The 121,896-nt window shown below is 40.8% G+C and overlaps 1 protein-coding gene and 1 pseudogene across 1 annotated transcript; both read right to left on the bottom strand.

Annotated features, from left to right (window-relative positions):
- Nucleotides 1-1,241: 1,241 nt before the first annotated feature.
- TRPM1 (transient receptor potential cation channel subfamily M member 1) lies at nt 1,242-102,502 on the bottom strand. Its single transcript, XM_025986409.1, has 31 exons — nt 102,195-102,502; nt 101,813-101,942; nt 99,826-99,916; nt 91,158-91,312; nt 82,181-82,291; nt 74,879-74,958; nt 70,468-70,663; nt 68,950-69,163; nt 68,172-68,296; nt 67,114-67,285; nt 65,104-65,278; nt 64,550-64,673; nt 63,644-63,716; nt 62,615-62,715; nt 54,498-54,671; nt 52,693-52,827; nt 51,848-51,898; nt 49,480-49,620; nt 48,555-48,584; nt 44,664-44,956; nt 41,747-41,975; nt 33,999-34,121; nt 33,669-33,800; nt 31,101-31,229; nt 28,753-29,004; nt 27,191-27,365; nt 25,576-25,596; nt 24,642-24,786; nt 22,743-22,945; nt 21,719-21,851; nt 1,242-2,514 (listed from the first exon to the last, which is right to left on the bottom strand). Exons 1-31 carry the CDS (start codon nt 102,500-102,502, stop codon nt 1,242-1,244), a joined length of 5,694 nt encoding a protein of 1,897 aa, XP_025842194.1.
- Nucleotides 23,129-23,303, bottom strand: LOC112910164 (U4 spliceosomal RNA; annotated as a pseudogene).
- Nucleotides 102,503-121,896: the final 19,394 nt, after the last annotated feature.

Below are 121,896 nucleotides of genomic sequence, written 5' to 3'. Positions count from 1 at the left end.
ATGGTGAATCTCTCTCTTTCTCTTTTCCCTTGCTGGTTTTTGATGATGTGACAGTCCGAGAGTTTCACATGAGAATGAGAATGGGTGCAGTGGCTGTTTGGTGATTATCATCATTTCTATCTGACCTGCCTCCCCCCATGAGGGACTTCACTAAAGTAACAGTAGGCATATAACTCCAAGCATGAAGGTGGCCTTCTATGTGTGCTCCAGGGACTCCCTGAGTCTCCCTGAGACTTCCCCAGAGAGACTTTTGGGAGAGAGTAAGGGCCGAGGATCCAACTCTAACTTCCATGAATGTTTAGTGGCCTATGTCCTAGCCAGAGGAGAGCCCTTTCTGTCCCTCTCTGCCCGTTTGTATTGTCAAGAGTGGTGGTGGTAGGCATGGCTTTAAGGGTTCCTAGACAACGGCTCCTGACATGAGCATGGGGGGCCTCAGCAGTCTGGTAGGTTTTTGAACTTACAAGCTGAAGCACAGCACCTTGTATTCTCAGCCATTAATGGTCTCTGAGATTTTCAACAATTCCCACCTTGATGATGTATGTATCTCTCAGGTTTTACCCATGGCTTTGGACAAACCACTGGATAGGCAGAAGTACAATTTTGTTGTGTTTGCTCTCAGGGACTCTATGACAACAGGAAAATGCACATTGGATACTTTATTTTTAAACATCAACAAAACCCCTGGTCACCCTAAACTATTACAGTATGATCTTTGACATAATCGTGTACTTTCTGTTTTCACTGTGTAATTGTAAAACATAAAATATTGAAACAGAAATTAGAAACCCATAAAAATATGATGCTGACGGCTCCTTTACACTTCTTACTTCTTGTACCTCACAATTTTTTCTTCTCCTTCCTCTTCTTTATTCCATGTTTGCTTTTTCACATGTCTCTCTTTTTATTTATCCCTTTACTCCATTAGTAACCTACTGGTGGCACACAAAGACATTTCTTAGGCTACTTGGTGGCCTTCAGAAATAAAGAGATTATAGAATCTTTTACTGATTGAGGAATTTATTTTCACTGTCATTTGATCATACCCCAACTAAAAACAACCTAAGTTTACTAATACATGCTAGCAAAAAAGTACTTTACGTTTAGTGCATTACATTTTAAACCTGAAGTCCAAATTGCCAAACATTTTTAGTGAAAATGTTTTCAGAAATTGATGATTAGTTAGATGGCCAAGATGGCATTCATCAGTGATTTTGTTTTAAAAATCAAAGAAACAGAATATGTCAACATTCAGTTTCTGTGGAAGTTTTCTCTTGCTTGGCCTTCTGTTCTTCTGTCGTAATTCCAGACACAACTGCTAAGTTACTTACACTGCAGGCATGTCCTGATCTGTCTAGTTTGTCCTGAGTGGCTCTAGCTTTCCTAGGATGGCCATGTAAACTTTTTGACCTTAGAGATGGGAAACCCATGGTTTGGTCTGGTTTCACAGACAGTAAATTTTCCTTCTCAGTTCTGTCAGTTACAGCTACAGATAAATGAGAGATTTGAGGGACCATTTCAGACACACAGTTATCATCTTCGATATCGGTAAATTGCTCTTTATGCTCGGCTTGCATCACAGCTTCTGAGACAATGTAAGGGATGTCGGTACTTCGAGAACGTGTAATCTTTTGAACTTGATATTTCCATTCTGTCGTCCACTGCTGAACTGTGGAGGGGTGTGCTCGGTCCCTGATTGAACTGTACTCTGTATTCCAGTTGTTAACCCCACTGACCAGCTTTTGTCCACGGGAATATACAAAGCTTCTGGACTTCATGGTTTTATAAGCACTGAACGTTTCATCAGGATGATAGCGTGTCAACTTTGCTTCTTCCATGGGATAGGAAATTGTGCCTTCTATCTGTGTTGTTTCCACTGTTAGCTGAGGGTTCTGAAAATCTGATTTGTTCTGTCCGTACATAACATCTGTTTCATTTACAATTGGGGGAATAGTTTCTTCCCTTTTGGAGTCTACCTGCCTTCCATCATCTTTGGCTGAAATCCCAATATCTGGACCTAATTTCATTTCTGAAGCATTTTTGACGTTGTCTAATGCAAGTTGACTGCAGTCTGGTGTTGCTGGTGGACTTGTGCTGGATAAAAGGTGAAGGCTGCCCTGACGCTCTGGTACCAGATGCATTTTTGACTCCTTATCTTCCTTCATTCGGAAGGAACAGGCTTTTTTCCTGAATCCTGTCCCTGGTGGCATGGAGAGAGAAGCATCCTCATACAGCAACTCCTCTCCATTAAAATGGTATCTATACATGCTGTAGCCATCGGCACTATTGATACTGCTTTGTCTTAGGAGATAAGTTGCATCACATTCAGAAGAAGCTCGGGACCGTGTCTGTATCAGGTCCGTCCTATCAATTCCTGCGAGATTTTCAAGAGCATTCACCATTCTGTTAGACAGTTCTTCCAGCTGAGAAAGTCGAAGGTCAACAGTCTGTAGGGACGTCTTCATAAAATTTTCTCTTTCGTTGATTTCTTCCAATCTCATTGACATGTTTTCAACTCTGGTGAACACAAAGGGATAGATTTATTACCCTGAGATGAACTAAATATTAAAAACAAAAGTATAATGTCATTATTGTCATATGATTTTTTGTCTTTTGAGAATCATGATTGCTCATTGGGCATATTTTCAAACTTCAAACTACTTCATACTTCAAACTACTAAAAATGACTGTGAGGAGCATTAGAAAGTAACAGAAATACAGTTAACACACAGTGCATACTATTTACCATTCATGGCTCTAAACGTCTTATATATTTGCTAATAAGTACTTACTATGGCACTATTCTAGGCTAGTTTAATCTTCACAACAGCCCTGTGAAGTAAGCATTATTATCATCATCCCCATTTTAATGAGGTAATCAAGTCATAGTGTAAATAATTTGTCCAAGGTCACATGGCTGGTAAGCAATGGAGCTGCGCACAGTGTACTTTTGAATGCACACAATGTACCTCTAACATTTGCTCCAGCTTTTGTCTCTTAGCTGGTACATCATGTTGCATTTGAGAATAAGGGAAGATACTAGCACTTAGGTTTTTGAGGTTTGAATATAGCTGTCAGCAATTAATGGTTATGAGGGTACAATTAATTAAAATCCTATTTGAAGTTCAGGAGATTCAGAAGATGAATTGTTAGTAATTTAGTACAGCTTATCAGATGGTTTACTTAAGGGACAAGAGGTCATTTAATTATCAGAAGAATTACTGCTAACTTTAAATTGCTCATTATATTTAATAATTAGTAATTCCTTAATGGGTTCTTTTAAAAAAGATCATGGCTGGGGATCCCTGGGTGGCTCAGCGGTTTAGCACCTGCCTTTGGCCCAGGACACGATCCTGGAGTCCCAGGATCGAGTCCCACGTCAGGCTCCCGGCTTGGAGCCTGCTTCTCCCTCCTCCTGTGTCTCTGCCTCTCTCTCTCTCTCTGTCTATGATAAATAAATAAATAAATCTTTAAAAAAAAAAAAAGGATCATGGCTGATTATAAATATCTGCTGTCAGATTTTTAACTCATAGAAGATCAGGCAACAACTTATGAAACCACAGTGTTGTTGGAACTAAAGCCTGCTGGTATAGACTATGTTTTATGTTTCAAAAAAACATACAATATGAATTTTTTCAACCAGTTCATGAAAGTTAACTCTTAAGAGGCAGAAGTACGCCCCACACCTAGCGCTGCCTTCTAAAGGTTGAATTTGGGGCACCTGGGTGGCTCAGTTGGTTGAGCGTCCGACGCTTGATTTTGACTCAGGTCACGACCTCAGGGTCATGAGATGGAGCCTCTCCCTCCTCGGCTCACACTCAGCGGGGAGTCTGCTTGGGATTCTCTCTCCCACTCCCTCTGTGCTTCCCTCCCCCAACCCCACTCACACATGCACCTACTCTCTCTCTCTCTCTCTCTCTCTCAAATAAGTAAGTAAGTCAATAAATAAATAAATAAATTTTAAAATAAAAATAAAATTTGAATTTGCTCCTCAGGACATGGTAGGGGTGGGCAATGTGAATCATGGCTCCCAGGCAGAAGCCTCTGGACTCTGAGCCAGCAGTGTGGTGCTCTGTTTCAGCAGGTTCATCCCTGGGTGAAGACCAATGCTTCAGTCTGATTCTGTCATACTTCGTTTTTTTCCCACCTTCTGATCTTTTCTTAGAAGCATACAGGCAGTCTCTAGGGCCACCCAGTTTGCACTGAGTCTGTGTCTAGCAGGTCCTTGCTACCTTCTTTACATATCCTTATAAATCCTTTCACCTGTTCTCCTTGCTTCCCGCTTACCCATGTCCTGAATGCTTGCTGCTCTTTTCTGCACTAAGTTTCTTCTGACTATGTCTCCTGTGTTTTCCTTACTCCCTGCTACCTCTGTGGTTACCCTTCCCTACATTCTTCTAGAGCTGCTTTTGCCAATGCTGTGCTTCTGTTGGCCACATTGACAGCTGCACTCTGATGTGTGGGAGGGTCCTTGGCTTCTATTCTTAACTATTTTTTTATGGAGGAAAAGACTATTTATATGTCCCCTAGGAAACCACATCATTTGAGCAGGAAGGGTCTGGCTTCCTGGAAATTCGCCACCAGGAGGACCAAATTCACTGTGTATGAGAAGTCCTGACTTCTGTACCATAGATACTACAGGTTCTAAGGGTTCTTTCTTCTCTTGCATTTCAGGGAAAAAAAGAACTTTTGCTATAAACTTACATTACTTCAAGTAAGACTTGATTTTCTCGGTTAAATGTAATGTCATCTTGCTTACTTCAAATCTGTTACCCTCAATGATTCCTTTTGTGTTAAGATCCATAATCTCCTTTGTAAAGTCAAACTTGAGATCCTTTAACAAATACTACATTAAGAGATAATGCAGCTGTACAAACTTTGAAAAATAAATACACTGGTAGAATATAGATAAGTATCTCTCCTTTCATCATTTATAATTCTCTGCCTTTGTTTTTCCTGTATTACCTAATTCAGATAACAGCATTGCCAGCCACTCATACATGAAAAGGAAACTTGCTATTTGTCACAACATGAATGGACTGAGAGGGTATTATGCTCAATGAAGTAAGTCAGAGAAAGACAAATACCATATGACTTCACTTGTAGGAGAATCTAAAAAAGAAAACATATGAACAAACAATAAAATGAAAACAGATCCCTAAATGCAGAGAACAAACTGGTATTACCAGAGAGGAGGGGGAGGGAGGATGGGCAAAATGGATGAAGGGGAGGGGGGAGTACAGGCCTCTGGTTATAGAATAAGCCAAGGAGAGGGAAGGTACATACTCAGTAGTATTATACTAGTGTTGTGTAATGACAGATGGTAGCTACACTGGTGGTGAGCAGAGCATAACATATAGAATTGTCAGATCACCTTTGTACACCTAACACTCGTGTAACATTGTGTGTCAACCACACTTAAATAAAAAAACAAAAAGGAAATCTCAAAGTCATCTGATTCTTTAGTCTCCCTTACTGTTACTCTGCCTCCCTACTTCAACCCTTGCATTGAATAAGCTACCAATCTCCATAGTGGGGTAGGACTACTCTGCAGGTGTCTCTCAATTTCCACCTGTTCCTTCTGCCACTCCCTTAGTTGAAACTGTGGAAGAAATAATGTTTCATGATGTGGTTTCGATTAAGAAAAATTCTCAGATGCTTATTTCAACTTTGTAGACAGTTGCTGCAATGGAGACAACAAAGTTTAAATGGTTGTACCTAATCAAGGGACACTGTATTGAGTTTTTATAGTATGTATGAGAGGAGAAAGAAATAAATGAGTTTAAGTTCACTTATATCTGAAATGATAAACAAAAAGGATGGATAAGGAACCATCTCCTGTGCTAGCCATATTTTGTGACTTCCCACAATAACTTAAGACATTTCACAAATCTTGACATCCATGTGAAGAGTGATTTCCATTTCAGATGTGGAAAGACAGGCTAGCTAGGAAACACTTTGACAAGAGTCCCAGGTCTGTTGACACACTGAGTGACAGGAAAACATATAAGAGAAGTCTGTCATTTCTCATAGAGCAAGATATGAACTTTCTTACTAAGTCTTAATTCTGCTTTTCTTTCAGCATAGAGTGAAATATTTTTCAGCATAGCACAGAATAAAAAGCTATTCTCAGGCTAAGTGATTCGGTCTTAAAAATATTTTCCTTACATGCCATATTTCTAATTTTACATTTTCTTTTTTGAATTTTCTCTTAGAAATTTTCATACAGTAAATGGACTATTTCTTCTTTTAGTATTCAGTTGTATGAATCATCCACTGGGTAACTTTAAGATGTCAAATGTGTTGATACATTTATATATGTCAATGGGATTAACACTGTAGTGTTAGCTAACACCTTTATAATGTCACATAATTATCCTCTATTTTTTGTGGTAGGAGCAATTAAGATCTAGTATTTTAGCAATGCTTAAGTTAATAATACAGTATTTTCTTTACTATAACCACTATGTTGTACAGTAGACCTCCAGGACTTATTTATTTACTGGTTGCAAGTTTGTACCCTTAAAAAACATATCCTCAATTCCCATGGTAACCCCTGTTCTACTCTCTATTCTACTATTTTTATGACTTTAGCTTTTGCTGATACCACATGTAGATGAGATCATACAGCATTTCTCTTTCTCTGTTTGACTTATTTCACTTAAACCTCATGACCCCAAGGGCCATCCATGTTGGCACAAGTGGCAGGGTTTCTTTTTTTGTCGTGGCTAAATACTATTTCACTGTATATATAAAACCATGTCTTCTTCATCCATTCATCTGTTGTGGACAGACCTAGGCTATTACAATAATGTTGCAATAAACATCAGAGTGCATTTATCTCCTGATACTCTGTTTTCATTTCCTATGGATATGAGGAAAGAGACGCAAGATGGAGGAAGAGTAGGGGTTGGAGATGTACCCAGCAGTGGAATTACTGGATCATCTGATAGTTCTATTTTTAAATTTTTGAGGAAACTCCGTATCATTGTTCATAGTGGCTGAACCAATAAGTTTTCATTTCATATCTAGAGAATACAGTGAGTGTATGTTTAGCTTTATAAGAAACTGTCAAACTGTCTTTCAGAGTGGCTGTACCATTTTATAGTATATATCTTCAAGTTTACAGATTCCTTCCTCTCTCATCTCTAATGAGATGATGCTATGGAGGCTAGCCAGTGAGATTTTAATTTCACTTACTATATTTTTTAGTTCTAAACTTTTCATTGGTTCTTTTTTATATCATCTTTTTTTTTTTTTTTTTAATTTACAATAGGCACACAGTGAGAGAGAGAGAGGCAGAGACGCAGGCTCCATGCACCGGGAGCCGGACGTGGGATTTGATCCCGGATCTCCAGGATCTCACCCTGGGCCAAAGGCAGGCGCCAAACCGCTGCGCCCCCCAGGGATCCCAATATATCATCTATTTTTTTCCAAGACTTTCTATCTTTCCATTAGTTTCAACATTCTTTGCCATTATGTTCAAGCACTTTTATAATAGTTACTTTAAAGTCTATCAAATAAAAAAAAATAAAGTCTATCAAATAATTCAAACATCTGCACTACCTTGGCCTTGACATTTATTGACTTTTTTTCACCAGGTAAATTGAGATTTTTCTGAATTTTTCATATTCTAAATTATTTTAGATTATATTGTAGACATTTTTAATACTACGTTGTATGACACAGAGTCCTGTTTAAATCTCATGAAGAATGTTGATATTTTTCTTTTAGCAGTTGACTGACCTGGTTAGGCTCAAGATGCCAGTTCCACCATAATTTTTGTGGGCTATGATTCCAATTTCAGTTCAATTTTCAAAATCTTAGCAGTGCTTTTGGAATCTGTCCTGTGTGTGTGCAGCCAGCCCAGTGATCAGTTTGGGATCTTGGTAGTGGTCTATTTATTAGTTCAGTACTCAATGCTTTTGACATCTTTCTTCTTCTTCTTTTTCTAAAGATTTTATTTATTCATGAGAGACACAGAGAGAGAGGCAGAGACATAGACAGAGGGAGAAGCAAGCTCTGTGCAGGGAGCCCAATGCAGGACTCGATCCCAGGACTCCAGGATCACAGCCTGAGCCAAAGGCAGATACTCAACCACTGAGCAACCCAGGCATCCATCTTTTTAAATACAGGCATTTTCAATTAATGCCTGTATTAAATTTAGTTTAATTTAAAACGTTTTAATTTAACAGGCATTTAAGTAATTAATACAGAATAATTATTCTCTTAGAATAATTCTCTTAGAATTATTCTCAGAGAATAATTATTCTCTGTTTTTGTAATTATTCTCAGTACTGCTTTTGCTGTGTACTATAAGTTTGAGTTAGGTTGTGTTTTCAGTTTTATTCATCTTGAAGTATACTTTTTCTTTCTCTTTAAAAAAATTTTTACATTGTTGTAAAATACATGTAACATAAAATTTACCATCTTAACCATTTTTAAATGTACAAATGTATAGTTCCATGGCATTTAGTACATTCACACTGTTGTCCAGCTTCAAAGTACTCTCTAATTTCCCTTATGATTTCTTCTTTGACTCATTGGTCATTAAAGTGTTGTTTAATTTTCATATATTTGTGAATTTTCCAAATCTCCTTTTGTTATTAATTTATTATCTTATTCATTGTGGTCAGAGTAAACACTTTGATTAATTTCAGTCTTTTAGAAATTTGGTGAGATTTGCTATATGGCCTAACATACGGTGTATCTTGGATAATGTTCCACATGCTCTTGAGAAGAATGCATATCCTAAAAAAAAAAAATGCATATCCTGCTGTTGTCGAGTAAATATTCTGTTATGCTGAGTTGGCCTATAGTATTATTCAAGTCTTTTATTTTTTTATATCTTTTGTCTAGTTATTCTATTATTAATGTGAGATATTAGAGTCTCCAACTATTACTGTAGACCTGTCTGCGTCTCCCTTTAATTCTGTCAGTTTCTGCTTCATATATTATGAAGCTCTACTATTAGATGCATATATTTATAATTATTCTCTTTGATAGGTTGACCATTTTATCATAATTTAATGTCCTTTTTAAAAATTTAATGTCCTTCTTTGTCTCTATTAACAATTCTTGTCTGAAAACCTGTTTTGTCTGATATTAGTATACTTATCATAGCTATACTAATTTTTTAAAGATTGATTTATTTATTTGAGAGACAGAGAATGTGAAGGGGGAGGGGCAAAGGGACGAGGAAAAGAACCTCAACCAGACTCCCCACTAAGGGTGGAGCCTGATGTGGGGCTTGATCCCAGGATCCTAACTGAACTCAAGAATCAGCCACTTAACCAACTGAGCTACCCAGGTGCACCACAGCTATACTAAATCTGATGACTGTTTATGTGGAGTATCTTCCATACTTTTACTTTCAAACTACAGTCTGACAGTCTTTGTGCTTTGAGAGTTTAATCCATTTATATTTAATATGATTACTGATAAGGTAGAATTTACCCCTATCACTTTACTATTTGTTTTCTACATGTCTTATGTCTTTTTTTGCTCAGTTCCTCAAGTACTACCTTCTTCTGTGTTAAATAGACATTTTCTTTCTTTTTTTAAAAAGAAAATTTACTTATTTTTGAGAGAGAGAGGGTGAGTGAGAGAAAATAAGGGAGAACATAAGCCTGGCCGGGACAGGGGGGGCAGACTCCCCACTGAGCAGGGAGCCTGATATAGGGCTTGATTCCAGGACCTTAGGATCATCACCTGAGCCAAAGGCAGACACCCAACTGACTGAGCTATGCAGGTGCCCTGCATAGACATTTTCTAGTGTACCATTTTAATTCCCTTTTCATGTCTTTTGTCATGTATTTTTTAGCCATTTTCTTAGTGGTTGCCCTAGAGACTATAATGAACATCTTAATTTATGACAATCTAGTTCAAATTAATGCCAATTTAATTTCAATAGTATTAAAAATATGCTCTTTTAAAGTTCATTCCTTCCTCCTTTACTTTATGCTGTTGTCACAGATTATGTCTTTACATGTTGTGTGTCCATCAATGTAGATTTGTAATTATAACTTTATACAGTTATCTTTTAAATCACATAGAAAATAAAAAATTAGTTACAAGCAAAAAATACATTTATAATGTCTTTTATACTTTTCTATGTAGTTACCTTATAATGTCTTTTATACTTATGTATGTAGTTATGGTGCTCTTTATTTCTTCATGTAGATTTTAGTAGTCTGGCGAACTTTCATTTCTACCCAAAGGACTTCTTAGTATCTCTACTAGGGCAGGTCTAGTAGTTACAAATTCTTTCAGTGTTTGCTATCTGTGAATATCTTAATTTCTCCTTCATTTTTTGAAACACTGTTTTGCTAGATACACTATTCTTGGTTAATAGTCTTTTTCTTTCAGCACTTTGAATATTTCATCCCTCTGCCTTCTGGGCTCCCGGATTTCCAGCGAGAGGTCAGCCTTTTATTTTATTGAGGATGCTTTGTGTGTGATGAGTTGCTTTTCTCTTGATTCTCTCAAGATTTTTTCCTTTGGCTTATGACAGTTTGATGACTATTTAAATAAGTGTGGATGTCTTTGAGTTTATTTTACTTGGATCACTTCTTGGCCTTTTGAATAAGATCAAGTGAAGTTTATTTTACTGGGAGTTCATTGAACTTCTATGTGTAAATTCATATTTTTCATCAAATTTGGGAAATCTTTGGCCTTTATTTATTGAGATATTTTCTGCCACTTTCTTTTTTGTTTCCTTCTGGCACTCCCATTATGTGTATGCTATCATGCTGATGGTATTCCACCGGTCTCTGAGAATCTGTTCATTCTTTTATATTTCTCTTCCTTAGACTGGATAATCTCAACTGATTTATCTTCAAGTTTACTAATTCTTTCTTCTGCCTGCTCAGCTATGATTTTGAGACTCTATAGTAAAATTTTCCTTTCAGTTACTTTCAGTTACTTTACAATTCCAGAATTTCTGGTTCTTCACCTTCTCCTTCTCTTTCCTCTTCTTAAATATAATTTCTGTCTCTTTATTTGTATTCTCTATATGGTGAGACATCATTCTCAACTTCCCTGTAAATCTTTAGAGATGGTATTCTTTAGCTCTTTGAATGTGTTTACAATAACTGATTTAAAGTCTTTGTCAGGGGCAGCCCAGGTGGCTCAGCAGTTTAGTGCCACCTTCAGCCCGAGGCATGATCCTGGAGACCCAGGATCCAGTCCCATGTCAGGATCCCTGTGGGGAGCCTGCTTCTCCCTCTGCCTGTGTCTCTGCCTCTCTCTCTCTCTCTCTCTCTCCTCTCTGTATATTCTAGTGAATAAATAAATAAAATCCTTAAAAAAAAAAATGTCAGAAAGTCCAACATCTGGGATTTCTTAGGGCCAGTTTCTTTTATTGCCTTTTCCCTAGGTGTGGACCATACTGTCTTGTTTCTTTGCATATCTTTTTATTTAAAACTGGGCATTTTGAGTAATATTGCATGGCAACTCTGGAAGTCTGATTCTCTTTCTTCCCCAGGGTTTGTTAATTATTGATTCATACTATAGTAGTTGTTGCTTATTTAGTGACTTTTCTGAAATGATTCTATAAAGCCTGTATTCTTTATAGTGTGTGGCCACTGAAATTCTGTTCTGTTAGCTCAGTGGTCAGCTAATGATTGAACAGAGAATTCCTTAAATCTCTGGAATTAAAAAAAAAATCTCCCAGTCTTTGTTGAGGGGTTCTGTGCATGCACATCATCAACACTCAGCCAGAGTTTGCATCTTTGTCTTAGCCTTCACTTCCTGTTTTCACAGAGCCTTTAGGTCAGCTAGAACGGGCAGCTTTCTGTCTTCTCAGTTTTTTCTGAGCATGTGCACAGACATATGCATGCATATGGCCTTCTAGATTCCCAGGAATATGTTAGAACTTTTCAAAGCCTTATGGACATCTCATCTCATTTCCCAGCCTTTTTTCTGAAGCTTTTGGTTAGTCTCATTTACCCCAACTCTGTTATTTATCACCTTGGGGAGTAGGGACCAAAACATTCGCATGTAAATGTTTATGACAAATGCCCTCTCCCTATCCCCACCTCGGCTAGCAGTTTTATTTAGCCTTGGTCTAGTTCCAAGTCAAGGGAAATTAAGGTAAGTCTTTTGAACCAATCTTTCAGGGAGCCACCAGACAGGTCAAAATAGATAATTGCAACTTTTTGTGGATGTGGTTCTTTCTGCTTCCACTAGTACCAGGAATTCAGCCTGTTATTTTCATGGCTGCCAGTGAACTGAGGAGTGGGGGATGGGACTAGGTAAACTGAAATGCACAAAGCTCACTTAAAAAAATATTAAGCCATGTTTCTTGAGTTAGCACTTCACAAATTGTTACAAGCCATTGGTTCATTTCCATCTTTCTAAAAAGTTGATTCCAAAAGTTTTGACAGTTTTACTGTTACTTTTATGGAGTTATCCAAGAGTTCCTTACTCTACCATTTTGTGTTCACTTTGTCTTTCTCAATCCTTTAGGGATGCTAATAAAGAGCAGAACCACACACACACACAAAGACACGTGCACGCACACACACTTGCACACACACAAATACACACAGTTTGGGGGTGAGCTCTTAAGTTCATAAGCAACTTTGTAGGGTTACTTTTGCAAGTTCATTCCTCCCTACAATCTCCTAGGTGTTTCCAGTATCTTGGAGCTCCCCTTTTCCAACCTCCATTAAAAAATCTGGGGCTTTAATTAATTTACTCTGCGTTTCACTTCCACAACTATGCCTACTTCCAGGGCCAAGTGGCAGGAGGAGAAAGAGCAAGAAAGCAAAAAGAAAGAATTGGTCCCACTTTCTTGATTCTTGATGCAATAGGTAGAAACTTTACTGGACCACTGGATCTCTTACAACTGACTCAGCAGAACAATAGGAAGGGAAAGAAGGCACTCTCTGAATAAGCAAGATGAGGTCTCACTATAATTTACTTTAATATTAAAAGATATACGACCTCATTTTATACCCCAGGCTGATAAAGCAAAAAGTGTTAGTTATTAGGAATAGCCTCCTTGCCTCCAATGGCTTCTTGCTCCAATCCAAAACAGTAACACAGGTACTCAATCATGTCACCCCTTGCTTAAAAACAGTAGCAGTAAAAAAAAAAAACCAAAACAACAACAAAAAAACACTAGCAGTTTCTCATAACACTTACAATTAAAAATCAAATGTTATTACAATGTTGGATACCAAGGAGTGTGTTAAAAGGAAACCTTATCATCTCCACTTGTATATTTCTATGATAGAAACAGTTGGTACTGTCTCAGCATCATGTAAAGTGTCATGTAAATGCAGCTTCAGGTTTTCCCTTCCAATTTCTTAGCAGCCCTTAACCTCATCCTATAAAGATTTTTGTTTCTTGGGGTGCCTGGGCAGCTCAGTCAATTAAGCATCTGCCTTCGGCTCAGGTCATGATCCCAGAGTGGTGGGATCAAGCTCTGGTGTCTGGCTCCGTGCTCAGTGGGGAGCTTGCTGCTCCCCCTCCTCCTCCCTAGCTCATGTTCTCTCTTGGTATCTCTATCACTATCTCTGTCTCTCTCTCAGATAAATAAATACTATCTTCAAAAAAAGATTTCTTGGGCAGCCCCGGTGGCTTAGCAGTTTAGCGCTGCCTTCAGCCCAGGGCGTGATCCTGGAGACCCAGGATCAGTCCCATGTCAGGCTCCCTGCATGGAGCCTGCTTCTCCCTCTGCCTGTGTCTCTGCCTCTCTCTCTATATCTCTCAATCTCTCTCTCTCTCTCTCTCTTTCTCTCTCTGTGACTCTAATAAATAAATAAAATTAAAAAAAAAAGATTTCTTTTTCTTATATACATTCAAGACTTTTCAGAATCTGGCCCCCAGCCTCCCTTTCTGTCTCATCTTGTTGTTCATCCTCAAATTTGCTTCACAAACATTCCATCATCATCAAGATGGAAAACTAAAATTCTTCTAGAACTTGAGAACCCCAAACGCCAGGGCACATGATGACCTCAGTTTGAGAAAACTTGTTCTAGAACTTGCTACCTCTGATATTTATAGAACCAGATGAATGAAAGCTGCCATGGTGATGCCAGGGATCCCAGCCATTGTAGATAAAATTATGTTGCTATCCTGTCTTCTAATATTTAATTAGATTAACATGACTGTATTGTTTATTATTTTTCAAAATAATACTTATTTTATAAAATAGGTCAGTATTTGCTTTTGAGATTTTCAAATCCTTTGGTCAAATTACTTATAACTATTATTCTTGTATGACTAGTATTTGGTTCAAAGAGACTATTTCTTTGGATAGCATTTTTGTGCTACAAATGCACTGTCTTAGACTGAAATACTGATTTCTTACAGATCTACTTCTATACATTTTCACCAATTTGAATTCATGGCTTCTCTAATTATTTCTGTTTGGATTTACATATAGATCACTAAGTAGATTCACTAGGTTTAATTTCACACACCATGGTGGCATTCCCTTCGCAGCAAAAATTCTTCCATTTAGAATACTTTGGAAAAGTCACTAAGGCCATTTTTCTAACTACCAAACATCTGAATTTCAGCTGGCAGGCCAGAAGAACAATTCATGAGGGTTAACCTTTTATATCAGAGGAAACTAGAACCAAGTGAAATCTATAAACTGGCTGGACCCAAAGTAATCATTCTCCTGTCTTTGAATAAAATTTAAGCCGCACTTGATTTATGACAATATTTGCCCTGTCTTTTACTACTTTATGTCTCCTACTAAAATCACTGAGAGTCCAGAACCTAACTGGTTTTATCAGTCCTAGTTAATAATAGCTAAATTTGTTACCTTCACATTTCTGTTTGATTCAGAGATTAGCTCAGATTAGTCTACAGGATTTTCTGTTCAAAGCCCACATTCCCTCACCAGTCTCAAAATCTGGCACATATATTATTCTACTTGTTTTGTAAATTAAGAAAATGAGAGATAACTATACCAGATTAGAAACTGACGTTGCACATCAGGACTCTTTTTGTTTTAGCTTGTTTTCAAGAAAAAAAGAAGGGCTGTTTATGATCAATATTTTGTTAACTTCAGGATTCTTTTTGAGATGTGCCCATATTCATGTTAGGGATGAAGTGCTCCATCAGCTCCTCTTTATTATACATCTGTCACCAGTGACAATAAGCAGCAATTAACAACCATAGTAGCATGATGGTGTTGTGAGAATTAAGTGAAATTGTGTCAGTGAAAGCACCTTGTGAGTTGTAAATGCTATGCAAGTGTAAAATAATGTGACCATGTGAAGTAGGTGTGATTGCAAATCTCCAGATGCTTTCATCTATATCTTCATACATCTATTATCTAGGATATTTCGTTTTGGACATTATGCAACTAAACCTGAATGTAGCTTAATTAGAACACATTTTTTTAAGGCATTGTAAATAATGTTTTCCATTTCATTCAAATAAGAGGCACAACAGTATATAAATTTGTGGCACTTTTGTGGTAACTTCCAAGAGAATACTTATATATGGCATAACTTTATTGGAATTTCATAGACTCTTATCTATTAAATATAAGGCCCAAATTCATGGTCTCATGATAAGAGTCCATGTGTGTGTTTCTTAAAACCAAGAACTTAGATATTTGGAGTTCTGTAGTAAGCTAGTTACTAAAACCTGTTTTATGTGCAGTCATCTTTTCAAGTGCAATCATTACCCTTCACCTGCAAGGCATCTTATAAATTATATGGGAATATTTCCTTAATGATAGAGTTCAATGTTAACCTAAAAACATAATGTTACTGGAAATCCAGTTTATACTTGAAGAAACCCATGTTTCAAGGTTGCATGGTATTCTATATTGAGTTTTTAGAGTATTCTTACCCTGTAATTTTATTCCAGGTCTACAGATCATAAACTTGTCTGATCTAGTCCAAATTTTATATCCAGCTATTTTAATTTCTATCTACTTCTTCATATGAGGCTGCCTTTTAAGCTTAGTAATTATAGTGAGAACACTCAGGATGGAACTTGGTTGTGCTTACTTACAGAGTATTTATACGTGAAAGACTAAACAAAGATCAAGACTTAAGTCTGAAATCTTCCAGCTTTCTCATTGTTTTTAATAAACAAAATACTGAAGACTTACCAAAAGAATGTTAAACTCTACAGGATTTTAGCTCTAGGCTAAAATCATCATTTATATATACCAACATGGCCATACTTCAGATATCCTTGGTTTCTAAAATTCAAGTCATCTAAGTCATTAGCCTTTTCTGGCTATATTCCACTTGTCTTGTTCAGGCAAGACTCTGATCAACCACTCACTGAAGCCCTTAGTGATATCCTAGGTTCTCTCTCCCTTCCAGCATAGTCGTGTCATTTTGCCACTAGAGCTCAACAGCTGGGCAGGGAAAAATGGTACCTTGAGGTAGTGTAATATGTTTATGCTACCATTTGCAAACACTAACATCATTGTGGTATCCCCACTGATTGGTTCTTGGGAACATAGGTCCCTTTCAGCCTCCTTTTTGCTATGCCCCATGCTCCATTCACTAACTGTATCCTTGCCCTTGGGTTCTAGAGAGTCACTGTTAAAGGTCATGGGAATCACCTTGACTTGGCCCAATACAAAATCATATTAGCTAATTTTACTTAGGTCCTCAGTATTCCTTCTGAGCAATCTCTTGGCTAGTTCCTTCCTATCATATTTTCCCAAAAGGTGAACTCAAATCCTCTCTAGTGGCTTCAAGTCTATAATGTTACCAGAGGGTACTCTTTCCCCATTCCTATCATTCTTCCTATGTGTCTGGACTTTATATTAGTGTGAAATTCTTGGCCTTTCTACAGTCCTTTATTTATTCTTGAGGAGGACTGATTTTCTGATTGGAGTTTGAAGACCACAACACCAGCTTGCTTTTCTCTCTCTCTTTGGGGGCCAGCTGCCTGCATAGAGCATGGGTTCTTACTTTGTTTTGTTCATATGGTAAGCTTAGTGGGGAAAGCTGATGCTGCCTGTGAGAAGAGAGGCCAGCAGTTGCTTGTGACTGAGTGGCTATCGCTAATTCTGGCTAATTCTGTGTATTTGGCGAGAACTGAACCATATCCTCTGGCACAACATTTATTACTGTAAAGCCAATACTATTTTTATCTCTATCTGCCTGATGTCTGCATCTCTCACTGAATTGGCTCTCAAAGTCAGGTAAGGAAGAAGATGGTCATTTACCAGACACAAATTCTAACATTTAATCTCACCCTTTCCCCATAATCCAAGCAACTTTGACTCCTGTTAATTTCTGAGATTAAGACATTCAGATGGAATCTTCCCCAAACTTCTCTCCCATCACTACGTGTTTGTCTTTCTATGATCTTGTCTATATCAGAGGAATCACCCACCTCTTTTCTGAGACTCATCTCTCTTTCAGGTCTTCTTCTACTGACTATCTAATTTCTCTCCTTATTGTCTTTCTTGTTATGGTCTCTGTTACCAGCATCTCTTCTTGATCACTCAGGAAGAGGATGCCAAATAAGATCTCAAGACCAGAAATTGCTGCTTTCCTAATCAAGCCTAGAGGAAACCCAACACCTTAGCCCAGATCCACAAATACAACATGTGAGCATATGACCCAGAAGTTTTGGTGGAATCCAAACCTTCTATTATAGGTTTAGCTAGTCTAAGACCCATAGATGCTTAAATACAAGACCACAGCATTGAAAATGTATATTTTATGAATTATATAGCCTGCATACTTGAAAATATCATATATGCAAAATAAAATTTATGCAAATAGAAGATATGAATGAGTAAAGAAGAGATAGTAAGGAGGCAATGTTCACCATGTATTCCAAAAACCTATAACAATGTACTTGTTATAATTAAATATTAAGTTTGGTCCTAAGCTTCCTTGATGCCATGGAAAAAAGGAAAACATACTGGCTTACATAATTCTCATTGTTCAAGAAAAGGAAGTTGAATCTCTGATGAAATTATTTTAGAAAAGATTCTTTTCAACTCAGTTGTTCTTGAACCTGTGAACCAGGGGATGCCAAACCACAAAAGGAATGATGTGTTCAGCAGTGGATTTTTCAAGAGATACAGAGATGGCTTTCAAATTCTGATTGATAAAGATACATGTTACTAGGTATTAGTCTGATATGATGAGATAGAATATCTAGGTTGACAAACTTTACCTTGGTTGTGCTGGCAGAAGTTATAAAATGTTCTTTCACCAGCCCTCTTGGTTATCTGATATTAACCTTTCAGGCAAAGAAGCAACACCTGTCAACATCACAAGTTGTTTTGGCATTGCTGATATTAAAGATTCTTCCTGACAATTATGGGTAGCAGAATCATTTGTTTATTGAGACCGTTCCTAGTTGCCAACAGCAAAATCGGTTTGAAACCTGGGGGGAGCATAGTTGACATCCTATTTGATATTCATTGAGGATAGGATGGAAATTGCATTCAGATCAGGACATGAATTTTTTAGTTATCCATTCATTCAGAAACTCAAGCTCTTGCTATATGTTGAGATGTGCAGACTTCTTAACCTAGTCTAAGGTATGAGGTGATCAAGGAAGTTTTCCATAAGGAATTGACATTTGAGCAAAGATCCAAAGGATGAGCAGGCAGAGGGAACAACATGTACAAAACTCCTATGGCAGGAAGGGAGTGGTGGCTTAGAGGAAGTGACAGAAGGCTAGCAAAACTGAATGCCAAGCATGAAAGGAGGACAGTCCAGAGTGAGGCTGGACCTGGGAGCAATGGGAGCCACTCAAAGGCTTTTAAAGAGACCTAGGGGGGAGCGATGCAACCAGAGTGAAGTCTAGTTAGTGAGCGCAAAATGAATTGAAAGAGCAGAAATGATTATGGAGAGCTCAGATCCTGTGAGAGCAACTGCAGGAATCCTAGTGAAAAATGCTAGTAGCTTGTACTAGAGTGCTGGTGATAGAGAAGGAAAGAGGTGGAGTCAGGGGATCATGATTCATTCATGGGGGAAGAAAGCAGAATTTGATGATTTGACAGTGTCTGTCTTGCTAAATGAGATGGCTAGTGGAGCTACTCTCAGAGCCCAGAGCATGTCCAACTTTGGGAAGAAATCCGTGAGTGCAGTGCCCTAAGTCAGCTAAGTGGGCATGCTGGGTGGGGCTTTGAGCTAAGTACCTTGCTGCAGTGTTGTTGCTAACTAAAAACTGAATCATACTGTAAATCTCTGATTGAGGGACTAAATGTTGGATCTCACAAGATGGAGAAATTGTTAGAACTTTATATATTACTTTCCAAACATTAAGGGAAAGCCATGAATGTGCTTCCTCCACAGAAGGCCTCAAAACACCCTGCATGAAGGAGCACAAGTATGTAAACTTCTTGTGTGAACATGTTTGTAAGACTGAGTCATGCAAATTGCTGGCCCAGGTTTTGAAAGGTACCTGACAAGAAAGAGGCCAGGCAGAGACTGATGCCAACAGCACCTTTCATAGAGGCTCCCTCCTCACCAGACCCCGCAAAGTGAAAGGAGCTGGGATGACAGCTGAGAGAACAGGAGAATCATCAAATGGCAAATGGTGACCCGGAAAATAAAAACAACCCAATATGTAAAGAAGATTTTTAAAAATGACAAAAATATCTGAGTACTCAAAAATTTGATTTTAAAAAGTAATCACTGGTGGGACGCCTGGGTGACTCAGTGGTTGAGCATCTGCCCTTGGCTCAGGACGTGATCCTGGAGTCCTGGGATCCAGTACCATATCAGACTGCTTCTCCCTCTGGCTGTGTCTCTGCCTCTCTCTCTTTCTGTGTCTCTCATGAATAAATAAATACAATCTTTAAAAAAAAAAAAAAAAGTAATCACTGGTGTCAAATTTAGGTAAAAAGAACTAGTTTTATTTCTATTCTTCCACCTTCTTTCTTGTTCCTCAACTCTCCCGGTGAAGGGTGAAGGAAAGGCACCTTCTCCCCAGACTTTCTCCTCCTTTTGTCTTTGATATGCATCTGTGATTCAGCCTAGAAATGGTCAACAAGTGAACGGGAGGGGCAGGAATGCTCTCCCATCACTCTTGGAGATCTCAATGAAGGGAAACGGGAAGTAGATGTTTTTATGGCCCAGCACATTTTCATTCCTATTACGTGTGCACAGAGCCCCAAGAGGAAAATGCAGTTTGGTAGTGACCTGATAACCACATTCTTGGAGGCTTGCTCTAAGAATGGTAAAAATCCAAACAATGCTGGGAGAGGGGAGGAGGGGAAAAGGCAGAGTGAAACAAAACACAATTTCCATTGTAAATTACTGGCTGTGATCAAATCCAAGTTAATGTCTAACTAAAAAAGTTGAAATTTTAGAATATTAAGATGGGGGTAGCTTATCTTTCTCAGGAAGAAATAATTTTTATATCTTAAAAGCTTAGTAATTACTATTAAAACAGCAAAGAAGCACTGAAAAGTTTTATTGAAAATGTATCTTATTAAGGCCAAAAGTTAGTACAGATAACCCTTAAATTTGGCAGGTTGGATTACAAGGTGTCCAGTGCTGGATGGGTAAGGGCCCAGAGAGCTACAGCTGCCAGGGGTGTTTCTCCCATGGACTGTGGCAGCCACCGGCCTAAACAGGCACACCAGGGAGACCTGAAGGTGTATTGTGAATCGTGTTGTAATTGTTGAGACCCTCGACTAGATGGTTTCCTGAAATATTCTTTCGAATGTCTTTATGTCTATCAATAAATACATGTAACTGTGCTAGACACTTTGATTCTGAGGACTGAAGGACGGAATGGTAAGCTAGTATCCCCTTAGGCATCGTCCTTCTACCTGCATTGTTGCTTAAACTCTTTGGAAGGATATTTTATCAATTACCACATTCTTTGAGTAATAATAACAATAGCTTACACTGATTGTATTAAGTGATGAAGGTTCTTAAAATCATATGATTCGAAAGATATAGATAGTGTAATTTTATTGTTTCTGTCTGCCCTGTGCTGGTTACTCTTTCCCAGCTGCAAGAAGAGCAACACTGGAAAGTCCAGAAAATGTCACCCTTTCTGGCTCTTCCTGGCCTGCCTTCATTTGCTCATTCATAGATTCATGCACACATGCATTCATTTGTTCTGCATTTATTAAGCACTAGCATATGGATGATAGTGATTTTGCCAGGACCCAGGATGTTAAATTGTCTGAAAAACACACCATGCCCTAGTTTAGAACCTTCCCATCTCATGGAAGACAGACACTTCTGCTCCTCCCAAAGTTCCTGGTGGCATAGAAGCAGAGAGGAGGGAGCCCTTACCTCTGCTCTGCCAGGTTGGGAAAGGAGCAACAGGAACATTAAGGCACGAAGAGCAGGTCAGTCCCTAGGGGAATACTATTCCTTGACAAGGCAACCCCAAGTCAAAAGATGGCTTCCCTGGCATTTACACAGCCCTGCAGCTGGATTTTCTCTCATTGATGCAGGGTAATTGCAATAAAACCTCTTACTTTAGGAGTGGGCAAGAACGGTCAGGGTTTTTTTTTCAGTTTGGTTTGGCTTAGTTTGGGCCTGGAATATTTGCAATGCAGCATTCCCTTCTCTATACAATTTACAATCACCATTTCACGGTGGATATTTTCACATTGTTTTGGGGTGAAAACACGCAAAGAATCCAAAGTTTGAACAAAGAAGAGAATTTGGGAGTGAACATTTATATGGACGTTGGCATCCCCTGTAGAATGGGGCGGAGGAGCCCGCAAACCCTTGGCCTATAGGCCATCGAGGGCCACCACGGGCCACCACTGGCCCCGGGCTGGGCGCACCTCTCACAAGTGACGCGGATGCGCTCATCGCTGGACGACTGCTGCTCATCCTCCTTCTCCTGGAAGTGCTCCTGAACACACTGCTCCTCGAACTCGTGCAGCCTCTTCAGCTCCTCATCGCTGAGAAACAGCTCTGCGTAAAGGGAGAAGCATTTGCCAAGAAATGAGCCCCAACCATAAATAATCAATTTAGTTGCATTATTGTGAATTCCACGAATCAACCTGAATTGAACTCACTTGTCACTTGTAGGCAATTCTCTGACTACACCAATGGTTTATTACTTAAACAGGTTGTAATATGCAGAAACCATCTTTCTGCTGGAGCAAAATGGCTTACTTTTTTTAACACAAAACACCACTATGACAGCTATTTGCAAAGTGAAACCAAGCACTATTTTCTGGAGAACCCTTTGCATGTATTTTACGGATAGAGTCAGGTGGACATCATTACTGTCCTACCCTCTTCAGATACAACACATTGAAGCAGTATTAAAGGGAGTATATATATAGAGAGAGAGAGGAGTCATTTTTTTAAATTTAAATATTTAATAATATATTTTTAAAGATATTTAAATTCAATTTGCCAATATATAGTATAACATCCAGTGCTCATCTCATCATGTGTCCCCCTTAATGACCATTCAATCAGTTACTCCCTCCCCCAGCCCACCTCCCCATCTGCAACCCTTTGTTTATTTCCCAGTGTTAGGAGTCTATCTTGGCTTGTCTTCCTCTCTAATTTTTCCCTACTCAGTTTCCCGGTTTTGGAGGAGTCATTTTCAAGAACTCTCTCGGTTTCTGATCTCATCATGAGCAGGCTTTCGGTAACACTAATTACTCAGAAACTAACAGTACTGGAATAAAATCAACATAAAATGAGAAGCATCCTGCAAAGAACAACAGTTGGACTAGAGTGTTATGTTTTCACACAATTTAAGTAATTTAGTGAGATTTCCATGAGGGTGTCCAGTTAGAACACTCTTGAAATTTGCCCAAGAGAGAAACGAAAGAATCCTACACGTACTTAGACCACGATCCTGCTCATCTTGATCCCCTTCTCTTTTCTTCCTACAGCGACCACTAAGACGCATAATGATTATATAGATGTGGCTTAAAATGATCATTGGTGGAGGTAGGACTGGCCGGTCATGAAATGTCATTATCAGCTGATAACGCTGGAATTTCCACACCTGGTTGGATATTGACTTAACTTCAAAGAAGGTATTGCTTTAAAAAGAATAAATGTTTAATTAGTTATTTTACTTTTCATTTAAATTTCCCAGGGCAATCATTTACTCACATGGAAATGAAAATAAACAATGAAATGGCCTTTTAGCACCTCTGAATACTAGATTACCCTGTCTTTTGGTTTATCTGTCAGTGTGGATTATCTACACACAGGGACATTTTCCTCATATAAATAAGAATTAAGTGTATTGAAGTTGCTACATATTGTTCTCTTGAAACACCATACTGTGGTCTACTGACTCATTGCTCAGGAAAATTTTATTTCATATTTTTCAATTAGCAATAATCGCACCTCGGATAAACCTCATTGGCTACGATACTGCCACTGTGCAAAGCTTTATTTCATATTTTTAAAGGTAGGAGCTATCCAACTAAGTATTTTGAAATATTTAAATCTGTAATACAGTTGAACAAGAGTTTGAACCAGATTCTTTCCAAAGCCTTGGTCAGCTCTAAGATTCTATATTTCTTTGTTTCTTTCTTTTTATGGACAGAATTTCTCTATAGTCTTCTTTTTTTTTTTTTTTTTTAAATTCATGAGAATCAGAGAAAGAGAAAGAAAGAGAGAGAGAGAGAGAGAGAGAGAGAGGCAGAGACATAGGCAGAAGGAGAAGCAGGCTCCCCACAGAGAGCCCAATGCAGGACTCAATCCCAGGACCCCAGGATCTCGATCTGAGCCTAAGGAAGACACTTAATCACTGAGCCATTCAGGTGCCCCAAGATTCTATATTTCTATGAAGGGTTTTTCCCTCATATTTTTCTTCTTAGAAGATACAATTTTTTGGAACATTTATTAGGCATGGTCATAGGCTCAACACATCATGCGAAAATGGGCAAGTTTTACAAGAGACTTGATTTTATAATTTAAGCCATATCGTTCCTAGGCCATTTTATCTTCTATTCTGTAAATGATAAGGAAAGTATTTTATATAATATTACAGTAATTGTCACAGCTTATGAGATTCACATTGCTTTCTGTGCCTCTGATAATGAATTATAGTCACATCTTGATCAAATCTTCCCTACCTCAGGAGACTTTTATCTAAGGATATATTTTCAGTAGATTAAAATACCTGTTACAATGTTAAAACACAAACTGAGATTAAATGTATTTAACAGAAAGACAAATACCATATGGTTTCATTCATATGTGGAATTTAAGAAACAAAACAAACAAAAAAGAGAGAAAAGAAAAAAGAAAACCAACCCAGACTCTTTTTTTCTCCCCACAGCCTTGAAGAAAAAACCCCCCAAAGTCAGAGAACAAACTGGTGGCTGCCAGAGGGGAACTATGTGGGGGAATGGGTAAAATAGATAAAGGGGATTAAAAGTACAGTAATTGCATCCTGATGAGCACTGAGTAATGTACAGAATTAATGAACCATTGTTTTGTACACCTGAAACTGATACAACACTATGTTAATTGTACTTCAATAAAAAAATAAAATATTGAACCATCAAAAAATTTCTAAATGTATTTAAGTGTCAACTTTTGATTCATGAATACATGAAACCCGATTTAAGTTTTAATTAAAGAGATTGCAAAAATTCTGCATATTTTAAAGTTCTACTGAAATTCTGTGTAAATCCACGGCCACACGAGTGTTCCAAGATTAAACTGGAAATTTGTAATGTAATAAATAATAGGCACCCAGTCATCAGACTTGACACATACTTGAAAACTGCAATAAGCAAGTTCACAAGCAGGATGTTGGCCACCAGTAGGTAGCACGCCATGATGGCAGGTGTGAGCCAGGCACCCGGGATACAGGGCGGGAGCCGCTTGCCTTCTTCATCATACTGGTTGTCACCACAAGGAGCTGAAACAAAAGTTTATCTTTATGTAATTTTTACATAAAATGAATAGAGTAACTTAATATGCCACTACATGATCTTTTTCTTTTTTAATATGATTTTTCCCTGATTTCATAAGCAATGATTTTCCATGTGAAAACTATAAACTTGTACAAAGAAAATAAGAAACTCACTTCTTTTTTTTTTTTTTTTTTTTTTTTTAAGAAACTCACTTCTACACTCAGAGATAGTCATTCTTGACTTGTCATATTGATAAACATTTTCCTATTTCTGCATTTATGTTTTTCATATACAGAAGTTTTTCCTTCATTTCTAAGCAGATAAATCTGTATGTTTTTTCTGTACTGTTATCCGTTAGAAAGTAATTATGTCTTCTGATTATTTATTTAACATCATCTCATGTTGTCTCCTTGGTATCACTTGTACATAAACTTTGGAAATAATTTTGTTATGAGGGAGGAGGTAAGGATGCCCTCTACCCTCAAATCCATTAATCAACAGATTTGGTGTCATGTTTGGAAAATCATCTTTTCTCTCTCTGCTCATTCAAAATGCCACTTCGATCCTATAGGACCTATTTCCTGAACTAAAAAATAGAATGACCCCAACAGTGATAAGTGAAATAACTTCCATGAATTTATAATCTACCTGCTTTTTTACTTACTCATAGTTTAAAAGAGCATTGACACCAGAAAACAAGAGAAGTATTGAAAACCAACTCCTTCTAGCTAAGGGAGAAACTGATTAATACACACATTTCATGGACTAGAGTCATTGATTCTGTGTAAACTTACGATTAATTTCCATGGCGTAGACTATATAGCGATTGGAAAGCAGGATTTTATTTTATTTTTTTAGTTGTGACAGGAAGGGAGGAAAGAAAACAAGACAACAGTTGAGAAGAAAGTAAAACAAATGATTAACAACACAAGAATGGTTTTGGTGTCAAGATATGCAAAGTATTCAAGTTTGGGAATTACAGATTCATGCCAGGAAAAAGTGGTCTATTTAGAAGAAACTGTAAACATTATTAATTCTAGGGAATACATATATATTTCATGAATATTGATTTTACCATGTGTCATAAGCAATAAAAAGCTCACACATTAAAAATACTGTGAAAAAGATATGAAGCTACTGGCAGATGATCATTTTAACCAACTGGTTAACCAATCAGGCAGTCTTTATATCCCAGTTCAAATACCTCATAGCACATATAAATGCAAAATTATTATGCAATAACCAGATCAAGAATGAAAAACCTGCATTTAATGATGTTACTGAGAACAGCCTCAAGTTTGCCTCTTTATCTTCACATTACCCAATTAAATAATAAAAAAAATCATAATTTATGTCTGGATCATATGTTTACCTAAGTAAATACTCTTTTGAAACCAAATGAGATTTTTATGTTCCAGTTTACCAAGCTACAAACACATTCAATAATTGACTTTGAAATACTGGTGATAATAATGTGTTCAGAATTACGTTATAAAAGCTAGATAGAAGGCATTGTGTGAACTAGTTATCAGTCTAACCCAGTGGCAGAAGATGTACTGACAACCCTGCATTTCATACAAGGGGAGGATGTTCAAAACCATCTCCCAAGAAGCAGAACACCAGAAATAGCAGATGTGCTCTTGTATCTGTATCTTTGTGACAGAGCACAACATGCAAATGAAGGTAGGGTCTGGATACAAAAACAGGTCTGAAGAGCCTCAATCTATTGGTGATACATTAACTGGCCAGGTGAAATAGGCATAAGAACATTTAAGCTTCACTTCCTACAACACAGGAGACACCATGACCTGCTGGCTCAGCCTGGGGAGGAGCTGGGGCCTACGCCCCCCAGAAATCCATGCAGGATTATGGCTCATTTCCTCTGCTAACATCTGGATGATATTGTTGATATATTGTTGATAATAACAATAATAATAATAAGTTGAACTCCATAAGTGAAGAGGAGATTGATAGCCATGTGGAAAATAAGCTTTGGAGAAGAAGCTTGAAGAAGAGGATGACACAAAGCACCAGTCGCCCTGTCATGCCTTCTGTCTCATTACACTCATAACACTACCAGCTCTGTCTGAGGGTAGAAAGAGGTTGAAGAAATATTGGGATATTGGCACTGGGACTACATTCATGTGATAAGGTATTCACCAGGTCCAACTAAAGGGATATGAGACTCTCAAAATTCTGGTTAATGGTTTTTAGAATAGAAGGAATGACTGATGTCTCAAAAACCTACATTTCATATTCTGTATTTATTCCTTCTTAAAATAATTTTGTGCTCAGAGCAGAATAAAAAATAATTTATCTCCAAATTAACACATGCTCTTCTGTTAATTTGGAACTGATCATCTGCCTCAGAAGCAGGGAAGAGAATCTTACTATCAATTCTATTCTTACGGTCTATCTGGTCTGCAAACACCTCTCCATAGATCATCCAGTAGGGCATGTAGAAGATGTTTCGGGCCAGTTTCCAAGACGGCTCCTCATCTGGGTGCAAAATGGCTTGACGGGCTACTCCAAAACTCATCAGCACAACCAGCATAATGACCACAAAATACAGCATGTCAATCATCTGAGTAAAGAGAAAATGTGTCTCTTACCGTCTTGAGTCATGGGCCAGGTTTGCCTGGTTCATTATATTGCTCTTCATGAGTGTTTAATTAGGATGAAAAGAGCCTCTTTCCCTTCTCTCCATCCCATCCACAGGCTTCTAGTGTTTATATGCCATGCAATGCATACATCTTATTCTAGAACATTGACTCCCCCATTTGCTCTTACTCTTTCTTCTCCTCTATTATTGCCCATAAACAAATATTCCTCTCATAACTACAACTGCAAATGGAGAAAGGGAAGAATTATGGGGGAAACATGGGAATTTGTAAGAGAAACTGAAGAGAAAGAGAAGGAGATATGTAAGAAAGGAACAAGATGAATTGAGAGTACAGAATGATATTTATTCATTCATTACACAACTGTTGAGTGGTTACAGTGAGCAATGCTCTGGTTACTGTGGTTACAGAATTGGTATAATTCCTAATTTTGGATATCCCTGAAGATGAGAGCCCTTGCCAAGATAAGCTAAATCATATATCCCTTCACTCAAAGCTGCTTGTGCTATAAAGAGTAATTCGTAACTTAAGATAACTTCCTTTCTTCCAGGACCAGTCCTAACACTGAAGCTATTTTAGGTGATGTAAAGATTACCTGCTAGCTCATTTTTTTGTTTCATATTGTATGATTTACTCTGGAAGAAATGTTGCCATGGATTTGTCTTGGCCTAATCACATGAATTGCCTGTGTCTATTCCAGGCCAGAGTACATGGGCAGAAGACTCTCTGGAATAGGAGGGGGGGAGTGACCCTGGGCCCCATTTGTTTCTGGCTTTTGCTACATGTTAACTACAGATTATATATATGTTGTGTGTGTGTATATATATGTATATACACACACATATAAATGTATAGACACAGTATTAATGTACATATATACAGTGCATCTCTCTTTGTATATAAAGTAGTATATACTGTGTGTATATGTATATATATATGTATAGGATAGAATAGAAGTAGTATATAGTAGTATTATATACTGTATTAACATGTAGGAGAACTATGTATCTTTTTTAAAATTTTTATTTATTTATTTGACAGAGAGAGCACAAGCAAGGGGAGCAGCAGGCAGAGGGAGGGGGAGAAGCAGGCTCCCCATAGAGCAGGGAGTCTGCAGTGGGGCTTGATCCCAGGACCCTGAGATCATCCCTGAACCAAAGGCAGGCACTTAACCGACTGTAGCCACGCAGGCCCAAGAACTATGTATCTTAAAGCAAAAACATTTCCTGAAAGAAACCAACTACAAAGGAGGGACCAAATGAAGTCTAATAAAGCCACACCCAAGGCCTGGTCTCAGGTCCTAACCACAACCACAATGTCTCTAGCTCCTAAAGGGGTGTAAGTACTAACCATCTTTCCAATCATCATCACATAGGGCCCCAGATATTTGTTGACACCAAAAATGTCCAGGACTCGGATATACCAGAAGATGATATCCACACAGTAGATCACTCGGCCATAGCCCATGTATGGCTGCTTCTGTAGGCGGAGGATTGCTCCAATCATGAACATGGAAATGGCTACAAGATCCGTGATGTTCCAGTACTCCTGAAGCCAAACTTTTATTTTCTGGCTGAGTTTGCCTGGTTCTGACATGAGGATCTGAAAACAAATGCCAAAGAACAATAACAGGGAGTGCTGTATTGGAAGCCTCTTAGAATCTTGGAAAGATAGGACTGGTGGAACATTCCAGGGCATCTGGTCCCATTTCCTGCTTAAGACCTTTAAACACTAATCTTCTCAGGCAGAGAAAGATATCTTGAAAGGGAAATTCCATGGAATCTTCTATATTCCTAGATGCAGTGTTTCACAAATTCTCAGGAAATGCCTTCTAAATCATGTCTTTCTGGGTGAAATAAAAGCAGCTGCCTCTTGATTTCTTTTTAATTCTCTGGATATGTGCCGGTCAGCCCACGTTCCAGAGTTAGTCCAGGAAGAAAAGCCTAGAGCAGAGACACACCCGTTTGGTCTACAAAGGGTAATCCACCTGATGGAGAAGGCAGATTGGGCTAGGAGATGTTTGTTTGCCACAATTCCTTTGCAACTTAGATGTGAGAAGTCAGGGGAAAGTAAAATATTTTCTCCTACTTGAGATATTACCCTTTAAAAATCGCCATTGATTGGGAGTTCCTGGACGGCTCAGTCAGTTAAGCATCTGACTCTTGGCTTTGGCTCAGGTCATGATCTCTGGGTCGTGAGATCGAGAGACCCTGCCATCAGTGGAGTGTCTGCTTGACATTCTCTCTGCCCCTCATTCTGCCTTTCCCCCTGACCTCTTGTGCATGCTCTCTCTCTCAAATAAATCTCTAAAAAAAAAGTCACCACTGATAAAAATCACTACTTCCTCAGGGCAAAATTGAAACTATTTAACAAACAGCATGTAAAGGTACATAGAGAGAGTGAGCTCCATGGATGCGGCTATGGTGTGCAGTAGGGTGGGGGGCTGCTGTACCATGGTGTACCCCTTTAGTTATGGAGACTGGGGCCCTGGGGACCCTATGACTGGGATGGGGTGGTGGCTATTTTTTGGCCAGCACAGAAGGGATTCACTAGTTTAACAACCCGTGTACACTATAGCCTGGAAGGTGAGCTCCTAGAATAAAGAATAGTATCTTAGCAAATGGCTGATGCTCAGCAGGATCATGGTGGCAGTAGGGATGGCATGGCAGGCTACTTGGGGGTAATCCCAGTTGTAACATTTGCAGAGTTTGATGAAGCCCAACTAGAAAAGAAAGACTAGTAGCAAAGGAGATGGGATTTTAAATGTTGGATTTTGGGGTGCCTGGGTGGCTCAGTGGTTGAGTGTCTGCCTTTGGCTCAGGGCATGATCCCATTGAGATCCTTGCAAGGAGCCTACTTATCCCTCTGCATGTGTCTCTGCCTCTCTCTGTGTGTCTCTTATGAATAAATAAATAAGAACTTAAAATGAAATGTTGAATTTGGTACTTTTCTTTTTTGGTTTCTCAGATTCTCATTAGACTGACAGCATCGAACTCACTCTATTGGGAAGAAGTTGCCAGTAATATTTTTTCCAGTTCAGTGAAAGGACTAATAATGATGGCAAAATAGTAGTACTGATTCTATACCAGTTGGAAGAAGCATGTGGAAACCCTTTTGTATGCTTTTTTAGTTCAGATTCATTTTTTCTTAGATATAGCTTGCCCTTCACAAACTAATAAAGTGAATGAAAATTCATTCATTCATAGAAAAGTACATGTCCCTATTTCCTCTGCCATCCTCTCAGAGCCTCCTGAGAGCCCTTCCTTAATAAGAAGGAAGACTCCACATTGCAGGGGGCAGGGAGCATGTGGAATCTGAGTCCTAAGTTGTAGGTAAATAGTCATCTTGTATGTCTTTCAGTTCCAGGGAAACAGAGCAAAAATCTGTACCCGGTTGTAGTAATTGGTTTACCTCTGGCAGCATTTACTATTGCTTTTACAGTCACTGAGACTGTTTTTATTGCTAAATATCATTGACTTTTGCCTTGTGTTTTGATTTGCAAATTCAAATTCAGTTGGAAGCAGAAGACATATAAATCTTAAGCAAGAGAATGGGATACACTTGGTATTGTCATACCCCAAAAGAAAAAAAGTTACCAGAGCACTCATGATTTGCATGAAGTGTTTTGCAAATAAGAAGCTATATCTGAATCAATGTTAGCATTCAGTGGCACCGGGAAGGACCTTTGGGGTAATCACCTCTCGTATTTTCTCTAATGCCAGGCTCAGGATGTAGGAGATGACAATCCACTCCTGGAGACAGGGCCAGCGGTCCATCCGCACCAGGATAACATAGTTGAAGAGCAGTAGGTAGCCCAAGTACGATATCTGAAGGGCAGAACAACTATTAGCTGTGTTTGGGGAGATAACACGTGCTGGGAAAAAAAACTTTTGAAATCCTATTTTCAGGTTGACAGGTCTTCTAAAACAAGTTTGCATTCCCAACTAGACTGACTCATTTAGAGGAAACCTGTTTCCATCGCCAGTGTGGATAAATTCTGAAGCAGATCAGGACGCATTTTATACTTTAGGATGATATGGGCACTGGCATTCTTTTTCTAAAGGAAGACGTTATTTGTGGCTACTATCACCTTCATGGGGGAATTATGGAGCTGCACAAAATGATGATACATAAGGAAATTTTTAATATTTCACTGATGTGTCTTCTACATTCCTGAAATCGGAAAATATTACTTACTCTCCCTGCCTTTCAAATTTCCCTCTTGAATCTTTTCACTGCTGATAAATGTGGGAGGTTAGAAGGGGTGGGGGGTGAGAGCTGTCTGTCGAAGTGCACAGAGGACTGTCCCGAGTCCCCACAATTAGGAATGACATATCTATGGTTTGCTGAGGCCACAGCATGCTCCCTATATTTCTGGCAGGAAAAGATGCAGAGTTTGGAGATATATGGGAGTGATGTATGGGGTGGAGGGAGGTGGTCTGAAGTTCATTGCTTAAAGTTGATTTATGGCGTAGCTGATGAATCTTAACCTCCAGAGCCCCTCGCTGGTCCAGGCTCTTCTGGAGTAATGGGGGTGGGGGTGGGGGTGGGGTATTCTAACAAGTGTGTATTTGTGATTCAACGGTTGTTGTCCTTTTTAAGATTCAGGGGATCCCTGGGTGGCTTAATGGTTTAGAGCCTGCCTTTGGCCCAGGATGTGATCATGGAGTCCCGGGATCAAGTTCCACATTGGGGTCCCTGCATGGAGCCTGCTTCTCCCTCAACCTGTGTCTCTGCCTCTGTGTGTGTGTGTGTGTCTCTTGTGAATAAATAAAAATAAAATCTTTTTTTTTTTTTAAACTGTAATTTGTTTTTATTTTATTTTTTTATTTATGATAGTCACAGAGAGAGAGAGAGGCAGAGACACAGGCAGAGGGAGAAGCAGGCTCCATGCACCGGGAGCCCGATGTGGGATTCGATCCCGGGTCTCCAGGATCGCGCCCTGGGCCAAAGGCAGGCGCCAAACCGCTGCGCCACCCAGGGATCCCTAAAAATAAAATCTTAAAAAAAAAAAGATTCACCCCCACCTCTCCAAATTGTATAAGTTTTACCAGTAAAATAGGTAAAGTCCCTTGTATCCATGATGTATTCCTTGCAGTAGGATTAGAGCCAGAGTTCTCAAAATTGGGCTGCATCAGAATCCCCTGGGAAGCTATAAAATGTGTAACATCTTGCCACAGGCCAGAGATAGCATTCAGAGTATTCAGAGGTGTGGGGTGACTCTGGGGCTCCTCTGCTTCCTAACTCTGCCCTGTGTTGAGCTCTCCTGCAGGCCAGGTGCCTCACTGGTGCTCAGCTGGTTCTGACCAGAGCAGGTGGGTAACAGTGGCTTCTCTGCATCACCAGTTGTAGCTACCAAAATGTTGGGTGTCCAGGCCCATGGTTGATCTGTGTCCCCATGCAGCCTTCCTCTGCCTACTGCCTGCCCCACTGCCTAATGCCCCATCCAGAGCCTTGGACCCGTCTCCTCACCTTCCATTGCTTCTCCTGCCTAGTCATTCACAAATGGAACAACATGACAGGGCTTGCTTGGCATAGGCTATAACATGGTGCTTGGGACTTCATGGGTAGTCTTGCCCCACCCTCCCCAGATTGCAATGGTTGTGAGAGCCTCTACGTGCATGCTGGGCCCTCCTGCAACTGGAGCTTATCTACAAAAGTCATAGCATGCGTGTGTAAGGCTGAGGCCACTCTTGTAGCTGGCACCACACTCTTGGGGATGTTAAAACAGTGGGCCCCAAAGGCATTTGGAGGAAAATGTACAACCAAGCCGTTGTCAGTTTGGTGTGCATTTCAGAGTGGAGAGGCCTTAATTTGCTTCTCTGTTCTAGGAGCTTATGATCTGGGTTCAACCACACTCCTTTGGTAAACCCACTGGTTTTATGAAGAAAATGGCATTTGTGAGTTCGCTCTTTTAAACCACGAGTCCACTTTGTTCACTTAAAAATAAAACTGTATTTCCCTAAGTTTCTATTACTGAAGGCATTAAAAAATCCTTCATCTTAAGCAAACAGGACCGTTTTGCTTTACAAAGTGATGCTTTTGGGGCTAGGATGGCCACATTCCTGCATGCGTGTAAATATAGGACAAGATATGCAGATACAATTTTAGCTGAAGATCTGAATGAGTCCTGGTTTTGTTTTCACAATTCATTTTAATTCTGTGAATTTTAAACATTTTAAAAAGCCTTTGACATGTTTTTCAAGTCTGACAATCCTGTGTGCTCAAAACATGCTATGTAGCAAATGCTAAGGAGGAAGCCTTACCGTGTAAAACCAGAACTTGACAATGGGAGCATTATAGAATTCACAGATTTTCATTCCAATGGGAATGCTTCTTTGCTTTTTGTGCTCATTCTCCTCATCACCCTTTCTTGAACCAGCGTCTGCATTCGCATCCTGGAAAACAGAATGGCACATGTCAAGCAGGTTGCTGAATGGGAAATGCATAACATTTAACAGATAGGCCTCTTTAAAAATAAAGAATTATACAGAGTTCCCCAATTATGGTGGTTTCTAAACTCGTGGTAAGAGAAATCTCAACAATTTTGAGAATGAGAGTGAATTGATACTTTTATGATCAAGTGTAACACTGACCATATTCTCCTCTTCTTTCTCTTTACCATCTTCATTCTCCTTGGATGTCTGATAAGAGAAGTCATCATATGTGCGAAACTCCAAAAACAAGATGGTAGGGGGAAGAAGAATCCCCATTATAACCTATGTAGAATGAGAAAAAAATTGTTAAGATTTTTGATTTTTAAGCTATGGCAAACCTAGAAAATTTTCCTAGTATATGTAAAATTTTAAAATTATGATCTTCAGCATTACTCAATAAATTAAGCAGTCCTATGACAGGTTTATCACTGTCCTGATGTCCTGTGGCTTATTTGGTTTGATACATTGGTGGAGTTGCAGACTGTGAAAAAGAACTTGTGCCAAATTATTTCAGATAGACAGCAAGCAGTATTGTGTGGAATCCTTAAAAAGCAGAGGGCTTACATTAAGTTTCAAAGCAGGTAAATTTTCAAAATATAATAATAAAAGTGAGAATAAATAAATAAAATAAAATAATACCTTCAGGGAAGTAAATAGAAAATATTTTATATGGAAATAATTTAGATGTAAATGTGAAGGTATGGATCAAGATAAAAGATAAATGTAATTTGAGCTTGACCTAGACAAAAGGATGCCCTGGCCCGTGGGTGGAAAACTTTGTTGTCATTTTTATCAGTGCTGTGATGTGTATCTCCAATATGGAAATTTGTTCCCAATGTTCAGTGCTGAGAAAAATCTCTCACGGTGATCCATTATTAAGAACACCACAAAGGGGCTATTTCTACCATATTTAAAAAGTTATATGATGAAAAAAATCAATATTAGTATGGTACAGGTGCATGAATAGACCAAACAAAGGAATAGAATAGAAGGTCCAGAAATAGATTCAAATACACATAGAAAAATAGTATTAGGTAAAGGTACCACTTCAAATTGGAAGAATAAAGATGGACTATTTAATAAGTGGTATTGAGAAATCATGGGTGATCATTTAAAACAATTAAGTTGGACTCTATCTCACAGCAGCATAAATTAAAGATTAAAGATTTCATGAAAAAATAAATAAAGATTTCATGAAAGAAGGCAGCCCCGGTGGTGCAGTGGTTTGGGCGCTGCCTGCAGCTCAGGGCATGATCCTGGAGACCCAGGATCGAGTCCCATGTCGGGCTCCCGGTGCATGGAGCCTGCTTCTCCCTCTGCCTGTGTCTCTGCCTCTGTGTGTGTGTGTGTGTGTCTCTATGAATAAATAAATAAAATCTTAAAAAATATAAAGATTTCATGAAAGAGAAAAAAGGTAGTGGTAGTGTGGGAAGAATGTAAAATAACTAAAAAGAATCACATAAGAATTTTTCAGAAGAGGATGGTTGGGGAAAGGCCTTTCTAATTATGCTCCCAAATCAAGAAGTAATTATACCTTAATTTTAAAAATTAGCAAAATGAAATAAGCAATCAAAGAAAAATCACTATATTTGGAAATTGAAAAAAGCACAAAGTTTCTGTACAGAAAAAAAAAAAAAGCCTTAACCGAAGTAAAAAACAACTCATAGGAAAACATATTTGCAGCTCATGTGAAAGGCAAAGGGCTAATCTTTCTAATTAGAAAAGAGTTCCTAGAAATTGAGAAGAAAAAAAATCTAACAATCCAGCAGAAAAATAAGCAAAGGCTGTGAGCTGAGACATTGGTACTGAGAGGAGAATGTTCTCATCCTCACTCATAATAAGATAAATGCAGTTACTACACAGAGATATTGTTGTTTACCATTAGATGGAAAAATTCAAAAGTTAACTCCTCCCCTGTGTTGGTGTGACTGTGGGAAAACAGACATTCTCCTACATTGTCAGTGGAGGTGCAAATTGAACAATCCCCACAGGGAGGCTGGTCGAACCCAGCAAAATTGCAAGCACATATCCCCATGGAGCCACCAATTCCACTTCTGGACATGTATCTAACAGATACGTGAGACACCATATGTGTCCAAGAACATTCATTCTGCCACTGGGTATAACACCACGAGACGGGAGTGACCTCCATGGCCTCAAAGGGGACTGGCTAAATATTAATCTGAAATAATGGAATATGACCCAGCTGGGAAAGAATGAGAACTTCCTATATAATAATATGGAAAGAGCTCCCGGGTTAGGTGAAAAAGCAAGATACTAAATAGTGAGTATGCCAGCTCTTGTGAAAAAGAGAATACAAAGACGATGATCACTCATAGTAGCTTTAGAAATGGAAGGACATACAAGGAATGACTATCAGTGGTTGCTGCTGGGTGGGAACAGGGCAGATGTGGAACAGGTGTGGGAGGGACACATTGTCATTTACACTTTTAAATAGTCTTGTTTTAATTTTTGAACTATGTGCATATTACCTACTTTAAAAAGTTAGGTTAAAAAGAACAAACAAAAAAGAATGATCCAAATAATTATTGCTTTAAAATAAGTATATTTTTATGCTGTAAGCGTAGAAATGCTTTGAAGGAAATTTGGTGCTTAAAAATATTTCTACCTCTTGGCATACATAATATTTAAGAGAAGCATTAGGTGAAAAAAGGAAAGTGTTTGCAACTTAATCAACTTTCTTGGTTCTCTTTTCTGAATTTTATTTACTCATATTTTATTTTATGATTTATGATTTATTCATAGTTTAAAAATCAAAGTGGGAGCACCTGGGTGGCTCAGTGGTTGAGCGTCTCCCTTTGGCTCAGGTTGTGATCTTGGGGTCCTAGGATCAAGTCCTGCATTAGGCTCTTCGTGGGGAGCCTACTTCTCCATCTGCCTATGTCTCTGCCTCTTTCTGTGTCTCTCATGAATAAACAAAATCTTTAAAAAATCAGAGTAATATGGATATGTGGTTGAACATCTGAATGGGCTGAATGGACTTCTAGTAAAAAGAGGAGGACCGCTGCTCATTTCTCTGCTTCTCCAATCCTGTTTCCCAAGGCAAACTCTTGTAAATATTTTTTATCATAAAATAAAATGCAGATACAAAACACACCACACACACAAAGGCAAAGATTAATGAGTCATTATAAAGTGAGCATCCTCGTATTCCTTGCAAATTATAAAATTGGTTCGTATCAGCCACTGTAGAAGCCCTTTCACGTACCCTGTCCCTATCACAAATCCATCTCCAAAAGGATCCTCCATCCTCACTTTAAAGGAACAAAGTTCTTTCTGTTCTTTTATAGCTTTATCTCCTGACTGTGCATCCGTAGATGTGGGTTATCCAGTTTGGGGGCTACAAGCCACATGTTGCTATGGAGCACTTGAAATGTGGCTGGTCTAAATTGGGATGTGCACTTGTAAGTGCAAAGTACCCAACAGATTTCAAAGACTTAGTACAAAAACAGAATATTAACTATCTCATTAATGATTTTTTCAATTGATATGTCAAAACGATAATACTTTGTATTTGTATGTACTGATTTAAATAAATATTAAAAATATTTCAACTGTTTCTTTTTACAATATACTTTTATTTTTAAATTTATTATATTTTTAATTTTTAAAAAAGATTTATTTATTTATTCATGAGAGACACAGAAAGAGAGAGGCAGAGACACAGGCAGAGGGAGAAGCAGGCTCCTCCACAGAGCCCGATGGGGGATTCGATCCCGGATCCTGGGATCGTACCCTGAGCCGAAGGCAGACACTGAACCACTGAGCCACCCAAGTGTCCCTATTATATTTTTAATTTTAATTATGGTATAGTTAACATATACTCTTACTATTTTCAGGTGTACGACATAGTTACTCAACACTTCCCTACATTCCTCAGTGCTCATCATGATAAGTATACTCTCTAATTACAATGTATTTTAACAAAGCTTTTTATAACCATTAAAAGTTTTAATTTTTGTAACTAGAAAGTTTGAAATGACAGGTGGCTTGCATTTTATTTCTATTGGAAAGTGCTGTGGCAGGCACTATGATTTAATCTTGCCCTTTAAAATTCTGGTATTTTTAAAAAAGATTTTATTTATTTATTCATGAGAGACACACACAGAGAGGCAGAGACACCAGCAGAGGGAGAAGCAGGCTCCATGTGGGGAGCCCCATGTGGAACTTGATCCCAGGACCCTGGGATCATCATCTGAGCCAAAGGCAGAGCTCAACCACTAAGCCACCCAAGTGCCCCCAAATTCTGGTATGTTTTTATTTTTATTTTTTTTCTGGTATGTTTTTAAATTGTTTTTTGGTATGCATGTTTTCTGGATGGTTATCTGAAGAGCTTGAGGATTTGGACCCGTAGAGTTGATTATGGAGTGGATTTGGAGGATTACATGACTTTTATACTATTCAAGGTGTTCCTTTGTCCACTTGGTGGCTGGATGCAGAGTCCTGACCAGACCCAGGTTCAAGCTCCTTGCTGAGACTGTAGACAGTATGTTCCTTCATCAGGAAGGGCTTGGTGATGTTTGCAGCCACTGATGCTCATTAGATTTGTTAACTCACTGGGTGTTGAGAGTTGGTGATGTTCTAACTCATTTATTTTTCATCTCTTAGTTGGAATAAATCTATGAACACTCTCACATTTCCCTTCATCTTCTCAGTGGTTACTCATGGTTGAGTTCCTGTAGAAAATGCAGGATGAATGCTTGATTCTTATTTAACTATCTTCCAGATAATGAATTGGTTTCTTATTATCCACTGAAGATATTAAAATATCATTATAATCTCATGGATTTAAACATGTATAATATATTTCCATCTATTGCTGTTAGTAATATTACTAAAAGTCAAATTGTCCCATCTTTGGCCAGTGGAAACTTCTGGTCTTCTGGTTCTTACCCTACTGGTCTTTGATAGCTTCTTTGCCTTCTGGTGTGTCAAGATGTTCTAGGCTTATCTTGTACATTTCTTGCTGGATCTGGAAAGGACCACATCACTAAGAAATTCTGGCTCCAGTTAGTGGGAAATGATATTGGAGATGCTTATGGCTTTTAGGTAGGTCATTGTATCTAGGCTTTTCATGGCTCAGTGAAGGAATGAGTTCATATTGATGCTTCCAATAAGTGCTACAGGCTTTCTACTCTGACCTTTCTAGACTATAGCTGTGTTTCCTTTTGTTTCACACCGAGTCCTCTTTCTCAAGGACTGATCTGATTATAGAATTAAAATATCCCTTGTTGCTCAGTTGCTTTAACTTTATAGTTTTAGAATAACACTGTTAATACTACTACTATCAATCATGATTGCTGAAAACATTTCCTTTTTTTTTTTGCATAGGTGCTCTGATTCTCTCTTCCCTTTTAAAATGCTTATATTATATCTACATTATTAGAACACATAGCCATTACATACTATGGTCTCTCCGTCTTAACCCTTCCCTAGTTTCAGCACTGTAAGTAAATATCTGAGGCTTTTCATTAGTCCTTATACTGATGTCTCTCTGGTTATTTTGGTTCTTGGAAGGTCATTCTCTAATAGTCTTCAGAAAGGGCTCCTAGGAACAATATTTCCTGGGGTCTTGCCTGTTGGTAAGAACTTTTGTGTACCCTTTATATTTAACAATCACTTTTGTTGGATATAAAATCCTGACTTGTCATTTTCCTTCTGGGAGTATCTTTATATGACACACCCTATTTTTTTTTTTCCTGACACAAATGATTGCTGTTGAAAGTCTGATGGTAATTTTCTTTGCCTTATAAGTCACTTTTGTTGTTGTTGCATCTTGCCTGGATGTCCAGAGAGCTTTTTGTTTTTAACTAAAATCCAGTAATTTAAAAATATGTGTTAAAAAAATATGTGTTGATGTTGGTTGTTCCAGTTTGATATACTCAGATTTGGAATGTGTTTTTTAAATATATAATTTCAAATCATTTATCTTCAAGAGAAATCTTTGACTTATATTTTGACATAGTAACTTTGAACTATTTCTGATTTTATTTTTTTAAATATTTTGTTTATTTTTTCATGAGAGACACACAGAGAGAGGCAGAGACATAGGCAGAGGGAGAAGCAGGCACCCTGCAAGAGGCCTGATGTGGGACTTAATCCCAGGAGGCCGGGATCATACCCTGAGCTGAAGGCAGATGCTCAACCACTGAGCCACCCAGGCATCCTACTATTTCTGATTTTAGTTCTTAATGATAACTTCACATTTTGAACAACCTGAGTGATATCTTATACTGCTATTTCTTTGTTAATGTAAGTATGACCTATTGACATCCTATGATTTTAGACAAGATTTGACCTTTTCATCCTATTCCTCTGTTCCACCTTTAATAGCAACATGAATATTTTCAGTTCCCAAAAAGTTGCCTTTGTAACTTTACATCATAAGCTGAAATCTTTATCTTTTGTGTCAACAACATTTGATAGTCTCAATTTCCCACTTTATAATATGGGATATTATCCTTCTTACTGCCCTCCCTTCTGCCTTCCACCACCCAATTTTTCCCTGCTGTGCCTTTGCTTTTGAGTTTTCATACTTGGTGGCATTTGAATTGTTTAGGAATCCTATTTGAGTCTTCAGTGCTTTGTCTATGGGCCTACTCTAAAAGCTGAAAACCAAGAACAAGCATTTCCACTTTTATTAATATATAAATATTGTGTATTGCATGGCCATATAGCAATTTTAATATAGAATTCTGGCAGCACTAAAGGATCATGTTCTTGGAATCAGAGGTCAAATGGTATTTTTTACACTCTATCAGCCATTCAGAATCATTCCAAATTTTAATTTTAATCATAACTGAAACTTAACTATTGTGTATATTTTTGTTTTTCCTGAGATTGGATTCCCCTTCTACATTCTCTTGAAGGATTTTCTTATTAGGAAATTGTTCTTGTTTTCTTCCTTAACCTATATCTCTGATACTTGTAGCTTCTTAGTACCTCCATCTATTGGAGTCATTTCTGTTCTTCTTGAGCACTTTCTTCTTGGATCTCAATGACTCCTTATACCCATTTAATCTGACTGACTTAATCCTGCTGCTCATTTTCATACAGGAATAAAGCATAACCTTCATACTTTTTAAGACATGGACTGCCTTCTATTTGACAGAACCACACTACACAGTATAACATACAATGTCTTTTCTTTATACTCATGGCTATCTCATGAGATTGGCATAATATTGCCATTAGGGACTGGGTTATCTAAAGATAACCTAATAGTTGGGGCACTTGTGTGGCTCAGTTGGTTAGATGTCCAACTCCTGATCTCAGCTCAGATCTTGCTCTCAGCGTTATGAGTTCAAGCCCTGCACTGGGATCCGTGCTGGGTGTGGAGCCAACTTAAAAGAAAAAAAAAAAAAGGTAACCTAATCATTAATAGTAAACAGCAGAGCTAGGATTTGATCACAATATACTTTTCTACCCACTACATCCTTTGCAAACCCTTTCATAACTTTATATTCTCTTAGAAATCCTATGTAGTGAAAACATTGCCAATTAAAATAACATCACATAACTTTAGAGTTGTAAGGGGATCTGTAGAAACAGAGTTCAGATGCCTGCTTCAATGGCAGGTAGATGGCCTGTCCAGGGGTTTGAGGTTAGTTAAGGTGGACTCCAAGCTCTGTAAGCCAGGGATTGTGGTTAGGTTGGGCATTAGACCACTTGGGTTCAGATCCTGGACCCATGCTTTACCACGCTTTACTAGGTAAGTTACTTAATATTGAAATGTCAGGTTTTCATCTCAAAGAAAACATCTGCCTGGTGGGGTTGTTCTGAGGAATAAATGAAATAATCCCCAGGAAGTGCCCAGCTAAGCAGGGTGCAGCGTTAAGAGCTCACAGGTGTCACTTGTTACTGATATAACCACAAGTCATACGTACTTTTAGGCCGGGGTTTTTCCTCATTCTCAGCCTTCCCATCCACATGTCAGTCAGCAGCATCTGGCTGCAGGTGTGAGCGATGAAGTCCCGGTGCTTGGCAGCCACCGCCAGCTTGAGGCATGTGGAGTTGCTCCAATTCTTCAGCTCATAAGTCAGCAGTTTCATGGCAATCTGCTCATCATGCTTATAGGACTGATCTAACAACTCCACGGCAAGCTGGCCAAAGTCTCTGGAGGGAAAGATATGAGATCAGAACTGAAGCTGCAATGTCACATGCTCTTTGTTAGAGAGACATGTTGACAGGGACATCATGGAGCCACAGGACACAGAATGCTTGATTTCCAATCCTCTGCAGTCAGGAAGCTCATGGGGTATGTTGCCAGAGTGGAATGGCTTGGGACCAGGACTCTGTGCTTGGTCATATTGGGCTACTGACTGTTCTTGCTGCAAATGGAGCTTTTTTTTTTTTTAATTTTAAAAATTAAAAAAAGATTTTATTTATTTATTCATGAGAGACACACACACACACACAGAGGCAGAGGCATAGGCAGAGGGAGAAGCAGGCTCCGCACAGGGAGCCTGTTGCGGGACTTGATTCCTGGACCCTGGGATCATGACCTGAGCCAAAGACAGACACTCAACCACTGACCCACCCAAGTGCCCCTCCAATGGAGTTCATATTGGACCCCACATCTGCCCCTCAGGCCCCAGGGACACAAAGATGAGAAGACAATTTCTTTCCCTTGAGTATTCATGGAACAGGGATACAGACAGAAAGGACAGCAAAGCCTCTGTGGCAATGGAAGTCAGAATAGTGACTACCCTTTGTGGAGGGTACAGATGGACATTGAAAGGGGACACCAGGAAGGCTGGCAGGTCTGAGTAAGTTCCTGTTTCTTGATCTAGGTGCTAGTCATATACTGGCATGTGAACACATACATTTGTATGTATGCCTTCTCAGCATGTGTGCAATATTTCAATGACATGCTGGTTACAAGAGAATTCAACACTGTCAATGCTATGAAAGAGACAGGTTCTAGCTGTCATGGGGCATAGAGCAGTGAAGTTCTAGTCATTGGAGGTGGAGGATGGGAAAGTAATGTGAGCCACGTTGGGGGAGGAGAGGATGACATAAGTTGAATTGTAGACATAATATTTTTTTAAAATATTTTTTAAAATATTTACTTGAGAGAGATTAAGTCAGAGAGAGAGAGAGAACACAGAGGAAGAAACCGACTTCCTGCTGAGCAGAGAGCCCAGTGCAGGGCTTGATCCCAGGACCCTGAGATGGTGACCTGAACTGAAGGCAGACATTTAATCAACTGAGGCACCCAGTTGCCCCTGTAAACATAAAATTTATTCCATTTTCTACATGACCCTCATTCAAATATTCAATAACAGTCATAAACATGCTCTGTACCTTCAACATTTTCATGGAATGTGGTTAAGATAAAGTCCCATGGTGATCACCCTTCATGTTTTTGTTTCATTTTTTGTAAAGTTTTAGTCCAATGATGAACTGAAGGATATAGAAGGGAGGAATGGCATTCTCTGTTCTCTCAAGAGGAATGCTTTCAGGCCTCAGGTCCTATAGGCTGTGTGGTGACGTAGCACCATGATAATCTTCCAAGAAGCAGAAGGATATTGCTGAGCAACCCACTGAATTGGGAGAATACTTCCTTATTTTTTAGATAGCCTCGAATTCCTGATGTTTAGAAATCAGCTAGTGACTTTGGAAATTATTGAGTCCAAAATAAAAGCAGTGTGTCTCAGAAAACGAAGATGTTAGATGTTGGCAGAGTTGATTGTACAGGCCTCAAGTTTATGGGCATATAAAGTTGTATTGGGACTTCTGGGTTTGAGTTCTGCATGTAAGGGGCTTGGAAGTGACCACTTGTCCTAACAGTAAGTGAAAGGTTGGACAAACTGAAAAATTGATAACTCTTCTAAATTCATCAGAGAATTGAGGTAACAGGGCCAACTTCTCCCAAAATTGCAGAGACAGACAGGTGGATACAGAGACTCATGACTTACTAGAGCACAAACCTCTAGAACCAGAGCAGAGGGGGTAGGAAAACCCAAACTATAATTGATAAATTGTTGGAGGCTCTGTGAGCACACATCTGAGACTTAATAACTCCATGGGGGCCCAGTCTTAGGGAAGTGTGCTCACACTTTTGTGAGTTTTACCACCAAGAGCTCCACAAGTTCCCATAGAGAAGATGAGAGAAAAATCTCATGTGTCAACACAGGAGGAGAAAAGGAAGCATCCTGAAATATGTCAGAGTACTCTGATCTTCTTAACAAGACTTGCCCAAAGGTGAAACTAGTTAGCCACAGCTTAACTTACTGGGGAGTTATCAGAGCCTAACTGGCCCCTCTAGCTGTCCTGTCCCAGCTAAACGGGAGGAAAATGGAGGAGCACTTGGGAAATTCATGTTCAGGGACACATTTATGAGAGTTGTTCTCTTTTGTGTATTTCTGTATGGAAATCCGTTTTACTGTCTTTGCATTAGAATTACGTTTCAATAGCTCAACGAGAGGGCAATAAAAACAATGACAGTATAGAAATGCCTCAGAGAGACAGGAGAAAAAATATTGACATAAAGGACAAAGTGATTTATGAACAAGCTTTAAACATAATTGTACTGGGAAGCCTGGGTGGCTCAGGTCATGATCCTTGGGTCCTGGGATAGAGTCCTGCATTGGGCTCTCTGTGAGGAACCTGCTTCCCCCTCTGCCTATGTCTCTGCCTCTCTCTCTCATAAATAAATAAATAACTCTTTAAAAAAAAGATTATTTAAAAAATAAACATAATTGTACTTAAGTGAGAAATACATTTGCCACCCTCCCCCAAAAGGGCAAGTACTCAGGACAGTAATTTCTCCTGGTTCTTAAGTTCCCTTGAGACACTAACTTTGAGTTGTTGTCCAAATCCTGGGAGATATCATCCACCAGCTCACTCTCGGAGGATTCATGGGCCATGGACTTGTAGAGCTTACAGGCCACCAGTGCTTTGGCCATGCTCTCCTCTCCTCGCTGCCAGAGGAAGACTGCCATTTTCTGGCGCTTCATCAACACAGCCCACACCATCAGCTCATGGAAGGGATACTGGAACCGACTCACAGCAGGGTCATCTACATCAATGTCAATCTCTTCCTCCTTTTTCTTCTTTTTCTTCTTCTTCCCTTTTGCTGGAGGCTCATCATCCTGAGGGGAGGCAAACACATTTTTCACGGTTCTGCCATAAGTGCACAACAAAGGATTTCATGACTACCAAAAAAAAAAAAAAAAAAGGAAAACCCTTCATCAGCAGTAATTAAAGAGATTTTGTAAATATATCTGCAGTTCCCACTCAGTATATTGATTCTTGTGAATAGAAGCACATGTTTATTATAATAAGTAAACCATCTAAACCCAAATGGACGGAAATAGCATACTACTGTTTGATGAGTTTATACTCCTGGGTTGGCAGGTTTTTTTTCACAAGCCTTTAAAAACTGAGGGAATACAAATAACAAGTATACATGGGGATGTGGAGGAAAAGGCACCCTCATACACTGTTGGTGGAAATGCAAGCTGGTGCAGCCACTGTGGAAAACCGTATGGAGGTTCCTCAAAATATTAAAAATAGAACTACCCTATGATCCAGTAATTCCACTGCTGACCATTTACTCAAAGAAAACAAAAACAGTAATTTGAAAAGATACATATACCCCTATGTTTATTGCAGTATTATTTACAATAGCTAAGATGTGAAAGCAACACGTGTCCATCGACAGATGAATGAATGAAGATGTGGTATTTATACACAATGGAATATTACTCAGCTGTAAGAAAGAATAAGATCTTGTCATTTGCAACAACATGGATGGATGTAGAGGATATTTTGATAAGTAAAATAAGTTAGAAAGAGAAAGATACTACATGATTTTCACTTATGTGTGGAATCTAGAAAACAAAACAAATAAATAAGCTGACAAGCAAAAATCCCAGACTTATGTACAGAGAAAAAACTGGTGGCTGCCAGAGGGGAGGGTATGTAGGGATGGGTGAAATAAGTGAAGGGGATTCAGAGTACAGACTTCTAGTTATAAAATAAACAAGTCTTAGAGATGAAAACTACAGCATAGGGAATATAGGCAATAATGTTGTAATAATGCTGTATGGTGACAGATGGTGATGACACTTGTCAGGGTGAGCATTGAGTAATGTATAGAATTGTTGAATCAGCCGTACACCCGAAACTAATATAACATTGTATGTCAACTATACTTCAGTAATAAATATTTTAAAACCCTTGGAAGCCTGGGTGGCTCAGTGGTTGAGTGTCTGCCTTTGGCTCAGGGAATGATCCTGGGGTCCTGGGATTGAGTCCTGCATTGGGCTCCTCGCAAGGAGCCTGCTTCTTCATCTGCCTATGTCTCTGCCTCTCCCTATGTCTCCCATGAATAAATAAATAAAATAAAACCCTGAGGACATGCTGCAAAACTGAAACAAAGAATACACTAAAATACAAACAGCACCATGGGAGAGGCAGGTAAAGTTTATTTCCCCAGGGAAGTCTCCCAATATCAACACTCATTTGCCAGATATATGTGAACCAGAGATTAATAGGAAAATGTAGAAGGGAAGAGAGAAAAATCTTGTAGGTTTCCTTATCAGTGTTTAAATGGAGCAAACATTCCTTTTTAAATGAGCTTTGTCCTTTCATGAGTGTGGTACAGAGGAAAAGCCAAAATTTCCATTTCTTAAAGGGATGATGAGCGATGGTTCTGAAAATAAAACAGCATCTGAAAGAAAGGTGGGTCATGACTGCAAGGACTGGGAGTGCAACATGGAAGCAAAATGAAAAATATGTGGGGCTCAGATTATTGCAGGCTAAGACTTCAATACTCAGTGGAATAATAGACATGGATATTTATTCTTTTGCAAACAGCTTTCCCATCAATATCTATACTCCTTCAATGACTCAGAGATTGTGAATTTCTTCCATTCCCTCAGATGAGGAAGTTGTGGCCCAAAGTCTGGATAACATGCGTACATTCACACAGCTGGAGTGGCTGGGTGGGGGGGGGGGGCTCTCTAATTCCTATCATGCATTATTCATGACTGACTTAATTGGTATAATCTCTTAGTGAGTCGTTGTAATATTTTTATTGAAACTGCCATACCTTGCCCTGGATTTAAGTGTTTTTGTTCTATTTTTATAATTTGTCACAATAAAACTACAGTTATAGTAATTTAGGGAAGATTGTTCTATTTAGGTTAAAAATTGCCATATAGAAATTTTAAAATAAACATAGCTTTATTTTCAAGAACATACCAAATTAGCCCTGTGTCAGGCTCCATGTTGAATGTGGAATCTGCTTAAGACTCTCTCCTTCCCTTGCCCTTCCCCCACCTTTAAATATATATGTATATATTTAAAAATATATATACCAAAGTAAATATAAATCTACAAATGGCTATGAAATGTTATGAAACAGAAGCCCTTTAAGCCTACCTTTCTATAATATATAATATTATCAAAATATTAATTGCATGTAAATTATCTTAAAGTAGTTTTAAGATTGCTGGAGAGAGGATATAATAAGGAGGAGTTAATTTTCCGAAACCACTATCAACAAGAAAAAGAGAAACAACCCAATAAAATAACAAAAGATACGAACTGGATGTATAAAGAGAAATGGACACATCCACAATCACAGTAAGAGTCCCTGAATGCACCTCACTTAGAAATGAACTTGAAAAAACTCCTAAATATAGAAACAAATTAAATTACATAATTACCAAGTTTGATCTGACAGCTAAATGTAAGAAATATTCCCAACAAACCAAGAATACATGTTTATTTCTAGCATACATGGATCTTACCAAAACTCTACCAGGCATTATACTCCAAGTCCTTTGAGATTTTGTATCTCAAAAGATTCCAGATATCATGTAGTCTACATATCAAGGAATAAAACAACAACAAAGTCTGCATCTGGAAATACTTAAATGTACTTATAGATTTTAAATACTCTTGGGTTAGGGGCACCTGGGTGGCTCAGTCAGTTAAGTGTCTGCCTTCAGCTCAGGTCATGACCTCAGGGTCCTGGGATTGAGCCCTGCAGGAGCCAGCTGACTCCCTGTTCAGTGGGGAGTCTGCTTCTCCCTCTCCCTCTCCCTCTGCCTCTCCTCCCCTGGTTGTGTTCTTCCTCACACATTAAAAAAAACAAACAAACAAACAAACAAACTTTAAATGCTCTTGGATTAGAGAGAAAATTATAAACACTTTAGAAATGAATGGCAATGAAGGTTCTACTTACCTAAATTCGTGAAATATCATGAAAACAATACTCAGAGAAAAATTTATACCTTTCATGCATTTATTGCAATAAAGGGAAGATTGAAAATGAGTCAGCCTCACAAAAGGAGTCAATAAAAACAATACAGTAACTATAGAAAGTATATGAAATGAATGAATAAAAATGAAGCAAGTATTATTAAGAACAAAAACAGGAAAAGGAAAGTTGCTTGATAAAGCAAAAATACCAATCAAATATGTAGGCCAGTTTGGTTAAGAAAAAAAGAAGATATAAAATTTTTTAAAAATCAGAAGGGCGCACAATTAAGATATTGAGGAATTTGAAACAGAATACAATATTAAGGTTTATAACAATGAATTTGAAAGTCTAGATAAAATAAATTGTTTTCTAGGAAAGTCTATATAACAAAAGTTGACTCTAAAACAGAAAGCCTGGCTGGACTCATAAAGTGATTATTGGTGAATATAAAATCAATGAAAACATATCTTACTTACTTCCATTCCTAGAAGTTTAAGAGCTTTAGGCTGCATAATAAAAGAGGATAAAAACATCCATTTAATCATATAACTAATGTTAGTGACAGTAACATCAGTAGTACATTAGTAGTGTTGTTAGTAGGGGACATAATCCTAGGTTAAAACGTACTTTATATCATTAACAATTAAGGGCAATACTCAAGGAAAGGAAATGCTTTAATATGGAAACTGCTTCTAGACAGCCAAAGTCAGTTAAGGAGAAAGATGTGAATCAGATGGAATCCAATTTCAGATGGAATCAGAGAGGTTCTCTAACAGAAATGCAGACACAGAACTTATGGAGCTCTATGTGGGGGTCGAGAGGAGGGCTTCATGAAAGATTTGATATTTGAGTTGGGCTTGCAATATGCGTGGAATTTTGATCAGGGGAAAAATATGGCTAGTACAGTAGTACAGTTTGATTCTGGCAGAGGTTTCTGGTGTCCCATGACAGTGTGGAGCAGTTCTCAGGCTGACAGAGGGCCTTGAATGCTGTGATATAATGAGTTTGGCAGTGATTCCTCAGGTGGTGGGGAGCACTGGAAGTATTTGAGCAGGGAATGCACAGCCATGTTCCTTGGTTTGGAAGATGAAGGCAGCTACAGCAATAGGATGGATTGGAGAGGGCAGAGACAAGGGAGCCTAGGAGGAAGCCTATTTTGGACAAAGGACAGAGGGCAGATGTAATTGATGGGCTGAGAGTGTAAAGGCCCTGGGTGAAACATGGGCATCTCTAGGGGCTGTACAGCCTCACACCTGGATTGCTACTGGAGGAAGGACAGGTGTGCTTGAGGATGGGGTGATGAACTTGGCTTTGAATAGGCTGAGTTATATTGGGAAGGACAGCAAGGGGCCACATGTGACTCTAGGAACAATAAAACATCACAAGTTCACTTTGTTCTACCCTCTTAGGTCCAAACAAGTTGTTATAAAGGGTCCGAAAGCTCTTCCGAGTATAATTGCAGCGATACGCCCCGCCCATGAGGTACTCCAGCACAAGCCCTATGTCGATTAGGCTGATGTGGTAATCAGGTGGCAAGTTGCCCTGGAAGAAAAGAAGCCATGTCTCAGGCCCTGCAAGAATGCATCCCAAGTGTGGTCTTCATCACACACCTTGGGCACAAGTAGCCATTCCAGGCCACAACTTGGATGTTGATGTAAGGAACGGATGAAACAATATTCAGTCTATTACCATATGACTGAGATAGATGAGGATTAAGCCATACTTCAGAGAATGGAGTTAAGCTTTCCCAGTGAGAAAAGTTAGAAAGCCATGAGATTGCAGGGTAGAGCCCTGGACTTGTCCGTGGGCTAGTTCAAAATGGCCTGCTGTGTGCACGTGTAGATGTAGAGGAGATAGGGTGCACCTGCTGTGGATCCTCCTTTGTGAGAGATGAGTTCTATTGAGAAGGTGCTTTGATAGCTTCCTGTAGGGGAGAAGCCAGCTTCAGGAGCCTGGAGTCCAGATTTTGTGCTGAAGGAGGAAGTAACCACATTGATGGGAAGGAGGACTCCACAGGAGGCAGTGGGAAGACAGTGCATCCCAGGGCTGGGAATTTCTTAGGGAAAGCTCCACAAGGTGCCCTGTGACTTTCTGAAGGAGAAGTAGAGTGTTGCAACAAAATACAACAGGATATGTTGAGACAAGGTTGGCCAGTCACTCATGTACCTGGACTGTTGACTTAACCAGGAGGCAGAGATGACCAGTTGATTGTAAGGATTTTTTTTTCTTTTTTCTTTTCTATATATTATGTCTTATTGCTTGTTTAGCTTCACATGGCTGAAATGATGGTGGGAACTTGGGGCCCATTGCACAGAGATTACACATTCCAAATGTCCTCTGTTTTATATTAGAATTGGCCACATTTTGCCAAAATACTTCACGCAGGCATTAAGGAGTTTGTTTAGCCCCTATAGATGATCCTTCACCCTGTTGGGGATTCCATATGCAGAGACAAGGAGAGGTGGCCCTGCCCTCAGGGAAGCTCACTCTTTTGGAGAAGGGGGCAAAGCTACAAACAGTGAGTTTGGCCCTGAACTCCTGAGGCACAGCTTACCTGAAGTAGCCAGGAGCAGACAAAGCAGGAACTGTGGGTGACAGAGAGGAAGAACACTGCAGACATGAGCAAGGCATGGCCCACTCTGTGGGCCTCAGAGAGTATGGCATGTGTACCTGGGGTGGGGATGGGATGGGAAAGAGTAGGGGATGTTGCTGGACCCGAGTCCAATGGGGTACAAGTGTCTTGGAAGGACTTTGAACTTCATGAGATTTTGGAGGATTTTAAAGTCAGGGAGTCCTGTGACTGGGATGGTCAGGGGGCATGGGGCTGGAGATGGGAAGAGGATTCTTGAAGCCATTTAGGTGAGAAATGTTTGGGTCTGAATTTGGGTAGGTGTGGCTTTTGAATGTTTGCTCTTCCTAATCTATGGGATCTGGGGAATCAGATTCCTAATGGAGGGAAGCAAGGGCACTGGTCCTTCTTGGCTCTCAGATCCACTGATTCTGTGCTGATCCAGTGCGTATTTGTAGAAGCTGAATTCCTGAATTCTTAGAAGTAGACATTTGTGTAAAGGATGACCAGGCTACCTAGGACTCTGAAAACTCCATTTTCTCATTTGAGTCTTTTTCTCTTGCTCAGAATATGAATAGACGTTCCACACTTTGCAAGCCAGAGACTGCATCCTAGAGGAATGAGTCACTTCTACATTAATCCAACCTAATCCTTCAGCCTGTAGTGACACGACAGAACAGTGAGTGAACGAGATCCTACAGGAACACGGATGGTAAGTAGTTAGTAGCAGTAGAAGGCACGGGGTGGTGGGGAACATCTATCACTAATGAGGGAGCAGAGAGGACAACTGCTTCAGTTCACAGAACACACACAGTGACATGAGGCATGTTCCTTCTGGGAACTGGCTCAAGTGAAGGAGTGAGCAGTGGATCTTAAAGTAGATGCAGATCATGAGGCTCTACTGACATGGAGGCTCAGGTCAGCGGTAGGATGACACCTCCCTGGCTGTTGCCCCAGGCGTTGGTAATGGTGCCATAATCAGTCATTCAACATGAGCCTACCATGTGTGGGGATGAATGTGAAACTTAAAAAAGATAATATATATACATTTTTTTTAGTTTGAAGTAAACCCTTTTATGGAGAGAGGAATTCATTATTTCTGATGCCTCCAATAATATATTTTAGAAATTTAAAAATTGCTTTATAAAATGTCATATTGAAAGACACCAGTGGGTAAGAAATATAAAATGGCAGACTGACCTTTTTTACATCTCTCACCAGCAAATGAAGTGTGTTTGGTGGACCCAGCCTCTGAAAGAGAAGCATTCAGCCATATTAAATATGTTTTTCTCTTGAACTCTTGGAACTAAATCCTACCCTACTCTATAGAATTAATGACCTGTGAGAGCTGGAATGTAATCCACTATCAGACTGTTTCTTTTGCAAGATAGGACTGGTTGTGGTTAAGGAGTACATGTTCAAAAATGCACTAAGTGCTTCCCATTGAATTATTTTAAAGAGCACCTTATGGTATGCAATATTGTGTGAAAAATTCAGCAAGGACCAAACAACTGCTGATGACTATTTTCATTATGTGAAATTTTATAATGGGAACAGGGAATGTACATTCTCAAAATCCACATTATAATAATACACGCCAAGAGGATTTTGCACGTATATTTGCATTCTCAGATAGTGGAGTTCTTTGGTGTGAAAGCTTAGTTCATTTTTCTCTGAAGCTACTTTAAGTGCTGCTTTTTAAGTGGATGTCCCAAGAAACTGCTCACCCTGGTAACTTTTCACTCTGTTAATGACTTAGGAAGCTAGATTCTCTCTTTGTATAAACTAGTGTTCATATACCACACCCGAGTTCTTTCTGCACCTGTCTGGTGAGGCATGGCAGTAGTTTGGTAAGAACGTGAACATAAGCAGTGGCCAGCATGGGTGAGAACAGCCACCTGCCATTAAATGATAGGCCTCCCAACTGAAACCAGTGTTCCAGGGATTCTGCGCTCGTCTTTGGGCATTTATAAAAATATGCACTGGTGATAAATATAATCAGATGGCTAGCTTCCCTCTGGTCTCCCTCCTTCTAGAACACTTACTGTGTTGTAAAGCTCTTCCAGTCTTGGAATGGTGAGAAAGTGTTGCATATTCACTCCATTTTCAATCAGGAGCTTCACAAAGTCCACTCGATCTAAGACTAAAGCATCCAGCATGGCTTGTTCCAGAGCATTTACCTGAACAAACCAACAAGAGAGAGCCCATGAGGAGCACCTGGGTGGCTCAGTCAGTAGAGCATCTGCCTTCAGCACAGGTCATGATCCCAGGGTCCTCGGATCGAGTCCCACATCAGGCTCCCTGCTCAGCGAGGAGCCTGCTTCTCCCTCTCTTCCCTGCTTATGCTCTCTCTCATTATCTCTGTCTCTGTCTCTCTCTCAAATAAAGAGGGAGCCCATGAGTGGCCTCCCAGAGAGACTCCAGGCAAGAGGCAGACTGGAAGCATCTGGAAAAGTACAGTCTGACCCCCTAGGACCTAGAGCATGCTAAATCTGGTTCTCTTTGCCTTTGAGTTTGTCTGGAGTAAATACTCCCCATCTCCCCTCTTTTTTCTCAGCTTGGTCCCTACCTTTCCTATCAGAGTATCAAAGCTTGACAAATTTTTAAAATTTTAAAACAAATTGAAGAGGATTCAAAATTACAACCAAACTGGTGTTGGTCTCTCCAGTTTTGATTTAGTTTTTTTTTTTTTTTAAAGATTTTATTTATTTATTCATGAGAGACACACAGAGAGGTAGAGACACAGGCAGAGGGAGAAGCAGGCTCCATGCTGGGAGCCTGATGTGGGACTCGATCCTGGGACTCTAGGATCACACCCTGGGCCAAAGGCAGATGCTCAACCGCTGAGCCACCCAGGCATCCCTCAGTTTAATTTTAATTAAAAATTGAGTTTATTCACTTTTCTTTTGAAATAAAGATGGCAGGCAGCCCGGTGGCTCAGCAGTTTAGTGCCTTCAGCCCAGGGTGTGATCCTGGAGACCCGGGATCAAGTTTCACGTCAGGCTTCCTGTGTGGAGCCTGCTTCTCCCACTGCTTATGTCTCTGCCTCTCAATCTCTGTGTCTCTCATGAATAAATAAATAAAATATTTAAAAACATCATGAAATAAAGATGGCAAAGAAAAACCACGTAAACGGTAGCATTCTTTGCAAAATGCAACTATAATCAGTACTCGAACCTCTAAGCCCTGGACTCCATACACAATGTATTTTGAGGCAGTGGATTATAATATTTTATACGCTATTATCTATTGTTTCTGCTTCTGCCCTTTAAAAATGATGGAAACTGAAGTATTCAGTATATAATGAGAAGTCTTCTGGAGAGAGCAGCTGGGGAGAGTTTAGTGGCTGTGACGATGTCAGAGTCACATTCACACGTCAGGGCAGAGGCCTCACGCCTTCCTTGTCTATGTGGTCAGAGCAGCAAGGCCAGGAACACTGCAGCGTGTGGCTCAGCCTCCTGGCGCAGACAAGTGCTGTTACCTGCACATCCCAATCATGGGCTCCTTCTACTGTTCCCTGAACTATGTTTATTTCCTAATAATTGGTTGTTTTCCCATATTTTCAGGTATTAAGCATCTACGTATCTGCCAGGCAGAGAGAGCCATGTTGGGCACCTCTCTGAGCTTCATTCTCCCACAAGGCAGGAATGCCTGCTGTTTGTGAAACCTGCTGCTGCCTTTTGAAATATTGACACCATCCCATCACTGCTCCACTGCCTTCTGGGACTCAGAGCCTGGGTGGAGCTGAAGCAGAGGCAACAGGGACTACTGTCCCTTTCCCTGGAGAATGACAGTCACCAACTTGTGATCTTCGTGACCCAGGAAAGGGGAGTGAAGACTCTGCACATACCCAGTTCAGCAGCTCGATCTTCCGGGGGTCTGTTTCTTCCTCCACCTCCTCTTTCACTTTCCCTTTCTTCTTGCCTTTTCCTTTTCCCCTTCCCCCCTTGGTAGTTGCTGTTGGGGGCTTCTTTTCCTTCTCTGTGACTTTGCTATCCGTCGGGGGTGCCAGGCTTCCCAGGGGCTGCAGTCCACAGCAAACAGAGTTAGGAAAATATGTTAGGGTTGCCCCTGGTCCCAAGACAAGCACATGGACTCTAGCCCCCCTTTCACCTCCAAGTACACACATATATGTACACACATATAAGCACAAGGCAGCCATGCACAAACATGCACATATGTATACACACATGCATGCATGCACACGCACATACACACACACTCAATCATTGTTGGCCTGCCACTAGCAGGAGGAGGCCCTGATACCATGAACCACTGTTACTAATGGGCTTGATGAAGCACATTTATATACTTAAAGGAGTTGACATTTTGATTCATGTGTGTTTTTGCCCAAAGGAAGGGATGCTGAGAGGTAGGTTCAAAGGCACCAAAGACAGTTGCTAATGTAGAAAGGAGAAAATGATCGTGAAGGGATCAGAGACAATGGATATATCTGGTATACTCAAGGATGCCTGTTTGGATAGAACTGTGACTGAGCTTATTGGTGGGTAAAGAAGGCCTCCTGGGTGTTCCTGAGGTGAATGCAATGTGGTGACAGATTGGACGCGTCAAGACAAGAATGTGCTCCACTCAGATAATGGGAGAGAGCACAGAAATGGGACCTGGCCCCTGGGCCTGTCTTCTGGTCACATGGAGAACATGGAGCAGGGGCTGGATATGGCCCTGGTACAGATAGCGACAACAACAAGGAAACAAAGTTGACTCCTCCAGCTTCTGTGCTATCTTGCCAGACTTGTCCTATTCTCTGGCCAAGCTCTTCTGGTGAACTGCATCCTTTCCCTTCCCACGCTCTGCTCCACATACTCCATGCTGCTTCTTCCCATCTGACCATTGCTGTGGCTGTGGCCATGGATGACTGTTATGGTGCTACCTCATGGATGTCTCTCAGTCCTCCTTGTGCTGGGCACTTAGCACATCTGTTTCTGCTGCCTGCTTCATCCTTGAGCCTCTTCTCCCTGCTTCTCAGGCATTGCATGCTCTGCTTTTCCTATCTGGCCTCTACTTCTCAGCACAGGTTATAAGTGTTAAGGCTCTTTAGGGCTCTGTCCTCAATCCCCTTCCTTTCTTCTGTACTCTCCCTCAGCTACCTTATTGAGGCCCACACTGCCAGTCTCCATGTATTTGCACATGACCTGTCTTTCTAGTGTCTCAGTCCATGTTTCTCCCTAGAGTTCCTGCTGCCAAGTTAGTACCTCCACTTGGATGTCTCAAAGGCTCTTTCAGCTCATAATGTCCAAAACCTCTCTCAGAACCATTTCCTCCAAACTATTCCTCTTCCAGTGTCCTTTAATTCAGTGAAGTGGCGAACCAGAGAATTGAGAGTGATTGCTGTTATCTCACTCCCCACACTGCCTTCCTCCATGATTAATCCGCCTCAAAGTGCAGTCATGTTTCCTGCCAAATATGGCCTTATTCTGTCCCATTCTTGACTTCTCCTCTGCTTCTGCTCTAGCCCAAGGTGATGTCTTTCTCCTGAATTACTTCAATAGCCTATTAACAGGACTCCTCCCACCTGGCATTGTACCTACCCAATATATTTTCTATGTTAAATTCAGAATGATCCTAAAAATGTACATGCGACCATGTAACTCTCCTGCTTGACATCCTTAAGTGGGGCAGGGCAGAGATTATATTGAGGGCACCATGCATGTTTATATGATTCCTGGTCAACACAGACATATGGATGAGTGTCCTGGCTGACTCCTCATGCAGACAAGACTATTAAAATCCTCAGTGAGAAAGTAACCCAGCATTCAACAAATGGTGCTGGGAAAACTGGACATTCACATGCAAAAGAATGAAGCTGGATCCTTATCTACTAACATTGTATATAAAAATTAACCCAAAATGGATCAAAAACCTAAATGTAAAAGCTAAAACTCCAAAACTCTTGGAAGAAAACCTAAGACAAGGCTTCATGAGATTCATGAAGTCAAGCTTCATAACTTCTTGGATATGGTGCCAAAAAACAGAGGCAGTGAAAGAAAAAATAGGCAAATGGGACTCTATCAAGATTAACAATTTGTGCATCCAAAGACAGTATCAACAGAGTAAAGGCAACACACCTAATGAAGAGAATATTTGCAAATCACATATCTGATAAGAGATTAACATCTAGAATTTATAGAGAACTCCTACACTCAACAACAAAACCCAGAATGATTCAAAAACAAAATAACTTGAACAGGCATTTCTCAAAAGAAGATCTACAAATGCCCAAGTACATGAAAAGATGCTCAACATCATTAGTCATCAAAGAAATGCAAATCTGGGCAGCCCCGGTGCTCAGTGGTTTGGCACCCCCTTCTGCCGGGGTGTGATCCTGGAGACCCAGGATTGAGTCCCACATCAGGTTCCCTGCATGGACCCTGCTTCTCTCCCTCTCCCTCTCCCTCTCCCTCTCCCTCTGCCTGTGTCTCTGTCTCTCTCTCTCTCTCTTTTTCTCTCTCTCTGTCTCTCTGTCATGAATAAATAAATAAAAGCTTTAAAAACATTAAAAAAAAGAAATGCAAATCAAAATCAAGATGAGACAACCCCCTATCAAAAACAAGTGTTGGCAAGAATGTGGCAAAATTGGAACTCTCGTGCACTGTTGGAGGAAATGTAAAATGGTGCAGCTGCCATGGAAAAGCTTGGCAGCTCCTTAAAAAATTAAAAATAGAATTATCATATGATCCAGCAATTCTGTTTCTGGGTACATATCCAAAAGAATTGAAAACAGGGTCTCAAAGAGGTATTTGTGCACCCATGTTCATAGCAGTGTTATTAAAAATAGCCAAAATGTGGAAACAACCCAAGTGTCCATTGATGGATGAATGGGTAAGAAAATGTGGTCTATACATACAGTGATTAAGCCTTAAAAGAGAGGGAAATCCTAACACATGCCACAATAAAAATGAACCTTGAGTATCTTAAGCTAAGTGAAATGAGCCAGTCACAAAAGGATAAATACTGTATTATTTCACTTGTAAGAGATATTTAAAGTGGTCAAACTCATAGTAACAGAAAGTAGAACGGGGTGCCAGGGGCTCGGGGGGGGGGGGGGGGGTGGAAAGTAGGAAATGGGGAGTTATTGTTTCACAGACACAGAATTTTAGTTTTACAAGATGAAGAGTCCTGCAGATGGATAGTGATGGTTGTACTACAATGTGAATGCACTTAGTGCCCCTGAACTGTGCTCCTCAAAATGTTTAAAGTGGTAAATTTTCTTTAAATGTGTTTTATCACAATAAACAGATTGGGGAAAAAAGCAGAAACAGGATGATACAGCAGTTGAGGAAACAAAGGATGAAAGACCAGAAGGAATAGCAAAAATTGCCAGTCATCTTATTGTGAAGAGCTTCAAGCAGCCCTGTGGGGAGTTCAAATGGGGAGAAACTGAGGTAAATAAGCAGCATCCACTTGATGACTATTTAGTGAGCCCTCTTGAAGTAGATCCTCCAGCCCCAGTCAAGCCCTCAAATGACTGCAGCCCAAGCCTACAGCTTAATTATAATCTCATGAGAGCACCTGAGCCAGAACTACCCAGCTGAGCCACTCCCAAATTCCTGACCCACAGACACTGTGTGAGATAATATTTATTGTTGCTCACAAAAAGACAAGTCCTTAAGCTGTTCCCCCAAACTCTTGGTCCCAGCCTTTTGTCCTATACTAGGTCTGTAGTGCTCTGTAATGCACGGTCCTGGTTGGCTTGCAGCCTCCTCCCAAGTCAACCCCTTCTCACTCTGCATTCTGACCTTTATTCCTTCTTAAATAATTATTTGGAAATGTCCCATTCTTTCTCACCCCAGGCCCTTTACATGCTCTTCTCTCTGTATGGAAGATGCTTACCCCTCAGTCTTCACCAGCCAGCATCTATTTCCCTGTTAGGTCTCAGTGTTAGTTCCACTTTTCCAGTAAGGTCTTCCCTGGTGTCTCAATAAAAAGTAGCCCTCCCATCCCCCACATTCTGTCTCATGGAAATGTGCATTTTTCCTTCTTATTACTACAATTTATAATCTGGTATTTATTCTTCTGATTATCTGTTGTCTGCCTCCCTTTTCTTGCCCACCCTCCCACACCACATTCACACCAAAACCACGCAGAGAGTTCTATAATGGCTATGGTAGGTCTGTTTTATTCACCTCTGTGTCTTCAGAATCTAGCATAGTGGCCTGGCACATAGGAGATGATTGGTGAACATTTGTTGAGTGAATGAATGAGTAAAAACATGGATTTTTTTTTTTTAAAGTTTGGTTTGGTTCAAGAAAGCCAAAGAAGAGATCAGTTCTACCATTTGCTCCTGCTGAGTGAATGAGAGGAGCAGAATTCCTCCTTCTCTATTTTAACTTCTGTCTTTACCGTTGGAGAGAATTAAAGATGGAGTGGATGTGGTCAGGCATCATAAGAGAACTCCTAGATGCTCAAACAAGCTCATCCATTTTTCCTTCAAGGGCCACACCCTGGGATTCTAAGAGCATGGTTGGTAATCTTAGAGGGGCAGCCTCTAACCTGAGCCAATACACCCTTTATTTTGAGGAGGGACTTCAGGGGCTACCTGGGGGGAGGTGGCCAATAGAGTGGGCTTGGCTCTTATCTGCTATTTATGTTGTTACTCTACCCAACTAACTAAGATCTTCTAACTAAAATACCTTGAAAACAACCATTCTGGAGGAATCACAAATAATAAGAGAGGTATAATATGGTGGAAAGAGAGAGTAGGGCACTTTAGCATTTGAGCAGGCTGAGAGGAAAGTGAGATGGTAGGTATATTGGGTAACATATTTGGAATTTTAAATATGTTGAGAGGCTGACATGATGGACTAAATCTAGCAAGGTAAGATGTAACAAGAAATGATGTCTCCCACCCAGGTCCACCTGGGCCCAAGAATAGCTAACCTCAGAACAGCAAGATATGGTTTATTATGTGTGAGCATGATAAAACTCTTGAGAATTTCTGCAGGTGGAAACTTGTACAAGTGAAAGATTATATATTGCTGTATGACCAGAAGTGTAGCTCCAGCACAAGGCAGGTGGCAGTCCTACTCTGAGCTGCACAAGGTGTTGATTCGTGGACACTACTACTAAGGATGTGGGATGGCATGGACCATGTCTGAAGAGAGGAGATTCCTCTTTGCAACCTCACATACAGGTTAAACAATCGCTTGCTGGGGATATTGTTCATAATATTCCTTTATTATCTTTTTAATGTCCATGTGGTCTGTAGTGATATTCCCTCTTTCATTTCTGATATTAGTATTCTTAGTTAGCTTGGCTAGTAGCTTATTAACTTTATTGATGTTTTCGGATAACTAGATTTTGGTTGATTTTTCTATTGATTTCCTGTGTTCAGTGTTATTGGTTTATGCTTTAATTTTTATTCTAACATATGCATTTACTGCTAGAAATTTCCCTCTAAGCACTGCTTTTGTTGCATCCCACAAATTTTGTTAAGTTGTATTTTCCTTTTCATATATGAAATGAAAATTTCATTTCAAAAAATATTTACAAATTTCTCTTGAGACTTTTTCTCTGATCTACATGCTATGTAGAAGTATGACAAGTAAACTTGGGAAAATATGTTTAACCTCTTGGGAGCATCAATTTTTTTTCTACACTATAAAATAAGGACAATCAGATCTATTTCAGAGTTGTGAAGGCTAATCCAGTAATACTCATTTATGTGAACATATGGGGTAAAGCTCAGTGTATGATCTAAACACCAGGCATTATTATCAATTTCTAATTTGAATATAAGATTTTAGTTCATGCGTTTCATTAAGGGCAAGCCCTTGCCTACAGAGGGAAGCCAAATAAATGGTTCTCATTCTGAAAAATAAGCAGACATTTCTTTCTGTTTCAGAAATCTCAGTGAAGCTGCCTAAGGTTTGTAGATTTTTGTCTTTAAAATGGGCAGCAGTGTAGAGGTTCTCAAACCTAGTTCTTGGATGCTTATACTGAGTTTGGCCTATTTCCTTAAAAAATTGTTAGTCCAAGTTTTTGTGACTTAGTATAAATAAATTACCTTGTTATATGTACGTATCAAACACTACTCCCCCCCCCCCCCCCGTTGTTATTATGTTCTTAACAAAACCCTTTAACAAAGAGTTTTGTTGGGACAGCTTTTGTTTTTGTACTTAACAAAAAATATAGATAGAAGAATACTGACTAGTAAAATATAACAAATCAGACCTAGGATTGCTTTGTCATGTAAAGTCATTGTCATTGCTTGTCATTGTCAAGTCCTCCCTACTGTGAGTTATATATTATGTCAAGAATTCTAGAAAGACTATATATTTACAGCCACATAATTAATTGAATGGTTCAACCATTAAAGGAAGATTTTTGGAGACCATATACTGCATTGTGGGGAGACAGAAGGATTTTGGTTCTAGATTGCAGTCTTGAACACATCTCCTGCTTACCCTCTCTCCCCACAGAAATGATAGCAAAAGACTATGATAGAGAAAAATCTATTTCAAGAAGAGGCAGACGAGAGCTATTAACACATGTCTGAAAATGCTGACACGCAGTTAAAACCATGGAGAGGAAGCTGAACCCAGAAGGAGTAATGTGGAGGTAACAGTAGAGGTGAAACCAGATTTTTTAAAGAATGAGACTTAATGTTGGATGGAAAGCATGGTGATTAGTGGAAGGACGGTCTACAGAGCAGGGGACCACTCATTCCTTCTTGTGTGCCATGCCACTACCCCAGTAGGCAGGTGTAGAATAACTGCATTCCTAGTCTTCACCCCTAGGCAGAAACTGGAGGAAGAGCTGCTAAAGAATTGGAAGGATCTGCCTAGAGAAGTCTAGAACCTCACTAGTCTATTCTAATCTGTACATGGCAAAGCAAAACTGTTTAGTGACTAAGTAGGCTTCCTACACTAATTAATAAGTCTCATCTCTCACTCAGAAATGGGGGTGGACAAGCCAGAATCTGCAACAGAAAAAGACAAAATGAACTTAATGGGAGCAGCTGACCAGAGAGTGAAATAGAATTTAGGGAACAGAAGAGGATTTTAAAAATCCAATTAGTATCTTTAGGTATTGCATTCATGAGATGAAAACAGGCTGGCATGAAAATGGAACCATCAAGAAGAAACCCTAGAGATGCCTGGGTGACTCATCAGATGAGTGCCTGCCTTTGGCCCAGGGCATGATCCTGGAGTTCCAGGATGGAGTCCCACATCGGGCTCCCTGTGTGGAGCCTGCTTCTCTCACTGCTTCTCTCTCTGCCTATGTCTCTGCCTCTCTCTCTCTTTCTCTCTGTGTCTCTCATGAATAAATAAAATATTTTTTAAAAAAGAAGAAAGCCTAGAGTTGTTTATGACACATACTCACACCTGCACTGCCCAACAACCATATCACACACATGAACATCCTTTTACACATTACACATTACACATAGCACACACACAGAGATACCACAGATATATACCACACACACACATTGAACCGTACACGTATGTCACACACCACACCACACAACATAACATATACCCACACACATGCTACACGCAGACACATACACCCCATGTCCCAAAGACCATACACACACACACACACACACACACACACAGAATTCTCTAGGCCTCCAGGGTACCATGGAACTGAATTAAAAAAAAATGCTATCAATGCAATCATTGTATTTAATTTTAATGGGCATTTTCTTTCTTCTTTTTCTTGAAAAGGGTAAATCCCACTTTCCACCAGCAAAGATAAAATATTTGCTGGTTATTTCTTCAAGAACACTGGTTTGAATCTGTAATTACTGCTAGTAGCTCTTCTTGCTGGTTCTTTGAAGTTAAATGGTGACATCTCCTAATAATCCTAATGAATTGCATATTGGATCATCAGAAACCCCAGGTAATTTCCTAAGATCTGTGTCATGAGGGAGAACATACTAATATATCATCTGTACAAAGTCATGGTAAAATGTATGAAATGCAAAACACTTAGTTTCACCGGCCAGTGGGGTCCAAAGACAAAGATCTGGCTTCGTGCTATGTCGACCCGGTTCCAAGCCAGTGCCAAGCTCAGCTGGTCTGGAGCCGATGCATTTGTTCCTGGAAAGGAAGAAACGAAGCTTTTCTCACTCCATGCCTAGACTGCCCTGGTTTGACAGGTGCTAGGTGGTGAGTACAGGCTTCCCTAAGTTGACTCACACCAGCCTGGAACTAAGCACTCCTGCTTTTTCTTTTACCCCTGGGTGACTGCTCAGGCCCCAAAGCTAAGAACTTCATATTCTCAAAGTTGCCTGAGAGTAGGTTGGAGGCAACCACTTTCCATACCTATGTGACTTAGTCTTTCTGCAAAGGACAGAAGAGGAACCTGGTGACTCCAGGACCCTCATCTGCAAGAAGGTAGGAGCCCTGGGACTGCCCTGACATCTGCCAGGCTAGGACAAGGGATGCTGCCCCTTCAAGCCAAAGGTGAGTACAGGCCAAGAGCAACAGCCCCCAGCTTCAGGGAGACCAGCACAGGACTGCCAGGCAGCTGGCCCGTTGGTGACATTCTCCTTTCTCATCCCCCCTGCCTCCTAGTCATCCCAGAGTAGCCAAGAGGCAGGGAGGAAATGTGTGTTCTGGAGTGACCCCATGAGTGCCCAGGTTGCAACCTGTCATTAGGAGCAGGATGGAGAAATTGAACAGATCATTGTGGGATGCAGTGATAACAATGAAAAATGGTTCATGGCCACCCGCTATGAGGAAATCATTAATTGACCAGTTAGAAATAGAAACTGGTCTGACTTGAGCCCATCACGGGTCGTTGGCACACACAGAAAACACCCCTTCCCAGGAAACCCATTGTGAGCTTTGTCACACTGCTATAGCTTCATACTGAGATAACTCTAGGCAGCCTGGCTGGCTTGGGATTCTATCACCAATAGACACAATTCCTGGCAGGAGAAGAGTGAGTTTTCTTGGCCATGAGCAAAGCCCCAGGCTAGGCCAGCACCAAGAGGCCAAGAGTCGCTGTTTCCTAAGAGCTCACCTTTCAACAGGGCAGTTAAAATAGACATCTCGATGTCCTGCTGACCTTCGGCACCCATTCTAAACACAGTGACCTGAAAACAGGTTAATTATGAAAAGACAAGGTAAAGCCAAGCTGAAATTGAAAGGGAGAATTGGGGTGTCTTTTTAAAAAAGGACCATGTAAAGGTCCTTTAAGGACCCTTAAAAGGTCCTTAATAAGGACAAGTTTAAAAAACTGACATGTAATGCAATGATTCTGAGTGCAACAATTTTAAACCAGGTGCTTTTCATTTCCACAAGTGACAGCATTGCTCATCCAGGCTCTGAGTCCTTGCCAGGATCTCTATCTTATTATTTTACCTAATCTGACCTAACACCCCCAAGAAGGAAGAACCCATTCAGAATCTGCGTAGTCTGATATCTAAATCGCTATGGGAGATAACACAATCATTACTACTCAGAAATTTGCTCCATTTGAGTGAAATTTGTAGCTTAGAATTTTGAAGGGGCTGCCTTATGTGTGTATTCCTCTACCAGCATACTTAGGGAGGGCAAGGAGTGAGAATAATTACTGATTTGGAAAGTGAAAGAACAAAATTTTGTAAGCATACCTAAAAGGGTGTTTCTGTCATTCCTCAAGCCTTTACATATGATTAATGTCATAAACCTCAGAACTGGTGTGATGTGGCATGGTGTCACTTGATGTTGGCTAAGATCTGAAAGTACCTGGGTCCCTCTTCTGTGCATGTGTATTCTGCTTCCATCATGTGGGCATAATGGCCAGTTTGGTAGGCATTTGTCAACTGCCCCTTGGAAAAGCCTGGACTAAATATGAACAAGTCCATCATGCACACATGGGCAGAATTAGCAAGGAAACATAATTCTCTCTATGGAGCTGGTTTGGAAATAAACGCAAGACACTTACAAGTTCTTTCTTTTTCATGCACTCCATTATAATTGCAAACAGCTGATGTGATTGTGTCTTGTTGTAATTAAATGTTTTCTGAATGGTAACTAGAAGCTGATCCTTGAGGGATTCATTTATTACTCTGTTCAAAGGAAACGCAAAAGAGAAGAAAACACACGAGTTAAATCTGTACATGAATAAATCAGACAACTCTATGTCCGTCTGGTGTCTTTGACTTGAATCTTTGCCATTGGAGGGGATCCCAGGCTAGGAGACAAAAAGGGACCACAGTCAAAAACTGCATTCACATGTGTCCTAAATTCCAGGCTTGTTGGAAACCTTATAAGGGAAAATGAAGTTGGAAGAGAGTGTATTCCCCCAGAGAAAGAATTCTGTAAGAAACATCATGCTCTTGACAGCTCCCTCACATGCTGACCTCAGAAAATGGAAGAGATCTAGTAAATCATTATTTAGCATTTTTGGAATGGCTAAATGCACCACTTAAATTTTCTTCTTGGCCTAACAAGAAGGCAATTCAAAACCCACCCTCTGTAACATGTCAGAAATCCTACCCTCCTTCTTCACAATACTTGTGTGCAAAAGACAGAATGTCTGAGGCTCGTCCGCTGCCATCACAAACCACCACGGGGACCGGAGGGTCTTCTCGGAGATATTCCAAGACGATAGAAACCACATTAGGGCCTCCTTCCACCACCAGGCCCACGACGGGCACACCCTGCCCCAGTCCTGCAACATAAAACACATTCATCGTAGAGACCAATGTCACAGCACAAATTACCTGGGAGGGCAAAGCTGGGCCACCATTATTAGCCTGTCAGTGAATGCTTGTTTCCAGAGTCCTCTCTCTGTCTCCATCAGATAATAGGACTCTTCAGGAACTTGGGAGGAACAGGCTAATTTCTGGAGGCAGAATCAACAGGGTGAACTCTGAGAAGCAGGAGGCAGGAGGAAGACCTCAAGAACCCGAGATTCTGGAGAGGGAAGACAGTGGGAGTGGAGGAGCCACAGAGACATATTTGTCTACTTGGCACTCAGATTGGACAGGACAGGTTATATTCTGAGCGTGTTTCACCCTGTGTCCCTTGGTGGTGATGGGTGTTAATGAGCGTCAAAGGATGACAAGTAGGAGAAACATCCTTTGTCTTCAGTCCTGATGGCCTTCAGATAAAATCTGCTAGCATACATTAGGAGGAAATCTAAAAATTTCAAGTGGCCAGATTCAGAGTTTCTGGTTTGCTTCCACAATGCATTTCTATATCTAGGAACTCCTAAAAATTTTGAATGATTTTGTCTTCTACCACAATAATATCAGTTATGTTCATTTCAGAGAATATAATGAGGGTCTGGTTGTGCCAAGCGCTGGCCAACAGACACTGCAAAATGGGTCAAGAGGACATGGGCCCTGCCTTTCAGATTCCCAACCCAAGCAACTCTTGGCATTCTAGATCTTCAGGAATATGGTGGCCAGATCACTTTATTTTCTAGAAACAGGGTAAAATTGGTTCTTCTTGGTTTAGGCTGGACTCCCCAAAGCTCCAAGCTGTGAGAGGTGACAACTGAGCACCCCTTTGCTGTCCCTGCCCCTCTCAGAACCCTAGGCAAAGGATGACAAAGGGAAGCCCACAAGTCACATGGCCAGATGAAGTTGGGTAGTGTGAAAACTTAAAGTCCAAGACAAAAATGTGAGAACAAAAAAGCCTGTCATCAAGCAGTTTATCAATCAAGATTTGACTCTTGGAAATCCACAGTCACCCTTAGAAGGTAAGCATTCTAACCATTTGTGCCATCTTCTAGGCCCTTGATTAGCCTTGACCATGACCATTTCCAGGGCTTAGACTGGCTTTCACAAAAATCTCATCAGTGATGGTAAAAGCAAAATACTCTTTAAAATCTTTTCATAATATTTTGGCAATAAGAACTGCTGGAGTATGAACATGTTCCAAGAGATGACACCAGTTATTTTCATTCTAACTGGTTATTACTTCATCTGGTTGTGGTTTGTTCCTTTCTCTTGAGCTTGACCTCACCATCCTCCCCGGGATGGCAGCTCCACTGCAGAGCTGTGCTACATGAACCAGGACAGGTGGGGTCTTGGGGAGCAATCTTCTCCAACAGTTTCCCAACCCAGCCTGCCTTAGTTTGGATGAGAGACCCAGAGCTACATAGCTATTTAATGTAATGATCATGCTAACACTTACTTGATGGGAAGGGATCCTACTACATCTTTGAGTGAGAAGCTTTCTTCCTGTTCAGATATTACAAAAATAACTACAGTAATTACCCTGTAATTATGCAGTGGGCAATGCCATCACCATGACAAGTGCTGCAGGGCTGTTTCTTGCACCATCCCTCCTGCGAGCCTGGGGCAGAGCATCACCACATAGCTCAGTGGGTGTGATTTGGTAGGTGGCCAAGGTGAGGGGGCTAGACAAGTCTGTTGATCTGTTGTTCTGTTGATCTGACAAGAATCAAGGTGCAAGCTCTCAGCACCTTTGGGAAGTGAGCCCAGGTTTCATGGCAGCAGTGGCAGCCCAGCACCCATGGCCTTCGCCGGAACTTACTTGTGTTAATCTTCTGCAGAGAGATGTGCTTTTCTAGCTGCCTCCGCAGCTTCACCTCGGCACCGTATTTGCCCAGGGTACCATTGTCAGCCAGGATGAAATGGGTGTGCGAGTTGTTGAGCAATGAGAGCTTGCTTAGGGGGTTGGACATGGTCTGGTACACTCTTGTTACCTGACAAAATGCACAACACAGATTAGAGCTGCAGAACTAGGATGTGAAGACTAACAGGGAAAAAAAGAAGAATATCTACGTATGCCGTGGCTACTTCATCTAATTGTGCACTTGAATCTACTCTCACTTCCCTGTCCTCATTATTGAAGAATTTCTTTTCACAACTTTCCATATTAAATTAGGAAAAAAAAGAAATTATTTTAGATAATGACAACCCAGCATTTTAGATAGTAAAAATCCAGAAATTGCATTCCTGGGCATTTACTGCAGAGAAATGAAAACTGACAGTAACACAAAATCTTACACATGGATGTCTATGGTAGCTTCATTTGTGATAACCAAACTGTAAACAACTCAGAGGCACTTAAATAGATATGTGGCTAAATGAACTGTGGTACACCCATACCATGGATACCACTCAGCAAAAAAAAAAAAAAAAAGAGAGAGAATGAGAATGAACCATTGATATACACATCAACCTGGACTGATCTCTAGGAATGTGGATTTAAAAACATCCTCAAGGCTACATAGTGCATGATCCCATTTATAGAATTCTTGGAATAATGACATTATAGAGATAAGGGGCAGATTAGTGGCTGTCAGGGGCTAAGGAGGTTGTAGAGTTGGGAAGGAGCTAGGCAAGGCTATTAAGGGGCAACATGGGTGATCCTCGTGGTGATGGAAATGTTCTGCATCTTGACTGTATCAATGTCAATATCCCAATTGTGATACTGTATCATAGTTTTGCAAGATGTTATCATTAGGAAGGGTGGGAAGGGCATATGGGACCTCTATTATTATAACTACAGGGGAATCCACAATTATCTCAAAATAAAGACTTTGATTTTTTTTTTTAATTACCAATATCTAGGGAGAAAATACTTACATCCTTTCCAACCAGGTCTTCCTTATTTTCCACGATGCCCCAAGGAGCAATTCCTATAGCACAAACCCGGCCTCTGGACTTAGAAGAATGATCTTTTAAGGCATCCCCTACATGGCTGATAACACCTGTAAGCAGCCATAAATCATATTTTTAGGACCGTTATCTCCCATCATACCATTATTTATGAATGTTAGGGACTTCTTCTCTGAGCCACTCCATTTCCTATGGAATAGGGTTGAAGCATGACCTACATCATTAAAATCAAAGTACATCAAAAGCTGAGTTCATAATACCTAGTCATTCTGCATTAGCTCTTAGAAAAGGGACAACAAAAACCAAAAACCAAAGCACAGTACAGAGACTTCCTTTACAAATTTCTTGAGACCTAAAGATGGAAGTAAGTGGGGTGCCTTGTCAGTCCTTGGCTACAGTTAGCTAAAGTTGAGAGTCAGACTGCCTGGCATGTCCCTAGGTTCTCTTTGCCTCAGTTTCCTCTCCCATAGGTCAGTGGGAAGGACTGTCAATGGCCTCAGCGAAAATGAGGCTTGAACAGGTCTCAGTTCAAGGAATGGCACATCATGGGTATCAGAAAGGTTGACCATTATCACTATCATATCAAAATAACAAAAAGCCACTGGATAAATATTTCACTTCTGTCATAAATATTGTCAGGTTGCAATACATTTTTTTAAAAATCTTAATTATTCAAAAGCTCTTTGGGAATCATAGTGAGTTCTGGGTTTGTGTGTTTACTGAAATGGAACGAGGCTGCTCTTACCAGTACTGACGCCCCCAGTGAAGATCCAGGCCCCAGTGGTCATGGCAGCCTTGATCAGACCTTTCCCAAAGACCTGTTTCAGCTTGGGCTGCATCTCAAAGTTCTGGAGGCCTCCATGCACAGATATTAAGAGCTTGGGGAGTTCCAGCTGCCAATCTTTCACCATAAGATGAAGCAGTGAATCTGGCTTGGTGTCATAGGATACTCGGATATACTGCAAAAGAGTGTGTGATGCTCAGTACCGTTCTTGGCTTTCCTTTCATATCACAGGGGAACAGGGCTACTGCTCTTGTCCAAGCAAAAGCTATTTTGCCTGTTCCTCTGTGTGAGTCTGTGGCCAAGTGAGGGAAGAGAACTTTGGAATGGTTGCCAGATTTAGCAAATAAAAATATAGGACACTCAGTTAAATTTGAATTTCATGTGAACATTGAAAAATGTCTTATTGTAAATATGACTTATGCAATATTTGGGACATATTTATACTAAAAAGTTATCTGTTGTTTATCTTAAATTCAAATATAAATGTGTGTCCTGTGTTTTACCTGGCAACCCTTAATTTTGAAAATCACTTCTAAAGCTGTCTCAGCTAGAAACATGGCTCCAGAATTTGGACAGGGTATTGTTGAGGGAGTGGCCCACTGGTCACACTGACTGGGTGCTGAGAATGGGGATCCTGGGCCAACCTCTGGACTTGACCTTACCCCCAAAGTGAAGAAGAGGTTAATGATCAGATGCCTTGGCCCCTATGAACTGCTTCTTTGTGTCCATGCCAATATGTAGGGTACCATTCCAGAAGTCCCTATGTGGTGCTATTTGGAACACAAATGAATTTTATTTGCACAATGACGTTGGGCTAGTGGAATAAAATGAAATAGCAAATATGATCTGACTGGGCATGTGGGAGTATTATTCAGAATTAGCTGAAAGGGATCACAGTGCTGACGCCTCCCCTCTCTGGCAGGGCTCATCAGAAAGGCAGAGAGCACTCCCTGTTTACATGCAAATGTGAAAGACCTTAGTCTTCTTGGGCCAGCTGAATGCAGGCCCAGGGAGGCTGTGGACAGACTTCAGAGGGAACTATTTCCAGACAGTCCTGAGCCATTTAGGGTGGGGGAGTGGGAGCTTGAAGGTACACAGTTATAAAAAACAAAACCAAATCCCAAAAAATCCCCCAAAACAAATAGCATCATTTCCCACTCATCACTGCAGATGGAGCAATGAGTATGGTTGCAGACTTGGGCCAGAGCATGATTTGTGGATTCACAATTCTGGTGTGAATTTAGTGACACTACATATTTTTTTTTATAATAGTGCTCAGTTTCCAAATCTCATGACTACAAAGTTGAGTGTGCAGATATATTTCTTGCTTTTGCAATGAAATATCTAGGAAGACTGAGCTACACCCCCAGAAAGAAGACCTAGGTGGGAGTCTTGAAGGCTGCAGTCTGGGGGTCTAGGAGGCTGGCCTCTGATGGAGACTATGGGCTTAGCTGCATCCCTTCCTAAGACCTCTCTTACCATGGCTTTATTGGAGTATCCGCCACCCTGGAATTCAAGAGTTCCATAGGAATCTGTTGGGTAGCTCTGGGTGTGTTTGCTGACAGACCATTTTTCGGGCAGAGTCTCCACCTGTTTATTCTCCTCTTCATTTTTGCCAGATGTTATACCTGGCAAGGGGGGGATATGCTGGTTGGTGAGCTGGCCACAACAACACCTGAAAACAAAGACAAAAGAGAGTCTTTCTGTAACATTTTTCTCCTTAAAATGAGTTAATCTAAACAGAATGGTAGCACCCAAACAAGGCAGATTAACACCTTACTTATCCAGCTTTGTTGGGATAGAAATGCCCCTTATGATGGGCTTTTCCAGATAATCAACTTATAACTATTTATATACCAGTCCATTTAAAACCCATTGGGTGGTTGCCCTTCCTTACTGAACATGTTTTAACTCTTTTCGATGTTTTGAAAACATCAATATGGACATCAGTTATTGAACATTTTGTGACAAATATAATCACGCCCTCCTGATATAGAGTTGACCTTCTGGGATTTTACAATATTGTTGAATTCTTCTGTTAGTAAGAATTCTGCTTAGTAAAACATTTCTCTACATTTTTCTTTTTTTTCTCTACATTTTTCTAAGTAACATTGAAAATATATTTCTTATATTTTTATTATATTTAAGAATCTTTTGCTAAGTCCAAAGTCATGAAGATTTGCTCCTATGTTTTTGTCTAAGAGTTTTCTAATTTTAGCCCCTATTTAGGTTTTGATACATTTTGACCTAATTTTTGTATATGATGTGAGGTGGGGGGTCTACATACATTTTTTCACATCTTGGTGTCTAGTTGTTTCAGTACCGTTTGATGAACAGACTATTCTTTCTCTATTCTTTCTTTTGGCAGCCTTGCTGAAATATTGATTGCCCATTGATGTACGGGTATTTCTGGACTCACAATTCTATTCCATTAGTCTGCGTGTTTAATCTTATGCCAGTACCACACTATTTTGATTACTGTAGCTCTGTAGTAAGTTTGGAAATCAGGTGGCATGAATCCTCCTAATTTGTTCTTTTTTAAATGTAAGATTGCTTTTGCTATTCTGCATCCCTTGCAATTCCATATTGATTGGCTTGTCAATCTCTAACAAAGTGAGCTGGGATTTTTTTTAATTTAAATTTAACTTGCTAACACGTAGTATAACATGCAGTGCTCATCATATCCCGTGCTCTCCTTAATGCCTGTCACCCAGTTACTCCATCCCCCCTGATTCTAGTAGGGACTGCATTGAGTCTAGATTATTTTGTGAATATTGCCATGTTAACAATGCTAACTGTTCTGACCCATGAACATGGGCTAGTTTTTCAATTATTTAGATCTTTGTTAATTTCTTTCAACTATGTTTTGTACCTTTCAGAGTAAAGGTTTTGCACTTCTTTTGCAAGTTGATTCCTAAGTATCTTATTCTTTTATTTGTTCATTTTTACTTTCTAAAATTTTAAGTAGCCTCCATGCACAGAGTAGAGCCCAGGGCAGGACTTGAACTCACAACCCTGAGATGGAGACCGGAGCTGTGATCAAAAGAGCCTGAGCCTAACCAACTGATCTACCCAAGAACCCCAGTATCTTATTCTTTTTGATGGCATTGTATATTAAATTGTTTTTGTTAGTTTCATTTTTCTATTGTTCATTGTAAGTAGATAGAAATACATGTGATTTTTGTATACTGATCTTTTTTTTTTACACTGCAAACTTGCTGAATTTGCTTGTAAGTTACAATAGTTTTTTAGTGATTCCTTAGGATTTTCTATATACAACATGATGTCGTCTACCAATAAAGGTAGCTTTACTTCTTCCTTTCCACTATGGTTGCCTTTTGTTTCTTTCTCCTAATTACCATGGCTAGGACCCCTAGTACAATTTTGATTAGAAGTGGTGAGAGGGGACGTCCTTGTCTTGTCTCTGATGTTAGGGGCAAAGCATCTAATCTTTCACCATGAAGTATGATGTTAACTATGGATTTTTCATAGATGTCCTTTATCAGACTGAAGAACTTCTATTCCTATTTTCTAGATTTTTTTAAATCATAAAAGTTTTGGATTTTGTCAAATGCTTATTTTGCTGTCAGTTGAGATGATGATATGATTTTTGTTTTTTACTCTATTGATGTGATGTATTGTGTTTTCTTTTTTTAAAAAAGATTTTATTTATTTATTCATGAGAGATACAGAGAGAGAGAGGCAGAGACACAGGCAGAGAGAGACGCAGGCTCCACACAGGGAGCCTGATGTGAGACTCGATCCCAGGGCCTCCAGGATCACACCCTAAGCCAAAGTCAGACGCTCAACCCCGAAGCCACTAAGCCACCCAGGCGTCCCACATTAATTGATTTTCTAGTGTGAAACCAACCTTGCATCCCTGGGATAAATCGTAGTTTTTTTTTACAGTGTATAATTCTTTTTATATGTTGCTAGATTTGGTTGGATAGTATTTCTCCAGGATTTCTGCATCCATACTCACAAAAGATATTGTTGTATAGTTTTCCTTTCTTGTGGTATCTTTGTATGATTTTGGAGAGTGTTCTCTTATCTATTTTTTGAAATTTTTTGTAAAAAATTGGCATTAATTCTTTTAAAAATATTTGGTAAAATTCAGCAGTGAAGTCATTATCTTGTGGGTAATTTTTTTTTATTTTATTTATTCATAGAGACAGAGAGAGGGGCAGAAACACAAGCAGAGGGAGAAGCAGGCTCCATACAGGAAGCCCGACATGGGACACCCCAGGCGCCAGGCAGCCCTAAACCGCTGCGCCACCGGGGCTGCCCCCCTGTGGGTAATTTTTGATACTAGCCTATGTCTTCACTTCTTACAGGTCTATTCAGATTGTGTATTTCTTCTTGAATTAGTCTGGTGGTTTGTGTCTTTCTAGGAACTTGTCCACTTCATCTGTTATTTAATTGATTGCCATTGGTGTATAAATCATAGCATTTCTTTATATACATTTCTAATTCTGTAAGATTGGTAGTAATGTTCTTTCACTTCTGATTCCAGTAATTTGAGTTTTCTCCCTTTATTTATTCATTAAGCTAGTTAAAGGTTGGTGAATTTTCCAAGAACTAGCTTTTGATTTCATTGATTTTGTCTTCAAATTTTCTATTCTATTAACTTCCATTTTAATCTTTTTTTATTTCCTTCTGCTTCCTTAAGATTTAGTTTGCTCTAACTGAGCCCGAAGGGGAAAGGGGCGGAGCTCTCTTGGTTCAAATACCACAGACTCTAGCCTTTTTTATTGAATTTTTGTAGGTTTTTTTTGAATAGATATTTATTTCCTATTGGCCCTTGGGACCATTTCCAGGGACTTTAAATAGTTTTTTATTCATTCCAGGGCTTTTAAAGCCCATGCTAGAGGATGCATGCAACTCACAGAGGAATCTCACGTGTGAATCCCTTAAGCCTTTTCTGCTTCTTCTGCCTAGAAGAAGAAGCTGTGTGGAGGACTGCAGTGCAGCAAGTGCTAAGGAGGGCTGGCATAGTAGTTTCCATTAAGGAGGGTCTGGGTGCTACTGAAACAAGGGGGGACAATTATGTGCAACAAAAGGAAGACTTTTGTGATCTTTGGCATTGTCCCCTAATGCATATTTCTTGCCCTGGGGGTAATCACTGGGTTTTAAGTAGGAAGAAGAATCTATGAGGTGGTGGTGGAGGGAGCGAGCTTGAGGACATGGCAGGGCTGACGTGTGTGTCAAATTTGACCTAGGTGCTCTCTGAGAGTCTGTGCACTCTGTGTCAGTGATCCTAACTGCATGGATTTCGTATTGTGTAAACATATGGATAAATCATCCCCCTCTGGCTCTCCAAACTCAGCTCGTAGCTGTTGTCCTCAGAGATATGAAGGTTTAGCTAAATTCATTCCCAATCACTTTCACAGCTTTAGAAGACCTTCTGTTTAATTTATAACAGACTCATTTTCATGTAGATGAATGAAATTCATATTTTGTGTACAAAGTACATCTTTTCATAGAGTTACATAATAGTTCACTTAACTGCTCAGACCTTTCCTGTGATGGAGTTGTTTATTGAAATAGCATTATGAAACTTTAATAAGAGGTGACAAAGTTATCCTGGAAACCTGTCTAAAACTGTCAGCATCTTGAGCTCTGTAAGATTAGGAGGAGCACTGTGGGCCTGTCTGGTTATGAGAAATCACATTAGATTAGGATGAGTGACAGACAGCAATCTTTCCTGCATCTTAACAGAGAGCTTCTTAGCAGAAATACTCCCTGGGTTAATGCCTCCCATGAGGCATGGATTCTGGCCCATTCTTCTTGTATCCTCTTTCTCCTCCCACAAACACAAGAAGAATAGTTGCTGGCACTTGGTAGACAAGTGCTGGTTTGAATAATGTCTTAATTGTGACTTCCAATTTACCTGTTAGGATCTTTAGTGCTGGGAATTACAAAGATACACTCTCGTTTGCAAAACGTTTTTTCTATCCAAGCTTTCTGTCCCTGGAAGAGAAAGAAATGAAAATTAGACCAATATAGTCACAAACTATAGTCAGAGTTCTTTCTTTTACTTTTATAAAACCTCTATGCAGCTAATAAGAAGTCTGCCCAAACATCTGAATAGACACCTCCAATAATGGTGGATATGCAACTCTCTAAGGATCTTGGCTTTGGTTCTTTTTCAAAGTGGCTTGGATGTATGTATTCATGGTTTCCATAGGGCTACAAAACCTACGCTTTGCATGCAAGTCAAAGTCTGCAAAGGGGACATTATGCCACCCTGGAGTAAGCCATTGCCCAGATAAGCCCTGGTGTGAATGTGAGTTACTAGAGAAGCTAACAAAGTCTGCAAGTCTCTAATAAGGACTTTGTTTTGCTGTCAAGAACCTCATCTTCTCTGGACTTCCAGGGACTCACCCACGCACCGTAGTAGTTTTACAAGTGGACCCTTTAACTGGTACTCAGATTCACTGAATGCTATTTTTATATTAAAAATATTGAAGGTGGTAAGGAAATGGGTACTCATATAACACTGAATCTGAAGCTGGGAGTTGGTACAATCTCTATCGAGGGCAATTTAGCAAGAATATCAAAATTACAAATCATATACGTTTTGGCAGTTTAGTATTTTAGTCTACCAATATGCCTGAATGCATGCAAAATGACACATGCTGAAGTTCACTTATTGCGTTTACTATTTATGATATCAAAAGACTGGACATCACCCACTGTCTACCAGTAGGGGATTGCTACCTGTGTTAGGGAAAAGTCACTGATGGAACTCCCCATGACTATTAAAAAAGAATAAGACGTTTCCTCTGTATCATTAGGAAAAGATCACCAAACTATGATAAGTAAAAAAGCAAGACATGGAATAATCTCTAGGGTATTGTCATTCTGTTACAGGGAAGAAGTATTAATATGAAAATACACTTGCTTGAAAATAGACACATTATACTAGGAAGGGTTCACAAGAAGCAGGTGACACTGGTTCTTCTGGAGGGCAGGAGGATCTGGAAGCTGGGAGGATGTGGGTGAAGGGGGGGAGACACTCATAGACTGGGTACTCTTTTAAAGTCTTAAAAAAGACTTTACTTTTAAACAACAGTTTTATCTTCATAACAAAATTGAAAGGGAAATACAGAGAGTTCCCATTGCTCCCTGTTCCCACACTCCATCATTATCAGCACTGTCCACCAAAGTGGTACATTGTTTACCAAGGTTAAACCTACATCGACACTTCATAATCACCCAAAGCCCATAGTTTACTGTAGGATTCACTCTTGGTGTTGTATATCCTATGGGCCTGGCAAATGTATAACGACACGTATCCACCATTACAGTGTCACACAGTATCATAAAAATCCTCTGTGCTCTGCTTTTCATCTCTTCCTCCCCACTGAGCCCCTGGAAATCACTCGTATTTTTACAATCTCTATAGTTTTGCCTTTTCCAAAATGTCATATAGTTGGAATCACATGTATGTAGCCTTTTCAGATTGGCCTCTTTCTGCATTGAGGATTCCAATCTGCATTGAGGATTCCTCTCTGCCTTTCTAGGGCTTGATAGCTCATTTCTTTTTCGTGCTGAGGAATATTTTATGGTCTGGATGAGCCACCATTTACCCATTCACCCACTGAGGCTGCTGGCTTCCAAGTGCTGCCAAACACGAATAAAGATGCAATAAACATGTGCAGGGTTTTGTATGGACTTAAGTTTTTCCCTTTAAAATTGCGGGGTTTCTTTGCCCCTTAAATTTTTTGAATTACATAAATGTATTAACTATTTAAAAATATAAAAAGTTTGCCTAAAATGCAAAAGTAAAATAAAACAAATTTTTAAAAAGAGAGAAAAGCCCCTGTGCTGCCCTAACAATTGGGTGCTGTCATTTTCATTTGCCAACCTCTTATTCGTCTACATCCATTTGTTGAAAATTTTTTTTTGTGCAAAGTGCTGTGCTGGGTGCTTGGGGACTCCTGATGAGATGTGCCGGGGATGCTTGGGGACTTCCAGGACAAGCTGGGTCACCACCCCATGGAAGTGTCAGATGGTGTGGTGTTTCCATGAGCTGAAAGATGTTGGCAGCACATAGTGGCTTTTTGGAGCAGAGGGAGGCAAGAAGAAAACCTGTCCACTTTACCAGGGACCCAGCATCCTTCTGTGTATCTCCTTGAGGCCTGGCTCAATGTACATTGTGCTATTTGTGTATGGTGATATGTGTGCTTATATGATGTATTTGTGCATGTGTACAATGCATTTGTGGTGTATAAGTGTAGAGTATATGGAGTATATGTGTATGTGCATGGTATGATGTGTACACATGTGTGGTAGTACATATATGTGTGATGTGATCAATATATGTGGTGTCTGTTATGCATGTGGCATGTGTGCTATGTGGAATGTGGTATGCATATAACATGGGTGTGTTGGGTAGGTTGGCAGGCACAAGGAAATGGAGCAGCCTAGCATGTGAAGCCTGCAGAATCCTGAGTCAGATCTTGGGGACACCATGGAAGACAGAGCCTCATATTTTTGGCCACTCTTCCACAGTCTCCAGGGTGAGCAGCACAGTGCAACCTGTGAGTTTAGTGGCCAGGTGCCAGGTGTGTGACCTGAGAGTCTAGTGGCCCTCACTCACCTGGGTAGCAATGCTGATTTAATGTCACCTTCTCAGAGATGGGAACAAAAACCACATGTCACAGATGCTCTCCCCAGTGAGGTCATGTCAAGGACACAATGCTACTTTTGTTGCTCCCCAGAGTCCTGGTCCTAGTCTTAGGGATGCAGAGACAGTCTGATCAGGGTTTTCATCCTTCTGGAGGGAACTTTAGGGCCCCAGGTTTTCTGGGAAGATCACATTGGCTGGACACTTGGCTTCTTTTTGAATAACAGAAATGATTTTAATTCAAAATCTTCCCTACAGGTCTTCAAAAAGCAACACTATATACCTTTTTTCTCCAAATAATTTAATGACTTCTTGAAAACCACATTGCTAGTGAGAGAAAAGTGGCCACATCAGCCAGAGGAGAAGGCTCAGAGTGGCAGGCCCCTGAAGCCCTGGCCCCAGCCCTTCTCATGTGGACTGTTATAACAATCTAGTGCAAAATAGCTAAGCAGAGCATTTGCTATCTGGAGAGAAAATGTACTTTCCCTTTTGCATGTCGCTCCTCTCTTCCCAAAAGTGGGAGATTACACCCCTCCTTCTTTTTAAAAAATAGAGTTCACAGTATTTGGACTATATGCCTTCAGTGAAAGACAATAAGAACTCTAAAAAATTTGGAACTCCCATGAGTAGGCTAGTTTTTCACAGAGACATAGGGTAGCAAAGAAATCAGCATATTGTGGTTAATGAGAGCAGAGTTTCTCACTATTGAGGATTACAAATACAGAAAATGGGGAAGGTTAGAACGAATTCCTGTAGCAGAGAATTGAAATTGAAATGATCAGTATGAATCCATGGCTTGTAAGACATAGAGAGAGAAAAAATTATATAGATATAGGTGTTTATGGTCCCTCTGCACACACACACACGGACACACACACAAGTATATAATAACATGTTATGTTAGTTATCTGCTGCTTAACATAACAAATTGGCCCCAAACTTCATGACTTAAAACAATAAAATTTATTATCTCACAGTTTCTGTGGACTAGGAATTGGATGAGGCTTAGCTGGGTTCTTCTGACTCTGCATCTTTCTCAGGGATTTGATCAAGCCATGGGTGTGGGCTATGGTCTCATCCAAAGGAAATCCACTGGAGAGGACCCATTCCCAGCTCCCTCAGGTAGCTGTTTGCAAGATCCAGTTCCTCTCAAGGATTGTGGGCCCAAGTACCTCACTCAGTTTCTTGCCATGTGAGCCTCTCCACAGGGTGCCTCACAACATGGTGGATGACCTCCATCAGAGGAGGAAGCATAAGAATCACACAAGACAGAAATCACAGTCTCTTTATATCCTCATATTTTGGTGATATCTCATTACTTTTGCTGTATTCCATGGAAGAGAGTCACCAGTCTTGCTCTCCACACTCAGATGGAGGAGATTACTGTAGATTACTGTAGGAGATTACTGTAGATAAGCTTTTTCTATTATAATGTGAGTGCCTGACATTAAGCTTTTGATTGCTGAGGCATCCATGTCAAAGACATCCATTTCCAATAAACACAGTGCCAGGTGTGTGACACAGCTACTAGCAAAGCACTCAAATAAAGAACTAGGCTGCCCTCTCTCACCAAGTTCCCTCTTTCAGAAAGCTCTGGGTGACTTAGATACCTGACTATTGACCTTCTTGTGTCCTAGTTCTCACTCATGCCTGAAATTAGCCATAGAGTGAATCCTCAAAACTCTAGACACATACCTTTGGACCTTATCTGCTACCTTGCTGTGTGGTCCTTGGGTGTGCCATGTATCCTCCAGACTTGTGAGTAATAAATCTTGTTCCTCAAAGTTTCCTGTTGGTTTTTGCTGAAGTGCATCATGGAATCATGATAAGAATGACAAGGGCTGGTCCAGCCACAACATTAGTCTCATGGGGGCAATACATGTGGGGACTTGCTGTGAGTAACACAGGTCCTGACGAGTGCCTCAGGTATTCCTAGCCAGAAGCATCACTAGCAATAGGCTGGGACCAACACAACAATTTCAAAGGCATGAATATCAGAATATCCCAAATGTTTTATGAATACTAAAAGTAGTGGATAAAAGTTTGAAGAGTAACAGTGCACTTACATAATCTAGTAGTATCTCTCACAGATATTTATTAACTACATAGAGGAAATTAATGGCTTGGCAGTGGAGAAATCTGGTGAACACCACCTAAAACCAAGTGAGCATTATCAATAATGGAACAAATATTCACCATGAGCCACCCAATAAAATGCACTGAGGATAAAAATGTCAAAAATACATAACCTGAATCGAATCAAGAGGAAACTTCAGACACCCCAAACTGAAGGGCATCCTACAAAATAACTGCCCCATATACTCTGCAAAAATGTCAAGTCCATGAAAGACAAGGAAAGATTGGGGAATGGTTCTAGAGGCTATAGAGTCATGACCATGGAATGCCCTTTCATCTCTCCACCCTGGCCTCTTTGCCCCACCCCCTCACAGCCTTCTATCTGGTCCCTCTCTAGTGCCACCCACCTGCTCCCTGCTAAGCATTGCCTCTCTCCCTATCACATAGGTCCTCCCTTTCAGCCCTCCTCACACAACAAATCAGCCAGTGGGCACTTCCAGGAGACCTGTGCCAATACAGTTGGCAATCAAGAAACCAATATCTAGCTTCTGGACAACTAGGCTTAGGTCTCATATCATCAAAAGGAGAAATGTCACCTTCCCCACCAGATTTAATATGCTGAGGTGATGAAGGACTGGGAAAGCAGTAATGTGCCTCTTATTTTTATTAATATCTGTTCTGTCTCAAGCAGCGTTTAAATGCCTCCATCACAGAGTGCTCCTCCACCCCCACCCCCATCTCCTTTACATGCAGATGCAGGGCATCTGTGACCCTCAGGGAGCATTGGCTTGCACATTACCCCCCAAACTTGGGAGGGGCTGTTTTCAGAGTGCCAAGCCCCAGCCCTTGCTTGTAGCCCTGGGCAAAAGCAGCAGCTGGCATTCTGCAGGCCAAACCCATTTCCCTCTGCTTTACCAAAAATCCTTTTTTTTTTTTCACCTAATGAATAAGCTAGCATGTGACTAACAGACTTGCCCTGGGGGAAAAAGTGCTTTGCTTTAAGTATTAACTGTTGAATTTTAAAACATTTAGTCCTAAAGAACATTCTTGTTCAAAATTCCAAGTTACTATTGAGTCTCCAGAAATGTTCTAGAATCTTCTGAGGATTAAAAAAGATACAAGAGCCACTCTTTGCATGCAGTCTCTCACACTGTTTCAGTCTCTGCTCAAATGTCCCCTCTTTAAGGAGGTTCTCTGACTCCCCATCTCACCCCCAAGCCCTGTTCCCTGTTCTTCATAAGGCTTCAGCCCACTGACCTCCTTCCTCTCTACCCTTCTCTCTCCCTTCCTACAAAAGCCATGGAAGCTGAAACCCTGTTTCATTCTCTGCTTTATCCCTAGTGCCTCCAGGAATGCCTGGCAGAGAGGAGGTGCTCAATATCCTATAATGACTAAATGAGTCAATAAATCACTCAGTAGGAGCATGGCCAGGGCCCTCAGCTCTTATCAACACCACCTACCACGATCTTGGCTTCTGGGCCCACACTCCCCCAGTGGGTGCACACAGAGCAGAAGGGAGGTAACCCAGGTCACTTGAGGAAAGTCTGTTCGCCATGGGGAGGAGCTCAGCCTCTGAGTGGCTGCATAGCACTGATGCAGGTGAAAGGCAAAGGGTGGAGGACCTCTTAGTCAAACATTCCTCCTTCCCCTCCAGCTTCTGCTACCAGGGCTGAGTACTGCCAAGGTAACAACAAAGAGTCATGGAATCTTGCAAAGTGTGTCCTTGTGAAATGCAAGAACAGAGCCTCTTAGGGGTCATTTATAAACCCTTCAGATCCCCCTGTTAGGTTAGATATTGCCCACTCAACCAAAATATTCCTGCCCATCACAAATGATTATTCTAAACACTTTAGGGCAAGATAATAGGAACACTGGCATTGGGGATTAAAATCTGACCTGCTAGCATGCTCTCTCACTGGAAAGTCTGTCTGTGAGGTGGAGTGAGGGGACATGGAGGTGGTGCCACCATCATGCTCCCTAAGCCCTCTGACCTGTGACTTTTTCATCTCAGATGAAAATCAGATGGAAACTGATTTTCATAGATTGAGCCTCACCTGGAATAACACTTGTAAAGTATCTGGGAGGTATTAGATTTAAATAGAAATCCTGGTCATTATGTTTTATCACAGGATAGCACAGGATAGTAGATGCATGAAGAAACAGAGGCAGTGTGTTGTCAAGGCTTTGGTTGGTGGTTCAAAAACCACTGGGTGTCAGGAGTTTGGAGAGGGTAAGTACAGGGAGGAAAGGGACTGAGCTAAACCTCATAGCGTGGCAATATCTAAAAAGGTGGGCTGAAGACATTTGGGGCCAAAGGATGGTGGGGTGGGTGGAACAGCAGGTGCACAGCAGAGGGAGTGAGGATGCAGGTGGACAGTGGAAAGGGGGAGGGGAGCAGGTGGTTAAAGGGAAGAGGTGGATGCTCAGGAGCAGATGGGCAAAGAAATGGAGGGGAGGGGATAGGTTTCTCGTTCCACCCCTCACCTGTGTGAGATTGGGAGTGGGCTGTGAAGGGGCAAGAGAAGGCTCATCATGTGATGAGCCCACCACGGACTTCTCCTGGTAGTGCAGTGCAGGCAAAAACCAGGCTGCTACCTATTCATGGTCCACATATTTTATGGGTGTCACCATGTGGCCAGCACGGGGCTATCCCACTGAGCTTTCCCACTTCCAAATGAATGTTTTTTAATCACTATGGGCAGGTAGTGGAGGCAAGCCAGGACGTCGTGGCCCTGCCCTCATAAGGCTTCCATTGAGGTCAGGAAGAACTAACGGCAAACAAGCAAGGCAACAAAGAAACCAGAGCATTGCAGACAGTGGGAAGCATATGAAGGGAATGAAGAAGAGTGTGTGATCAGGTATGGGTGTGCGTACGGGGTGGGTTGGAGGGCTTGTTAGATTGGGAAGTCTTGGCTAACCTGGTCACACATTTAAACTGAGAAGTGAAAGATCAGAAGAAAATTCTAGGCTGATAGAAATAGCTCATGGAGGGACCTGCAGCAAGCAAAACTGGGGCAGTTGCTGAAGAGCATGAACTGGATATGTGACAGACCTTGGACCTCGAGAGGCAGGTGGGGCATGTTCTGCAGGGACTTTAGGCCTCAGGAATGGGTGGGCAGAAGAATACGTGAACTTATGGAGATGGCAAAAGGGAGGCAGGGCACCAGTAGAAGACTGGAGTGTGGTCCAGGCAACACATGCTGGAGGCTTGGACTAGCCTGGGTGCAATGAAGGTGGAGTGGGGGTGGGCAGATTGGGGATAGATGGTGGGGGTGGAGGGACAGGGAAAGGCATGACCTTTCGCTGATAAGGCTGAAGGAAGGGGAACCCAGTAATGACCCCTGGCTTTCTGGCTTGTGGAGCTGGGTGCTTAATGATGCAATTTTGGAAGTGGGATAGCTCAGGAATGGATTCTGGGAGGAAAGTCCAGGCTCCAGGGACCTGTTAGACTTCCAGGTACAGCAGAGGTGTCTCATTGGACCTTATTAAGGTATCTAAGATAATGGGAATTACTGAGATTGCAGAGGAAAGACTACACATATAAGAGAGAAAGATGCCCTAGCACTGAGCCCCAAGGAGCCGAGGAGGGGACTGTAGAATAAAGGCCAGTGAGTTGGAAGACAGATGCACTGGTGCAGAAGTGGCGATGGCCCCTCTGCCGGAGGCTGTGTGTCCATGGTGGGCTATACCAGATGATGGCTCAAGGGCTTAGAACACCTCCATTTCCCCTGCCCCAGCCAAGCTATCCCTCGCTCCTCCACCCCTCTCCCCTCCATACCCCCGCTCCCATCACCCCATCCCAGCCCCAGCCTTCTCAAAGGTATCCAGGGTCTACCAGGTCTTTATTATGATTTTTTTTTTTTTGTAAAGGAAGGAAAAAGAAAGAAAGAAAAAGCTGCTGTAAAGATGACCAAGGTAACCTCTGTACAATCACCCAGATGCTCACTGTCAGACTGTTCTCTGGACTTTTACATAGATTTAGAGGGTGGGGCCCAAGGATGCACAGACAGCCAGCACCAACCCCTGTGAGAAGTTTCCTGTGAAGCCCCGAAGTGGTGGAAGCTAGAGGGGTGCAAGGAGTCAGGAGAATTTGACTTTCTGGAACTTGTACACACAGTAGGGATGACCCTTTAGGAGAGGTGCAGGAGGGAGGGGGAGTCTGCAGGGGGACACCCTTGAGAAGGTGGGGCTGGGATGGCATGATGGGAGTCAGGGGTGGGGTTTGGAAGGAGGGGAGTTGAGGGGTGGGGATTGGGGCCGGCAACTTGTGGTGGAAGAGGAGGTGCAAGCGACAGGGGAAGGCAGGAGGCAGAGCCAAGACAATAGGGAGTGGCTTTTGGCCTGGGCAGATGTGACCAACCTTGGGAAGTGGCTTCCAATATATAAGAGCTGGTTTACTGTCAGGCAAGTCTCTGTTTACTCAGTGGCCCTGTTTCTTGGGCCAAAATTAATAGTAATTAGAGACTGAACACTGGCCAGGTAGTGTGGGCTCATTCTCATTTTCTTTTTAAGGTCAGTTATAATTTTCCTTAGAGAATTAAAACCCCTGGGAACCCTGGGTGACTCAGTGGTTGAGTGTCTGTCTTTGGCTCAGGTCATGATCCTGGGGTCCTGGGATTGAGTCTTGCATCAGGCTGCCCACAGGGAGCCTGCTTCTCCCTCTGCCTCTCTCTCCCTCTCTCTGTATCACTAATGAATAAATTAAAAAAATCTTAAAAAAAAAAAAGACAAGAATTAGTTGCCATTATTAACTGAGAGGGAGATTACATCTGAAAATCTTGACTTCTGGCTTCTCTGGAATGCCCTTGCTACATGGGACACCAGCAGACATCCTTGGACAGTTACAGGTACCAGTGGGTCCCCACACATGCCCCTGACCTACCCTTGCCTGGCTTCTGGGAGCACCTATGGGCCTGGCAACTCTCCAAACCCAAGAATCAAATAACTTCCCTGCCAAAGCACTGTCGCAAACCACCCATCTTTGTGTGCACAAGCGTTAAAACTCCACAATTGTTCCTTCTGACTCCCCCTCCACTCACTCACCCCACCATGTAGGAGGTCATGAGCCCCACCCAACAGGCAATTTTTGAGTGGTTTGGCTGATACTCCTGCTCTGGCCCCTCAGGGAGACTCTTGTAGGACAGACTCTGCCTCACTGGTCCCTACAGCAAAGACAACCAGTAGGAGCCTCAAGTAGGGACCCTTTGCATGGCTGCCCTTCAGGCACTAGGCCTCAGTTTCCACATCTGTAAAATGGGGATGACAACATGAGACTCCAATGACAGTGCTTATAAGAGCTGCAAGATCTGATTTCTTTGCTTTATTGATACAGTCCCCAGGAGGTGACAGGGCTGGTCTGCAGGACATGCTTGGGGGGTCATTAGAACCCACGTCCCCTGCTCCCTTGGGCGAGTTCCCTCCTCCCCAGATCCCAGATCTCCAGCCTTGTTCTATCCAGGGACCCTCCCTGGGCTACAGTAACACCATCCTCCAGACCAGAGTCCCAAGAACAGAGTAGGAAGTGATCTTTCTTTCTTTCTTTCTTTCTTTCTTTCTTTCTTTCTTTTTCAAATGAGATATAATTAACACACCCTAAAATTCATCTTTTAAAGGGTGCAGTCAGTAGTCTCTGAGCTTCATTCCTATGAATGCCTCACTGATATTCCACTGGAGGAACTCAGCCATTCATGGACGTCTGGGTTGTTGCCACTCCTTGGCTATTGAAAAGAGCATTGCTCTAAAGACATTTCTCTTTTTAGAGGGGATACCTTGAATAAGGCCATGAAAAATGGAAGCAAATTTATTAACTTGATGATTTGTGTTTGTGCTAGGGGCTGCAGAATATTTCCCTTTCATTTCTTACTGTTCATATTGTGTTTTCAATTTTCTTTCCTTTTTAAAATAGAATTTATTTATTTATTCATAAGAAACACAGAGAAAGAGGCAGAGACATAGGAAGAGGGAGAAGCAGGCTCCCTCTGGGGAGCCCTATGTGGGACTCGATCCCAGGACCCCAGGATCATGACCTGAGCCAAAGACAGATGCTCAACGACTAACCCACCCAGGCTTCCCAGGGTTTTTAATTCTCTAAGGAAAATTATAACTGACCTTAAAGAGAAAATGAGAATGAGCCCACAATACCTGGCCAGTGTTCAGTCTCTAAGCCCAGGGTCTCCCAGCTGCGGTTGGCTCCGCAGGTGGAGGGTGAGGTCGGCAGCCTCATGGTAACACCTTGGGGTTTTAGTAGCATAACTAACTTTGTAATCTTCCAATAACACATCTAATTGCCATTCCATCATCTTAGATTTATGCATATTTTGAGCTGTGATTGCAAATAATGGAGTCATAGACAGGTCTTGAATGGTCACTAGTAGTTAAAGTCACAATTACAAAAGATTATCTATATTTTCTACACTTGTAGAAAAAGTTCAATGGACTGAATATTTATGTCCACCCCCCCACCATGCTTATATGTTGAAATCCTAACCCCAATGGGAGGGTATTGGGAGGTGGGGCCTTTGGAAAGTGATTAGGTCAGGAGGTTGGAGCCCTCATGAGTGGGATTAGTGCCCTTACAGAATAGACTCCAGAGAGTTCCCTCGCCCCTTCCACCATGTGAGGACACAGTGAGAAGGCAGCCCTCTGTGAACCAGGAAGTCCTCACCAGGCACCAAATCTGCAGGTGCCTTGATCTTGGACTTCCCAGCCTCCAGACCTGGGATAAATTAATTTATGAGCCAGCCAGTCTACGGTGGTGTAGCAGCCTGAATAGACTAAGACAAAATCTTGCCAGAATTCAGTGTGTGGAATTCATCAAAACTGAGTTTTCCTGTTAAAATGTGAGCACACACCCATTTGTTTCTGGGATGATCATTCTTGAGGCAGTCACATCATATAAGATAATGTCTTTAATTCAAAGCGGTGCTGCACAGATGCTGAATACACTTCTCAATGTGCTGTCTGCCAGGCTGACCTCACCTTAAGTGAGGGGGATGCTAACCTTCAAATGGAGTGCAGGGTGGGTATTTGCCTTGAGAAAGTGACAATAGTCAAATAGGAGGACAAACAAAAGCAAAACCAAAGAAAAGGAGAGTCCATCAGAGTAATTCTGCTACTTAATTATACAGCTGGGCCAGCCACATAGGTAGGAGCTGGGCTTAGGCTACTGAGTCTTTGATACTTGTTCTTCATTTTTACTGTTGATAGGAAAGACCTCCAGGTTTCACAGATGCAGCAAGAGACCCCGGACCCAGATCAATATTTTGATGTCCTGGAATGAAGGCCTAGTGGGACCAACTCACACATGCACTTTCTTGGACTATTTGAAGGAGGAGAGGAAACAAAAATGGGCCACGTGTTGGGTTATCCAATTCTCCCACTCCCAAACAGCTGTGCTGCTCATGAATGAGGACCAATGCGCAAGGAACATAAATGGTTTGTACTCCAGCTGCTGGCTCTCCAGTGAGCCTGAAAACACAGGGTGAACCGTCAGGAGCTCAGGGTTGGCAGGGGTGATGAAGAGAGAAAAGGAGAGGTAGCCAAGGTCAGCTTCTAGCCCCAGCTCCTGGTAGAGCCATCTGAGCAGAAAGCTCCACAAGTGACATGCCCATCTGGATCTCAGATGCTTCTGCTCCCCATTTACAGGATCACATAAAGGTAAGCCAGACAGGCACTTCTAAACACAAGCTGTGCTTCACAGATGTGAGTGGCCTCTCTTCCTCATTATAGAATGGGATCCAGGGGTGGCCCATGTTTTTTTGGGGGGGTGGTGGGGAATCATGCTTTTGAAGGAGGATACCTTGTTCTGTAGATAGGGGAAGCCACAGTTTCTGCGTGCCAGGACCTGTACCACCTTACATACCTCTTCCCCCTCCAGTGCCAGAGACTGGATGTTCAAGTCAGGGTTGCCACTGCTCCCAGAATGGGCCAGTAGGAGCTCCCTATCTCTTCCCCTTGAGCCCTGTTTCTCAACAGAACCTGGCCCAGAAACTTACTTCTGGAAGGGGGTCCATAGGGTCTGTGCCAGTCTTCCTCAAAGTATGCAGGGTAGATGGTTAAAAATGAAGATATCTGGCAACTATAGGACACAAGGAAATATTTGCAAATCACAAATCTGATAAATAATTAACATCCAGGGTTCCTGGTGGCTCCATAGGTCCTGGGTGTCCAACTCTTGGTTTTGACTCAGGTCATGATCCAGGGTCATGGGATCGAGTACCAAGTTGGGGCCTGTACTCTCTGGGGAGTCTTCTTAAGATTCTCTCTCCCTCTCCCTCTGCCCCTCCTGCTCATGCTGTTTTTCTCTCTCTCTAATAAATAAATAAATCCTAAAAAAAAAAAAAAGAATCAACATCTGGAATATTAAGCCTTACGGCTTAACAATGACAAAAGCAACAACAAGAGGAAACATCCTGATTTAAAGATGGGCAAAGCACTAGAATCACCATTTTCCAAAGAAGACATACAGATGGCCAACAAACACATGAAAAGATGCTTAATATCACTAATCATTAGGGACATGCAAATCAAAACCACAGTGAGATATCACCTCATACCATTAGGGTAGCTACTATTAAAAAACAATAGGAAATAACAAATGTTGGTGAGGATGGGGCAGTATCTGAACCCTTGTGCACTATGGGTGGGATTTTAAAATGGAGCAGAAAACAGTATAGTAGTTCTCCAAAAATTAAACTTAGAATTATCATATGATTCAGTAATTCCACTTCTGAGCATATGCCCCAAAGAATTGAAAAGAGGGTCTCAAAGAGATATTTGTACATCCATGTTCACAGCAGCATTATTCAAAATAGCCAAACAGTGGAAGCAACCTAGGTGTCCCTCTACAAAGGAATGTGTAAACAAAATGTGTTCTGTCCATACAATGGACTATTATGGGTCTTAGAAAGGAAGGAAATCCTGACACCTGCTACAATGTGGATGAATCTTGAGGACATTATGCTGAGTGAAACAAGCCAGTCACAAAGGCCAAATACTTATATGAAGTACCTAAAACAATCCAATTCATAGACACAGACAGTTAGAAGGGTGGCTGCCAGGGGCTGAGGAGGGGAAATGGGAAGTTCATATTTCATGGGTAGAGTTTCAGTTTCTCCATCCTCTGGAGAAGATGATGATGATGGCCAGACAGCAATATAAATGTACTCAGGGACAGTGGACTGTATTTTTAAAAATGGCGAGATTGGTATATTTTATGCTGTGTGTAGTGTGTATGTTATTACAATTAAACATAATTTTAAAGAATGAAGGCACCTGGGTTACATGCCAGGACTTGGAATCAGAATCAGGGTGTGAGAATCTGTATTTTAACAAGCTTTTGAGATCCACTGCCTATGCTGCACTCAGCCTCCTGCTACTCTGAGTCCTTCCAACCAGACCTCTCAAGGAACTCCAATTCCTGGTACAGGGGAGTAAGTCAGAGGGGGCGCCTCTGATGGCAGCGCTGGTGCCTGGACACCCAGGGAGGGGCTCGGAAGCTGCAGAGAGGGCATAGGGCTATTGGGTCTGCTGTGCCTTTCTTGGGTGACAGGCAGGGCCAGGGTTAGGGAGAGGCCAGTAAGGCGTGACCAAAATTTAGTACCTAAGATAAATAACATTTCATACAAGATTAAAAAAAACTCAAGTCAGTACAAAGAATCCATTGTGAGCACAATATCAAAAATTTAAAGACAGGCTGCTTGTTTCATGACCTTGCGTCATTGTGTGAAGGTTGTTTCCCATCAGCTTACAGCTCTTGGGTTGTGCAGCCAGCCATCCCCGCTGGGCGGTGTACAAGGATTTACAGTGGTGTGCCAGCACGCTGGGCAGTGTGAGACTTTCATATAGTTCATGGGTTTTTGACTGCAGAGTTCTTATTCACTTTTCCCACACAGGTTAAAACATGCAAGGATATTTTGGTAAGTGTATATAGGGCACTCATTGTTCCTTCTCTCACAAACTCCAGTATGGCTCAGCATGGTGTCCACAATAGGTCACTGGTAACCATGGCAGGTTGGCTCTCCGAGGCCCACGCCTCTGCCACAGGACGGTGGGGAAGCCTGTGTTGAGTGTGGCAGAGGACTTCAGCTTCCTCCATTTTGACCTTAGTCTGTATTTTCTAACTAGTTAAATTCTTTCCAGCTTATCTCTTAACTCAGACCAAAGACCTGGTGGGCCTAGCATCCCTTAATGGGAACCACAATAAGGACTGGCCTGACACCAGCAAGACTCCACGTGATTGACCCCAAGAGAGTGATCAACCTGACCTTTACTCCCATCACACATAGCCACTGACGTTTGTCCCACATTCTCCTTATATGAACCGAGAAGTATTTTCAGCACTTGGGAGACAGTCTTTGAGGCAGTTGTCTGCTGTCTTCCCAGTGTTGGTATCACTGAAGTAAATTCCTTTCTTGTTTTGCCACCACTCGTCTCCCTGCCTTTAGATTTTGTCAGTGGTGAGTGGCCAAAGCTGGTTTGTTTGGAAGCCCCAGAGCCAGCTGCTCTTGTACCCCTGTGCCCAGGCTACAGGGGGCCTGGGATCATAATGAGAAGACACATTCTAGAGGGCACAGTGGATGGGTGCTGGGTGGCCTGGGAGTCACCATGTAACATGTTCACCCTGTAACATGAAGAGGCATGGAGGCCACTGGTGTGGGCGATGATCTATCACAGGGCGGAGAACTTCAGCTATAGGGCCCCATATTCATCTCTCCGAGACCTGAAACTTGATTTGGAGTTCACAGTTTCTCTAGTCTTTTCCTTAAAGAGATGGCCCCAAAACCTTTGTGCCTGGAGCATAGGGTGGGGGTGAGGATGGCCATTTCCATGGGCCTGTGGAGGGGGTGGGGATGGTTTGGGTTTTTTCCCCTTTGCTTAGAATTATAAACAAACAAACAATCATCCCTAAATTAATATGGGCTCAATGCAGCAAATTAAGAAGATTTAGAAATGGCTAAATTAAAAAGTGATTTTCCCTCCTTCTACCCCCAACCCCTTTTTTCCCCTTTCTTCCAGCAGTAACCCTTCAGACATTTCCTTCTGGTTTATTCAAACACACACACTCTTGTAAAGAACTTTGTAAAAATGACAGTTCAGTGATATTTGTGGGCATCGTTCTGAGCCATTGTGAAATAGGAAAACTAGAGAGGTGCCACGAAAGACTACTTGTATCCTGCTAGAACTTGCACCCCCTCCTTTACACATGCCTTAATGTATGTCCTCCTTGTAAAGGTCAAGGAGCTAATGATTTCTTTGGAGACTTCCAGCACAATAGATAACATGCAAGGAGTAATCCGGTGAGGTCAGCATATACATTTTCCAAGACCACCTTGCCACCGAAACCCCTGGCTCCAGGGCATACATGACTTATGGAGGACACTTATGGAGGTCAAACCTTCTTTTGACCAGAGCCTGAGAGGACATGTACACCAGATCATAATCCTCAATAAAAAACCCAGACCTCGAGCAAAGACGAGATGCACTCTCCTTTCCTTTCTGAGTCTCCCAGACACTGTGTCTGCTCTATGTCTTCAATGAACTCTACTCTCACTTTCTTCTTGGCTTGCATTAATAGAGGTCTTTTGAGATCCTTCTGGGTCCTTGGACCCGGCCAGCCTGTATCAATTGCACAGAGAGCTTCCTCACCATTTAACCGATGGACATGGTATCCCACCCTGTGACCTCCTGGGCATATTCCACATGGAATCACACCCTGAAAAGAATCTTTCCAGTGGGCTTGCACTGGTGCCTGAAAGTTTTCCTATTAAAGCCATTTCTTTGGGTTAAGGCTTTGAAGGTGGTCCCTAAAATAAAAATACAATCAAAGGCATGGTGAAAGGAAACAGACTCCGGATGCAGACATATCTGTCAGCTCCTAGATTCACCGTTTTTTATGTTTATGACCCTGGCCAAGTTATTTACCTTTCCTGAGCCTTGATTATCTTGCCTGTTAGGTGGGATTGTTTTTTGTTTGTTTGTTTGTTTGTTTTATTTTTTTTTAGGTGGGATTGTTGTATGGGTTAAATACAATTCAGTGTGAAAAACCTCAAGCCCATTGTCTGACAGAGATTGGTATTCAATAAAAGTTATTGAGTTTCTTAAAGAACATGAACTGAATGAAGTGTAACCAGGATAAGATTTCAGCTTCCCTTTAAAAGTCCAGGATCTAAAATTTGTATTCTATCACTACGAAGTAAACTTGTTAGTGTCATGTTGTTGTTTTCTCAGTTACTGGAATGCATTGTCACACTTAAAAATGTTGAGGTACCCTAAAATGTGAGGCATTTGATAACATTTTACTTCATAGTAGGGTTAATTGTATCTAGATTGTAGAAAACCAGCTACTGGAGTTCAGTCACTTAAGAACTTAGAAATTCAGCAAGGTTGGGTGAAGAGGGAACATTACAGCACTGGAGAGTAAACCCAGAGTTTGAAGAGGTGCAATGGGAAATAATGTAATGAGAGGAAGGACTCCTTCGGACTGGAGTGTAGGGTAAACTTTCTTTATAGTCTGAAAATGTCTTGGAGGTTTTGCTAAGTGTCACTCCAGTAACATTGCCTAATGAAGGGAATACTGAAAGATGACAGTTTGAAGTTTATGATAAACAGGATGAAAAGCAAAGAGCTTTTGAGAAATGAGTGGTAGCCTACAACAAATTGTGAATTTTAACAGTATTTGGGTGACAACTATCAAATTCTTGGCTTTGGAAAGCTGGCAAATGCTTAATACTGGTATATTTGAGATATTGCCATGTGGATTTTGACCATTTGAGCATTCTTCAAAGACTCTATTTGATCCTAAAACTTCTGCTTTATGAAAGGGAAATCCATTTCTCAAGCTGCTTTGAAGTGTGGCAGAAAGCATACAGGACACTTTGTAATTTATGATAATGCTAAGTGAAATGTCTTACCAACTTCTGTAGAAAGTGACTGCAATGGAAAAATCTCCATTTAGTTCTAAACTAGGTAAAATGGTCTCAACAGTACCACCAGGGGCACTGATGAGTCCTATAAATTAGAAACTAATAAAAGAATTTCACAACTTAAAAAAAAAAAAAAGTCCAGGATCTGTCAGGTAAGGTTGGTGGACATTGGAACACATTGTTTCTAATTCCCAGGTCCATGGCAGAGGAAGCAGGAGGCCAGTGAGATGGCAGGGCTGAGAGTCAAGCCCTGGCCTATCTGTCTCCGAGATCAGGGATAATTGATGAGAAAGAGACTCTTCCCTCTCAAACTCACAGCTCAGTCATCAGTCCTAGCAATGTCAGACATAAATCTTGGTTTGCGTTTTTCCAGGGCTGTCTTTTACCAGTATTCTCCCTTTCATCTTTGTAGCAGCTCTGTGCTGACAATATTATCATCCATGCTAAATCAGGTTCCTGAGGCTCCTGGGGACCAGTGTGCATGCATTAATCAGCAAGCACCTCTCATATTTTAGCACTGTTTGTGCGACAGATTGACCAGTTTGCAATAGTCAGCTCCAAGAGCCTGAGAGCCAGGATGGGACAGGTTTCTTAAGCTACAATGCAAAGGGAAGTTACTCAAACGAGAGGGCTAAGTGTTATTAGCAGAAGGGAGGTTGGGGAGGGACATAAGCAGAGAAGGAATGCATTTTGTTTTGCAGAACCAACAGATCTGGCCAATGAGGCCCCCACCAGGTGTTTCACCTGAGAGTCTCTTGTTAGATAGGTCTTGCCTGATAGCCCCTTACGTGAGCCCCTTTGAGCCAGACTGGTTCTGAGACCCTGAGACTCCTTCTGGAGTCATCCTGAAGTTATCTCTAGCTCATTATGATACAAGATCTCCTCCTATGGGTGGAGTTTTCTACCACTTTTCAAGTATACAATGTGTGCACTAGCATGCTGACACATTGGGAATGCACAATTGAACCTAAGTGCCTAAGTGATAGGATATGTCTAAGTTCCTTAATGTATATGCATGCTCCCTCCCGTACTCCCCAGTACATTGAATAAAAACTTCCTGTACTGACCCCACAGGAAACAGTGCTTTGAGAGCTACATCCCTGTCTTCTTACTTGTAACAAATAATAAAAAGTTCTTGGCTTTCAACAAAGACATTCCTGCAGGGGACCAGTCTTGGGAGCAGCAAGGAATGCACCTGGCAGGGGAGGCCTGGGATGGGAGTGGCTGTGAAGAGACATGTGGGGGCTGGTTGTGGAGGAGGGGGCATGGCTGAGTATGGGGTTCACATTTGCTGTCTTTCTCTAGGGCTGTCCCAACTAATGTGGTGTGTAGTGACCGTGACTCAGGCCAGTATCTGGACTGTTCCTGTATTTATAGATGAGAGTTCCCACATACGACTCAGTATTTAAAACTTGGGAGGGGGGATCCCTGGGTGGCGCAGCGGTTCGGCGCCTGCCTTTGGCCCAGGGCGCGATCCTGGAGACCCAGGATCGAATCCCACATCAGGCTCCTGGTGCATGGAGCCTGCTTCTCCCTCTGCCTATGTCTCTGCCTCTCTCTCTCTCTCTCTCTCTCTGTGACTATCATAAATTTAAAAAAAAATAAAATAAAAAAATAAAACTTGGGAGGGTTAAATCAGAGAAAATATATCTTCAGAAGTTCAGTGGGGCCTCTGTAGCCCCTAGTGACCTTGTAGGATGTGAAAGAAAGCCAGTATTCATGTATTTCACACTCGTAGTTTATGAAGCACCCTTACCTGGTAGGTTGTGCTAGGTCCAGGTGAAGTGAGCACACTCAGCCCTCAGGAGCTCTCAGGTGGACACAGTGGTACTGTAAAGGTGTGTACAGTGTGGGGGGCCAGGGTAGGAACAAGTACTTCTCTCTAGGGAGGAACTTGCGAGATGAGGAAAGCAGGGAGGGGCATTTGGCTTATCCTTGAAGCCTGAGTAGAAATTAGCTGGGTGCAGCGGTGGAGGGAAAATGGTCCCTTGGAAGAGGGAACAGCAGGAACAAGGCAGAGCACCTGATCCCATTTCTCACTGAGGTCACGGTCACTGTCACACAGAACTGAGATGCCATGGTCATTGGGGGACATAGGTCTACAGAGTGCACCTGCTCCCTCCCTGTGGCTCTAAAGATGAGAACACTGAGAGGTGAAGGGTTAGGGCTCTGGATGGTGAATGGACATCAAGAGAGGAGATCACATCGTGGTGAAGCCACCAGTCCAGGCTGTCCTCATGCCAGGTAGCTGGACCTGACTCCTACACACAGCTGTGTCCCTCCTCACACATCTGTCTCCTCTGGATCATTCCAAATGTTTTCTCCAAAATGGGCAGATGCTTCTGAGCTCCTTCCTTAAAGAGGAGAGAAAATCTTTTGACATTGTCTGGGGAAGCAGGGCAGCCATGTGCTTGAGTCCAGCAATTCTACCCTAAATTTGCTCATGTATGTGTGGACCAGGAGACCCCACACACATGTTCACATGGCACCAGTTATGAGAAGCCCAAGAAACAGCAACCCAGCTGCCCAGCTGCAGTAGGACCTGTAAGTCTATCACCACATATTCACCCGAGAGAACATGATATGGTCACGGAAATAGACAAACCACACCATGTGAATGGCTCTTAAAACACAATACAGAGCAAAAGAAACCAGTCCCCAAGGACAAACACTGTGCGAGTCTATTTATATGAAGCTCAAAAGCAGACACAGCTAAACAATGTATTGTTGAGGGATACAGATGCAGTTCAAAATGAAACAATAGCACAGTTCTCAAAGAGTGCACAAAAAAACCCTGCTATAGCTAATAAATTTAGCAAAAGTGCACACTACAAGATCATTACACAAAAATTGGTTGTGTTTCCAAACACCAGCAGTGAAGAACCCAGAAAGGAAATTAAGAAAAAAATCTAATTTATAATAACATCAAAAAGAAGAAAATATCTGGGAATAAGTTTAACCAAGGAGGTGAAAGATCTGCATGCCGAAAAGTATAAGACATTACTGAAAGAAGATAGAAGACATGGCTAAATGCAAAGACCTCATGTCCATGGTCTGGGGATGGATGACTGCCCCAGTCTTCCCCTGCCCTCCTTGGTTGGGAACTTGGGGATTGCCACAAGGGACCTTCCTAGTCCAGCCAGCATCACTTGGCTGGCTTGCTGAGGAGGGCAAGCAAGTTGGGAAGCCACTGTGCATAGGGCCTCCCTGACATGACTCGAGAGCCCAGTATGTCTTCCCTGGCTGGGAGGATGCAGCCCAGTGCCCACGGAAGAGAGGATTGAAAGACCAGGGCTGACCTCATGCCTGCCTGGCTTCCATGGGGGGCACCCTCTCCTTTTCAGTGGTCTTTTGCCACGCTCTATGTCCCTGTCCCAAGGGCTTCCTCTATCAGGACTCCCAGGACCTGGGAAGGTGCCCCACACTGCTGGCGGCATGTGCAAACAAGGACTGTGTCTTTCAGGGACTGTGATGACTGCTGGGGCCACCAGGGTGGGGAAGGACACTGGGTGACATGCCAGTGGAGTGAGGTGGGTGCAGCTCAACGTGATACTTGAGGCAGCCAGCTCAGGAGCCAGACTGCTAGGGCTGGTCTTGCTCCTCTGCTCCTTTGCTGTGACAACACTTAATAGACAATATCATACAAACAGAAAATAATGTAATAGTAATTGTACAAAAAATCAAGTTTGGGTCTTTGTGGAGAGTTTTCTGCTGACCTCCGACGAGGTATGTGTGGAGCTCTGCTCATCTGCCTCTCTGAGCCTGCTCTGCTGAAGGTAGAGCAGGTCACTCACCTAGGCACCCTCCCTCCAACCAGAGATGGGTTGGAACCACCAACATTTGAGCCGTAGAATCAGGCATTTAAGAGGGGTTAGCCTGGGGCAACTGGGTGGCTCAGTCTGTTAAGTATCTGCCTTCAATCGGGTCATGATCCTGGTGTCCTGGGATTGAGCCCTGCACTGGGCTCCCTGCTCAGTGGGGAGCCTGTTTTTCCCTCTCTCTCTGACCCTCCCCCTACTCATGCTTTTGCTTGCAGACACCCAAAATGAATAAATAAATAAATAATCTTTAAAAAAACAGATCTTGATATGCAAAAGTCTAGAGCTATGTTGTCCAACATGGTAGCCACTGGCTCTATGTGGCTATTAAACACTTGAAATCTGGCCAGTCTTAACTGAGATGTGCTGTGAGTTCAAGTATAAGACAGCAAACTGCCCTTTTTTATGTCTGACATTAGAGCCAAAAAAAGGGGAGCATAGTATTTGGCTGGACTTTGAAGTAACAAGAAAAAAGAATGTAAAATATGTCACTGATAAGTTTTTTTTATAACTACAAGTTGAAATGATAATAGTCGGGATATATTGAGTTAAATAAGTTCTAAAATTAATTTCACTTATTTCAACATGGCTTTACTTTTTTTTAACATGGCTGCTCTATAATTTAAAATTATGTCAATTGCTCAGGCATGACTGGGTGGCACTAAGTTAGAATGATAGACATCAAACCACCAAGTGTGCTCAGAAGTGGGGGAAGGGGAGGAGAAGTGTGTAGAGCAGGACCTTCCCTTAGCTTTTCTGCATGGTTATACAACTTCACATATTTGTGTATAGCCTCCCCAACAATTAACAGAAAAAGGATTTATTGCCATGATTCCTGGCCACAATGCTTTCCACCTCACCATGCTTGACATATTTGCCCTCCCCGATGCCCTATCTCTAGGGAGGGCCTGTGGCCCATGGAGAGAGGCCACCTGCCATTTCAACATTAATTTTACATTGGGGCATATCAAGCATGACCAACATGCAGGGCATGTTGTCTGCCTGCCACATTCATGCAGAGAGCAGACCAGGAAGGGTGAGAGCCAGAAGCAGTGGGGGAGGGTGGGGAGGCACACAACAACAAGAAGGCCCTGGCAGCCAGGAAGGGGAGTGCAACTAGCTTGTTTTCTTAAAGCCATCTCTAGCATTGGAAATGCATTCTTCTCTCTGATGTGGATAGCAATTGAGGGCACAGTTTCTGGAAAAGAGCAAGATAAATTCTAGTAAGTATTTTCTGTGGGAGCCTGGGAAAATTGCTCCTGTATGTGATGCGTGTCTGGGGCAGTGAACCAACCATTTCCTGGACACTGGTGCTCCCAGTGGATGCTCTAATTCATTCACTGATTGCAGAGTCTAACAGAGCTAGAGAATGAGGGGGCATCACAGTCCCTGATGGCCTGGGTTCCTTTGCACATCAACATGCCTCTGGCTACTGCTTTTTTAATGGGGCTATTAAGATGTTGAACCCCATTAACCTCTAGGTCATGGAAGAGAATCAGGGAGTGGGTCCCATTATTCTCCTGGATGAGGACTTCTATTTTCCCAGATCCAGAATTCACACACACACACACACACACACACACACACACACACACTATAAGACATCTTGAAAACATTTTCAACCAAAGCAAAAGAGAGATTTCTAAAAATATTAAATGCTCCCAGTACAAGGGTTTTAAGTTAATAGAAAGTATGTTTTATTTTAACTTAGTTCAGAACGAAGATGACTAGCCACTTAAAATGCCTGAATGTCATTCTATTTCTTGTACTTAACAACTTTGCAAAGCAAATAAATGAGAATGCAAAGAGCCAAACAAAACAAAATTCCAGACTTCTCCTAGAAAAGAACCAATAAAACACAAACAATTACATTAAACACATTCAACATAAGTTGATGTTTTCGATTACATTTTCTGGGGCCGGAGATACATTGTAGACAGTGGCCAATTTATGCTATAAATACCATTGCAAATGCCATGAATTAAAACTATTAGATAGTGTACAGAATGATAGTTGGTGAAGATTGCCAAAGACAATCTTTCCTTAAAGTCAAACCTCTATAAAGTCTACTCCCAGAGAGACTGGTGTCCTTTTTAAATTCCTCTCTAAATATTTAATTCAGACAGAGCAAATTGTCTCGTTTTATTTACTTATTTGAGAGAGAGAGAGAGCCCACACAAGGGGAGGGGGGGCAGAGGGAGAGAGAGAAGCAGACTCCCTGCTGAGCAGGGAACCTGACACATGGGGAGCTCCACTCCAGCACCCTAAGATCATGCCCTGAGCTGATGGCAGACATAACCAACTGAGTCACCCAAGCACCCCTCTATTTCTGCTAATTTTTGCTAAGGCTTTAAAAAAAAGTCAAAAAATTTAAAGACGTATAATTTCTGGTAACAAAACGAAAATGTATTTGTCATAGAAAATGATTAAAGTAAAGGAAGAAGAGGAAATGTATCAAGGAATAAATAAACATCACCCAGATGGCCTTCATCCTAAAATAACAACAGATAGAATTTCAGTGTATTTCTAGGCTTTTTTTCTGTGAATAGATTAGACAGATGTGTGTGTGTGCATGTGCGTGTGTGTGCGTGTGTGCGTGTGTAATGAAAAACATGTCCATACTGTACGTTTTCATCATACATTTTTCTCTGTCCTTTTGCAAATGGCTGCATTATATTTCATCTTGTGAATAGACCATGATTTATGTGCCCATGTCTTGGACATTGGACTGTTCTTGTGTCTCACTGCAGGAAACAATGCTATGTAAATCTTGGCTTCCCTTCAGGATTATTCCTTCAGAATGGATCCATCTCTACATGAAAAATTGTACTTGGGTACATTCTACTGCACTGCCTTCCAGAAACCAATTCTATTCCCTCACTGCAGTGAGAAAGAATCCCCACCTCCCTTTACAGCCCTGTGTAGTAGAATCTATCTTTTCCCTGGGTTTTTATCTAATAGTTGGAATATCAGCTGAAAAAGCTTATAGGTATAGCCTCTGCCCAACCACCCCCAACCCAAAGAACTTTAGCAATCACGAGAGCTCTCAAAAAGAGGCACACTCTCCAGGAAGCAAAGGAGCAGAGGGTAAGATGCTAAGGAGTGACAGGCGAGGAGCCTGAGCTCTGGAGCTGGGGCTTCTCTGCAGATCCCCAGCACCTACATTAAGAAGCCAGCTGTGAGGGAGTCTCCATACATTGGAGTCTGGTGTTGGCCAGCTGATGCAGGGCTTAGCCTCCCCTTACGGAGTCAGCCAGGAGGCCTTTTGGGCTGAGAATGGATACACCCCTGTCTGGTTGGCTGGCAGTAGAGGAGCTAGCGGCCCCAGGAAGCAGGCTCCCCAACCTGAGCTAACCCACACCTGAGTTTAGCCCTAACCTGGGCTTACCTGCTACAGTGGCCAAGCGGAGAGGGTCTAGCTGGGCCTCCTCCACTGTCCTTCTCTGACCAGGCAGGAAGCTGGCTGAGGTGAGCCCACCCTTTAAGAGCAGAAGTCCACATGAGGAGCATGTGAGCGCCCGTGCCGGGGCCCTCATGATCCTGGTGAGGCGATGGCCCCGTGACCTCGCTCCCAGGCCAGGAAAGGAAACCAGGGCCTCATGTTGCTAGGCTGCTCTGTGTGGGATCCCATGAAAGCAGCCTGGGGATCTGAGAGAGATGGGGGAGCTAGAACTTTCCCTTTGAAGTGACCCTCCCCCCAGCCAGTCCTTTCCCTGGTGGAAATGTCAGCATGGTTTGCATAATTGAGACAATTGGACATAATCGTTCTTTCAGAAGCCCCTCATCAGGCGGGCAGTGCCAGGGCCCCAGGGAGCCCAGAGAAGGCACCACATGGCACTAATCATCTGTAATCCTTTCTCAAATCATCTGAGGTTGAGCCAGAGGTCGAGGTGAACTTCACTACAAATGCAGTGTGAGTCCCACATGACTCTCGTCCCCATCCGGGTGCTCCTAACTTCCACTGTCCCCACACTACCAGCAGCCTGCATGACCCATATCTTCAGTCTCCCTAGAACCACCATGGGGGGGATGCTGTAGGGATGTGCATGGTTTTCCAGCTTTCAATGAGCTTTCTCAGACTAGTGGGAAAGAGAAAACCCAAACTTGGAAATTCTTCTGTGCACGACCCTCTAGGCAGGGGGCCGGATTGCCCACACACCTGTGGGTCTCCTGGGCTGCCTCCCTCATCTCCCAGAAGAGTGGACAGAAATGCAGACAGGCTGGATGCAGGGGAAGTTAAGGCAGTTTCCATTTTACAGATGAGGACACAGGCCTCTGACTGAGCTCGTGAAGTGGAGCAGAGATGTAAATTGGTGCCATAGAGCCCTGGTGGTGATGCAGCCTGAACATGGGACCATGCCCCCCAGGAGGCCAACCCCACACCTGCAGGACACTCAGTGGGCTCAGGGAGCTTCTGACCTGAGAGGTGGATGCTAGACCTGGCAGGTGAGCCAGGCCATTTTCTGGGGAGGGAGTCTGTCCTTTGTGAGAGGGAGTTCTGAGCTTCCCTCAGGTCTGTGCCCACCAGAGGCTGACAACCTTGTCCCAGGAGAGTAGGCCCAGTGAGGGTGAAGGGTGACTCTGCCCATCTTTTGCTGGTGCACACAGCCTGGGGACAGAGAGGTGCCCACCCAGGAGCAACTCTGGACCAATGCCACCATTGTCTTCCCTTGTAAACTCATGATTGGCTCTAGATAGACTCACAGCTTTTAGAAAGAGTTCCCCCAGGGGTCAGAGGGATCTGCAATGACAGTATTTTGAGTGGCACAGGTCGAGACAGAATTATAGAGGTGGGGTGTTCCTAGGGAATCAAGAAAAAAGCTGGGGGGAGCTGAGAAGCCCCAGGTGGCAAGTGAGTGTCTTGCCATCCTTCACAGCATACTCGTGCTCCATCATGGCTACAAAGTATGAAAGTTGGCACAGAACACTGTGCCAATGAGCAGCCCCAGCCCAGCGGCCAGTCAGTGCCTCTCCAACCAATGGACACTATTGTCACTAATCAAAGAGGCCCTTTCTGAGGTCAGATTACATGGGGAGAATGAGATCCTGAGCCTTCCAAAAGTGAGCAACCCTCCTCTCTGGGGCAGCACAATGAGGCAGGCAACTGGACCTGCCAGGTACAACATGGTGGCCCGAGCCACATGTGGCTGCCCATGGAGACCTTGAAGTTCAGCCAGTCTGAAATGAAGCGTGCTCCAAGCATGCAACACACAAGATGGCCAAGACTGGTGATAATGACTTTATACTGACTGCATGTTGAGATGATATATTGGGTGTTTTGGACTGAATAAAATGTATTATTAATTTTGTTATCTGCTTCTATGCATTTCTTTAAAGTGGCTACTGGAGAATTTAAAATACTATCTGTGGCTCACAGCTGTGGCATACCTTATATTCCTGTGGACTGGTGCTGAGCTGGAGCCATAAGAGGGAGGGTATCCTGAGCAGAATTCCCATTTTTCAGATGTCTCCTCCTCTGGGCATGACACCCGGAAGAACCCAGTGCTAGGAAGCAACGCACAAGAACTGCGGACATGCTGTTAGTGTGCGAGGATTATTAGGTGTCCAGTGAACACTCTGAACCAATGATAATAGCACTAACACTAGTGATGAGGAAGACACATGTACTGGTTAGCTGGTGCCAGGTCCTGCCACTTGTGTAGTGACCTACTCAATCAGTCACCCAGCCTTGGAGGTAGTGCATTTCTTAACCTGAGTAAGGAATAAAGGTTCCAAGGCTCCTTGGGAATAACTTGCCTATGATCACAGTTGGTGAGAGGAGCTAGGACAGTGTCCTGTGCGGTCACCTGTATGGACCCCTGAGGAGGCAGTGGCAACCAGGTAGCCAACCCAAGGTAGAGCCAGCACTTGCACTCTATGTCTGGGGTCTTGGCTTGGGTCCCCCTCAGAGGAGACCCTGAGACAAGTTCATGGTGTTTCTCTTGCTGCTCTGTGCCCTGCATTTCCTCACCAATAGTAAGATCTTGAGACCCATTTGGATTCAGAAAGGATTTTTTCACAAGGCCCCCTGGTGACATGTGTCCTTCCATCAGGAGGCACCTCATATCCGCTTGTCTGTCTTTTGTGAGGTTGGGGGAATCTTGATGATGATCCCCTAGAGCCTTTGTATCAATACAATTTGCAAAAGGGTGATCCTCAATTCTACCATTTCTTCTTCATTTACGCGATGGAATTCACTTATGAAGAGAAACTTCCCCTGACCAAAGGGGTTAGTGTGGTTCACACAGGAAAGGCAAAAGGTTTTGGTTTGCAGAGTAATGACTTGATTCCCTGGCATCATTCCAAGGTGACTCATATGTTTCTTTTTTCAGAGTGTCAGGATGTATGAATTCATGGAATGATTCATGAAACATACACGAATTCATGGAAACATACTTGGTGCATTTTATTTATTTATTTATTTATTTATTTATTTATTTATTTATATAAATTTATTTTTTATTGGTGTTCAATTTGCCAACATATAGAATAACACCCAATGCTCATCCCATCAAGTGCCCCCCTCAGTGTACTTGGTGCATTTTAGTTCACAGCGGTAACTTTCCTTATTGTTGCTCAAATTGTTCCAATTTCACATGGGTTCTTGAATCCTGGCACAACACCAGGAGTCTCCAAGACTATCTCTCTGGAACAAAAAGGTGTTTCACATTTATCTGGTACATTTCTTGGCCAAGACCTGGATGTGGCCATTTGTCCAAGGAATTTCTAAATATCATTTTAGTGGGAAATGGTACTTAGAAAGAAGTATCTGCTTCTGAATTGAATTGTTTTCTAGTCCTTGCAGTTGGCAGAATGGTCATGTTTTATATGTGTCCATATATATAATATACATATTGTATACAATATACAATTATATATAATATATAAGATATATAAGAGAAAATGCATCATGAGTTAATATTGATAGTTCCAATTCCAATTTAGAAACACACCAGGGGCACCAGCATGGCTCAGTCAGTTAAGTGGCTGCCTTTGGCTCAGGTCACGATCCTAGGGTCTTGGGATCTAGTCCCACGTCAGGGTCCCTGCTCAGCAGCGAGTCTGCTTCTCTCTCTCCCTCTTTCCCTCCCTCTAGTTTGTGCTCTCTCTTTCTCTCAGATAAATAAATAAAATCTTTAAAAAAAAGAAACACAGCTTATTTACTTAATATCCTGATCTTATGTTTGTGTCTCTTTTTGCTTATGCTGAGTCTTATTCCTAATGACATTAACATAATTTGTCTCTTGCTTTATCCTAAGTTCAGTTTCAGAGCAACAATGCCAATATTACTGTTAACAATACAATTACTAAATGCAGTTTAAGACACTATTTTGTTGTTCATTTTGACCTTAGGTATATCCTATTAGAGTTTTAAAATTACTTAAAATGATTCTTCTCCATGGGGTTATTCTGTAAACTTGATACATGGTTGAGTCCACTTATTTAATTTTCCTTTGGATTTTTAGGAATTGGGTTTTCAATTTAATTTTGTAAAACATTTTTATTATTGCAAAACCAAAACTGCAGATAAGTTTTATCCAGAAGTATCTGGCTACTGTATCTCTCTCTCCTCCTTGTCCTTTCCTCTCTACAAGTAAAGTATAACATATATCTTTCCATTTTTAAACACTAGTGTATGGTATTAATTCCATATATATGTCCCTCCTCCTTCTTTTTGCGTAAATGGAAGAGTACTTTACATCTCCACTTTTCCTGGGAATTAATTAGCCACTTCTTATTTCTTTTTGTAGCTGTATACACCAAATCCTTGGGTGAATGCATGAAAGTTGATTCAATTAGACGGACACTAGGTGGCTTTCGGTCTTTATAGATCTCATAACAACAAAAAGCCATGCCACACATTCTTTGGCATTTTTCCAGTAATCTTTAGGCTAAATTCCTAAAAGAGAGGTTGCTGGAATTAACAGTAAATGCACATGTGATTTTGCTAATATTGAAAAATTCCCTTCCCTACAGGTTATCATTATGTGTTTCTACCAACATTTTTTGAGAGTTCCTGTTTCCTCACTGCCTCATCTACAGAATATATTGTGAAATGTTGGGATGTTTGCCAATCTTATTAAGAAACTGTATATAGAGATATAGTTTGAGTCTGACTTGATGGGATGAGCACTGGGTGTTACATGTTGGCAAATCAAACTTAAATAAAAACAAATGTAAAAAAAAAAGAAGTTGTGTCTGTATATAGTTTGGGTCTGAATCTCCTTTCTTAGGATGCCCTTGTCTGGTATTTGGATCAGGGTAGCACCAGCCTCACAGAATGAGTTGGGAAACGTTCACCCTCTTCTGTTTTCTGTAAGAGTTGGTGAAGGATTGGTACTAATTCTTCTTTACAAGTTTGGTAGAATTTACCATAGAAACCATCTGGGTCTGATGTATTCTTTGTGGGAAGTTTTAAAATTAATAGCTTAATCTCTTTACTTCTTTAATAGATCTATTCAGACTTTTCCATTTCTTCTTGAGATGGTTTTAATAATTTGTGTCTTTGAAAGAATTGGTCTAATACTTCTGGATTTTTTCCATTTGTTGGCATGATATTCCCTTATAATCTTTTTTTATTTCTTAGGTCAGTGGTGGTATCTCTTCTTTCATTCTTGATTTTAGTAACTTGAGTCTTCTCCCTCTCATACCCACCCCTCTGTCCATCTAGCTAAGGATTTGTCAATTTTGCTGATCTTTTCAGAGAATCAACTTTTGGTTGAGTTGATTTCTTCTATTGTTTTCCTATTCTTTATTTTACTTCTTTCCATTCTAGTCTTATTTCCTTTCTTCTGTTTGATTTGAGTTTCATTTGCTCTTCCGTTTTTAGCTTTATAAAGTTGAGGATTCGATTATTGATTTGCAGTCTTTCATTTTTAACAGAGGTGTCTAAAGGTATCAATTTCCTCTGCACATTACTTTGGCTATATTCCATAAGTTGTGGTATATTCTGTTTTCATTTTTGTTCATCTTAAAGTAGTTCATCTCTAATTTTTTAAAGATTCTTAAAATTTATTTATTTATTTAATTTATTTATAAGATTTTATTTATTTATTTATTTATTTATTTATTTATTCATGAGAGACACAGAGAGAGAGAGAGAGAGAGGCAAAGACACAGGCAGAGGGAGAAGCAGGCTCCATGCAGGGAGCCTGACGTGGGACTCCAACCCTAGGTCTCCAGGATCATGCCCTGGGCCGAAGGCAGGTGCCAAACCGCTAAGCCACCCAGGGATCCCAGATTTTATTTATTTATTCATGAGACACACACAGAGAGATGTGTGTATCATGCAGGGAGCCTGACATGGGACTTGATCCGTGGTCTCCAGGATCAGGCCCTGGGCTGAAGGCAGTGCTAAACTATTGCTGAGCCACCCCGGCTGCCCCACATCTCAATTTTTTGTGTGACTTTTTAACCCATTGATTGCATAAGTGTATGTATAGTTGTGAATTTCACAAATTTCTGTTATTGATTCTGAATTTAATTCCACTGTGGTTGGAGAACATACTTAGTACAATTTCAATCCCTCTAAACTTATTTAGGCTTGTTGCATGGACTAGCATATGGTCTTTCCTGGACAATGTTCCATGTGAACTTGAGAGGAATATGTATTCTGCTATTGGGTGAAGTGGTCTGTTAGATGTCTATAGGTCAGTATAATTTTAATTTGCATTAATGTTACTAGGAGTGAAGTTGGGCGTCTTTTCATGTTTAAAGGTGATCTGCATTTCTATTTCTGTGAACTTTCCACATCTTCTGCTCATTTTTAAAATCGAATCTTTTCCTTATTTTTAAAGCTTGTTCATATAAGATGATGAACTTGTGACTGTGTTAAAGTGGCAAATCTTTTCCACTCTCTTGTCATCTGTCATTTAACTGCACTTATTTTCCTTGGCCTCTTGCTTCCTTGCTATCCATAGTTCAATTTAATTCACCACTGACATCACCCTTTCTCTTTTTTAAAGTTTTTACTTTAATTCCAGTTAATTAACATACAGTGTTATATTAGTTTTAGGTGTACAATATAGTAATTTGACAAGTCCATACATCACCTGGTGCTCAGCACAAGTGCATTCCTTAATCTCCATCATCTATTTTAACCCATCCTTCCATCTCCCTCTCTTCTGGTGACCTTCAGTTTGTTCTGCATAGCTAAGAGTCTGATTCTTGATTTCTCTCTCTCTTTTTCCCTTTGCCCATGTGTTTTGTTTCTTAAATTCCAGATATAAGTGAAATCATGTGGTATTTGTCTTTCTCTGACTTATTTCACTTAGCATTCTATTTACTAGCTCCGTCCATGTCATTGCAAATGGCAAGATTTCATTCTTTTCATGGCTAAATATAGTCCATTGTATAAATATACCACATCTCCTATGTCTATTCATCAATTGATGAACACTTGGGCTACTTCCATATCTTTGCTATTATAAATAATGCTGCTATAAACATAGGGGTGCATATATCCTTTTGAATTAGTGTTTCTGTATTCTTTGGGTAAATATCCGTAATGGGATTGCTGGATCATAAGGTAGTTTTTTATTTTAACTTTTGAGAAATCTTCATACTGTTTTCCAGAGTGACTGGACCCATTTGCATTCCCACCAACAGTGCACAGTATTCTTTTTTCTTCACCTCCTTGCCAACACCCATTTGTTTCTTGTGTTGTTGATTTTAGCCATTCTGACAACTGTGAAATGATATCTCATTGTAGTTTTGATTTACATTTCCCTGATGGTAAATGATGATAAACATCTTTTCATGTGTCTGTTGAATCTGTATGTCTTCTTTGGAGAAATGTCTGTTCATGTCTTCTGCCCATTTTTAAATTGGATTATTTGTTTTTTGGGTCTTTGATTTGTATAAGTTTTTATACATTTTGGATGCTAACCCTTTTCAGATATCACCCTGATATGATAACACCCTTTCTGTGCTGTGCAGAGGTATGGGAATGACTCAGATATGACTTTAAATGTTCATAAGCTAGTGGGGGAGGCCACACCTATACAAACACATTTGAAATACAAGGCAGACCATAGGAAGCATTCTAATCAGACTTGCCAAGCAGTAAGAAAATATAAAGGGATAGAGGACTTACCAGAGGAGGAGAGGTGCTTCAGCTGGACTTGTTTAAGTGGGAAACTAGATGGCAGATTTGAGGAAAGGAGGTACTTTACACAAAAGCTGGAGCGGGGATAAGTGGCACCTCAGTCAGGCCAGCAGACCCTGTGAACTGAAGCATAGTTCCCAGGCCAGGAGGGATGATGGGTGGGGAAGGGGAAAGATCAGACTGGGAATAGGGAGCAAGGTGAGAGATACCTGTGGATGCTGAGGGCTCAGGCAAGTACTTGCCAAGCAGGTGTGTGAATCCTGACCTGGAAGTCCTGTTCCAAGTACCTTCCTTCTCAAAGTCTTATTTGGCATGAGATTTGTGTCTGTGCAACAAAGTATTGCTCTTGGGATTGGTTCCAGAGGTGAGTTTCCACTTTCCACATCCCTGGATTGTTTACATATGTTTTAAAACAAGATAGTGGTGGGGCACCTGGATGGCTCAGGTGGTTAAGTGTCTGCCTTTGGCTCAGGTCGTGATCTCTAGGTCCTGGGATTGAGCCTGGCATCTATTTTTAACTTTTTGAGGCAACTCCATACTGTTTTCCAGAGTGACTGTTTGCATTCCCACCAACAGTGCATGAGTACTCCTTTTTCTTGACATCTTTGCCAACATCTGTTGAGTTGAGCCTGAGCCGTGCTCAGCAGGGAGTTTGCTTCTCTCTCTCTTCCTCTCTCCCTCTGCCCCTCCCCACTGTTCATTCTGCCTCTCTAATAAATAAATAAAATCTTAGAAAAAAAAAAAAACACAAGATAGTGCTGACTTTTGAATGACTTAATTGGTAGAATTCCTGAAATAAAGAAGCTGAGGTGGTAGATTAAAATATATATTTGCTTTGTAAATTAAACTCATATTTCTTTGAACAACGCCTCTGCAAATGAAAAAGGGTAGAGAGGAAGAGGAACTTAAAATCTTTGGTATTGTTATCAAAGGTAATCATAAAAATAAATAAAAGAATAACTAGATTAGGCAGAGGCCTACAGGTCTTCTATGCTTTGATCACCATAAACTCTTTTTTTTTAAAAAGATTTTATTTATTTAACCATAAACTCTTCATAAACTACTTTTCTGTAGATTCTCCACTGACTGACAGATAAAGTGGGGTTTTCCACTTGGGGGAACTACGATCCTCAAACATTTGGAACACAGGCTGTGGAAACTCCACTCTCTGGAAGGCAGAGGTCCGTCCTGGTGAGTCTTTGGAGCCAAGTTGGTCAAAATATGCAGCCTCTCTCCAAAGGATTCTTGGCCCCATCAACAGTTGAAAATTGGCAGCAACTTCTTTACATAACCCTTCCCTGTGCCACATGGCTCCAGGCTTGTGGGAGCTGGAGTTCTTAGCATGCCTTCACTGCTGGCCATTCTGCAATGGAGGACAGAAGCTCTGGAAAGTCCAACATGGAGGTATCAAGAGGATCCCAAGTGGACTGTGGCTTCCTGTCCGATCATACCGGCTTTCTTTTCATTTTTTTCCTCTTTTCTCTTCTTTTTTATTTATTTATTTTTGGCAGTGGATTATGTTGCAATGTTGGCAGATGATGTGAGCTAAGATAACAAGCACATGGATGAAAAACCTGCCAAATATTAAACATTTTAAAATTTTCAGAATAAACTCCACAATGAAAATAAAACCAGTGACTTTGCTGTGGAAATAATCAATTATGTCAAAGCTTTGTGGAAGTCTCAGTGGCATAAATGTCAAGAACTGGTAGGACCAGTCTGGGCAAAGAAGAATAGTATGCCTGGAACTGCTGTGGAGTGGCCTCATCATGGGTGGAGCTTCTGGAAGTTCCATAAAAAGAGCATTATCTGAGCTGGTTTTCCTTTTCACAAAATTCTTGACATCTCATTCATCTATAAGTCTGCCAACCACATGTAAGGAGCCCCAGTGCATCACAGTGCTGGAATCCATTCAAGTCTGAATGTAACATTCTGCCCTCTGGTAGGACCTAATGGTGTACTTCCAAATTCCAAACATAAGTTGCAGCTCATGCTTCTTAAATCTTTACTGTGTAGCAGTGGCAAATCTCCCCAAATATGAGTCCAGTTATATGGACTTTTCTTCATTTAAGATATCTGTGTTCCTGAGAAGAAATTTGGGCAGGAGCCATGGCAAGAAGTTATTTCACCTCTGTGAGACTTGGTTTATAGGAGCTGACGCATAAGAACAGATCTCTGGGAGATGAAAGGATGTGCATGAGCCTCATAAAGTCAGCTGTGCCTTCTCACAGATCAGCACTGCGAGATGCCTCAGAGCATATAAACGTTCTACAAGCTGTGCTCTCTTGACACCTGGCACAGAAGTTATTTATATTTCATGCATCATGCCTCACTGGAGAGGGAGACCTCCTAATGGTCTTCAAGATAATCTATCAGTCTCATCTCTTTTGAGTAATGCTTCATAGCTACTAAAATTTGGATTTTCCCCAATTTGGTTGCAGGAACCCATAAAGCAAAAATGCACTCAAAACAAATTTAGGCGCATCCAGTAAATCTCAGTACAGTTTAAGCAAAACGTTCTGGGAATAGAGTGCCCTTGTTCTTGAATCTTTGTTTCAATTAGCAGAATGACTTTGAGTTTTAATCTTTTGATAAAAATCTCTTGAAAAGTCTCTGAACAACAGGCCAAGGCACGCTGCTATGGAGCATTGAAGGGTAACAAGTATGAGCACACAGAGCTTAGACTGGTTAAGGGCTAGTTCTGTGGGATGCCTGGGTGGTTCAGCGGTTGAGCATCTGCCTTCTGTTCCGGGTGTGATCTGGAAGGTGATCCCGGAGCCCAGGATTGAGTCCCTCATCCAGCTCCTTGCAGGGACCCTGTGTCTCCTACTGCCTATGTCTCTGCCTCTCTCTGTATCTCTCATGAATAAATAAATAAAATCTTTAAAAAAAAAAGGCTAGTTCTGCAAAGTGTGGAAACATCAGGAGAGATTCTGGCATTTTATTTTTTAAACAATTTTAATAGATCTTTTTTTTTTTTAGATTTTATTTATTTATTCATGAGAGACGCAGAAAGAGAGGCAGAGACATAGGCAGGGGAGAAGCAGCCTCCATGCAGGGACCCCAGTGCAGGCTTGATCCCAGGACCCTGGTATCACCACCTGAGCCAAAGGCAGATGCTCAATCACTGAGCCACTCAGGTGCCCCAGATCTTATTTTTTAAAACAGTTTTAGATTTACAGAAAAATTGAGAAGATAATATAGAGAGTTCCTATATATCCTGTACTCTTTTATTATCAATATTTTATATTATTATGGTACATTTATACTGTGAAATAAGAATATATGTGTGGTATATATTTATATTTATATGGTAGCATATATACTATGGTATATTGTTATAATTAATGAACCAATGTTAATACATTTTCATTAACTAAGACTACATCCAGATATCCTTAGTTTTTTCTAATATCCTTTCTTCTGTTCTAGAGATCCATGTTACATTTATTTTTTTCCAGCTTTATTGAGATACAATTGACACATAACATTGTGTAAGTTGAAAGTGTACAGTGTGTTGATTGGATACATTTATAAATCGCAAGATGATTACTGCCATAGTATGAGCTATCACCTCCATCCTTTCACAAACTTAACATTTCTTTTTTGTGGTGAGAACATTTAATATCCATTCTTTTTTTTTTTTTAAGATCCATTCTTTTAGCAACATTCAAGTACATGGCACAGAATGATTACTATCATCACCATGCTGTACATTAGACCCCCAAACCTATTAATGTTACAACTGGAAGCTTGTATCTTTTGACCAACATCTCCTCATTTCTCCCAGCCCCTGCTAACCACCGCTGAATGCTCTGTTTCTCTGAGAGTCTAAAAAAGCTTAACTTTTTCAGATGCCACATGAAGTGAGATCATATGGTATTTGTCTCAGTATGACTTATCTCACTTAGCATAATGCCCTCAGGATCCATCCATGGTGTTACAAATGACAGGATTTCCTTCTGTCTCATGACTGAATCATTTTACTTTTTAAAGTTAATTATTTCTTTCCCAGTTGACTCAGAAGGCAAGCAAAAAAGGAACACTTTGGTTAAAGAGATTGTTAGTAATTAGTCCCAAATTTTCCATTGTCCCAAGAAACTGATTGGTTGAGGTTTTCCTTTCTCATCATGCCTAGTTCTTTCTTCCCGAGGGGGAATTAAACTTTTTCTTTTCTTTTTTCTTTTTTTTTTAAGCCACTGGGATCAAGAGGAGTGGTGTCTGCTTTGAGGAGTCCCTACCTCACATGCTGCCTCTTACAATATCGCATCTTCCTGCAAGCAACATTCTTTAAACTTCTAGACTGGGCCCCTGGGGGCTTGGACATTCTCAAAAAAATGACCGTATGTGAATTAAATTGGGGCAGCTCTCCAAAGTCTCTTTTCATTTTGGAGAGTCTCAGTGCATATTAAGATATTAAAGGCTCTGAGAAGTCATGCAATGAAGCAAACTTTTTTGCTATTATGGAACCCCAAATTTCCTAAACTAATTGACATTTTCTTCTAAAATACTTCTGACTGGGATGCCTGGGTGGCTCAGTGGTTGAGCGCCTGCCTTTGGCTCAGGGCATGATCCTGGGGTCCGAGGATTGAGTCCCACATCGGGCTCCCTGTGTGGAGCCTGCTTCTCCCTCTGCCTATGTCTCGGCTTCTCTCTGTCTCTCATGAATAAATAAATAAAATCTTAAAAAAAAAATACTTCTATCTCTTAGAGCCACAGGAAGGATTTAGGAAGCCCTAAACTCAGATAACCATGAATTTAACCTCTGAGGTTCCCATAACTGTTCTGTGGTGAAGGAAACTGCCTCCAGAGGTCACATTCAAAGGTCTGGAGAATGGTTCCGGATGGTCCTTATTGAGGGCTCTCTTGGTTTTACTAGGATGGAATCATGTCCCAATGTGGATTCTATCTAAATGGCTCCTATGACTCAATATAGGCCATCTGTTCTGGCTGAGGAATGGTCCCTGATAGGAGTGAGTCTCCCAGATAAATCAGCAGAAAGAGGAGGGAGACTCAAGCAGCCCTGCCCTTGCTCCTGCCCTTTCAGACTCCAGGGAGAACACCTGCTTCCTGAGCTCCTCACTAGGCTATGACCACTGGACTGAGGGTTCTCTCAAGGGCACTTGGCCTCTATGGTTCTACTCCTACATCCACCAAACCAGCTGAATGCCTTTCCCATGCAGGGGTTTTCAAACATGCCCTTCTTCTCCTAATCTCTTTCTTGGTCTTTTACATTTTATCCAGCACATTTGCTAAGCTTGGACCCTGCTTTCTGTGCCCAACTCATGCTCCACATGGAGGCAGCATCTCTGTCAGCCCTTCCCAGCCAGCCCAGCCATGGGACTGTGGCCCTCTTTGGCTGTCAAGCACATTCTATCCTAGCACCTGTTGCTGTAGATGAGAACAATTGTGCACAGCCCTGTGTTCCCTGCTATACATGACCCCCCTGCAAAGGGCCACATCATAATATGGAAGCTCTCATATACCTAGCAGATGTTCAACTGGGTGTTAAATGATCTGCACAGCTCCCCATGCACAGACATCCTTTCCATACCGTGCTGTACAGCTCTGGGCTTCCTATCTTGTGTGCTGGAGGCTTGGCATTTGCTGCCCTCTTGGAGGGCCCCATAGGAGGCTCAGCTCTGGCTATGCTCTTGGGGTTTCCACCCACACCTGACTGCCTTGCCTCTGCACCCTTGTAGATCACCTGGTTCTCTTGGCCAACCTCACTTGCCTCCAGGTCCCCAGCTCTGCCCCTTCTGGGAGCTACAAAAAGACTAGAGTTTTCCCCCACTCACTGCTGGAAGGTCAGTAGCTTTCCCCTGCCTTCACTCATCTTGCAGGGTGACCTAAGACATGCAGACCAACTGAAGATACCAGCTCTAATCTGCAGATTCAATGTCATCAAATTAGTGTCTTTTGTTTTTAAAGAATGCAAATTAGTCATTTTTATTTGTAATTAATTTAACTTTTTAATAGTTTATATATCCATATGGTTCAAACATTTCTTTTTTTTAAAGATTTTATTTATTTATGAGAGACACACAGAGAGAGGCAGAGACATAGGCAGAGGGAGGAGCAGGCTCCTTGTGGGGAGCCTGATGAGGGACTCAATTTCAGGACCCCAGGATCACAACCTGAGCCAAAGGCAGATGCCCAACCACTGAGCCACCCTGGCTCGAACATTTTAAAATCATTAGCAGGTTTATGGGGAAGTCTCCCATCCACATCTGGCAGCTATCTACAGTTTCCACATCTCCAAAATTGGTAACATTTGTTTGGATTTATTTTGTTACCATCTGAAGATGGTGTGTGCAGGCAAGTGTAAGTACAGGTTCAAAAATGGAAATGGTTCCACCACTCTGGAAACCACTGCCCTACTGTCAGGTCATCCTTGGGCACAGGGAAGTGGGAAGTTGCACAAGTGATTTTGGAAACTGTCGGAGATGAGCTAGACTCTAACCTGGAAACAAAGAGAATGATGAGGAGAAGCAGGTGGCTTTTCCATGATATGTTCAAATAGCCCTGAGACTCCTTTATAATAATTGAAATCCCCTCCTTCTCTTTATCCCCATCTCAAAATACCTAATAATAACCACATTTTTTTACTCTCCTATAAGTCACTGTAAATTAAATAAACCTAAATTATTTTGTTATGGAAAACTGTATGTAACATAAAATTTATAATTTTAACCATTTTAAAGTGTACAGTTTAGTGGCACTAAGCTCACACACATTGTTATGTAACCATCACCACCATCCATCTCCAGAAGTTTTTCATCATCTCAATCTGAAACTCAGCCCTCCTCCCCCAGAGTCCCTGGCAACCACCCTTATGCTCTCTGTCTCTATGAAATTGATTGTTCTAGGGACCTCATATAGGTGGAATAATACAATATTTTTCCTTTTGCAACTGTTTTATTTCTCTGAGCATAATATCCTCAAGGATCATCCATCCATGTTGTAACAAGTGTCAGAATTTCCTTTCTTTTAAAGCTGAATAATATTCCATTATATGTACAGACTATGTTTTGTTTATCCATTCATCTGTTTTTTTTAAAGATTTTTATTTATTTATTCATGATAGACAGAGAGAGAAGAGAGAGAGAGAGAGAGAGAGAGAGAGAGGCAGAGACACAGGCAGAGGGAGAAGCAGGCTCCATGCTGGGAGCCCCACACAGAACTCAATCCCAAGTCTCCAGGATTACGCCCTGGGCCAAAGGCAGGCACTAAACCACTGAGCCACCCAGGGATCCCCTCCATTCATCTGTTAATGGGCTTTCGTGTTGTTTCTATTTCTTTGCTGTGAGTGTGTTGCTATGAACAAGTATGTATAAATATCTGAGTCCCTGCTTTCAATTCTTCTGCATATGTACCCAGAAGTGTAATTGATGGATTAAATGGTGATTTTTTTTCAATTTTTTTGAGGAACTACCATACTGTTTTCCACAGCAGCTGCACAATTTTATATTTATGCCAGCAAAGCACAAGGGTTCCAATTTTTCAACATCATGCCAACTTTTGTTGTTTTCTGTGTTTGTGGGTTTTTTTAAAAAAGATTTTATTTATTAGAGAGAGAGAGTGAGAGTGAGAGAGAGCACAAGCAGGGAAGAGAGGGAGAAGCAGTGGGGCTTGATTCTAGGACCCTGAGATCATGACCTGGGCTGAAGGCAGATGCTTAACCCACTGTGCCACCTGGGTGCCCCTGTATTCTTTCAAGTAATAGCCATACTAATGGGTGTGAAGTGGAAATTAACTCATAATACTCATAACAGCCTTATGAAGGAGATAGAATAATTATCTCCATATTACACATAAGACACAATGAGTCACTGTGAGAACAACTTGTTTAAGGCACCATGACTAGTAAGTGGCAGCTACAGAATAAAAAATGGAGAAATCTTTCTCAAGACCTGTGCTCTGAGCCAATCTGCCACACTGCGTCTCTGCTGGACATAGCAGCATTCTTCTGGGATTCACCCTTATTCTGTTCCTTCATAGCTTTCTCAGTAGATATTTAGACTGAATTTTCCTGTTGAGTATTGAAATTTTATCTTATTTTTTGAGTATTAAAATTTTAGAGAAAGAGGAATAGATGGAATGAGCAGGATCCTCAAATCCAGACCCTCAGACCATGGTAACCCTGTGTTGCTTTGAGTTCGGACCTTGAAGAGACACTGGAGAAAAAAGGTAAATAAATCAGTTTGTACGGGAACTGCAACTCAGTTTAGGGTTATGTGTGTAAAAATATCAAGTCTTACAACTGAATTAAGGTGATCCTAGATCGTTAATGCTTCAAGGTACTTGAAAGGAAAAAAAAAAGGTAATCTTCTTTGGAGGAAGATAACAACATCCTAAGTCTCAGTGTATTTCTACAAACAATTTTTTTTACATATAATTTATGCAAACAGTTAAAGATAACCAGACACTTAGGGATACAAAACAATATGTAAAAGAACTAGCAGAAACAACAGACAATAGAAGAAGACTGCCAAGGTTACCATGTATTGGAATTACCAGACATGGGCTTTAAGGCCATAAAACTTATGTAACCAACGAGATAGAAGACTAAGTTGAAAACTTTTGCAGAAAGCTTCAAAAAGTATTCTCACAGCTTTTAAAAAATAGCCAACTAGAAATGGTAGAATTGAACAATCTGCTAACTGAAGTTAAGAATTCAGTGAATTAGATTAACAATATATTAAACCAATTAAAGAGAGAATTGGTGGGGAGCCTGGGTGGCTCAGTGATTGAGCATCTGCCTTTGGCCCAGTGTGTGATCCCGGGGTCTTGAGATTGAGTCCCACATTGGGCTCCCTGCGGGGGGCCTGCTTCTCCCTCTGCCTGTGTCTCTGCCTCTCTATGTGTCTCTCATGAATAAATAAATAAAATCTTTAAAAAAAGAGAGAGAAAGAGAATTGGTGAACTAGAAGCCAAATTAGAAGAAATTATTCAGAGTGTTATAGTAGAGAGAAAAGTAAACACAGAAGAGAGGATAAATGCAGAGAATTCAAGGAAAAAGTCTGTTTATATAGAATCCTGGAAACAATAGAGAGAAAATAGAGTAGAAACAACAACTGAGGAGATAATTTTCTGAGAATTTCGCAAACTTATAAAATATATTAACCAACAATTTAATTGATTGGAACTTAAGTGTTCAAATCAATTCCAAGCAGAATAAATACAAAAAAGTACACATCTTGACATACAAAAGTGAAGTTCCTGAAAACCAAGGACAAAAAGAAAATCTTAAGAGCTTGAAGAGAAAAACCCAAATTACCTTGAATAGAGCAGACAGCTATAAAAAAGGCATTTGATTTCTCAACAGAAATAATAAAAGTCAGAATGTAATGAAATGGTGTATTCGGAGTGCTGAAGGGAAACCAATGTCAACCTAGAATTTTATGCCAGCAAAATATCTATCAACAGCAAAAGGAAAATAGAGACATTTTCAAGCAAACAATAACAAAGAATTCATTTATAACAAGCACACATTTAAAGAATTACAAAGGGCTTCCTTTAGATAGAAGTAAAAATATCACAGACGGGGGTATAGAGCAGAGAGAAATATAGAAAAATGAAAATAGTAAATGTGTGTGTACATATACATGGTTACCAACTATATAAGGTAATATCAATAATATCTTGTGGGATTTAAATACTTGGTAATAACTTCTGGTTTCTGCTTGAACATGCATAGATTTGGGAATTCATCACCTCCATTCTTTCAACAAGAAAAAGCTTAAGTCTATCAAAGAGTTGAAGTCATGGGAAATGACACTCAGAAGCCTGGAGAGACAGGTGAATGCAGAGAATCACAGTTCATGAGAACCAGGAATAGGCAAGAAAAGTTGAATTGTAACTGACATATTGCTGCAAGCTAACTATAGGCTAGCTTAAGGATGAACATCAAGGGGCTCAGTCTCAGGGAAGCCCCCATATTTTTGTGATTATTACCTTCAAGAGCTCAGCTCAGAGTGAAGTTTAGAGAAAAATCCTCTCCGGCAGAGGGAGGGAGAAAGTATCCATTTTGATATATGCCCAGAGCCTTCCATTCTCCACTTGCCCTCAAGGAAAACTACTTTATCAAAGCCTAGTGAGTGTGAGGGTAGGAAAATACACAGCTACATCTCCCTCTAGTTTTCCTGTCTCATTTAAGTGGGAGAGAAAAGCTGATAAGCATTTGTGAAGGTCAGAGTCCAGGGGCAGAGACTCACTAAAAGTCTGAGCCTTGAGGTAGTATGATACAATGCTTCTCTACTCCTTGTACCTTGTCACTACCACAATGAGGCTCCTCTATATTATAATGGATCACAGCTGAAGTAATTGCAAGCCTCGGACTCTTTTTAAGGAGTTTCAAGAGATCTCAAAGATAAAGGGGAGACCAAAAAATAAATAAACAAAAGAGTTACTAGAGGAGAGTAAAACTTTACATACCTATAGTACAGTAAACAGTAAACACAATGTAACTCCTAGCCAGATAAATATAAACCCTCAATTGAAGTCCCATTTACCTCAGTTCTTATTGTGTAATATATCATGCCTGGCTTTTAACAATTACAAGTCATGCTAAATGTCAAAAAAAATAAAAATAAAAAATAAAAACAAAACAGAAGAGACAAAGCAAACAACAGGACCAGACTCAGAAAACAGCAGAGATTCTGGAATTATCAGACTAAGAATTTCAAATAATTATGATTGATATACTAAGATCTCTAATGGAAAAAAATGGACAACGTGAAAAATTAGATGGGTAATGTAAATGGACAGATGGAAACTCTAAAAAAGAATCAAAATGAAATAAAATAAAATAAAAAGCACCGGAACAGCAATCACCAATGCGATTAATGGGCTCACCAGTAAACTGGAAATAACTGAGAAAAGAATCAGTTTGATGAGGTCAATAGAAATTTCCAAAACTGAAATGCAAAGAGAAAAAGGAATGAAAAATAAAGAACATAATATTCATAAGCTATGGAAAAACTACAAAAGTTATAACATATATGGAACAGGAATACCAGAGGGAGAAGAAAGAAAAGGGAGAAAAAATATTTGCAGTAGTAATGACTATTTTCCAAATTTAATGACATACATCAAACCACAGTTCCAGGAAGCTCAGAGAATACTATTCATGATAAATACCTCAAAATCAACATTTACACATATCACATTCAAACTTCAGAAAATCAGAAGAAGGAGGAGAAGAAGAAGAATAGAATATTTCATCCAATGCCAGCAGAATGTACATTCTTTTCAAGCTCACACTCACCAGGATAGACCACATTTGAGGACATAAAACACAACAACAAATTTTTAAAAATTAAAAAATATGTTTTTAGAACACAATGCAGTTAAACTGAAATCAATAATAGAAACATAACTGGAATGTCCCCCAAATACTTGGAGATTAAACAACAGACTTGTAAATAACACATGGGTCAAAGAAGAAATCTCAAGAGAATTTAAAAAATATTTCGAGCTAAGTTAGAAAGAAAATACATTTAATGAAAATTTGTGGGATCCAATGAAAACAGTGTTTTAGAGAAATTGGTAGCCTTGATGTATATAATATAAAAAGAATATTCAAAATTAATACTAAGCTTTCACTTTAGGAAACTAGAGAAGGAAGAATAAATTAAATCTAACAGAAGAACAAGAAAAGAAATAATAAAATTAGAGCAGAAATTGATTGAATTAAAAGCAGGGAATCAATAGAGAAATAAGTTAACTTATTCTCTAAGAACTAAAAGCTTGTTCTTTGGAAAGATTAATTAAATGGACAAATCTCTAATCAGGCCTGACCAGAAAAAAAGAGAGAAGACACAGTTACTAATATCAGTTGTCAGATAGAAGCCATCACTACTGACCCCATGGACATTAACAGGGTAGTAAAGGAATACTGGAATATTATGAACAACTCTATGCCCACAGATTTTACAACTTAGATGAAATGAATCAATTCTTGAAAGACAATCTACCAAAACTCACACAGGAGAATAGATAAACTGAAGAAGCTCATATCTATTCAAGAAACCAAATCAATAATTAAATCAATAATTAACAAGTTGACAATACTGCATATTATCATATAGATGTGTTCACTGGTGAATTACATGAATTATATGGGAAGCTAGAAGGCTTCACTGGTGAACATACATTTAAGGAAGAAAATATGCCAATTCTCTATAGTCTATCAAGAAAATAGAAGCAAAGGGAATACTTCCTCACTTATTCTACAAGTCCGGCATTATTCTAATACCAAATTACAAACTGTAGAAAACTCCAGACAAATATCTGTTATGAACATAGAGTCAAAAATTCCTTATGAAAATATTAGCAAATCAAATCCAATAATGTATTTAAAAAGCTACATATCATGGCTAAGTGGGATTTATTCCAAGTATGCAAGGCTTGTCCAATACTCAAAAATGAACTAATGTAATGTAATCCATGACATCTATAGGCTAAAGATAAAAAATCATGTAACTGTATCAATAGATGCAGAAAATACATTTGACAAAATACAACACCCATAAATCATAAAAACTCTTAACAAATCAGGAATAGAGAAGAACTTCCTCAATTTGATAAAGAACATATACAAAAACCCTACAGATAGCATTATACTTAAGGGCGAGAAACTAGAAACTTTTCTGCTAAGATTAGGAACAAAGCCAGGATGCCTCATCTCACTACTCCTTTCAATATAATATAGAAATTACAATGAATGCAATAGATAATGAAATGAAATAAAAGGCATACAGATTTGAAATGAAGAAATAAAATTGGTTTTTTTCCAAACGACATGATAGTTTATGCAGAAAATAAAAAAAAAAAAAAACTGGCAAAATTAAAAAAAATTTTAAATTTAAAAATTTTCTATTTAAAATACACAATAACAGCAAAGCTACAGAATATAAGATTAATAGATAAAAGTCTGTTACTTTCTTATATACCAGCAATGAACAAGTAGAATTTGGAATTAAAAATATAATACCATTTACATTAACACCAAAAAAGTGAAGTTCTTAGTAGTAAATCTAACAAAATATGTATAAGATCAATATGGGGAAAACTATAAAATTCTAATGAAAGAAATCAAAGAAAGGTGACCTTAGGTTTGAGGATGACTCTAGATACAATACCAAAAGAATGATCAGAAAAGAAAGAAAAAACTGCTAAGTCAAACTTATAAAAATAAAAAACTACTCTGTGAAAGACATTGCTAAGAGAATGAAAAAACAGACAAGAGCCTGGGAGAAAATATCTGCAAAACATTTCTGATAAAGGACTTATATCCAAAATACACACAGGGCTTTAAACACCCAACAATAAGAAAACAAGCAACCCAATTAAAAATTGGAAAAAGATGTGGACACCTCACCAAAGATATACAGAGGCAAATAAACATATGTTATCAGAAATAGCAGAAATTGCAAATTAAAACAACAAAGAACACCAACACACATACCATGAAATGGTTAAAACCTTAAGAAAGGCAATACCAAATGTTATCAAGGATGTGGAACAACAGAAATATTTATTTTCCCTGGTCAGAATGTCTCTTTAGAATACAGTTTGGCTTTTCTTACAGAGCTACTCAAAGAGTTAAAAATAGACCTGCCCTAGGGCCCAGCAATTGCACTGTTGGGGATTTACCCCAAAGATACAGATGCAATGAAACGCAGCAATAAACACAGTCTTATAATGTGATCCAGCAATTGAGCATCTAGATTTGTAGCCAAATGAAAAAAATGAATTCAAAACTTATATCCACACAAAAATCTACACACAAATGTTTACAGCAACTTTATTCACAGTCACTAAAACTTGAAGCAAACAATCTGTCCTTCAATAGATAAATGAATGAGCAAACTGTGATACAACCAAACAATAGAATATTATTCAGCACTAAAAACAAATGAGTTATCAATCCAGAAAAATACATGGAGGAGCCTAAAGGCATATTTCTAAGAGAAGGGAGACAGTCTGAAAAGGCTACACACTGTATGATTGCAACTATAAGGCATTCTGGAAAAGGCAAAACCATGAAGATATTAAAAAGAACAGCTGATGGCAGAGGTTCAATGATATGGGAGGGATATATTGGTGAAGCACAGGGAATTTTTAGGATGGGGAAACTATTCTGTATGATATTGTGATGGTGGACACACGACTATGTATTTTTCAAAACTCACAGAACATGCAACACAAAGAGAGAACCTTAATGTAATCTATAGGTTTTGATTAATAATAATGTATCAACATTGGTTCATCAATTATAACAAATGTACCATATATTGCAAGATGTTAATAATTGAGAAAATTGTGAGGGGAAGAGAGAGAGTAAAT

This window comes from Vulpes vulpes, chromosome 14 (genome assembly GCF_048418805.1).
Source record: "Vulpes vulpes isolate BD-2025 chromosome 14, VulVul3, whole genome shotgun sequence".
NCBI classification, from domain to species: domain Eukaryota; kingdom Metazoa; phylum Chordata; class Mammalia; order Carnivora; family Canidae; genus Vulpes; species Vulpes vulpes.
Note: the sequence above shows the minus strand (reverse complement) of the source record. Positions and strands in the feature narration are given on the sequence as shown.

Bases quoted from the DNA above. Each gene is read 5' to 3' on its own strand.
- TRPM1 (XM_025986409.1), bottom strand. From the start codon at position 102,502: ATGAGGTGCCTCCTGATGGAAGGACACATGTCACCAGGGGGCCTTGTG. The intron at 33,801-33,998 runs GTCAGTGTTACA...TCTGTTTTCCAG, and splicing joins AGAAAGAAGAGGAGAATATG to GATGCGAATGCAGACGCTGG. The intron at 21,852-22,742 runs GTACGTGTAGGA...CCCTTTACGCAG, and splicing joins TGAGCAGGATCGTGGTCTAA to AGCTGTTTCTCAGCGATGAG.